Source organism: Amblyomma maculatum, chromosome 6 (genome assembly GCF_055883805.1).
Source record: "Amblyomma maculatum isolate TAMU_Amacu chromosome 6, ASM5588380v1, whole genome shotgun sequence".
NCBI classification, from domain to species: domain Eukaryota; kingdom Metazoa; phylum Arthropoda; class Arachnida; order Ixodida; family Ixodidae; genus Amblyomma; species Amblyomma maculatum.
The window spans coordinates 154821016-154965194 of NC_139349.1; the positions used below are offsets into that span (position 1 = coordinate 154821016).

Consider the following 144179-nt stretch of genomic DNA (forward strand, 5'->3'; position numbering starts at 1 on the left):
AGGCTAGTGTGGCTAGATATTGCTAATTTTCGAAAGTTGCAGAAAAACGCCACTGCTTTCAATCATGTCTGCATCGCGGTATAGTAGCACGCCGCTGCGCTGGGAACATTTTTTTGGGGGGGCGGGGGGGGGGAGGGGGGAGGGGGGAGGGGGGCTCGACGCTTTTCAAGAAGTTTCATCAGTGTTGCTGTTTAGTGCAAGAAACTGGATATAGCGTAACTATACTCATTTACTAAACGAAGAGGCGGCGCTAACAAACCAAGGCTGAAAACGCGTCTCTGTCGCTGAGGTCCTTCGCTCTGTGCGATGTGCACTAGCGGCAGCGACAGGCGTTATCGTCGTCGTCGCGCGATGCATCGCCAGGGATTGTGACCTATTTTTTTCTTTCTGTATCGTTGCTTCAGCTGCAATAGATCAGTTGCAAAACCTACACGTCAGCTTCCCGGTGCGGCAGACATTCCTGCACAATGGTGGCATAGACTTTGGGGTAATAGTTGGGTACAGTGCTAGCACATCGCCTGACGGGAAGGGTAATTCCCGCACCTCTTGCCCATTCGTCACAGCACTGTCACCCCTAGGGTGACAGTGCTCCCCCCTTTATTCCAGTGTTAAGAATGCCTGAAAACCTTTCTCTGACAATGGCCTGTGCGTGGGGAACTGCATCCCAAGCAGCGTGGACTGTGGTAGATGCATGTACTGCACCTAACTATTATCCCTGAATCAGGTTCTGTCGCCACTGTGCATGAATTCCTGCCTCATAGGGAAGCCGACTTGTAGGTTTCGCAACCGGTCTGTTATAGCATGTCCAGCAGGGCGGGAGCCTTCAGTGTGAGCGCTGGGTGGGCTCAGACAATTTCAGTTCCAGGCCGGGTTCGGGTTTGTAGCATGAAGCCCGGGTCGGGCTCAAAATTTATGGCCGTGCCCACCTCTAGTCGCGTCGGTTGTGTAGCACACGTTTGGCGCCCGTGCATGCTTTTAATTTTGTTCTCCGCACCATGACACTTTGCTCCAGCATCAAGACTGCATGAAACATCAGTATGCATTTTCCGGTCGTTATGCTAACTGATCGCCCCACCGCCCTGGCACAGCTATGTTATACCATGTGTAACATAGAGTTGCAATTAGTACTTTTTTTGAGACTGCTTTCAATTGAAATTATAGATTAACTAAACAGAGAAGAGCCGTGGTATGCTTTTATCATGATTTAAAGGCATCGATTTAATGGAGACTTTCTTTCCTTGCATTTAGGGCTCTTTGCTCTATAACGCCCGCAGTCCATCTGCTCCACTTGTATCATCGCACTGCTTTTGCACAAGCAATCATCTGCCATCAAAGGAGTGCTGCGTGAATGTGAGGCAGACATCATCATCATCGTTTTGGTGCTGCATAACCTGTCAACAACTGTGGGAGCCTTGCCATGAAACATGCTGTGTGTAAGGAAGCATTGCCTCGGTAGGTATGACACATTGCCTTTGTTTTGCTTTATATAAAGGCTTTAAAAAAGGCTCTGCTGGCTTTTCGCTATATGATTGCATGCTATATGACTTTTTCTAGCTTTTTAGCTCAAGACTTACTTGTTCAGAAGTCTTGCCCACAGTATGCAGAAAATAATATCCTTCATGTCCCTGGCAGTGCTTTAATAGCTGGTGCTATATTTCGTTGCTTTATTTCAACAGTATGTGACTATTTCAAGTTGAGGCATGATTGAGCGAACCTGTGGTGTAATAGCACAATAACAGACATAGCTTGTTGAACTGACGAAGTAGTTGTCATTTGCGTAACACGGGAGAGCAGGTGCTTTAAGTGATGGAATATTTAGCATACTTGATTATGCTTGCATTACAAGAATTCGCAGGAACCCTGTATTGAGGTTTCAGAGAAGAAAGCCATTAAGTATTGCTCAGGTTCTGCCTGCACTGTATGTATTTGTTCATACAGACATGCAGTTACTGACTGCTTGTACATTTCTGGTTGCCTACACTGGCTTCAGTCATGTAGATGTAATATTACTTTGATCTAAACCAGGCTATTTACTTTGCTCAAAGTGACAATTATCATTAATTCTCTCCCCAAGCCATTGAGATTTGCCATTAGCTCCCAACTCGCTTTATTCGCAGCTGCAATGAATTTATTCTGTAACCCTAGAGCAAGACATTTGCAGAAAGGATATCATCATGCAATACTCGTGCAAGTTTTGTAAATTTTAGAGGACATTCTGTTTGTTTTTGCATATGCTTCTGTGTTCGGAAAACAGAGCAGACTTGCTTACAGTGCAGGAGGGGTGGGCTGCAAGAAAAAAGGAAATTATTAGTGCAGCTGCTCATTCAGGCGTGCATTCCTTGGGCCTTTATTGCTCTTATATATGTGCACCTTAGCCTGCATGCTTGCCAGGGCTTTCCCCATAATGGGTGGGCAGTGATCTTGCCGCCTACCTCTCAGGGGGACTGCCCTTTACCAACTACTTGCCCACAACCAACTCACCTCCTTGTCATACTCAAGGACGATTTTCTGTGTTTGATGTTACCAGTGACGTCACTTAAGATACGCAGTGTGCATCATTGGTCCATTAGTTTCATTTCGGGATGTTGTCACCCCTTATATTCCCTACTCATATTTCTTCTTCTACATCCCCTTGCAACTGCCAAACGAAATAAGACGTATAAAACTGCGAAACTCCCGCAGTCTCTGAATGCTATGTCAACCAAAAAGCTTTTGCATGTCTTAATAAAAGTAGAAATGATCCGCCGATTATTTTTTTGATTGTCATGTCTAGTCAGACGGTTTAGTGAACTGCCACATGACCAAGCAAATTGCAACTGTAAGTGCATTGAGGAGTCATGCGTTAGGGCAAGCATATGGATCTTGTGTTGCTTAGCTGCTTAACTCCAAATATCCTCCTTTGTCAGACAAGATATTTTTTTAGAAAACTGGATGGGGAGCCAGAAGAAAGCAGATTGGATTCTTAGCAGCATTGCTACTTGTTACACGTGCGTTCCACCCTTGTATACATGAACTCGGCAGTATTGGGTCGAGTACATCTGTCGAGTGAAAAATCAGTTGTGGGGTTCTTGTATACACAGTCGGGTCGAGTAAAATAGGCCGCGGAGCGGGTTGCGTTAACTCGCTTGCAGGGGGTAGGTTAATTCGCTTGACCCGCTTATCTAAAGGCATGTAGACGCTGTCCAGTCAGGGAGTCTAGTTATGGGGAACTCTGGGCTATGAAAAAGCCTCTGGAGCGGCGACGAGTGTCACTCGAAATGAATGCTTTTTAGCGCTCATCAACGATAAAAAATAATCGAAGCTCTCGATAGTAAAAGGCAATGGGATCAAATACGAGTAAGAACTTGCACAATAACTTCGAATCTCGATGCAACGCTCTGCTACGATACTTACTCACTAGAAAGCGAGTTCATGTAGACATCAGCCGGGTCGAGAATGATGACCTTGCTTACTCAACGCTGATTCAACTCGGTGCTGTCGAGTCCATGTAAACAGGGCTATTGTACTTGTAATTTTAGGTGAACTCTCATTTCGTGTATTGCACATTAAATTTGAGTGATATTGGTGCTTTCTTGCGTATGTGCTGTTTTGTTCTGCAAACAGTACTATTTCTCCAGACACAATCTTATTTTTAATTTGAGTACAAAATATTGTCCATTTTTGAAAAAAAAAACAATTTGTGAGTCTGTTAAGAAATTTTGGTTTTGAAATATATTCACAAAATAGCAACATTTTATAGATACTGAAATATAAAATGTATGCGAAACAACTTTTCAGCTCAGGATTAAACTGGTTTTTCAAGGAACTTATTGTGATAGGATGAAAGTGAAAAATCACTGTCATGCTAGATGTATCGTTTTTTTATGATCCCATAGTCACATCAAGCATTGTATTTTATGGTGTGCTTAAGCAATGAAAATAATATTTGGCCTCAGATATTCAGGCAGATTACTATTCACTATACCAACAACTACTATGAATTGGTTTTAAGAAATCAGATGCCCGAGCACCACACCTGTTACCTGGACATAAAATCACCCATGTATGCCTAACTGAATATAATCTTGCACGTGGAAGGTTGCCGATGGTATGGCCATATGATTAGCTGTGATGAGGGAAAATGCATACCTGGTAGGCTGCTAGCTGATAAGGAAGTACAATATTATTGTACTTCCTTATCAGCTAGCATGACATTTTCCTGCCTATGCAAAGTAAATTTCTAGTACTTGCTCAATTGCTCATTGCAGGCTGACTGTAATAATTTTAGCTGAACAAGCATGCACTGTATGATTACTAGAACTTCTTGTTGGGCTTGTTCGTGTTTATTTATTATAAACTGAAGGCGCCAAAACAATGCACGCACACAAGAAAAAAACTGGACAGAGTTCCACTCACAACTGATTTATTGTTCAGAACAGAGTACATATATATCTCACTGCAGGCACTTGCCCAAGGAACACATTCAGCTACATCACATTCAGCATCATGTAGTTTAACATAAGCTATGTTCAAGAAATGCTTTCTCAGAGAAAGAGGCTGTGGTATGAGGCATGGGCTTCTTGAACATATCTTATCTTAAACTACATGATGCTGAATGGGTTCTTTGCGCATATGCCGGCAGTGAGATATATATGTACTTTATTCTGCACAATAAATCAGTTGTGAATGGCGCTCTGTCCCGTTCTTTTTTTCTTGTTTTTGTGCATGTTGTTCTGGTATCTTTAATTTATAATGAGCACTGTATGAAAACTATTCCTTGGTACATTACAATTAAGGCAATTGTTTATAGTAGAATGCAGCAAGCAATAAAGCTGTGAAAACTAAAAAGCTGGAACTTGAAATGGTACGGTTATCTTGAGAATATTATATGCGTACACAGCCTTGAGAATATCTGCGATCTACACATCTCCCTCAGTTAGCTGATATAAGATAGCTTGATTGACTCTGTCAGGGCAATTATTTCTTTATTCTGGCCGCAGTAATGTATGCATGCCTGTAACTGGTGTACTGCAGAAAAATATTCTTTAATGTGTTCTTTAATATCATCCAGTCTTGCATGCTTAGTAATCCATATTGTGTATTGCAGGAATGTTTAAGAATTTTTTAAAAATTGAAAGTTCTGGAGCCTGAACCGTCAGATTTTCAGGAACTGTAATTCTATATGAACACTAAGCATCTACCTGAAGTTATCGGTTTGCCGGAAGCAGGTTTTTACTTCCAAATATCTTTCTTTTGTATCTGGAATGGATATTATTTTGCATATAGGTTTATCATCCCTACGTCATAAGATGCTGCATGCCTTTGCAGGCCCAGAAATCTGTCGCAAAGTGCTCTAAAAGAAGAATGTGTGGCAATAGGCCTTCAATATATACAGTAGAACCCCTTTATAGTAAAGCCACTGAGGCCAGCGAAAATATTTACTATATCATGGTCTTTACTGTATCAGTGGTCTGTGATGACATGGTCCTGAAAGTGCTGTCTAGTAGTTAAATAGGCACTTACTGAACACGTCTTGTTGCTTAATGCAAAAAAAACCTAAATAGCTTCCATCTCGCTTTTATCATCTCTTTGTGTAATTTTTTCATTATAAAATTTCTCTACATCTTGTGGAAGTACATTTGAAGCATGAAGACGTGATTACGAATGCAACCAAGTTCGATTTCATGTAAAAACTAAAGCCTTGCATGAACATGGTGTCCCTTTTTGCTCTTTCTGTCTTTTAAAAGGCAATAAGTGATAAATTCTTATGGCACTCAAGTGCTGTAAGACCTTACTCGCTGCACCTCCACTTTCTGCCACCACTGCCTCATGATTTGTACTGCACATTGCAGTGTATGTTGACCCATTTCTTTCCCTTCCCTATTTCTTGCTGCACGTTAACTCCTTTACTTTCTGAATGGAACACGCTGCCTCCTTGCTATGTTTGTAGACAGCTTTACTTTTTTCTTCTTCGCGCTGCGCGCTTTCCCTCTCGGCTCCAAGGCTTCTGTAAAGTAGGCTTCATCTGACTGCTGCTACGGCTAGTAGTAAAGCCACCTAAACGAACACTCGGGGTTATTGTTCTGTTTTCAAATACAAAAAGTCTTGGCTTCGCGACTCTAGGTAGTGCGCGGGTGTCGTCGCCATGGCCAGAAGCACTTTAACCGATTTTTACCAAAAACATCTTTACTATAAAGGGGGAAAATGTACAGTTGCCTATGGAAGATGAACTGGGACTTCAGTTTCACTTTACTTTATCAGAGGTTTTACTATAGCGGGGTTCTGTATTTTGTACTCAATCGTATAGAGCACCCAGACTTCAAATATGTGTTTGGATAAGTGTTGAGAAGGTGAGTTTAGATCTTACTGTGATATATGCTTGTCTTCTGTGCAGATGTCATTTGTAAGACCCACGGACCAATCTCCTCAACAAACTGTTCCTGAATGGTTGTTTCCTGCGGGTTGCCCAGCTTACTACCTGGGCCATGTGCTTCCCCCGCCCCCTCAACCTCATCACTTGATCCATTGACCCTTCACTGCCAACTATCATGCTCAACACAGTCCACTGCCATTTTCCATCCATGGTGGACACTGCCCTGAAATGCACCCATGCTCAGCCTCCTATTCCTGCAACACCTCTCGCACTACAAGGCTATAGTGCATCAACCCTGCTCAACATGTCCAGCCCCTTCCATCATGACCAATGCACACTGCACCCAATCACCTCTACCTGCACTACCTGGTCATGTGCTGCTTAGTGTCCTGTTTCCAATTACACCTACTAGCCTCTCCCATATTAACCCTGTATCCAATGCCTCCTGCACTGCATTTTGGCCCTCTGACGTCCTTGTGGCATTTACATGTATATGAGCTCTCAATAAAATGTTTTCGGAAATTATTTTGCTTGCCTCATTTAATTGCATGGTTTTTATGGCTCCTTAGGGAGATGACATGCAAGGTGGTATTGGGAAATGACTGCATAAGAAAACCACAATTGTCAGAGTGACAGTTAAGCAAATGGCAGCAGTAAGGGCAAGGGTGAAATAACTGCATGGCTAAAAGTGGCTTAACAGTGGCAGGCCAAGTGTGCCGATGAATACTTGTTGCATGCCAATAAATACCAATATATGATACTAGCGGCACGGCCGGTTTATTGCCAATGTCAGATGTGCCAGTGAATACTAGTGGCATGCCAATACGTGACATTAGGGGCACGGCCAGCTGATAGCCTATGTTGGCAGTGCCAAGACAGGTGCAATGTTGGCATATAAGCCGGACCAATATATAAAAATGTAGTAATTTCTCAAAAAGCCAGTGTTACGCCAATGTTGGTACCAATTTTTGTCGACGTTGGGCCGGGATTGGTGCGATGTTGTTGTGCTGCCTGGGTAAGTTCAAACATGCATGAACCAGAGCACAGCTTAATCATGAACCAGCATACACATTTGCAAGACAGGTACCTAAAAATGTCAGGAGGCATATGAATTAAAGAGGCAAGTAGATATAAGGGCCCAAGCAATGGCATCACTCCAGGAGCAAAACGCCCCCCTAAAGCGAGGGCTTCTACCCGCCCTCTGGGGCTACCACGTTATTGCTGGTTGTTCAGGAAAGGTTAACTATTACACAGGGATGCCCAATGAGGGAGCATTTCACTGGTTGGTAGGCCTCTTCAAGAATGTAGCTCAGGGGCTATGGAAAGAACCTATTACCCAGAAGACCATGTGCTGCTTGTAATCATGAGATTGCGTCTAGATTTACACCTCTGCTTCCTCGCAGATTGGTTTGGAATTGGCAAAAATGCTATTTTCAAACTGTTTGAGGTTGGAATAACAGTCTTGGTGACCGAGCCCAGGGGCCTCGTTGTGTGGGCGGACGAAGTCTTTCCACACGTGGAAGCCGACGCTATTTAGCCAACGCACAGCCTTCAGATGTGTCAGAGTAATTATAGATAGCACAAAGATTCGCCTTGAAAAGGCAAGTGCCACAACTGCTCAAAGGGCCACGTGGTCTCCGTACAAAACCTCAAACATTTTGAATTCCTTTTTGGAATCACTCCAAATGGATTGATCTCGTATGTGTCTGATGGCTGGGGTGGGAACATAAGCGATGAAAAGCTCACTCTGGTCCGATTTCACGACAAAGGGGAAGATGTGATTGCAAACCGCGGCTTCAAAGCTGGCCAGGAGCTAGCAGCTCTTGGTGTAGGACTAGTTGTGCCAGCCTATACCAAAGAAAAGCGGCAGCTGTCAGAAAGAGAAGTTAGAAATTCACGCGAGATATCTCGCCGCCGGATAGGAGTCGAACAGGTTATCGGCCGAAGGAAAAGGTTTTGAATCTTAAGAAATGTTGTACCTTATTTATGAAGGACTACCTTGATGACATCATTATGCTCACTGCCGCACTAACAAATATAATTCCAAGCTTCAACTAGCACTAGGTTGTGAATTACTATATGGAAACATTTCTTAGCGCCATGGCCCGGCAACTTTCCAAAAGAACTGCTGCTATTTTTCCTCGCCCATTTCAGCTACTAGAAAAATTCTGTAATTTAAAAATCTGTAAATAAATAAACTAAAAAAATTACAAGTGTGCACATAGTAGAAAGAGTAAAGTGGTTTGAATACACAACAATCTACCTCTGCTGTACATGCTATGATGACCGGTAAGGAAATATATAACAATTTCTTATAAGTGAACCTAAAACAGGACAACGTCAAGCATCAAGATGTACAAAAATTGCCAATCTAAGTTCAGCAATCATACACCTAAGTCATTACAGCAAAGCTGAAATTATAGACAACAGTTTGCATAAGAACACATGCAAAAAAATACTGCACTGTATCAGAAGCTTGCATCACTTTGTTTCAGCATGAAAAACATTGCATTATGTTACACATGCATTACTAAAACTCTGATTTACAAATTATTTTGCAGTGGCAATAGTATTTCATACTGCTTGAAAATGAAAAGCTAAAGGGAAATTTGGGTGTTCATAAATATAAATTATATGTCAAAGTGCAAAAATCAATGGAACATGCTACGGTATTAAACAATTCAAATCCAACAAAAAGCCTGGTAACACAGACTTCACCAATGTTTATTTTGACCCCAAGGGTAAAAAAAGGGTGTGATGGGGGCGGTGTTTTCCAATCCCCTGCTGCGATGGAAGGAGACATTGTTTTGCCAATCCTGCCCGCTCCCCGCTTCCCCCACTGGGCAAAACCCTGCCAACCCCAAGCATGGTTCACATCATGCTACTCCTCGCCTGAGACTACTATAAAATGTATTTCTTCTTGATCTTTCAGTTTCATCAACTATATTACGGCTGTGGCGTTCAGGTCAGGCGAGGCAGAATAAGTGCAATATAGCTGCCTTCATATTGTTTTAATGCGTATATGTCAGCGAATAAAGTGCAGTTTTTTGTGCGTCAACTACCTGAGCCCCTAACCACAAGTAACAGGCACTGTTAAGCTGATGAAAACAGAACAGCAAATAATCAGGTGTGTATGTTCCTTTAACCTCATGAAGCACATGTCTGTTGATAATGTTATCTTCTTAAGCGTCTGCTTGCTTTCTTGTGAACAGCTGTGGAAGTAGCGTGCTCCTGGTAAAGCACTCCAACGCTGGCATGTGTCGATCAAGAAAATACACATATCTTTGGATGCGCACAACAAAAGCCTTTTTAGACCACAGTATGAAACATCGGCGCATGCCATCTCTGCTTGGAATCGATACATGCAATCATGACTTTCTTTAAGCTGCTGGTTTTCATTCAGGTAAAAGCTCTTGCAGTCTTAATTAGGAAGTGAGTCTATGTATTTGTATGGGCATTTTATCTAAAAGGGCTGGCTGCAAGGTACTGGCATTTTTTGTTTGCTATGTACAAGCCAGTGGCAGAGCACTGAGACTCAGAGTGGTGCTGTTGTTCATAAGCTACGTATTACTCACGTGCCTGATCCTCATGATCAGTTTCAAACCTCACAGCAACAAGTTTTCTTCCAAGTGACTATATGCCACGAGCGGCGACATTACCATGCCTCTTGCAAGACGTGCTGCAGAGATAGCACTCTTGCTCTTGACAACTTTGGCGAAGACCGAGTCAGTGATCCGCCCACACCTCTGTTTGTGCCACTGGAGGCAGGCACGCTGAGGCCGTGTTGCAGCATCCCCCTCAGCAATTTGCTCAGGGGTCATGGATGTTCCCACAATATTATTGTTTGCCTCTTCCCTCTCTTGGCTACTTCTACTCTCCCGTGAGCTGTTGCAGAGCTCAAAGAAACTTTGCGGTACGTTTGACATGCTCTGAGGTTGATAGCTTTAGCAGCTTGCTTGCTGCTTCTCAGCATATTTAGAGTATGAAGTAAATATGGAAGCGGGGGGGGGGGGGGGGGCAGCATGTGGCAGAAGAGCTTGCAACGAGTCGAGCACGTCGGGGTACCTGGCCTGGTGGGCTGGCGCTTTATGCCGTATGATGATTTTCTGTGCTTGTGTGTAACAACAAAAAGATCCTAGATGTGGCAGGGCTTCACCTTTAATAGAAAACTAAAAACAAAAAGCCACCACAAACATGGGCTAGTTGCAAAAGGCCCACTTCAAAAGTTGGACCTTTGCAGCTTGTAGTACTGTAAAAAAATAAATTAGAAGCAGTTAAAGATTAATATGAATTTGTCTTCAGCCAAACTATAGCAGAAAGGCATCTTCCGTATACATGCCATTAACTCTCTCCTGCGACAGCTGCAGCCACTTTAACCCGCCAACTTTGCCCATGCTCATTTGTTCTAGAGTTCAGCTAGTTTATCATTCACTGAACCGTTTACACTATCTGGTGGTTAACATAAAACTGATTGACTGCAGGTCGAGTTTTGCATCCAGCGAATGAGGGGCTTTGAGAAGGCAAGCCGTAAGTCATTCTTTACCTTCTTCGTTAACGTCGTTTCATGTTTCCTCAAAAAAGGGTACTCCCCTCAACCTCTGTTGGGCTCATGTATACGCCGATTACCTCAATGGCAAGTAACAATTGTAAGATATGTTGTCAGAGAGGTTAAGCTAAAAATAGGGTAGTGAAGATGAAGTAGTTAGAGGGAATAAAAAAATTGTTACGTACACTTACGTACTGAAAGCTGTGATGTAGTGGGCCGAGTGAGGCCAGAGGAAACGAGCATTTCCACTGTGAAGAGTAATGCAGCCACATGCTTGCATACGTCTCCTAACCTAAAAGATAAATGTTTATTACTGTTAAATATCGGGCATTATAAGAGCGCACATACTTTGAAGCTCGTAGATTACCAATTAAGCTACTGCAGCAACTAAAGTGCCAGAACCTTTAGAAAAAGTTCAGCCTGCGCAGGGATGGTAGAGGGGAATAAATATTTTAACTGTAACAAACTGGTAGCATAGTACGACTTGCAAATGTAAAGGCTAGACTTGCAAAAGTAAAGGCTATATATGCAGGGTCTGAAGGGCTCAGGCGGCATATTGGTTGTGAGGCACGTCGCATAGCCGGGATCCGGAGCACTTTGGCCACCTAAGAGTACTGACACTGCGCGACACACGAGCGCGATTTCAACTTTGGGCTCATCGATAAGTGGCCGCCACTGCAACCACGGCCGCTGTTTTTGTTAAAAAACAGCTTAAATTCGAGGGAGATAAGCTCCCGCTTGATATTGACACACCGACCTATAAAGCCTAAAAACCTCTCTAGAATTGAAAGAAACACTGTTGACTACTTAGCTTCTAGAACTGATTTAGTTACCAAGCCTGCAGACAAAGGTGGCAGCGTAGCTATTCTCCCAGTCGAAACTTACGAAGCTGAGGCCCATAGACAGCTTAACAACTCTTGACTATCCGACAGAACAGTCCAGTGAAGTCATCCTGAATAAAAAAGAGATCTACTCGCCAGGGAACTAATTACCGAGGTTGATTACAAATTTCTTAAGCCATCAAACATACAAGCTGGCAATTTTGCCTACTGCCGATGATTCACAAGGTTTCCACAGAAGCATTGTTTACAACAGACAAACCGGAAGGCTAATTGTTTCTAACAATATTATGCCCCTGAAAACCTGTCAATATTCGTAAATCACCCTCTAGCAGACCTCCCGACCCGGCTTTCTTCATTTGTGTAGAACACACCTCATTTTATCCGAATAATTGAGCTTATTAATAACACTACCAACATTTCAGATGATTGTATACTTATCACACTTGATGTCATGGCACTCTACACTAATATTCCTGTCGATGAAGGTATCGACGCCCTCTCTCAAGTATTAATCAACAACCCCCACTTACATGCCTCTGAAGATTTTCTGTCGCTCCTTAAACTATGTCCTAATTTTAAATTATTTCGAGTTTGATTCATTCTATTATCTTCAAATATTCGGAACCGGGTGTAGGTAAAAATGTCAACGGACGAACCGTCCCTGGAAGATAGGGCACTGGAAAAAACATCCCCGAAATAAAAGGTCCCCGAGAAAACGGCCAGTAGGAAAAAACGTCCCCAAGGCTGAATTTTTGGGCCTTATAGAAAAAATTTTTCCCGAACTAATTTTGCAAAGAAAAAAAAATTGAACATTTTGTTGCATTTTTTTCTTGACTTTAGAATAGATGCAGCAATCGATTATTTAGCATCTGGGTTCTCTGGGCGCCTGACATGCTCACGGCACTGCAGAGTACGTTGTGAAAAGGCACGGCAAAAGACCCTTCCCAAGTAATGTATAGTGATCCCGATCTCCACAGTTTATTAAACATTCATTAATACAAGTCTAATGGGTTGGTTAATATTACCCATTGAAAAAGGGATTACCGACTTGACGCGTGGCATGGATATTATCGGTGGTAGATGATATCTACACTGAATTTAAAATGATTAGATAACAAACTACTTATTTAAAGAATTGTTGATAACATTTTGGTTTTGATAGACCAGGACTGCTTGAACAGGAGACGTATTAGATCTTGAGGGCTTTTCAATAATGTGACAGAAGGTAATGTTTCTCTTTTGAGTTGCGGGAGTAAACTGCTGACCAGTCCCTAAATTTAAAGTTGATCTTCAAGGAGGAACACGTTTGGTGAATATGTTGACCATGGTCCCAAAAAACAGTTTTAAGTTTTACCTAGCCATATTCGAACCGAGTAGAGGGTGGAATTGCGATGATCAGCTTAAGTTCAAGCCTGAAAAATTCGTATCATCACTGCATAGCGGATAGTCTTGACTTGTAGATATGTAGATTAACACTCGCAGGATCTACGAAAGTAGTGATTGCAGTAACTTGCGGAAAGATTGTGCAATCACTACGTGAATAAGGGTCAAATTCAAGATTGCACAATAAAGATAATTACACAACTCAGTAATTCTGCATGCGCATCCAAGAGCTAATAATCAAGATTGTGGCGGTATGGTTTGAAGTGGACGTGATATTTTCTGCGCAGCACAAGTGGATGTCATTGCCGCATGATAAGGAACACTATCCCAGAAATAAAATTGTTTGGAATGTGCGTGTCAAACAATTCGTTGGGGGCACTTAAATCTCTCTTGAGTGCGGTAAAGTGAACGCCTTTCCTGCGACTCTCAGCACTTATTTGCCGCTTTTTCATTGATTTGCTTTCTTACTTGCTCTTTTCATTTTTTTTATTTTTCCGTGTTTTTTGCACAATTTTGACGTCTTTTGCACCGTTTCGACGTCCATGGTTGTTCTCACGTCTGCACACTATATTGACGTCCTCTGATGTTTTGAAGTCTGGTTGACGTTTCTGACTCTAATCAATTAACTATTCCACACCAATGAAACTTCCTACATACATATTTTCAACCTCTACCCCATACAGCCAGCCACTCTTTTACTCATCAATCAATTCTTTCCTCGACAGCGACCGTGCGACATCCTTCGCGGACGGACAAATCATGTCCGCACTCATGAGCCTATAAAGGCTTTCGGCTTGATAGTGTAGAAGCTTTCTCTGCAGTGTAAAAAAATTTGAATTGTTCATACTGCACAGGGTAACAATATTCCGCTTACGGAACACCTTAGGTTCCGCTTCGAATCACTCATCCATACCCATCTGAAGAGCACAGTCAAGGCTGTTGAAAGGAAAACAGGTGGGCAGGCTATTAGTCTAGCACACGCGCATCTTATTTCGCCGTAGATATAAGACACAAAGAGAGTTAATGAAGGCAAATAATATTCAAAAATGAAAAAGAATGCCTTCAGCAGCTATCTTAATTGTGAATATAGATATTGCAGATATAGATATTGCTTTCCTTGAGAACAGGCGGCTGTCATTTGTATTGTTAGGTATCGTTTTCTTATTAGGTTGCTTAAGGTTTTGCGCTTCACCCGCTATCGGTTTTTGAGAATTTCAGCGATTAACTTATGGCTTTTTTTTTTTTTAGTTTACACCTTGAACATGTGGAGCTTTTGCGTCATGTCAAGGTTAGCTATACATTTCTTTTACGCAAACTTGACGCTATTGTATCTGTTCAGAGGTTAGTTGCATGCACGCTTATGGGCCCGCATTGTTGGTATTTCCAAAGCGTCTGACTAATGGTGGGTAACCATGGTTGCTTTACGATTGTAATTAAGGATACATTTAGCTTCCCATAAAATAAAATTATCTTATTTACTCCATCCTGAGCACCCCTTGTTTTTACGATCGCGATTTCCAAAGTGATGAAAGGGAGGGGGGGAGGGGGGGGGGGGGTAAAATGCTTAGACTCGAAAAATGACCCCCTGCCCCTTCCCTTTCTATATATCTCGGCGAAACAAGGGTCGCTTTCGGCCGGCTTTCGGCGTTCTGTGCCGCCAACTGTCATGTAGAGTCGTAATATAGCAACACATGAAGATGGAGAGTTCGACACCACGTACGCCCCGCCACGTCGGGACAGGGTTGGATTAACAGCGACGACGGCACGGTTTAAAAGCGTTAAGGGGGCCCTTTATCCCCCTTTCTCCGCCCCGTCTACTGTGTTCATGTTTGATTGAAACGTAATGCGTTTTAGAATTTCGCACAGAAAACACATGCCATATTTGCTTGACGAATCTGCAGAAAGAATGTGAGCATTTTCTGAGGATCCAGACTGTGCTATTCTAGAAACTGACGGAACACATAACACCCTCCATCAAAAATCAGAACGCGTATTCGTGAAAAATAAACTTCCCGAGCAGTTATTTTCTTGTCTAATTCGATAGCTCAGGACGATTAGCTGAGTGTGAGCGTAGGCGAAGTAGAAATGGCTCTTGTTCGTAAACTGTTCGCAAATTCTTACCGTAAATATGCTAGAAATAATCGTTAATCTTGTAAGTACGTCCAGCAAGTCAAATTGAAGCTCGCCTAAAGCAGTGTTTCTACAGAAACTGCGATATTATGTTCTATATGCTTACTTAAAGTATGCAGCAAATAATGTTTATTACTTCAAACGTTGTCATAGTGCGTCGTTACTGAGCTTGCATAAATTTAAAATATTAAATTAATTAAATAATCAGTAATATATTATACATTTACATTTTATACAGATTGAAGGAGCCCTTTTGCATGTGAGGGCGTTTGGAAAAGATAGGATGGATGCTTATGCTTCGCCTTTAAGTGTATTATGGGGCAGTGTTAATGGCCCGGTCCACCGGCCTCTCTTACGACTTCTTCTTTGCGTACATGCACTTTCCTTTAAACTAGGGTGAACACTTATTCTGGACCATCGCGTCTACATTTAGGTGTCCTGTTTTTGTACAGAAACATTACACTTTATATAAAGAAGAAAATATGAATTTAAAAACGTTACAGAAGTTCAGTATTGAAATAAGGTGTATATTTGTAGAACGAGTCTCCTGTTTTGTTCTACGGAGGATAAGGGTCGGGGTTGCCCTCACATCGGCGGTGACACGAACATGGCCGCAATATCGATATTTATATCAACGTCCAGGATGTCCTGTCTGCAAGTCACCAGATCACGAGGCAGATATTCACCACTTGTTGTGGGTTTGCCCGGCACTGAAGCCGACGAGAATTCGGCACCTGATGGCAGTGGGCCTCTCGCCGAACAACTCACCTTCATACATTGCATGGACTCAAGGGGCTTATCATCGCTCTCTCTCGAACTTTATTTGAACAGCTAACCTTGTTTCTTTCATTTAATACCCCCTTTAATTTTTACATATTCCATTATGCCCTGAGGAAAAAAGCAACTTTATTAAAAAAAAAAAGTCTCCTGTTTTCATGAAGAAAGGTATTACTTTTGTATAGGTGTTTTCAAGTCGTTTGCTGGTATAGCTCGATGAGATCTTCAACGCTGAGCCTCATAAAAATCTCGCGTCTCCGTGCACTCTCAGAAGCGACAAAGTACTGAGGCGGCTGTTACATATGAGCAGTCATATGCCCCCTAACTAGTGCTCTATTACTTATGTCATGGCATTCACTGCTTACCATTAGATTAATAAAACACACAACTGACAGCAGTAATGATACATGCCAGTTACTTTGCCAGCGGGTACGAGTTGACTCCCAACTGAAAGCCAGCTGGAGCCCGTTGATTAAAATTGACCACCAACTAAGACTTGTTGAATTCAAACTGGGACCCGCTGACTTCCAGCTGGTATAGGTATCTGGGACCAGTAGTAACAGCAGAGTATCATCTCGTACTGCCTGAACCAACTGACACCAGTTTGAAACAGCTAAAATGATTTGGATATTTTTTTATCTATATGGATGAGTACAAAGTTTTGTACTTCGACTGGCGAACTATATATGAAACTGGCTTTGGAATTAAGCGTATGATACGATGAACAGCTTTTGAAGTGTTCGATATCGCGATGCATAAGGTATAATTTTAATCATTAGGAATCAGGAAGGTGATTTGACTATTTTTCAGACCAAACCTCGATATTCGCCTTTTTTTTTTCAAGCTCTCGTTGGTCGTGAGAACGGACGGCCGGTTCATTTGAACCCTTAGAACCCTGGATAACCCGGCCTGGCCTCGGGACTCTGCAGCTCCGGCTCGAGGACCGAGTGAACAAGCGTGTATGACTCCAACACTGCGCGCTATTCTCTGAGAAGAAAAAATGGATGCTAAGATTTGCATGAATTTTTTTTTTCAAGAATTTTTTCGCGAAACGGGGCGAGAGGAGTGGACAGGGGGCTTACAACCAGAGGGTGATTAGTTAAGCGAAAATAGGGTATATTGCTGTACAGCGTATTTATTGCACAGAAGGCTTTATTTGTAGCGCCACTGAGACGTTGTAAAAATTACACCGTTAACATCTACATAACGCTCGACGAAAGCAAAAATGAAACATTATTTTATTCTTTCGTTCCTACCTGCTTAGATGCCTACAGGCTACAACAAACCTGTTCCATCTTGGGAGACCCCTAAACCGAGAACTAGAATAAATGTGAATTATTGTCAAAGGAAATGCATACACATTATACTTCAAGCTATTGTTTATTATCGAAGAATACTTCGAATGGACCCCAGCACAGTTCTGAACGATCCCACCTGGTTCACTAAAACGCCGAGTTACTCTTTGCGTGGCAGTGACCTTCAAGGCGAAGTGAGAGCGGAGAGGGGCGAAGCCCTCGCAGCACTTGGAGGGAGAAGGAAGGAGCGGCTTAGCGACGATTATCGCGGTGTGCACCGGGTCACGTGACACTCCGAGCGTGGCGAAGAAAACAAGAATGGCTGCGCGACCCGGCGTGAAGGTTAATAACGGGCCCTGGACGGCACTGTCCGCCGGGAGCGCGGCATTGTGCACGACCGGAAGGGCAGCCACCCCGGCGAGCGGCGACCCCGAAGAGAGAGGGCGGCAAGCAGGGAAGAAGGCGGCGGCCGTCGGCACCGGAGGAGGCCATGCGAGCAGCCAGCGAACAGCAGTCCGGTGAGTGCGTCCCTCTGCCGTCTCTTTGCGACCGCGCGCCATCCTGCTCCTGCAGTTCCATCACAACATCGATTGTACAAGAGAATGGCTAACATCGCTACGGGTCTTTTGGCAGATTATTGCTGTGCAGTGGTGATGATGGTTACCATGGAAACGAGTGGCAGCGCCGTTCACGTGCTCTGCATCACTGAGACGCTGCCGCGCCGTCTGCTGTGCTACCGCGTCCCCGGATGCTTAGTGGTTATTATGACAAATCGTGGTTACTATGACACTCGGCTACTGTGAGCGCAAGGCCGTTACTTCGAATTCTCTCTGCAGCGGCAGCGTTTTAACCGATGTCGAAGGCGCGAACGATCTCGTGTTGTGCTCTCTCGTTCAAACAATCTTAGCTGGTCATAAATATTCAGGACTCTACTACGGCGTCCCCCACTGCTAAGTGCTGCCTTGTAAGACGCATCAAAGATGTACCATGTAGTGATGCGTTATTTATTATGCATCGTTTCTTGGTTGCAATCTCTTGATACTGTACTGCGATAGTTCTAGAATGAACGTGCTCGGTTTTTTTAGGTAACTATGATCACCAAATTTGGGAAACTATCGCAATGACTACCCAGCAGAAAAAAAAAGAAAGTCCCTTCGTTTTTGCAGCGCGGCATACAACAATGCGCCTAATCTTGTTTCGGTGTCAGTTTAAAGGTGTGAGTCCTTTGGCCTACCGTGTGTCATTCGAAAGGGAATCAAGTGCACAACGGTGACTGGTCTCAGTCACCGAAGGAGGGTGGCGGATGTTTAGCACAAATATGGATGCAATGTGCCGAGTGCGCACGTCAGTTATAACTCGGAGACCAGACTAATAAATCTTCATTGCCTTATTGTTGGGCTGAGGTATATAAGCAATTTCGGTGGCGACAAAATGCGAAGAAATACTAGGTACCTTTCGTTCAACGTAGATGGGACAGTTGCAGCACAAATATATTATTTCTAAAGGAATAGATATATTTTAATACGAAAACGGGAATTATTTGCGCAAATAATGCTTCATGATCTGAAGGATATTATGATCCCTGATAGATGCTATGATAGATACGTTTATTGAATGGAAAGACAGAGACGTCAGCCGGAAAGTTCAGCATATGACCTGATACTGTAATGATACAACAAAAATGGGCGTGATCTAATCCGTAATTCACCTGGACTTACGCACTGCAAAGATGTATATGTACGCTGTTGTTTTCATATCACCCATATAGTAGTCGCACGAGGGAGAATGTCACTAAACAAATTTCTCGGCTTTCTCGTAACGCCACTTGTAAGCACGCATTGACAACACCGATGACGGAGAGTGCGCATCTCTACTTGAGTCTTTTTCTGCTCTCGGCACCTCGTCGCAAACATTTTTTTTTGTTTTCAAACTACATTTGCTTACCGCACAGTGCCACGCGTTCCAGATGATGTCGGCAAGGCACATACATTCAGACGAAACGCTAGAGTCAGCCTAATATCCAGAGAGACTCGACTGACCGGCAATGCGGTGCCCAATAGCGAAGAAGGCAAGCGCGGGCCCCGCATGAAATTAATGCTGCTAAGAGGAGCTTCTTTTGGCATACTGCTATCCTTTTGGTGTACGTCAACCCATGTGCACTACATTTTTCAATAGTATGTCACTGTGTTCTTGTTGCGATTGCAGCACTTCACGTCATTGCCTCCCTCTTCCCGCATATTTACCGGCAGCGACGCTCAACCTCGGATGCGTTTGCGACCATTGCCACGCGAGCGGTTTCGAAATGTTCCTCAAAAGCCGACACCAAATCTCCCCCACAATTTCTTCAAATGTCGAGGTAATTATATGGCGCGCTTCTGCACCAATTATGTGTAGCGACCGATTGCTATAGGCTGCCCGCGCATAGCTTTATGCTGCCATCAGGTGACCATTAGGCAGTGCACCCGTAACTAGTGCTGCCACTTTCATTGCCGTCGCGTGAGAATCACGATATAATGGCTCTGCTAAACCCTTCGAAAGCTGCAAAGACTTCAATGAGCGTCTTCTCGGTCATCGCACGAGGGTTTGTTTATTCGTAAGATTAAAATACTCCTCTAGCGGAGTGTTTTTTATATAATTTCTTTCGTTCCTGTGCGTCACTGCGCAGAAATTTCAGGCAGGTTTTTAGCAACGATGGTATTAACAACGCACTAACCGCAAGTTAACGATTACATGTTGAAGTGCACTAAGCTCCTATATTACACGTGCCGCCTGTATCTTCGTTCTCAGCCTGGTACTTGTGGGTATCCGTTTCTGCAGCAGTCGATTGATTATAGTCGTTGCCGACACACCCCTGTGCGTTCAATCTTTTAGTGCGAAATCGCTTATAGGAATGTCAGAGCCGAGCAACGAACTTGCTTATACCTGACTCCTAATTGGCCTACCAAGAGTGGCGTCACTGTCTACGCACCCTGGCCCACGTAATTCAAACACTGCTTTCACATGTTATGATCATTCAAACCGAACTTTCTTATTCTCTTATGCTCACTTGTAGTGCTTTCGCGGTAAAAGAATGGCGGTCGAAGTGCAGTGTATTCGAGCGCAGGAGTCCTTCGTGGTATCAGAATGTCGTAACTATTGTCGTAATCGACCGCGCTGCGGGCGAACTGCACCACACGCGTTCTGTGCCTTATACGAGTTTGCATCTCCATCAACTTCCATCGGTACGCAAAAGCTTTCGGACGTCCTGCCTGATTTAAATGCGTTGTTACCTTGCCATTTATTATGGGGCATTTGGGGGCTGTAGGATGAGGCAGCAGTTGCCGAGTAAGTCTGATTGCTGCAATGTACTTGGCACTTTCTCGTTCACTTTTCTCTTTCCGATATATTCCTTTAAACACGTATCTACAAGCAGCCGGGATAGGGACCCGATGGGCATAGTGGCCACTTAGCGGTGTGGACACAAGCGGACAAAGGGAACTCATAATATAACTATTAAATGCACCCGTGTAATATTAGTTTATGCGACAACAAAAATACGTAGTCATAAGAATAGCGCTTTGAGCTGGTAAAAACGGCAACTTGGAAGCAGGGAGCGACACTGCATCCCTATCTTCCAGGGTGGTAAGCATCCTGTGGTATATATAGCACGGAACCTTTTTAACATTATTCACTGGTTCAGAAAAGTGGCGACGCAGCTCACCGGCTTGGTTAGCCCCAATCAATTTCTACTGGAGGCATTTTCTAGCAATGAGTCTCATACATTTAGAGCAACATAGGTTAGCTGGTTTGAAACTGTTTGTATACCTGTCCAGTGATTCTAGTGAGCACCCATCGTCACGTGATCGGCTGGCGTAGATCAAGACGGGCACTAACGCCATCTGAATCAATAATAAATAGGAAGTCCAGGGTTTGAAAAATTAGATTCCTTAACACACCGTCCGTAGTGCATAAGATATTTAGTAAGCTCATTGCTAATGGGCTTGATAAACCTTGGACTACCAGTCTTAAAGGACCAGGACCAGCCGCGGTGGCGCAGTGGTTACGGTGCTCGACTGCTGTGCCCAAGGATGAGGGATGTAATCCCGGCATCGGCGGCAACTTTTCGGTGGAGGCGAAAAGCTGGGTGCCCATGTGCTGTGCGATGTAAGTGCATGTTAAAGAACCAGGGGCGGTCGAAATATCTTGAGTCCTTCACTATGGCGTCTCTCATAAACTAAGTCACTTTGCGACGTCAAACTCCAAAACCAAACCAAACCAATCAAAGGACCAGGCTGGATTTCGGAAAGACTGTTGAACAACAGACAACCCTATTACCACAATCAGATCTTAGAGATATGCCAAGGAATCACAAGCACCGTTAATAAGTAGAAGCTCAAAAGTTACGCGAGAGCATTTGATCCACTGCCGTGTGGCAGTGGTTGCCTAAAATGGTGTGAAATAAGCATATCGACAAACCGAAAACAGCTGAATTCCACCGCCGATCAAACCGCGGCATCGGTTTCTTTGTGGACGATTCTGGGGCCATATTGAAGCCGTTATAAGTCAAGTTTCAATCGACTAAGATTTATGCCATCCAGTAAGGATTACCTAGCACTTCCTCACGACCTTCTTCGACGTTCGAAGCTCCCATTGGTGGAACGCAGTCGCGTATACTCGTGCACATTTTTTTTCTCGCTCATAAAAGGCATTGAAGTAGTATTTTGAGGTGCAGAGCGCAGATTCAGCGGCGCAAGCCGGAACAGATAACATTAAGCAGAATAAATATATATGGATACAGCCTTTCTCGCACTTCATCCACTACAAAATGACCGCTATTGTTACATAGGTATGCATGTTCTCTATTGGATTGCTACCTCCTCCCCTTCGATGCCAAATAGCGCGTGCGGCCCACACCAGCTTTTCGCTGTTCCGCACCTATCTAGTGAAGTTCCTAGTATATGCCTTCGTTCACGGTGCCATGTCGCTGCATTTTGGAGTACAGCAAACGCGAGAAAGTTGCGAGAAAGTATGCTCGAACAGAGATACATCGCGGAGGAAGGCTTAGCTGCGCAAAACAAACCGGGCTGACTTCGAAGCAGCACAATTCTCGCGGCTTCATGTTGCAGGCGAGCGATCTCCTAATCACTCGTTCATCATTAATCTTGTTTGCCGCACCACACGCAGTGTAGGATAATTTAATTTCCTGCACTGCTTCGTCGCATTTATTTACCATTTTCGCATCCTACCTCTATCTTGCATACAATAAAAGCCCGCGCTTTTTATCGACTCCGTTATGTATTCCATCCCGCTGTCTTTGGTGCGAATTTAAGCTCACTACATCTTTTGCACGTGCCGCGAATTTATCGAGGTAGCTATAGTACTTTGCAGAGAAGGACCTTACATTCTTTACATTCAATCCTTACATTCATTCTTACATTTTTTTTTGCATTCTTGCAGAGCGGCGATCTTAGTTGGGCGGCTTGACGCCCTAACAGCATTTCGGTGGTCGGCGACTGTATCACTGTTCTCGCCGCTGTCGGTCACGTTCATGGAAGGCGTGTGTATTGCCTATACCTATTTAAAAAAATTGGATGTCCTGCATGATAGTTATTAAGATAATTACATTCGCCTGTAGCAAAACACAAAAAATGCAAAATATCGAAAAATGTTGAAATGCAGACCCCGCAGCTGGTGTCGAACTTGGGTCACTCGCACATGTATTCGAGCGCCTTAACCGCCGTGTCACTGCTGGCTGGGCGGATCTTTAAAGGGACGGTTTGCCCCTTGACAGTATGCATATATATAAATGTAAACGGGCATGGGTCTGATACCATGTTGTGCGTGAAATTTTTCAGTAATCTAATACTGAAGTGAAAGCTTCACTGCGGCTTGTAGTTCGAGCCGTCAGGTATCCGCGGTTTTCACCTTGAGGGAGATTCAGAGCTGAAACGTCTGTGTTAAGCCTGGTGGTCGCCATGCTACCTTGGAGCATAGTCACGTAAGCCACCAAGTGGCCAGTGAACACTCTCAAGGTCAAGATCACGTCCCCTTGGGGTTGCCATGTGACCTTGGGGCATAGTCACGAAGGTCACCAAGTGTCTCGTGACCACCGTCAAGGTCTCGTGAGATGCCGTCGGGTATACGCCTTGACATTGCCTTGCTAAGCAACTCGGGGGATGAACTGCAAATAATGATTGATGACTAGACAGGAAAAGTAGAAAGGTAGGCTTGAAAATCAATATGCAGAAGACTAAGGTAATGTTCAACAGTCTCGGGAAGGAACAGCAGTTTGCATTAGGTAGCGAAATACTGGAAGTAGTAAGCGAATATGTCTACTTAGGACAGGTAGTAACCGCAGATCCGGACGACGAAAAGGAAATAACAAGAAGAATACGATTGGGATGGTGCGCATTTGGCAAGCACTCGCAGATTATGACTAGCAGCTTACCGGTATCGCTCAAGAGGAAAGTATACAACAGTTGCATCTTGCCTGTACTCACCTATGGGGCTGAAACGTGGAGGCTAACCAAGAGAGTTCTGCTTAAGTTGAGGACAACCCAGAGGGCTATGGAACGAAAAATGGTAGGGGTAACATTAAAAGATAGAAAGCGTGCAGAGTGGGTCAGAGAAATAACTCAAGTTACCGACATTCTAGTAGAAATTAAGAAGAAGAAATGGACATGGGCAGGACATGTAGTGCGAAGAGAGGATAACCGATGGTCGCTGAGGGTAACAAACTGGATTCCAAGGGAAGGAAAGCGTAGCAGGGGGCGGCAGAAAGTTAGGTGGGCGGATGAGATTAAGAAGTTCGCAGGGGTCAAGTGGATGCAGCTAGCACAGAACCGGGTTAAGTGGAGAAATGTGGGAGAGGCCTTCGCCCTGCTGTGGGTATAATCAAGCTGATGACGATGATGATGATGATACGCGGTTTTCACCTTGAGGGAGATTTAGAGGTCGAACTTTTGTGTAAAGCCTGGTGGTCGCCTTTTATCTGGGGTATAGTCACATAGGTCACCAAGTGGCTTGTGACCCCTGTCAACGTCAAGGTCACGTGACCTGGTGGTCGCCATGCGATTTTGGGGCATATTAACTTAGGCCACCAAGTGGCCCATGATCTTTGTCAAGTTCAAGGTCACGTGAGGGGATGTCAGTGTGACGTGGAAGTAGAGGGCGCTAGAGGGGCATACGTGTATAAATAGGGGTCCCCGGGCTCCTGCTTATAAGCTATACAATACTGCGCGAGATCAAGGACGACGAGCACCCTACCACAGTAGCGCGTCGGAACGCTAAGGCAATTCGGAATGAGGCCCTCAAAAGGCTGCGTGCAGAAGAGACAGCTGAAGAAGGGGCTTTACGTTTGCTGAAATGCACAATGAGTTTAATCCAACTTTGACAATGAGCCTGGCCATGTACAGGTGCGGGCGTAATTAAACGGAGCACGCTTTTCTGTTCAAATAAAATCGCGCCTTCTGCGCTAGAGATAAGAAAACAATATTTGGCCAAGTGAAAGGGCACTGGCGTCTACTACCGCTTCGCATATACCATGACCGCAAGTTTCAATTATGCAACGTGCGAAAACTTTTAGGTGCAAACAGCGTGCTCCGTTTACTTCTTTCAGCACCGGTATGAAGCTTTCGCTTCCCTCCAGGGTTAACCAAAGTCAAGCCACCACCTAATTTTTCAAATACGAAGAGTTCTTGAGCTTATTAAGTAAGTTGTCGCTATTCTCCTTGCAAGGTTCTTGATTCCAGGTTAAATTATCCCTGTGGGACTCTGCCTGACACCGTAATAACGCTGATATTTAAGTGATCGTTTCTGCTTTGTATTCTGTTTACTGAGGTAAAGAATGCTAAACGTGCTAGTTCTGATTTCCGCGAGCAACAGCTAGATGTGCTTCTGAAGCTTGCAAGACATCCTGACATTGCTTTTGGTGCTCTGGAAAGCGCCACAAGATGACGTGGAGCCGGGGTAGAAGAGCATTTCACTGTGGCTATTTAGATCGACGTAGCACTCCTGCAGCTTTCCCAGCAGCTCCGATCTCAGTGTACACCTCTAAGAGTCTCCTTTGACCTTGTAACAGGATACTCTCATAGTAACGTGAAATTTGTGACCCATATAGCTGAGCAACTTTCGTGGACTAATGTGGAACCCACGACTCAGAACTTTTTGTGACCCATAAAGTCATGACCATGATTCGACTTTTGTATGGCTCAACACCAACCATTAGACTCCTATATCATGATTGATCCCGAATCATGATTAAAAACAATGACTAACACGACCATGACAATCACATGACATGCCGTTTTTGCATCCACGGTTTGCGGACACATTTGGTGACAACATAGCCTGGTAAGGTTGTCGCTTTTCAAAAAATAAATATAAACACATCACGCGTGCTGTTCTCAAACGTGGTCTGAGCGAACGAAATCAGCGGCGACCGTGAATCGACGACCCCATCGCAGCGACAGACCGATATGTTGGTGGTAGTTTCCTCGCCGCACGAGCCAGTTCGTGCGTTTGATGAATCAAGTTGTTGCGAACGCGGCAAGCTCCCTACTACCATCGCCAGCATGTTAGTTTACCGCTGCAATTCGGCTGCCGTGTCATGGCAGCCGCTGATTTTGTTTGTGCAAACCGCGACTGAGAGTAGCGTAATTATGGCTCGTGATAGCACTAGTAACGTGTTTCTTTATTATTTCACCGGCTCTCTTTGAATTGGGAGGAAAGATACTCGCGAAGATTTACTCATAGCATATAATGACATGGGGCCCGGGTTTCTAAAAGCAGTCGCATACTTTACAGTTTCATTGTCAAAAGCGAATATTTAGTTTTAGGCTGTTAACATAGCTGCATGTGTACAAAATGAAAAATTGCATTTGCTGTTCACATTGCTTTATATGTTCCTTGTATATTATCAATGCTCATTATAAGTATATATATATATATATATATATATATATATATATATATATATGCGCTTTGTTTTTCCTTCCACTTTGCATTTAATATTCAGCAGCCCTAATATAATCGTAAGACTAATTCCGGTCAATACCAACCACAACAACACATAAAAAATAACCCCAATATTTCCCTTGGACGCCTATACTGTCGGCTCCTTTAAATTATTCATATCAATATATATGAACATAAGCGAGTTGGTGCACGATATAAAAACGACTTCCTTTATGTTGGCCTTCCGGCCGGGGTCTAGCCTCCACTGATGAAGGCCAGATCCTCGCCGTAGTGGTAGAACAAAGTTTATTTTTTTTTTGCCATGTGTTAACTCGGTTACGCTTACGCTTGCTTTACCGGACACACACACACACGCACACACACACACACATACACACACATATATATATATATTGTTACTTAGCTGTATTCGCTGTTCGTGATGAGGATGAAGCAGTGCAACAGACTCGGAGAAGACGATGACGCTGAGTGTTGTGAAATCGGTGCCCTCATCAACGTTAGTTGTGCGGACAGCTTTGGGACTGTAAGTCTTCCACGTAACATCTCTTGGTGGAGGTGCGGGGTACCGATGATGCATATGTCTTGTCTGTCTCCGCCTTTGCTAACATTGCCAAGGAACAGCACTTAGATCCTTCTCTGAATTCCATTATCATCCGTCTTACCTCCGACCGCCCTGACCCATCTCTCGCCTTATTTCTGCTCCACGAGAACACCCTATACCGACGTAATATGCGACCAGATGGCACAGACCTTTTGCTCGTCGTTCCCCAACACCTCCGTTCCACCATCCTTGAACAGCGAATACAGCTAAGTAACAATATATATATATATATATATATATATATATATAACAGCGCTACGACAGACGCGACTGTTCGGTTTCACAGTTTATTATTTTATCGACAGTTTCGCGAAGGGTGTTCCCTTCGTCAGGACAAGTTTACAATAGTGTAAACTGGCCCATCGAAACCCACTAGATTTCTCTCTCCCTCTCTCTTCATATATATATATATATATATATATATATATATATATATATATATATATATATATATATATATATATATATATATGCGTCTGTGTGTGTGTGTGTTTTCTTTATTGCCTAATTTATTATCAGATTTTACACATAAAGACCATTACTCCACACACACACACACAGACACACACAGACACACACACACACACACACACACACACACACACACACACACACACACACACACACACACACACACACACACACACACACACACACACACACACACACACACACACACACACACACACACACACACACACACACACACACACACACACACACACACACACACACACACACACACACACACACACACACACACACACACACACACACAGACTTTACGAGACAAATACACAACATGGGTTAAAACCACGCGATTTGGGCTGCGTGATCCATTACAAATCAGGCATTTGTAGCAACACTTCCGTTCTCGGAACTTCGTCTTGTGTCTTGACTTCAATAACACTGCCGTATTTTCATCGCATCAACATCTGCATGCCTGAAAGCCAGTATGGATCGCCAGATACTGTGCAGGCCCAATAACATGATCATGTCCAGCGGTAGCCCATCATCATCTTCAATTGGTAAAAATCGAATTCCGAATGCATCCACGGGTAGGTCTTTTTTAATTGTTCGTTGTAGAATGTCCCAGAAGAAAAAGGCTTCCCAAAAGTCTAAGAACACGTGTTCGATAGTTTCCGGTTAGCGGCATATGAAACTGATTTCCCCAAGGTACAAAAAAGCCATTCATTTCTAAATAAGTCTTAACTTCTAGTGTATTGCTACGGAGCTTGAAAAAGAAAGTTTTTGGTCCCCCTGGCACAGCCATATTGTTTACTCGTTTAAGGACTGACTTCCATGGACCTGCACAGTACAAGGATCTGTACAATGGGATCGGGAGAAAGACATCGCACATGTCCTTTTCTTTCGCGTCACAGTTGATAAATATTCAAACGAAAAACAGGCTTGCAATACACGACATGACATGTGCACTTCTTTAGGGATTCCGAAAATCCTCCCTTGCATGCTTGCCGAACTTAGAACTCGACGGCTGTCCAGCCTTCCGCTTCCTTGTGCATCTATGTTGAGTAACTGAAACCTGGATGGATGGATAGAATGGATGGAATATAATAGCGTCCCCTTTGAAACAGGGTGGTAGCAGTGGCTATCATGCTCATGTCTCTCTCTATATCTTAATTATGATTTTAGATTTGTTAACTATACCATCATTCTATTTATTGAATTTCTTTCTACATTACTAACATTAAGTCACTTTTGTGTTTTTAAGCCACCAATCTTCCCATCGTTTTTTGCTAGCTTCCACCGCAGGTTCATTCACCCTGCCACTAGTATCTCTAAACCCCAGAGCTTCAGTAAGAGTGACTGCGCCTGCATCGAGTTCCTGGATGGATGGATGGATGGATGGATGGATGGATGGATGGATGGATGGATGGATGGATGGATGGATGGATGGATGGATGGATGGATGGATGGATGGATGGATGGATGGATGGATGGATGGATGGAATATAGGAGCGTCCCTTTTGAAACGGGGTGGTAGCAGTAGCTATCATACTCATTTTTCTCCATATATCTTAATTATTGATTTAGAATGGTTAACTAAACCATCAATCTATTTATTAAATTTTGTTCCTACATTACTAACATTATGTCACTTCTCTGTTTTTAAGCCACCAATCTTCCAGTCGTTTTTTGCTAGTTTCCACCGCCGGTTTATTCACCCGGCCACTGGTATCTCTAAACCCCAGAGCTTCCTGTGAGCGTTCACCAGCGCCACCCTCGTACCTAGCGGCGGATGTGGCACACCCTGTTATACCGCGAGCCTCACGTAGCACGTGATCATTAGGGAGGGCGGCAGCTGTGCAAGAACCCACTTACACAGCCTTTTCGACCTCCAGACTTCCAGAACCGAGACCAACGCAAGCTTTTATGCAGACAAGAGAAAGGGAAATGAGGGGCTCGTTATTATAGAGTTTTTTTTTTTCAAAGGAGCTGACAGTTTACGAGTCGAAGGCAAACGTTGGGGACGTTTTTTTTGGTATTTGACAAGAACTATATATATATATATATATATATATATATATATATATATATATATATATATATATATATATATATATATATATATATATATATATATATATATATCTATATATGAAGGAAAGAAGCCAACAATCGGCGAGGCTTCTTTCCTTCATGTATTATAACGAGCACCCTCATTTCCCCTTGATATATATATATATATATATATATATATATATATATATATATATATATATATATATATATATATATATATATTGTTACGACGCGCGCCGAGGAGCGCTGCGCCAGAAAAAGAAGAGGCGCGGGACGAGCGCGAGGGTTAGGGAACAAAAGAAGAGCGCCGGGGCAAGTGGTGTTTGCCTGGTGTCCTCCGTTCTTCTGTGTCTATCTTTAGGCGGGCACAGCGTCCCACAACATTTTTGGGTGATCATGCCGCTCACCCGCTCCCAAAGTCAAGGACCCGACGTGCCAGACGACAGGACTCTGCCACCAGGCGATGGCGCCGACGACGCAGCGGCAGGCGGAGCTAGACCTAGACGCTCGGAGGGGCTCGGTCCTTCGCAGCAGCTGGATGGCGGTATTGAGCGCCTCCTGGATACATTTACTGAGCGGATGGGCGCATGGGAGGGCCGTCTGACTGCCCAGGCTGTGGAGATGGAAGCTCTCCGGCGCGACTTCCGTCGCCTTGTGCCAGCCGAGCCGAACACAGGTCATGAGTCTTTAGGCGTCACCGCCACCGCTGCCTCCAGCCCTGCCGTCACTGGGCCTGCTGTCGTAGCCGCCAATAACGTGCTCGGCACGGGTACATCATTGGACGTAGTGGAATTACCCACGTCTGACGGCACTATCTCGTGGGATGCTTACGGCATCCAACTGGAAGGTATTGCGACGGCGAGAGGCTGGGACGAGCAAATGAAGGCATGGATGCTCGTCTCCAAACTGAGAGGCCGCGCAACTGAGCTGCTGCAGAACGTGTCGCCCGACCAGCTGGGCTCCTACACCGTCCTGGTGGGCCTCCTGTCCGATAACTACAGTGCTTCAGGTCAACGCCGTGCGCAGTACCACCGTTTGCGAGCCCGCCGTCAAGAGCCCGGGGAGACATACCAGGAACTTGCCGCCGCCATTGAGCGCCTGGTTCTGCAGTTGCTGCCGGGGGCACCTCAGAACCTCGTGACCCTGGTCGGCACCGAGGCGTTTGTCGACGCCATCCGACTCCCTGAGGTGCAGCACTTGGTCCGTTTTGGGCGTCTAGAGTCCGTCCGCGCCGCCATGGCGCTCGCCAGCGAGGCGGAATTGACTTTGTTGACCACAAGGGGGCCCCCAACGTCTGCCGCGCGGACCGTCTCAGTGCAGACTCCTCGATTGGCAGTCCCTACTGTGGCCTCTAACCAACGCGGGCGTGACGACACCCGCACGACCTGCTTGCGCTGCGGCCTGAGGGGGCACTACGCGAGGGATTGTGCTAGCCTTCCGACATGGGAAAACGATTTGGCGCAACTCAGGGGGCACCGTTCCGCCGTCCCCACACTCCTTCTTTTTTGCGCTGTTTTTCTATCATGTCTCCTTCGTTCTCCTTGTCCCCTCTTTCTTCGGCTTCGATAACAACTGAAGCTCCCTACGTACTCGTCGACGTCGCTCTGCTCGACCGGCACGTAGAGGCCTTGGTCGACACCGGAGCGGCTGTCAATGTGCGGGACAAATCATTTATTATTAACGAGCCCAACCGGCTTCTTCCAGCCGCCAAAACCCGGCTCTTAGCTTTTAACGGCGCCCAGGTGGAGCAAGTCTGACGTGTCATCGTCAATCTGACAGCGCTCGGAAAGACCCTCTCCACCGAGTTTGTTGTAGCAGACAGCCCTATTTGGCCGATGGTCCTCGGGTGCGGGTGGTGCCAGCAAGCCGGAGTCGTCCTTAATTTTACCACAACAGAACCACGGGCGAGCCGAACTCTGCGTAGGCCGGGTTGGCTTAGCCGGATTTCCAGTCTCGGTGTCGCCCTGTGGTGTCGGCGACCAAGCGTGCCGCAGAATCTGTGTGTTACCTCGCAACGAAGAGGCTACGTCGAGTCAAGCCGATCGACGTCACTACCGTGACTGTAGCGTCCGCCATGACTCTGCCACCGGGTGCGGCAATGTGAGTGTATGCCAAGCTTGACTGTCCGATCACAGCGGACGTGCTTTTCGAACCCATCCGGTGTTCAGCTCCAGCCCGTGAAATGACCTCCCCTCGAAGCCTTCTGCCTGTGCTCAAAGGAGAGGCCCACGTATTTATGCTTGAATCAGCCGCGCACCTCTCGTGCTGACTCCTGGCACTCAATTGGCGACAGCCTCAATCCTGAACTCCGGATCACCGGTTGCGTCTCTGCAACCTGAAGCACCGCCTCGGCACCCTCCAGCGCCGGCGGTCCTACCATGGGAAACATTTAACTTTGGCCCCACCCTCACCGACGCGCAGCTTGCCTCTCTCAAGGCCTTGCTGCTCAAACATCGCGGTTGTTTTGCTCTAAGCGCCGGTGAACTCGGGTGCACTTCCTGGGCTCAACACCGGATCAACACCGAAAACCGCGGGCCCATTCATCACCAACCTCGCCGTGTAGCGCCAGCCGAACGGAGAGTCATCCAGCAGCACGTATGCGACATGCTTGACCAGGGAATCATTGCCCCGTCTTGTCGCCCTTGGTCCTCCCCTGTAGTCCTTATGCGCAAGAAGGAAGGAACACTCCGCTTCTGCGTTGATTATCGCAAGTTAAATGCAATTACTCACCTCGACGTGTACCCTCTTCCCCGCCTTGACGATGCACTTGATCGCCTGAAGGGGACACTTTATGTTTCCACCCTAGATCTGCTCTCGGGCTACTGGCAGGTGCCTGTTCACCCCGATGATGCGGAAAAGACAGCTTTCGTGACTCCCGACGGCCTTTACCAGTTCAATCGTATGCCCTTCGGTCTCTCGAATGCTCCAGCTACCTTTCAGCGACTCATGGACCGCGTCTTAGGCAATATGAAGTGGACTATGGCGTTGGTCTACCTGGACGACGTAATTGTCTACGCGGCTACGTTTGAAGAACACCAAACGCGACTCAAATTCGTCCTCGAAGCCCTTACCTCTGCGTGGCTTCGCTTAAAACCAAAGAAATGTTTCTTCGGTTTTGCAGAGGTGACGTACTTGGGTCATGTTGTGAGCCGGCATGGCATCCGTCCCGACCCTGAAAAACTAAAAGCGCGTACGGCTTACGAAGCTGCCACCACCGCCAATGAGCTCCAAAGTTTCCTTGGATTTGCTTCGTATTTCCGTCGTTTCATTCCGGACTTTGCCAAGCGAAGCGCTCCGTTGACCGCCCTGCTGAAGAAGAATGCAGCGTGGAGTTGGACGCCGGTTCAACAGCTCGCGTTCCTTGACGTCAAGCACGCCGTCCTCAAGCCTCCCACATTGGCCCACTACGACGAATCGGCCCCCATCGTCCTCCACACGGATGCCAGCCAAGATGGGCTCGGCGCTGTCCTTCTGCAGAAGACGAGTCTGTGACCACAAAGTTCTAGCTTATGCCAGCCGCCAGCTTTCCGACGTAGAGCGCCACCGCCACTCTTCGGAACTCGAGTGCCTCGCTGTTGTCTGGGCCGTCGAGAAGTTCCGTCCCTACCTGTACGGCCGTCATTTTACCATAGTCACGGACAATAGCGCTCTCACTTGGCTGCAGTCTGCCAAACACGTAAATGCCAAGTTTTCACGCTGGTCACTGCAACTTCAAGAGTACAATTTCACCATAGTGCATCGGCGCGGTTCTGCCCATCAAGATGCCGATTTCCTTTCTCGCCACCCTTGTCCCATGACGGCTTTGACGGATTTCAGGACTGCACAAACGCAAGATCCCGACATTGCGGCCATAGTTTAATCCCTTGGCACCGCCGCCGGCGCAGGTCTCCGTAAACTGCGCCGGGTCTATCGAATTAAAGATAATCTCTTGTGTCATGTCAGGCGGCTCCGTGGTCGACCACCCGTGTGGTTTCCAGTGGTGCCAGCAACACTGCGGTCGCAAGTCTTGCGCGGCCTACACGACGCTCCCACAGCTGGTCCCCTTGGTCGCGGCAAGACCTACGCACGAGTGTCGGAGCGCTTTTGGTGGCCTAATATGTCCAGAGACGTCAAGGAACACGTTGCGTCCTGCCAGACGTGCCAATACCGGAAATCGTCCACACGAATAACCAAGCCACCCCCGCAGGCTTTTTCGCCGCCGAGTTCACCTTTCGAACTGGTTGGACTGGACCATTTGGGCCCATTCCCGAAGATGCCCGCCGGAAACAGGTATATTCTGGTTGCGATCGACTTTTCCAAGTGGGTCTAAGCACTGCCCGTTCCAGACACCTCTTCCGCTCATGCCGTTTTGTTTGTGGAACAGCATCTCGTTCTTCGGCATGGTGAGCCCCGACGCCTCATCACGGACCGTGGGAGCTGCTTTATGTCCCATGAATTTGGGCGAGCCCTCCGCTCCTTCGGCATTGCGCATTCCACTACATCCGTCAATCATCCCCAGTGCAATGGCCTCGTGGAGCGTGTTAACCGCACCCTCACGGATATACTCGCCTCTTACGTGACTCCGTCCCACAGAAACTGGGATCGTTTTGCTTCTGCGGCAGCTTTTGCACTCAACACTGCGAGGCAAGAAACAACGCATGTCACGCCGTTCTCAGTCTTCTATGGGAGAACACCCTCCATCTCTCTCGACGCGCAGTTGGGCCTTCCCCATCAGACTGCGTCACCAACTGACTCCGCCCAACGACTTCGTTACGCCCGCCTCGACGCTCAGCGCAACCTTCTCACGGCTAATGCGCGTGTGCAAGTGGCCAATGCAGCAGCACCACCACTTCCCTCCTTCCGGTCCGGTGACTTGGTCCTCGTTCGCCGCACCATCCGCGCGACTGGCCGTGCCACGAAGCTCATGCCCCGATACCGCGGCCCTTACCGTGTCGTTGAACGGCTCGGCCCCGTGACATACCGCCTCGAAGACCTCCCCGAGCATCGACCATGCGGTGTGCACCACATTTTCCCGGAGCATGTGTCAAACATGAAGCGATATGTCAACGGCGCCAGCATTGACTCCGACTTAGATACCGGGTGATCACCACTACTGTCGTCACCTGCTGCCTTATTGCCTTCCCCACGAAATGCCGCCCCATAAGTGGAGCGCCTGCAGCAGTTCACCGACACTGTCTCCCCCCTGTCTCCCCCCCCCCCCCCCCTGTGGAAAGATGTTACGGCGTGCGCCGAGGAGCGCTGCGCCAGAAAAAGAAGAGGCGCGAGACGAGCGCGAGACGAGCTCGCGGCGCCAGCGGGAGGGTTAGAGAACAAAAGAAGAGCGCCGGGGCAAGTGGTGTTTGCCTGGTGTCCTCCGTTCTTCTGTGTCTATCTCTAGGCGGGCACAGCGTTCCACAACAATATATATATAGCGATAAAATGGGTTAACGCACGCTTCAAAACATGACGTGTATAACGTTTAGGCTAGGACCAGCCTTCATCAGAATGGTACAAGATATTCTCAAGCATGTGTATATAAGGGTAGGTAGGAAAGAGTGATCGTTTTAGACGATGAACACAAACAGTGACAGGAGAAAAAAAAGGCGGGAGAAAAGAAAAGAGAAAAAATACAAAAGCCGTCCCACACACTTTAAAATAAATATGCAAAAATACGTGCCCACCTTGCGCGTGAAGAGTCACGAGAACAGTGTACCTTCTCTAGACGTTGTCGAGAACAAGTCACAAGTTTGCACACGCACAATCGCACAATTTCGCCTTCGATGAGGTCTCCGAAACCACACCTGTAGTATTGTCACAGTACCGGGCGGAGTTTGGGTGCGATCGGAATGTGGATGGGCTTCACTAGCCCTGAAACGGAATACGCACGCCCAATAGTATGAAGAATTAGGCGCGGAGTGAGACTGCCTTCTGTTTTGTGAAATATTAGTGCACCCATCTGACGTGCATCGGGTGTGTGGCAGGTGGGAAGGTCCCATCAACGTCACAGTACCGCGTGTGATCAGAGCACGTGGTGTTATAAACTACTGCGTAACATGCTTGCGAAACTGACGCGAAAGATGGAAAAGTCATATCAAAAGCAGAATGAATATTTAAGAGTGCGAACAGAGTTTTATGTGAAGGAAATGAGTCGTATTGCAATCAAAATCGAAGAGAAAGAACTATAAAAATAAAGACAAATAATGTTCTCTATGGCGCACGACAAAATGGAGGCATACTGCTAAATAATGATTCAATATCAGGTTATTGTTTAGGTAAACAGCTATGTTTTCCTGTGTTTTCCTTTAGTCCTTGTCATTACTCTCTCGTTGTTGTCCTCCGTCGCAGCGCTCGTAATTTGCAATCATGTACCAACTAGCTCAACTTTCCGTATTACTCCTTTAGTACAAAACACTGTGGTCCAGAGCAAGCTGTCCTGAAATTTTAGACAAGGTATGATTCTCGCATTTCTTTCGCGTGCAATTGCTCTCTCTCTCTCTCCTATGCAAGAGGAGCCTGCGAAGAGAACCATTAAAATCACCTCATGCCATTAAAAACGATGATTAGGTGTCCTTCAATCTTTTCTCATGTATTGTCGTTGATATGGGAAGTTTTGAACGCTTGCATTGTGATGAATTGCTGAAATCTTAATTGAATGGTGTTATCACGCTTGCAGGTGGTATGCGGCGCGGGCGGTCGAGATGCCACATCACGGCTGCTCTGCTAGCACTGGCTATCTTATCCTTGGAACAGGTACTCCCAGTTGGTTTGTTGGCCCACTAAGGAAAACATGTGTTGAATTTCATGTAAAGGCTGTTTCACCCTTAGGGGCAGTCTGGGTGCACATTGCGCTTTGCTTTCATGGCCGCTTCCACCGAAGGACTGTAAGAATGAATTGTCCCAGGCACATGCGCGGCAAGAGCAGTCGATGGTCCGTGTTGCGCATAACCGTTTTCGGGCCACCCGTGGCAGCGCAGATTACCTCTATGTGTGAAACAGCCTGTACAATTCAAAACAATCGTCTCATCAATGCTTCAAGTTAGTTCTGGAGGGTACGATGAAAAAAGTACTCGTCGATCATTCTATGGGCCTATTTTCTTCGCCTTGCATTCACGTGTTGGCGCGAACGTCTTCATAACTTGAAGCCGTTTCTAGCAGCGGCTCCCTTGAAATGTGAACAACAGAGGGAGCATAGAGCGTTACGTTGTCTGGGAGCAAGGTTAACCTTACCGGCAGCATTATGAATTGCGTATATAAGTTTCACAAGGAAAGAGAATTTGAAACGGGCAGTTTTACTGCTTGCGATACGCACACATGGGGTGTTTTCACATAGTGGTGCACACGAAAGTTGTGCCAAATCTTGAACAGAAAGCAATCGCATATGAGAAAAAGGACATCATGTGCACTTGAGGTATGCGCAGCAAGTCCTGCGGGGATTGGGGAGAGGAGCAAAATTCAGTTGGGGGTTGTCTTCGTTGAAGTGATTGTGTTGCCCTGTTGCCGCAACCCTTGAGTAAGTCGCTGCCAGGGGCGCAGCCAGGGAGATGTTTCGTTGTCAGAACAACACCCTCCCCCCCTTCCCTAAAATTTTCTGAGCGCTAGCGGTCTCCCTTCTTCCCGTCCCCCCTCTTTGCGGTCTTTTTGTTTTTTCTCCCATATCTTTTTTTTTTCTGCCGGTGGTGTATATAACACCCCCGAGGAATACTTCTGGCTACTTCACTGGTCATAACGCCGTCTATCTGGAGTGTCCTCAAGGTGCACGCTGTTCGCGTAGTTTCTCTAGGTATCGATACCATTTTATCTCGCATTCTCGACGTATTAAAACTGAGATCTTCCATTATTAATGGTGGATTTATGGAAAATTTAGCGTTAAATATGATGGTGAACTCCGTCTGATTATTTCTAATCTTTCAATTTTAAGGATGGAACAGGCAGCGACGCCAACTGGTTACCATGCTATTCCTGCTCAGTTATTCTATCCTGGAATTGCAACAGTCTGCCTAGTCGCATGCAGAATTGAAGCCTATCGGGTTGTGCTTTGATCTTGGCCGCGATCAGCTTTCGCTCCCTTGTTCCACGGTGCCAATGTTGTAGAACACAAACAGCTTTTAAGGCAAGAATTGAACAGTAACATCCTCACTTCTCAGCGTACAGGTATACTGAAGGTTTGGTTTTAGCGGGTTTAACGATCCAAAACAAGGGGCGCTCGCGATGCTTAAAACAGCTATAGGGATGTTATGCATTCATGTCGAGGCTTCAACGAGTGTATCAAGCCGCGCGACCAGTGCCGGCCACATGCTCGGGCTTTCTCCTCGGCCGCCGGATTACAATGCAAGGTCCTGTGGACCACCACGTGGATGCAAAAGCTCTAGTAAATGAACTTACGGGCTACATTTGGCCGGAAAAATATTTGTTCTTCACGTGTGATAGCGATCTGGTATATACCATATGCCATAAAAGCTTGCATTACGCACGTTTAGGAGATAGCATGGTAATTTGACGAAATATAGCGATTGTGTCTTTTGAACTTTTGATTTATTTACTAATAAATTGAGAACATTAAACTTTAGTTAACCAAGAGACTGCTGATAACTAACAGAGATGAACTTAATATGATCACAGCCTGGCTAGTTATGCAAGAAAGAAATGGTGGGCGCGACGTTTAGAGACAGGAAGCGTGCCGAGTGGGTCAGAGAACAACTTCGCGTTAATGACATTATAGGCGAAACCAAGGCGAAATAGGCTTCTGCGCGATGTGCAATAGGAAGGTAAATGATAACTGATGATCGCAGCGGGTAAGAACTGGATTCCAAACATTTGTGGGTGGGCCTCAAGCAAACTACTGTATATTGTTCTATAGTGTATATATTTCTTTTTTATCTTTACCTACCCTTTCCTTTCTCCCTATCGCTCACCTCTTTGATTTCCTCTACCCCTTCCTCGCTATCCATTTATTTCCGCCGCCCCAGTTCAGGTGAATCAGATATCAGATAGCAGATACCGGGGCTGGCAAACATATTTTCATTTCTTTTGTATATAAATAAAATAACCACTACCAAGGGATGGCAGGCGTAGCAGAAGGCAGCATACGTATAGGTTTCTGGATGAAGTAAGCAACCTTAAGTCGCATCTAGCAGAGGACAGGTTTTGTCGGAAGGTTGTAGTACAAGTATTGTTCTACAGTTTGCGTAGCCACACTGATGATGGTGGAGCTCGCGTACCAGTTGTAACGCTCCATTTTGAATTACTCTCACCTTCTCTCCTGTTCTTAGGTAAAATGGTCGATGTCCACAGTTTCTAACACATCGCCTAAATATATTATGAGGTCAGAGGACCAAACATTCGTAGCATGTATAAGTATTTGCAACAACCTGCACATTTCGAGGCAGGTTACAATCCGGAAGGAGGGATAGCAGCGTGGAACTTCTGCATACTGGCATATGAGTACCCTGCCAAACCACCTGTTTGCCGCAAGGGTCAAGCCCATGCATACTCTCGGATACCTGGGCTGCCGTGCTGCGAGCACGTTTTCTTCGTATTCTCTGGGTGTCAACGGCAAACAATCACAGCAATAAGATAATTATCTGCTCGAGCAGTTGGGCGTTTTTTAAAAACCACCCAAAAACGTAATACAAGCGCTTGCTGTCTTCACCACTATGCAGCAAATAGAAAACTAGCCCTTCGACTAATTCCTGAAAGTTTTGAGGAGGCAAGAAAGTTGGAACTTTCGAGAACATAACAAAATATTTAGTGGTTGAGGGACCGCCGCCTTAAACTCCTAAGCGAAATTAAAGCTTTCAGAACAGCCGAGATTCTTAAGAAGCGCGTAAAAGAGCTCTAAGAGTCGAAGGTTTCGTGGAAGCGATCCAAAAGCATAAAAGCCGGAACACGTCAAAACCAGCTGCCTCGAGCATTCTACATTTCATCTCACAGCTGAAACAGAAACATGAATGTAGGCGATGTAGAACAAAAAAGAAGTCAAACATTCATTCACCCCGCCCCTGCTCTCATTTTTTTATGCATGCTACATATTCGGGGACTTCTGTTTGATGTCTAGACGAAGCAGCTGCCCTAGTAAGAGAACTTGACTCCTGTAAGGTCATTAGCAGCGGTATGGGCAACAAGAATATTTACTGGCGTCTCAACCAACTTAACGTAAAGAATGATTTGAAACAATTTGATTGAATGCTCACAGCACATCCTTGCAGTCAGCTGGAACCGGCAATTGCGTAAAAATGAAGTTCATATGTGAAATCGGGAAATTACAATCACAGCATGACATGAACGCTACGCACTCACGGTTGAATTTCCCAGCAGGCAGTAGTGAAAAGCCGCTTGCCTCAACTTTCCTCATCTTGACACACACACTCACAGCACTGCCTGCTCTGAGAAACTATGCAAGCCATGCATCGCGTTCATGATTACTACAGCAATTGGGGAACGGGTGGAACTAGCACATTTTCTCAAATATCTCCCCGCACTAATATCAGTGGGAGAATCACTGGCCTAGCTTCTGCTTGGTAGGATTTTGGTAGGCTCTTTCTGACTGCCCCGAGTGGCAGAAAAACAACCTTTCAAATCCGCTCTCACTATTCAGCGTGACAGAAGCAACAACACAAGCATGGTGACGTGCACACAAGAAATCTTCCTCTGGTTATTCTTGGTCGATCAGTGCCGTTCCTCAATGAATGGAGCTTGCCCAATCGACTCTAGTAAACGTTGTCTGATAGCTTTGAAAGCAATCTCTCAAATATGTCAGCGGAGGCATATTCAAAAGAAATGGAGTATATCTGCGACCACCCACAGCGTAACATCCTGCTGCTGAGATTTCTCCACGAGACTACGAGATAATATCGACCCAAACCCTCCACAACCCAGCAGAGACTATCCATCCTCATGTTGCCCCCGCTCCCCCTTTCGACCACAGTAAGGAGTTTCTCACCCGCCTCACTCACTCATCGAGAAGCCTCCCAATAACCACAAAGCAGTGACTTCAGATAACCGGGACATACCGTTTACAAGTTTTGAAGTTTTTAGTATAGTAAGGTGTGTTATGTACACGCACAGCACCAATGTTCCTCTCTTCTGGTAGTGTTTTCTATTTATAGCTTGTTTACGCAAAAACGTTTCGTAGCCAGTACAGAATACGTACCAGGCCCCAACGAAGCCTTTTTTCAATATAGGCCTCAGTTCTTTTACAAGTTCTCAAATTGGCTCCCCTTTGTTTGTAGTTCGTCTTGCAGCGCCTAAGCAAAACAAACAACGCTACTCTTCTGCCCACGTTTGCCGCACCTGTGGGCACTACAGCTTGTATCACAATAAAGCTCCTAAACTATGACTAAATGAAATCCGAACGTCGCTGGACATTCGAGAAAAGTTTTCAGGATGACTTTTACGGCCTCCTCTTTTTAGATGTAACTAGCGAATAGTAGCGATACATGTAGCTAATAGGCAGTGACCAAGTAGACAATGACTAGACTTGAAGAGTCATCACACGTTCTAACAAGTGATCATGATTATGCCTCTTTAAAGTAGTGCGTTTACGAACACGTGAAGAGTTCAGGGCGCAACACCTTCATTTTCCGGAACACCCCTTATACGCGAGCCGTAGGGGCAATCTCAGCATGTCAGAGAAGCACTGAGCAACATAGTGACCCCCTTACGACGCAGCAGTAGTCGAACGCGCTCGTCGCAGCAATCATTATTTGCCCAGAAAGTGTCGCCTACTTGTTAAGTTTGCCAGCCCCAGAATTACTGATAAAGTAATGTACAACTAATTCCAGACAGCATACATGGATTGAGGCTTTTTTTATTACTCAAAATGTGTACTAAGTAATGAATCAAACTCGTACCACAGTGCAGTGCAGACCGATGTGCGCATCACGTGTCCCTCCTCAGTCTTCCGCCTTTCTTAACCCTACGTTAACGACTTCATGAATACAGAATAATTACGGACGTTACAGATCACCCTGTTGTGTTTCCTCTGACACTCACTTATTTGCACATGATTGAGTATTCTCCCCTGAAATAATGTGACACAGACATATCTGCTCTTCAAGCTGACCAGAAACATATATTTTCTCGGTGCCATTCGTGCTAATAGAATGAAATAAATGTAAATTTCTGCATATGCTCACAACTTCTAAGCAGCTGCCTTTTTACTGACGCCATGCTCTCTCCATTGATCTTGTGTCTTGTTGCTTATATCTCGGTACGCATACTTCCAGCAATCGCCTCTCGACTCTGCCCGATTGAACAATTAAATATTAGTAAGAAGCTTAAGCTCCGCCTTAAGAGAAGACGCGAGAGTGCCTATAATACTGCCTTTCTATTCGGCGAGTTTTTTGTATTTAGAGACTGGCACAGAGTTTGACAAAGTGCTAAGCGGCTTGAGCTGGCTTGTTTTTTGACGAATTGAAGGTCAAGTATCTATCTCGCTTCTCAGTGGACACTCACACAATGAAATACTTACAATTGACGGTACATACGGCATCGCTTCCAATCTATATCGCATTCTTATTTGTTTGTGTTTTTTAAAGTCCCAAACCGACTCAGGCTATGCGAGACGCCGTAGTGAAGGGCTCTAGAAATTTCGACCACCTGAGGTTCTTCAACGTGCACTGACATCGCACAGCACATGGGCGCCCTGCTTTTCGTCTGCATCGAAAGCTGCCGTCGTGGCCGGGATTCGATCCTGCATCCTTGAGCAGAGTATAGCTGAGCGCCCTAACCACTGCAGCACTACGACAGGGCTTATTGCAAACTAACCTGCAATCTGGCTAGCAAACAGATGCTAAGTGGGAAGCGAACTGGTATGAAATCACTGTTGACGCTGTCGAAAGAACATCTGCACCGCAGTTATGCTAAAACACGTGCGTATACTTTTTTCGACACGTTTTTCTTAATTGTGAGTTTCGGCGATGGCAACAGAGCCGCTTTTTGGACCGTACGAGCAGTAAACTCTATCGCATAATAATGCTAATAGCATGCTGGGATATCTCAAGCTAACGCCTCATAGAACCCTCGTCACTAAAATTACTTTTGTGTATATCACTAGTACGATCAAACCTTGAATATGATGCCCCGCTTTCGTCCTTGTTTTAGTCTAAGCTTTTGAGCTAACTTCACCTAAATGTCTGAATCCCTTTCAGCAATGTCCTATGTACCTCCTAAAATGGCAGGAAAATAACGGCGCTCTATTTTATTCTTCCTGATTAAACCCGCAACATAAGCATTTCTACAATGAAATAGAGCCAGGCCTGCAGTCCAGCGCATTTCGCAGTAAAACCATTGGACAAGCACATGTGTACAAGATATTGTCACGTGCTGGTGACAAGGCCGAAAGTAGCAACGAAGAGACTGGCATTGTGCTCTTTATTGGGCTCACTTAGGCCCGCCAAAGAACTAAGCAATTCGGCAGCGGTATAGACAGTGAGAGTGCTGGTGGTCGTTGATATACAAATGCCCGCAGCATTCCGCATCACTCAATTTAAAGCCAGCTGACAAACATCTAAACACGCAGAAGATGACTGGAACAACATGAAACAATATGGAAAAAGGCGCGAGTGGCTGGAGTTATTCGGGATACATCACGGTGCGTCTTGCGGGATAAAGAAGGAAGAAAACAAAGAAACTGCACGGGCCTGCTTCTGGCTCCGTTCCTGAGCCACCTCCGCTGCCTCGTGCGGACAGAAGAGAAAATATAAAAGAAAGAAAAAAGAGGAAGAGAGAAACACGCGCGTTGAAGCGGCCGTCATCCGCCACCAAAGCGGTGGCGGGTGCATTGACGGCGTGCAACAGGTACAGTCACCAGTAGCAAGCTTGCCCACCCTCAAACGGCGGGGACCTACCAGTCTCAGCCCCGTAGGGCCAGGAGCAACCACCCTCCCGGGGCCTCCTCTCGGTTACATTGGGCATAAATAAACAAATAGCACGAAATCTTTCTGTGCCGTACACGCAAAGCGATAAGGCCGCAAGCCAGCGGGTATACCACCAGCAGCAATTAAAAGTAACAAGTGTTCGCGGCAATATTACATTATTGTCTCTTCAGTACGAACTGTCTTATAACGCTGTGGACAGGTCCAGATAATTCAGCCGAAGGGTCTCGCACGCCTGCAAACCGATGATTTCTTGCAGACAATTAAGAAACGTTTTGTGAAAGGGCTGCTATTTAGCGCTACCTCTCAGTGTATACATGATTCCATGATGATTCATTATTTCCAGGTACTTGATTTCACTCCCACCGCAGGATCGCAACGTTGCACTGTTGGGCTTCAGCGGTGGCTTTAGATGCTTCTTGTACAGATTAACCAGTGTGAACGTTGAAGTCCATGAACATTCCTCCGACGTTTCGGTCGCAAGGGGGACCAACCAGCCAGACTTCACTTTTACGGTCTAGTCCGGCTGACTGATCACCTTGCTGACGAAGTGTATTTCAAGATCACCTACTATAATTCTCCAACTTGAGTTTTCGTTCCTCAGTATGCGGAAATGGTATTCGTTTCTGCATGCCCGACCTGTCTTTCAGAACATTGGGTATTCTTGTGGGACATGTTGTGGTGCATGGGTCCTTTCCCACTATCGGCATTCGTAACACGCTTTTTGCTCTGTATTCTAATTGTCTCTTTTGGCGCGCGCTGTAAATTATCACTGTTATTTTGTTCTTGCAGCCAAGCTTCCAGTTGCGCTGTTGCTGCTTCAGCTGTCTTGCACAGTTCCTTTGCTTTCGGCAGCGTTAGCTGGTGGTCATCTGGAAGCTTCTCTTGTCCTTGCATTATGCGTGTCAAAAACAATCAGGTCTCTGATCGCTAACTCAGCTAGATCGGCTAAATTTCACGAACATGCCTTTGCCTTCAAATATATATTATGAAATATTTAAAACGAACACCCTTCTCTTGCATTTGCTGCCGAAACAGGGAGTGCTAATGTGCCCTGTCCACTTGTGAAGTAGAGTACCGTAAAGTACCAAGCAAGCGCACACCTAAAATTTGTGGCTAATCACGAAATGAGGGGGGGTGGGCTTGCAAGGTAAGGGACAACTCAGAACGGGCCCACGGGGTGGCCTTTACTTGGTCCGACAACCGGTCATGAAGTTCAAGATGACAGCGATTGGAGCGGGAGCTCGGTACCGCGTAAGCACAGAAAATGCGAGGCCGGAAATTCGAACATTCTATTAGAAGAGATGAAAAATGAGCGATTAAATCGCGGCTACCCTTCGTCGCTGAAAGAATAAAGTTCAAGTTTATGAAGCACGGATAATAATATTACCTACATAATCAGTTCAGTTCAGTCGTTCAGTCGTGTCCGACTCTTCGTGACCCTATGGACGATGTCACGCCACGCTTTCCGGTCTCTCACTATCTTCCTAACATCACATAACGTCATCTGCAGTGCCTCGAGGATGCCATCTAACCATCGCGTTCGCTGCCTACCCCTTCTCCGGCGACTCTCAACCTTTCCCAACATCAAATCTTTCTCCAGCGACTCCTCTCCTACATAATAAATAACTACAAAAGGTGGCCCCATAATTAAAATACTGTATTATGACCTCCTGAACTAACTAGAACAAGTTATGAAAGACAGCAGTGGTAATAGCAATTGTACAAAATAAAAACGTAGTATAGTAGTCATTTAACTTACTAAGGTTACTTCTGTTTAAGGTTACTTCATCTTAGGCAGAAGTAATCTTAGACCGTCAAATGACTCTTCCGAGTCTGAACAAAACATGATGCCGGCGCACTAGTCGGCAAGGGCTCTCGGATACGGATGGTGATCCCGCTTCCTCTAGGCGTTGATAGAGAGCTCCTTCCTCGCAACATGGGAAACAGCCGCTGTCGGACACGGGACGTAATCGCTTGAGAAGAAGGTTACTTTTCATGATCATGTGGATGGAAATCCTTTCGCAGTTCATTTCATATCCCTATTATGCTGTCGCTTTCTTTGAGGACAGAAGGCATTACATGAACGGTGCGAGGGAGATATTAAAGTGGGAATAGAAATAAAAGAAGGAAAAAACATAAGCGAAACGCAGAACGGAAAAGTTCTAAAACTAGAACACAAAGAACTAAAGTAAGTGGTAAAGGTTTCATTCAATAAACCTAGGTCAGGAATGGACATGTGCACATTTTATATCTAATTCTCCATAAGGCTTGCAAACGTCTTCTGTCACACTGAACGTTTTTACAAAGCGGCTAAGAATTGTGTTGATGCACAAATAAAGCTTATTTTGCTTCTGCTCTTTCGCATTGCCCTTCTCATTTTGTAGCGGGTATGCAATCCAGGACATGCCGTATCTTGAACACAGAGCATCTCGTTTGTTAGCGACTCAAGCAGGCGCTGTTTGCAAACATTTTAAGAAAACGTCTCATATTGTAAAGATTCGCTTTTCCGCTTCCTCTCGTTTTGTATGCTCGGTATTGAGGGGAAAGTACAATGAATAATACAGACCGGTCACATTCAAATTTTGTACAAGTAGAGTCGCAGACCGAAGTACATCGACAACACTTTTGAGCTCAAAGCGTAGGGTATAGAGTGTTGAAAGCTTATGACAGTAATATTTCCTTCCGCCCTTGGAGAAACATTAGGCAATAAAGTTTTTATTTCCATTTCCTAAGTCGAGAGCAGGGCTGAAACGAAGACATGTCCATATTTGTTCCGTACGTGACAACAAGCTAATATCCCATCCCTCTAAACTTCAATTTCTTGAACCTTGAACCATCTGTCAGGTGTAGAGGAATGCAGAATAATATTTGCCCTTAATTCTATAGCGTGCTCATTTTGCTACTCGATGCCACATATTATTTATGCATATTTAACGTTGCAGTGTAAGCTTGACTAGAGGCATAATCTCTTAGCCGCCTTTCAACTCTAGGCTCATTTTGCAGTAAGAAATTGAAATGACTAAGCTCACCTGTAAACAACCCATGAAGTGGTCCCAGCTGGACTTCTTTCGAATTGCTGATGTGGCTTGTGCACTGGGAACATGTGCAGCGAATTGAGCTCCCTCTCCCAAGAATGACCATGTAAGTTGATTGCCCACATTCTTTATTGGTGGCCGCCTATTGTTCTCCTGCGCAGGTCAGGTCTCATGACTCAGCCAACGAAGTTCACCCACGTGCAAGGAATCATACACAGAGCGGTAAGCCCTGTTTTTTTTTTTGTAATATCTTAAGGGGGGCCTGTATCGAGATCATGTACCACTCCTCGTGAGATACTCTTAGGCTCCGCGACAAAAGTATTACTTCGTAAAAATAACTGTCAACGTATTCCTGATTTTTATTTTTCCGAATCGGGCATGAAATGTACAGGTAAATCTCTCGCAATCAAACGTTTCCTAGTTCGGCTGATCATTTCTGCGAAAAACACTCGATGGAAAAAAAAAGAAAAAAACATGAAGGCTACGTCGACTCTGATCATCGACGGTCGCCGGCATTTGGGTGTTGGTGTCGGCTGAGTTTGATGATGAAGTCCATTGGATCAGGCATCACATCCTGGATATCAGCAAACCTGTTTTTCGGTCTGTTGTAGAGTCATCAGACATTACGACGTAGCTGTCGCGTTTCTCGTCTTCTAAGCGCAACTTTAACATCTTGTCGTGGACCCTCTCAAATGCGGTGGCCGTTTTGGGGTTTTCTGTCAGTCTTCAGTATATGGAGAGACTGGTCGTCATTAGAGGAACTGTCTGCATACGCCATTGGTCTGCGATTTCAAAGCGTCAGTCTTCAGTCAGGCACCAGGGAGCACTATTCCTTTGTTCAGATCATATAACGCCTTGTTTTGGGGATCGTCTCCAAGTGCTACCCAACCGGAAAAGCTTGATAGTTTTACGTTGCTACAACCAAATTTCTGTGCGGATTTTGAAAGTTAACCTGTAGTGAGAACAAATATTTCTGTAGTAGCATTAAAATTTTGTATTTTCACAACATAAACGTAATGCAGAACTACATACTACGCAAAAGTACCGCAGAAGCAAATACAGAAAAGTACTACAGAACATCGGAAACTTCTGATATCACGACAGAACTACAGCATATTTTATCCTATTTTTGACACGGTTGTGTGTTTTTTTCTCGACTCAGTAGGCTTACCACAGCGGCGCCCGCATCAAAAAATGACACCAAATTTTGAGGCCTCTGACCATTACGCCAAATTTTTGGGTGTCATGGAAGTGGGGCTATTTTGCAGCACAACGGGTTTCCTTTCTTTTCACTTTGAGCAAGCAATCGACGTGGTCTGAACGTTTACTTTCCAGGATATAGTGTAAAGCCTTTCAGATGCAGGGAAAAAAAAACTAATTGACGGTTGTCTGGTATTTTTAAAGAGTCTCCAACAACACGACGAAAGTAGACATGAGGGCTCCTATTATTACTGTACCTTGTTCCCTGGGAGAACATCTTAGTTTAGAATCTTCTTAACCTAGAACCACAACAATCGCGTGCTCAAAGCTACGCCAAAACCTGTGGCAATATTCAAGTCACAATTCTAATTCATTTTTTTCGTCATATTTGTGTTGTAAAATTTAAACATCTGCCCTTTTCTTTCGTATACATGCATGTAAAGAATTCAGGTGTTCAACTGTGCATTACTGTATATATCGATCACTTCTTGTCACTACATCACCTGTCCGTGCCCATTTCTTTTTCTTGATTTCGATTAGACTCTCTAGGCTTCTGTGAAGAAGAAATCGTGTAATTATCGGCTTCAGGTGGTTTCTAATGACGATAACCACACACCACACTATGCCGAAAAAGAGAACGCGTCGATTTCATGAAGGCCGTTTTTCAAGACGAAATCTTGCGTAGAACCCGACTATATTTTTAGGGCGCAGCAGTTTAATTTGCAATGGATACGATATTTTTGGTTTTGATGCATTGCTTGCCTTAAAATGGATGTTTTCATGCGCCTGGCCCTACGGCCCTAAGTAAGGCCTCGAAGTGTTTGTGTATTGAATGAATGGAGAAATTCTTTAAAAAAAATATAGAGGTGTTTATGAGCTACGACACTCCCATATCATTTTGTCGTGTTCATCAAAAATGCATTTCTTGAAGCTGCTTGGGGTGACCTCCGCAGTGCAGGCGCGGAAGCTGTGGCGTCAGTAAACGCTTGGTTGCAAGTACGCAGGAACTCAATCGCGACAGCGAGGAAAGTTTATAGCAATGAAGATGCAGTAATGCGCTGTCAAATGAGGCAGATTTCCTTATTGACAGTAGCGCTCTACCATACAATGTTCTAGCACATAAGTTGTGTCGGCTGCAGACAGCCCACAATTCCACTAGCGGCATCCCATGATATTGGGTCCTCTGGGACCTCTAATAAACAAAGCGCGTCTGCCCCTCGTACTGTCACGATCAATTTTCTGACCAGTCAGCTATGCATTTCCAACGCAGGCCTACTCATCAAAGATTCTCTGGAAGCAAGCCGAGAGATCCTAGTCGAAATGAAGAAGAAAATTAGCTGTGGTTTAGCTTGTGGTTAAACCTGGAGTTACGCAAGAGCTATCTGCATGGCTACGCTTTGTTTCGGCTTGAAAGTAAATACATGGCATTTGCAGTTTGCTCTATGGTTTCGGCTTTATTTATGTCATAAGGGGAATCACTTCACGTATGAGAACCCCTTGCCTCTCGTCGTTGACGATTCTCATTCAGGTGTCGAAGACTTCTATAGTGGTATGACATCATCTCTAGGTCCAACCACCCGGCACACCGCCGTCACTACGTTCGAACGAACCTTCTGCCCTAGCAAATCGCTGTTGTCGTTCTCCTCCTCCAATCACCGAGTTATCTGTCTTCTTCTTCCTCCTCCTCCTTCTCCTCCTCCTCACGGACAGGCACGGAGAGGCGCGGCGAAATGGCGAGACTGTGGCCAATGTAGCTCTCGATACAAAAGAAATGGGCATGGGCAGGGAATATAGTTCGCAGAAATGTTAAGAAATGATCGCTAATGGTAACATTTTGGATTCCAATAGAAGACTAGCGCAACCGGTGGCGGCAGACAGTTAGGTGGCCTGATGAGTTTCAAGAATTTTGTGGGAGGTCAACCGGATGTAGCAACCACTGGACCGTGATTCCGCCTATAGAGAGTATAGTCCGACTGGGTATAATGACAGATACGCAATCTAGTATGATTCAAAGGAAGGAAGCCAGCTGCCCGGTCATTGCATCGCCTGCCCAATTGTTGATTTTACGAGTGTTTCTGAACGAACTGTCGCTGCAGTTGGCGTGGAGGCCGCAGCGTGCACGCGTAACCGGCTGGCGGCCACCCTGCGGCTTCCTCCGGGCTTCAGGGGCCTGGTGTACGCACGGGGCTACCCGCTGCGCTGCCGACAGCTGGGAAACGGCAGGGAGCGGCTCAGGCTCAGTCTGCCCCTGGGCGAGTGCGGCACACGACTCGTCGAGTTGCAGGTATGTGCGCCGCGGCATCGTGTGCCGCGTTCGCTTCCGCACTGTGCAGATGTGTGGCAGGGAGATGACCCTCTCTCAGAGGGCACGGAGAAGCTTACTTCCTAATTTGAAGGGGAACAGTGTTATTTCATATTCTGCTGAAAGGATTACATGCAGTTGCAAGACATAGTACGGGCTTAGACGCAGGACAGCGTTTAACCAAGCTAGTGTTCCTGGCAAACAGTCTATTTCATTTCGCTCAATCCAGTCGCTGCAAGACGTCAGAAGGTCCCCGAAAGCGGGTGAAGCTCGTCCTCGAGCAAGGCAGATGATAGAAGCGCTTCGGGCCTTCCGTATGGGTGGTCATCTTTTACTTCAGGATCAATGATTATGCACTGCCACTTTACAAGTGACGTACCTGACAGCTTTAATAAAAGTCTGGACGAAGAAATGGCGTGAGTGTGCGGAAAAACTTCAGGGTATAATTGTGCTTACATTAGGGCACCGGAAGCCAAATAAGCTGTCTGGAGTATTCGTGACTGGAATGCTTATTTGGTTGTTTATGTTCTTTGCTTCTCGCAGTGCATGTGTGTTTATGGTTTGGGATTTTATATTTCGCTGCTATATACTACAATGGATTTTTGGGTTGTTCAGACCTCTAATAATGCCCGTAAAGGGCTTTTAGGGTATGTGATTAAAAAATTGGAGAATCCACCTGGTGTAGGCGGGCAGCCGACGAGCTCCTTCATGGCGACCCAACGTTTATGGGACTGGAAAACTTTATGAGTTCATAAAAGGAACAGCGGTTTGTAGAAAAACGCGGCGCTACCTGACGCAGAGCGAGAAGACAGGGAAATATCAAGGTGCCTTGTGCTTCTCATTGTTGCGCGGGTCACAAATATCAACACGGAGTCCCAGTTCCATCGCTTGATGCACCCACACCCCCCTGCAAGTTGTTGACAGTACGCTTTGCGCGCTCAACGAAGCTGTCTTTGCGTAGTTACCATGAAACTGGAGCTACCATAGTCGGACTAAAAGAAATAGCATTTCATGTGCGACGCTAGCCTTAAATTGTCGTACATACTGGCTAAAACTTGCGGAACACCGTCACTTAAAAGCTATGACTTCTTTTGTATGAAACGAGGTCTACTGTTTAATCATAGGTTATCAAATAGTCGGCACAGTCGATATTCCTACGGTGTCCGAAACGTCGGAAAGCGGCCAAGCAAAGCAACGATAGTGACTTGAGCGGCTGGATTACGTTTGCGGAAAGGTGGCGCACTTTAGTCTTGAACAATTCTCGCAGCTTACGAACTACTGGTTCGTAGATTTACGCAGATTTTAAGACCTGAAACGCTACGAGTCTCTGCAGCCTTCTTGTAACCAGAAGGTACTCGAAATGTTGAGATGTTACGTGGCTTGCAGCGCAGACGAGTAAAGAGATAAACAGTTGTGAATTCACACTCTGTTTCTCAGGGCTTCTCTACGTTTTCTCATATGTTAGTAGTATTGTCACCCAGTCGAAAAAAACTACAGAAAATTTTCTGATGTTGCGACAGATTTTCTGTGCGGTTTTTGACGGGAAACCTGTTGTGACAACAGAACATTCTGCCGTAACATCAGGAATTTCTGTAGTTACAACAGAAATGTGCTACAGAACTACAGACAACAAAAATATACTACAGAAACACTACAGAACTACAGAAAAGTACTGCAGAACTACAGAAAAGTCTGATGATTACGACAGAACTACAGGATATTTTGTCGTACTTTTGACACAGTTCTGTAGTTTTTTTTCGACTCGGTGCGCTGAAGCCAAGAGTGCCGAGATTCTGGCGCAACGAAAATCCTGAAAGAACCATGAACAAAGAGATAGTTCTTGTCTGTCTTGGACATCGCTCTCCCGTGGGGGCCGCGCCGAGAAAGAGTCGCAATCTGAGGTTGCTGTGTTGCTCTTTCCGGATGACGGGTTAGTGGAAGTGGGTCCGTAATGCGACCCCTCATAAATGGGGACAATGTTTTTCAATTCTGACCCCACCGTGGCGGTGAAGTGGTGAGAGCGCTCGACTTCTTCGTGCAAGGATGCGGGATCGAATACCGTCCGCGGTGGTTGCTTTTCGATGGAGCAGAAAAGCAAGGCGTCCGTGGGCTGTGCGATGTCAATGCTCGATAAAAAAACCCCGGTGGCCGAAATTTCCCGAGATCCTCACTACGGCATCTCTCATAGCCCTAGTCACTTTGGAACATGAAACTCCAGAAACCAAACCAACATTTTCAATTTTATTTCTAAGCGGCATTTCACTGCACAAACAGACACACTGGATTTTATTTATATTTTTAATTCTATTTACAAGACAAACCAGGCAGCCTTTTAACTGAGTCCAACGAACAGGCCTGACCACTAATGTCGCACTCCCGTCTTCCTTTCCTTTCTCTTCCATTATTAGTAAGTTCTGTGATTTTCATTAGTTCTGTCTCATTTTTTCTTTTAAAACAACTTATGGACATAAAACAATGCTTCTCACAAAACATGTTAAAAAAAAACAAAAAAAATCTAGATTTCCTAGTGGTAGCGTGTTAACTCACGAACGAAGGATCCCGGTTTGGATTCTCATTTTAGCGAAATATTTTTATCTTCAGCTAAATTAATTTAGAATCTTGCATGTGAAATAGATGTTTGCGTCTTTGCGACTTTAAAATACCAATTTAAGCATTCAATGGCTATCATTTTGTCACAATAATGCCTGGTCAGGACGAAAACTAGAGATAAAAGATTGCGACATTCCACTCAAAGTTTTATGAAGAAAACATCACAAGATTTTGCTCAGAGTGTCGCAGTGTTTTCTCTCCAGTTTAGGCTACGTTTTAATTAATTTAATGCCTTTGACGTCAGGACCTGTTCACTAAATCTAAACTTTCTTGAGACGCCACAGGCGTGACCTGGTTCTCTGCTAAAGGGGACAATATAAGCTGTCACGTTCAGATAGCGGCGTTCATCACACCGCACATGCCCCGTTGCATTGCGTATAATATCATTCAGGTAGAACATTGGAGGAGCATTACACAAGCTGAACTGCATTACATTGACTTCCGTCAGGTAGTTAAGTATCACTCAACCTGTCTTCTGACGGTCGAAAGGTTCCATTTGGTTTTGCGCGCACTTCGCTGGAGGTAGTAGGCCAAGAAGTAAAACACCAACTGAAGAGAGAAAAAACGCCTTAATAATAATATTAGTAATCATCATCAGTCTGATTACGCCCACTGTAAAGCAAAGGCCGCTAGCTCATATATCCTCCAACTAACCCTCTCCTGTGACCGCTGCTCCCGAAAATCCCGCGAACTTCATAACCTCGCCTGCACAACTAACTTTCTGACTCCCCTGCGACGCTTTCCTCCCCTTGGAATCAAGTCTGTCACCCTTAGAGACCATCAGCTATCCAGGCTTCGTGTTACATGCTCTGTTCAAGCTAATTTCGTGTAGTAGACTTCGAAAAAAGATATCGGTAGCTGGCATTTTTTCCCTGACCCACTTTGTACGCTTCGTGCATCTTATCTAACGTTACACCTATAAATATTTCATTCCATATCTTCCTCCGCTTTCGAAGATTTAAGTTGAACCTTTTCATTAGACACCACATTTTTGCCCTATATAGTGAGGGCCGGACAGGCGCAGATCTTATATACGTTTCTCTTGACGAATACTGGTAAACTGCCGTTCATGATCGTAGGATACTTGCCTAATTCGCTCCATCTGAGTCTTATACTTCCAGTCATTTTCATTTCATGTTCCATGTCTACGGTCACTTCCTGTCTATAATGTACACGCATTGCTTTACCCTTCCAGGGCCTCGTTACGAACTTTCTGTTCCCTTCCGAGGCTGTTCAATATATTTATTTTGGACATTTCAAATTTTGGGATACGCGTTCTGATTTCATTGCCTAGGTATGTCTAGGTGTGCTAGGTTGATTATGTTGTCCGGAAAAACCTGCATGGCTGCTGAGGATTCGACTAACATGAGTTTGTTAGTCGAATCCTCAGCAGCCATGCAGGTATTTCCGGACAACATAATCAACCTTGCACACCTAGACATACCTAAGCAATGAAATCAGAACGCGTATCCTAAAATTTGAAATGTTCAAAATAAATATTTTGAACAGCCTCGGAAGGGAACAGAACTTTCGTAACGAGGCCCTGGAAGGGTAAAGCAATGCGTGTACATTGGACAGGAAGTGACCGTAGACATGGAACATGAAATGAAAATGACTGGAAGTATAAGACTCAGATGGAGAGAATTGGGCAAGGATTCGACTAACACGAGTTTGTTATATTTAGCACATTTTATATCCCCTGTTTGATGGTGCGGACATACTGTCGAGTAACCTATACGAATACTTGTCGGGCTCTTTGATTTACTGAAATCTAAGGTTATCCCGGTTCTATTAGCGGCTAACATAGTAAGTACTTTCATGCTACCGGGTCCTGCTAGCCTGAAAGTTTTGAAGACCTGGACGTCCCCATTCTTATGTATTAAGGTAATAGCATTCTTAGAAGATTCCGATACTGTCAAGGTCACAAGGCATGGTGTTTACAGGATGGCCAGTTTTCCCAGCACAGTCTATCCGCTATCATTCAGGAAATGTGCAGTTACCTGAGCCTCTGCAGCTGTTTTCCTCTTTCTTCATTGTGTAAAATAATGGAGCTGCCGAGATGTACTTCTACATCTAATTTCCCCTGCCTTTGTAAGGCCTTCTTTGCTTCGCATTTTGTTACCAGTGAAATGTGTTATTGGGTTGTGCTACTGCCACTTTAATAACAATTCTGATCACTTCTACTGCAGGATATGTGTATATAGAACCCCTCGGCTATATTAGCTACCTTATCCGCATTGGATACGAAAATAGTGGGTTTTTTTCTTAGCTCATCAATCTCAATTTTTTCACAAGCATATATTGCTCCTTACCACGTTTAGGCTGTCACCGTTCTTAAAAACAGGCTCAATTTTCTATATAGTAGAGATCTTTACATCAAATATTTTTACCCTTTTTGATTAGCTTTGGTAGCTCTTCCAGTTCTATTCGGTTTGCGGGGCTGAAGGCTCTGGTGATATGGTGGCTCTTAATCACATCTCCCGTCTCTTGATGATTTCTGGTATTCTGCCGAATTATCTTACCGTCTGCTTGTACTGCGAACTAAGTAATAAAATCTGACACGATGATTCTTATTTTCTATATTGAACTCACCTTCTTCAGTTAAAAACAAACATCTCTATTGCCGCGAGAACCTGTATTCCTGTCCTTTCTCTGTTACCCTAATTTGTTGATTATCATAGATAATTCTGTTACCTGCTCAAATCTACACTACTTCAAAACTTTGTCATCTTATGACTCCAGGAAATCACTTTTCCGGTGATCTCCAACCCTGCACCATGCCAGGGTTAGTGCGCAATATTTTGACGAGTGGGAAAATGGTGGTTTAACCCTGCTTAAACCTTGTTATAATGAGCCAAAGCATCTGCCGTTGCGATAGTAGTTAAGATGCTTGACTACTGAAGCCGAGTACTCGCTCTGGTGTTTTTGTTTGTTTATTTGTTTACTTAGTGTATTTAGTGTGAATGCACTGCACGCAGACAAGCTAACCCACAAACAGAAGTCCTAGAAGGACTTAGTGAGAGCTTGAAGGTAATTCGCCGCCGACATCCGTAGAACTTGGGAGTTCCGCTGTAAAGTATATTACCCCCCCCCCCCCCCGTCCTCCAACGGCATCTTTATAAAGAACTTAATTGCCACGCCAGGCAGGTATATTTTTAATTAGCATGTGCGTATTAATTATTTGGCTTATTAATTAGCATCAAATATATGTCCCCAATCAGAAGCCTAAAGAAAATATAGAAGATGATAAAGCGTTTGACCAGGGCACAGACAGCAAACAAAACAGAAGCAGCAAGGATATATTCTCGACTAAAAACTGCACTTAACCTAGTGACCAGGTTTTTTTCTGCAAACGTGCACAACGTCGTATTCAGGAGTACGACGCTAAGAATGGACAGTACTTTCTGGAAGGACTTTGTAATCCGCAGCAATAACTCGGCGGAGGAGCCTTAGGGGACAAAACGACACTAGTGTTTTTAGGAACAACCTATTTGACGGATTGGTGTCAACACCCACACTTGGTCACAGTTATTATATTCGACGTGGTAGTATTGCTTGATGTCACGGATTGGTTGCTGACGAGTGCAATGACTGGCAGGGTTCTTCCGCAAACTTCGGTTATTCATTCAGTAGAAGCCTGGCATCAAACTCTGTAGACATTTCTCTTCATTGCACAAGGCGGAAAAGACTGTAGCCGATAATATCCTACCCTGCATATTGTATGGAAACATGACCCATAATCCGTCTTGGTCGGCCGGGAGTACTGCAGCAGTAGAAAAAAAGAAATAGAACCTTACGGGGTTGAATAACTTCCTTGTATTCGCGAAGGAAGTCTATACCGAGGATTAGTTTTTGGGCGCACTCACCCAAAACAATGAAGAACGTTCGAAATGTAGACTCACGGATTCCACGTCGGGCAGTGCATTTCCTATTAGTCACCTGCTGAACGAATCTGTGGACCGTGTCATGGCGTAATCGCTTTTTTTTTTAGTTTGGCGGCCAGCCTCTGACTAATAAATGAGTAATCGGCGCCAGTGTCCACGGCTCAATACACCGCATGACCGCCAACACATACTGGAAAGTCAGCGGAAACAATTGCCGTATAGTTGAAGTACGGCGGGGCGGGGTGGCAGCTGTAGTATTGTAGATGTTAGAGGAAGCTGTAGTACAGGGTTTAGCGATATGTATTCTCTTTCATTATTAGCCTCTCCATTCAGCCATTTCCATGTGCGCTAATCATTCTGGCATTCACTCCATTAGGCGCCTAATTATACGTAAATTATTAAGGTGAAAGCCTTACTTTGCAAACTGGCGTCCGCAGAATGTGTCCGCAGGAACTTCCCATGTGATTCCGCATGGCAATATTGACGAACCTGTTTTTTTTTTTGTGTGTGTGTTTGTACCGTTTATGGTGCTGTCATACCATTTCGCTTCCCATTCTGCGCGTATATCTTCCATCTGGATGCTATTTTACGATAGGGGTTTGAACCGATAAAATATGATATTAAACTATTCTGTTAATTTTATAAGAGTTGTCCGCAAAAATAGAGGATATAACAAGGCGTCTTTACTTCGCTCAGAACGAACTTATATTCATTCTGGCAAAGGCACTTATTCGCACTTTACGCCAGTCTCTAAAATCTAAACCTCCGAACAAAACCACGTCAAACCATGCTAAGCAGTGCTTTCGCACGTCTGAATCGATTTCAGCAGAGCTAAACCCCGGCCAGAGTCCTTCGATACCACTAATGGTCATAAAACTCCCTGTCGAACTTTGGTTCGCGAACAAAAGAAGCCGCGAGGGGCGCCATCGCAATCGGGGGAGCGCGAGCCGACGACCACCCCGGCTGCGTACGGTGGGGTTGCGCCCTAAAGTCTTGTCTTCATGCCAGCACTACAATGTCCGCTTTTTATCACTTTCAGCGAAATCGAAGCCGAAGTCCTGCGTAGGCTGCACACGAGTAATAGCAGTACACTTGGTGCTTATATGAAGAATACGCTGCCGGCAGAACCAGAGCTCGTCTAGCTTCTGTGTTGAGATATGTGATGCTTGTACTGGGGCACTGAAACATTTCCGAAGGGTTATGGTATGCTCATTGACCTATAACGTTCGAGTGACCGCATAGCAGAGCGCGGTAACACAAAAGTCGTGTAAGTAGACAGCACACCACTGGATTCGTACTGCGCTTGGGTTGCTCGCCTGGCTTGCTCGTGGAGTCGCCCGACCGGTCCGCAGGTTCGCCAGTGCCTTACTTCATCCTGAAGCACGCTGATTACTAGTTGTGGGATTTCGCAGGAGGGTTTCATGCATGGTTAATCATCTGATACTGCAGATGCCGAACACGCAAAAATATTGCACTTGTTGCTGCTATGCGCAGCATTCCACTGCTGACCTGAGCAAGCATGCATAGTGCATTCTTTCTCACTCGCAATACTTGCAGCGCAGAGAGCTTTTTCATTTCAACTTTTGAGTTTGGTTCTGTGCATTTTGATGGGAATATTTTTACCATTTCGCCGTCATTGTTCTTAAATTTAAAGTGCTACGACATTGTGCTACTAAATTATGCGACCTGGTTTGAAAAACAGTGTTCTGAATTTTGACATGCTTAGGTACCCATTAAATCTCGGTACCACAATGTTTACCATGACAATGTAAATTATTTTTTCTAACTTAGACACCACTGCCGTACGCGCTGTGCGTGCACACAATAAAAAAGTGAGTATCTCATACAGAATGAACACTATTCACATACATGGGTGACCGCAGTGCCGATGTGAGGAAAACTGCAAATCGTGTCGAAAAGCAACTCTACAGGGCTTACTTATGCCAGCAAATAAACTCACCCTGGTCCTACCCCTCTCGGCGGCACTCAGTTTAAAATTGGCATCATCCAGACAAATTGACAAAACAACTACAACAATCTGGAGCATTGTAGAAGCAGCGAGGCGTACCTTCGATCGATCAAAATAATTCTGGAACCTGATAGCATCTCGCGTCGCAATGTGACTAAGCTGCATACCACTCATTATGACCGTGCACAAACTGTGCAACAGTTCGTGGCAGTATATTGTAAAATTCACAAAAGCAAGTCGCAACATAATCCACCGCAGAAGGATTTTTTGCCTACGTCTGTCGCATTACATCAAACCACTACAATCTATTCCTTAATTAAGAGCTGGTTACTAACTGTCTCCCTACATTAACTTTGTACGCATTGATCATCCACACAAAGTAGTCATTCCTTCATGTCAGACACCACATTGTTTTTACCTATTTTTCCACAGCGTCTTTGGCAGTTGGAACCACCTTCTCAGGGAAGTAGTTGACATTAACGACGTTAATAAAATACTTTTAAGGCTGCCGAATGTAAACTCTGTTTAAATACTTGTCAATTTCACTTATCTAATACCGCTCTGATTTCACTTTTTTCTATTTTGTGCAACAATCGTTTTTTCTGCCGCCTCTTTTTTCTTGTGATCCGTTAAGCAGTTTATTTTCTTACACTGCATCCTGTAATTCCTTCGGGTCATGAGCGTATAAAATATAAGCTTTGGACGTTTATTTTTCTTCCACTGGATGTGCATTTAAGATGCCCAGTCGCTCTTAAGGCCTTGATTCCCAATGAAAAAATGTCAGCGACATTTCAGAAAGAAATAATTAGGCGACAGTTTGGAGATTGCTGAGGACATGGTTTTATCATCGTGAAATACCGCGGGAACCCTTCGAATATTTTCAGAACGGCTACAAGCCTCAGTTTGGGCAGTTTTTTCATACACAACTTTCCGTTTCGTTACGAAGTTGTACCGAACGATGTTCAGAGTGCCGAAATATTTTCATTTCATTTATTTGTCTCTTAAAGGCCCGGACGGATTGCATAGGGGGGGGGGGGGGGTACATATAGGCTTGTGGGTAGTGGCGGAATAGAACGAGGATGCCCAGGTTAGCCCCCGCCCCCCCCCCCCCCCCCAAGAGGAACAAAATAATATATAACCTAAGAACAGAAAGTAAAGAGTAAGCCAAGAGGGGGCGGGGGGGGGGGGGGGGGTGTACATGTTTGGGGGTAGTGGTAGAACAACACGATAATACACAGGTTACAAAAGAAACACAATAATATAGAGCCTAAGAATAAAAGTAAAGAGTGATGCGAAAGCAGGTGTTCAAAAAAATAAAGCAGAAAGCTTCAGCATCACAATAGGGTTTTACGTGACTCGGCTTATGGCAATGCGCAGTGATGAAAAATATGTCGCTGGGGTTACGAAAAGTGATTAGCCACTTTTTCGCGGAATAGATGGCGGTTAGTGCATGTGATTATGTTATCAGGAAGGCCGTTGCAAAGCACTATGGCATCCGGAAAAAAAAAACGAAATGCTCATGGCAGAGCTGCGGGCGATAATGCGTGCGATGGGGTGGCTGTGGTTTATACGAGATGATGTTCGAGAGGGTGGTTTGAGCGAAGAATGTCTTGGCGAATGATAGAAGAGTGGAAAAGGCATATGCGTGAGATTACGCGGCATAATGCGAGTGTTAGCGCAGGCCTAGAGATCGTTTTAGGAAAGTGACTCTAGTATTTTTTCAGTATTGTGATGTGATGAAACGGGCGGCGCGGTTTTGAATGGCTTCGATGTCTGAGGTGATATATGCTTGAGAAGAATGCCAGACAGATGACGCATACTCTAGTTCCGGATGTATGAATATTGTATATGCCAACGTTTTTACTTCGGGTGATGTAGATTTTAGACTGCGTCGAAGGAAACGAAGTGTGCGTGATGCCTATGAACAGATGGATTGAGTGTGTGTTGTTCATGATAGCGATGACGTAATATGCACTCCTAGATATTTGTAACATGACGTTTTAGCAATGGCCATTGATTTTATATTGTAACTGCAGTCAATGACGGTGCGTTTGCGCAAAATTGTTATGGATTGGCATTTACTTAGACTCAAAGGCATGTGCCATTTCTGACACCACGTTGCGATAGATGTTACGTCCTGTGGCAGAGTGGTGTAGTCGTTAGCGCTGAGGATTGGGCTGTAAATAACGCAGTCATCTGCAAATAAACGTAGCGTAAATTTTGCGTTAATTGGCAAGTCATTGGTGTATATGAGGAATAAAAGAGGTGACAAGCCTGCCCCTTGCGGTATGGCAGATGTTACGTTGCTAAGAACTGCGGTGCAGTTATTGATATAGATGAACTGTTTGCGTCCTTTAGGGAAATCTTCTAGCCAGGTCAGGAGATTCTGTGGAATTCGAAGTGATGAAATTTTAAAAGAAGAGGATTATGGGGAACACGATCGAATGCTTTTGCGAAGTCAAGGAGGACGGCGTCAATTTGGGCGAGGCTTTCTAAGTGCTGTAAAATGTTGTGGATGTTGTGGAGCGAGCTGGGTCTCGCATGATAGCTGCTTCCGAAAGCTATGTTGGTTCGGATAGAAAACGTTAATTGATTCTAAGTAGGTAATTAGATTGGAATAGATAATATGCTCAAGTAATTTGGGTGGTATGCTAGTGAGAGAGATTGACAATAGTTAGTAGGGCACGTACGGTCACTTGCCTAAAAAATGTATTTGAGCTTTATCCCAATCATCTCGGACAACTCCGGTGTCTAAGGACTGCGTAAATATTAGTTGCAATATCTGGCTAGAACACAAAATGGTATTTTTAGTAACTTCCAAGTAATTCGATCGCAGCCGGCAGAGGGTGATAGCTCAAATGAAGCAATAATCTTAGATATGTACCTTCAGGGTTAATTTAAATTTTAGACATTTGTGGGGGTGAGACTTCAGAAATGCGTTCATTAGCTGTAACATTAGCAGCAGAGAAATCTGGTGTAAAGTAATTGTTGAGACCAGTTGCGCATTCGTCGCTTTTACTGATTTCGCCATCAGCATCCAGGAGTTGTGTATTGTGAGTTTGTATTTCCTTGACAACATGCACCAAAATGTGTGCTGATTAGATCGAAGGAAGGATAATAAATCTTGGGAATAAAACTTATCCGTGGCGCTTGTAAGTTCTGTATAGCGTACTGTTGGGCACACAGGGGATATTTCGCCCATCCTGAGTGCTTGTTATGCAGTTTTGCTGTTCGATACAGGCGTTTCTTCTCACTGAAGAGAGACTTCAAGCGTTTGTTGAACCATTGATTGTTAGAATCTGATTTTATAAGTATTGTTGAAACATGCTTGCTTTCCAAATCCAGTAAGTTGTTTTTGTACAGATTTCAATTGGAATTCGCTGTGCAGTTTAAATAAAAGCAACAAATTTCTTCAAAACTTTTGCAAGATCATTGTTAAGAGCTTCAAAATCAGCCCTTTTATAGTCTTTTATTAGTTTTCAGGTTGGTGATTTCTTTTTTTTTTAATGTAATTGAGATGCAGATGTGAATAAGCTCAAGCCAGGAAGGATAGTTACAATTTTTACATCATTCGAGTGAGTTGTGGACTTGTTATCATTTGTTGAAGGTTAAAGTCAAGGGTTAGGTCTAAAAAATGTTTCTGATAATTTGCAGATGATGAGCTTTGTATTGAGAGAGACCAGTTAACTTCTGGGTAATTAAAATCACAAAAAATATGTGCTTTAGGATACTCATTCCTTATACTCCTTAGTTCTTGGCGTAAGGAGTCTGAGAACGATTGATGTGTGCCTGGAAGTCTATAGCATACACCAAACACTAGCTTCTCGGAGGCGTTGTGCAGGCATACCCAGATAATTTCCAAATTATTTTCATGATGGATGTGAGAGGAAGTGAAAGTGTTACGAATGGCCAATAGGACTCCGCCAGCATTTCGGTTAGTGCGATCCTTGCCGTAAATGATGAAGGGGGGGGGATCTGAAGGGAGCACTTCGCCGTCTTCTATCTCTTCGTTTAACCATGATTCCGTTAGTATGACTACATCGGCGTCTATGACTTCTATGAAGCTGTGAATATGGTGGCGTTTGACCAGAACACTCCGTATATTCGTGAAGGCGATGCTTATGAGTGATGATGAAGGGCACCTCAGGGCAGAATCGGTTCACGCAATTTAGCAGCATGCCACTTATCTTGCACAGATGCATTCTCGGGCGCAGCATTTATCTTCGGGGCGTGTTTGGATTGTGTGTTGGCTTCTGTTACGGTATCCGAAGCGTGATTGTAAGTGTAGCACTTCTCGCCGACGAGAAGTTTATCAAACAGAAGCTTAAAGCTGCAATTGCGGTGCTTAATGAATTGAATTAATTTGGAGCGAGCGTCGGCGAATTCAAGATCTTCTCTAATTACATAAGGTGTGTTTTTTAATGTACGGCCACATGCAAGTACGTTTTTTTTTTACCTTGAAGTGAGCCATTTTAATTATTATTGGGTGCTTCTTTAAGGTTGAGAATCATCCAATGCGGTGGGCGCGTTCAATCGCGTTGGGTCCTAGAAGCAGATCTATTTTGTCTTTGCATAACGCGATAACTTTTTCCTCTGACTCAGTCCACGTGTTTCTTTGTCGATGTCATCTAAGCTGAAAAAGAGAAGATTGTTTCGGCGCAGTCCGCAACGAAGGCAGAAGACACGCCCGAGTGAATTACCTTAAGCGTGCAGTAGAACGCAGACCGAAAACTGTCTATGTGGATACCGCTCTGTACGAGCATACATCGAACGCAGCAGCAGCCGTGGTGGTGGGCACTTCTTACACAGAAGTATCCAACATGTCCATCCCGCACTGTATACCATCACAGAAGCGGAAGTGGCGGCGATCATGCTGGCCATTACCTACGGAAACGCGACCAATCGAGAGCTCCACGTAATCACTGGCTCATAAGCGGCGTGTCGGCTCCTTCTTGCGGGAAGAATACCTACAAAATTAGCTCGTTTCACAACTAACCCATTGGCAACAAATTCACTGCTCAAACATCAGATCACTTGGGTCCCGGGTCACTCCGGGTTGGAAGGTAATGAGGTCGAGGATAGGCTAGCTCGAGGTCACACAAACCGAGCGGCCACCATTCCCGATCTCACAAATAGCATTCCTGTCCCCGCCGCTTACGGCATGCGACTAAGGTGCCTACGATAACAACGTATGATTTATCCCCCTCCACACAAGGGGCTAAATGCACAGGAAACGAGGGAATGCAGACAGCTCCAAACCAACACTTACCCCAACTTACATCAATACAGCATAATTTTCTCAGAACACTACACAGACACATGCCCTCGGTGCAACGACCAGCCCACCGCCTACCGCGTCACATAGGGGTGCACGGGCCTCAAACCTGCAGACGTAAACGTACACCATACGGAGGCGCAGTGGGAGGCCACCCTGCTATGCTCTGATCTAGCGACCCAGCGTAGGCTAGTAACTCAGGCAAGAGCGGCAGCCCAGGCCACTGGGGTCTTGAAATGAAGACTCCACTCACTGCCCCCCCCCTTCCCCCCCCCCCGCTTCTTTTTCTTGTCTTTTTTTTTCCTCTTTTTCTTTTTGAATTAAAGTTTTTTTTCTCTCTCTCTCTCTTTCTCTCCATGCTGTCAGCTTTCAGTTCAGCTATGTCTTGCCTAATCTGACTGGTTTCTATCTGCTTTGAATACGGGACTGTTTTATCTTCGTGTTATTCGTGCGCTGCTTTTCGGTTTGACAGTGCTGTTAGTTGTGTTTCATGAAAAGTTTGAGTTCTTTTCAGCTGGTCAAATTTGGTACGTAAGGCTGCATGGCTTTCTTCTAAACGTTCAAGGGGCATCTAAAGGCCGGGACCGGAATTGAGCTCGACGTCACCCAAGAGCAGCAGCATAAGTTCAGATAGTAAATTCAGCGCTAGCACGTCAAGAAACACACCAAGCAACCACCGCATTTCAAGTCTCAGAGGCACGATGCCGCAAAAAGACAACGATCGCTACTGCGAGCCTCTTAGGTACGTGTAGGTAGCTAACCTGAAAAACCAATACCAGAGCGAACATCGTGCCGGAGTCGGTGTCGTGCTCCAGTGAGCCGAAGTTGCCTTCCAGGTCAAATACTGCTGCATCAGGCCATGTGATTGGTGACATAGCTGAGGGCGTTTTTTTTTTTTTTTTCTTTTTTTTTTTCAGGCGGAGGTGTTGGTGGAGCGCCAGATTCAGCGGTTTATCACAAATACAGGTGACTGGGGAGTCAAATTAGGGGTCCCCAACTTCTGTTTGGCGGATGGCGCATCTCCACTTCCGTAGCAGTTGGGCACAAAAGAGGAAGCAAGAAAGGGACAACTTTCCGTCGTAGCTCCTGTAGCCGTATCAGCAGCCAATCACACAACCAGCTGACGGTATCGTTCACAGACTGCAATGGCTATGCGGAACCAAGCGCGTTCGCGTACTTAGACATTGCGTCAATTAAACCACCGCGAAACGAAAAAGTCACAACCACACACCGCAATACATCGCTTTTAATAGAATTCGATACATATGTACCAACTCCGCCGCCGGAACCGGAAACAAGACACTCGATTGACGCCTTCGCTGCCGTGCGGCCGCTCCGGGCAGCCTACCAAGCTCTCCCTAGAGTGACGGAGAAGTTTCACAACCATAAAGCGGCATCGAAGCACTCTGCCCTGGCTAATTGTTTTCGATCTGCGATCTATAACAATAACTCCCCCTGCTACTTCTAGTGTATATGCCATAGCAGTGTCCTTAAGGACTGACCATAGTCATTCACTACCTGGTCTCTATTCTGCTCTGCTTATTTTGGAATAGAAGTCGCCCATCAATATAGTGAAGTCGCCCATCAATACCTGGACATCATGACTAGATGTAGGCACGTAGCACTGCTTTCATTTGAATTTTATTGATTACTAAGCTTAATTACAAGACTACCACCCTATTATTAATGAAACAAACGTATCTGTGTTATTAGCTATATGCATGCATACTCACTTGGTGTTCCACATTTTCTTCTCATCTCTGCGCGAAATCATGATGCCCGCAACTGAATAAAGTACATGGCCCATCCGTCCTAACCTCACTGGCCTAAAAATATCCTATTTACTTTAAGACGACGTTTTGCGGGGCAGGTAGTCAGCTACTCGTTTTAAGAATTTAGAGGAGCGTTCACACGTACGTTTATCTAAGTTCTCGTCTTATGCAGAGAGAACACATTCATGCATGAAATGGTATTAGAATAAGAAACACAAAAGAGTTGTTCTGGTTCTTCACAGGGGTGTGGTGGTTTCACTGACACGCAAGCTGATATGATGCTTGCATTCACAGTCTAGCTTCCATAAAAATTCCATCACCAGCAAAGCTTGGATGAGAAGAGTGTTAAGGGCAAGATGTGATATACTTTGGTTAGTAAGCGCCCTCTTTATGTTATTCATCGATACCGTCCTTTTCCTTATTTGGTCATTTTCACAGCGTCCAGTTTGTCCCATATAGAAAACACTGCATGAGAGGGGAATCTCGTGTAACTATATTCTTTCGGCTCATTTCATGACTCTAAGATGCACGTTTAGTCGAAAATACTTTTTAATTAACCGTTGATGTCGAAGTTTATCAAGTCATCATCATCATCATCAGCCTGACTATGCCCACAGCAGGGCGAAGGCCTTTCCCATATTTCTCCAATTAGCCCTGTTCTGTGCTAGCTCCATCCACTTGACCCCTGCGAACCTCATCCGCCCACCTAACTTTCTGCCTCCCCCTGCTACGCTTTACTTCCCTTTATCAAGTTTATCAAGTGCCACAGCCTAATTTTGAAAAATACTGTACACCTGAATTCTAAGTCTGTTTGTAAGTTATTTACAAACATGGCTAGTGTGGCGTGGCAAGAATAATACCCTTAATAAAAACCGTGTTGGAATGAATGGAAAATATTGTTACCTTCTAAAAAGTCTATTATGTGAGATTGCTTGAAATGTTCGATCATCTTGCAAGGACTCTATTAAAATATTGGCGACGACAGTTTAGGAAAATTTTTATCACCCGATTTGTAGAGTTTAACGACCTTTCCAATTTCCGAGTTTTCAGAAAGATGCCAATTTGCAAGTCTTTAGGACGTTTTCCAATGCTAGAGAATAGAAAGCAAAAAAAAAACTGGATTGAAGCTTTCTATACTAGGACGGCAGTTACCTGCCTGTAAGTAAATCATCCGCGTTCAGATGTTCGTTACAATGTCGCACTTGAAGCACATTATCAAAGTAAACCGAACAAGGGATCAATGGGAGCCTGAGTCCGACAGCCAGCTTTTCGAAAAACAGAGTTGGCTTCGTCTGAGCAGCGCGGTCGTCACTGGCGGGGTTAATATACGCTTTTGCTTCCAAATAAGAAAATCAGGACAGAGAAAAGGTGGCGAGTACGGCAAAAAATTAAAGAATATTTCTTTGGACATGACTTTGTCTGAAGTTGGAACCTATGATCCTCTCACATGAAAAGTAAATCGCATGAAAAATATAATCCGAAGCATTATATCTCGCTCTACATCGCACACAATCTCACTAATTGATCATTCTGGGCTTCCATATTTCGACTCAGATGTCTAAAATGTCCTAAATGAAGTATTGCTCTGTATTCACTCATGAACCTCCATATAACCTCCCTGAACTCCCCTGTTTTAACCATCTTCCCATGGAAAGCGTTACCTTTGAGCCAAATGAAATACTAAAGATCATGGAATCATTAGGCATTTCATCATATGTTGATGGTATAAACCTGAAAATAATAAAAAAAGAACAAAAAAAACTAAAGTTATGTGCAGTGCTATATTACCTCTCATTTTCCAGCAGTACCTTCATCCTCGCTATCACGCGATTGGCAGGTCGGGAAAGTTATTCTAGTCTATAAAGGAGGTTACCGATAATCACCATTTAACTACAGAAAAATTTTGTTATTAAAATTTTCGTTATTATTTTTAGTTATTACTGTAAAATTATGTAAAATGTAATATATTTTCATACTGCCAAGTTTCAGTTAATGCATAATATTTCATGCTAACCAACGTGGCTTTCGCACAATTCGTTCCTGTGACACACAACTAGTTTTTTTTTTTCCTTAATGACATGCATGCATGCCTTGATCTAAAAATTCCTATGGATGTCATACTCACTGACTTTGAAATAAGCATTTGATAGAGCCCCTCATGCACGCCTGATTGTTAAAATTCACGCTTAAACATTCATCATTTGCTTGTGGACTGGATCCGCGTGCTTTCTCGAAAGATCGTTATCAATTCGTTCATGCTAATTGTCATTCCTCATCTCTTTCCCCGGTTTTAACTAGCGTCCCTTAAGATAGGGTTCCTTCCTTGCCCGGCCTGGTGCAGCGCAATGTGGGTCATTATTGTTTGCTTTCCGCTACTTGTTTTCTAGCTTGTTTATCCACTCTTCTATTTCTTGTCTATATCAGTGATTTGCCATCTAACATCAGTTCTATCATCCCGCTATTCGCTGATGACTGTGTCATCTATCGTCGAATATCTAATTAGTTCAACGTAACCAAACTCCAAGAGGACCTTTTAAGCATCCAAGAGGGGTTTAACACTTGGCTAATGAAATTAAATTCTAAAATTCTTTTCTTTTTTTCCCCGCCGTCACAACCACCTGGACGCTATTTATGCATTACAAATATCCCCGTTACATCAGTAGACTCCTATAAATATATCGGCATCCACTTGAGTAAAGATTTAACCGGGTCACATCACGTTCACCCCGTCAATAATGCAGCTAATATCATTTTAAGGCACTTACGCCGTAACTTTGCATGAGCACCCCGTTTAATAAAACTGCTTGCTTACTCAACATTTGTAAGGTCGAAATTAGAATTTTCATGCTCTGCGTACGATCTTTTTTTGCTAAACCTATTGAAACACTCGAATCGATCCAGAATCGCGCTGCAAGATGTATTTGTTCCGAATATTCGCACCACACTAGCGACCTAAATCTCAGTTCAATCTCCCTACATTGGCCTGTCGTCGCAAGGTCGCTCGCCTTTATATCACATATTTTATCATACCTTTGATCCTGAAGCGGCTGCTATTACACGCGCTCATCGCATTTCTCGTAATTGTCACCCTAACGCTATCTACCCTGTGGAAGCCCCCACTGAAACATATTATCAGTCCTTTTTTTTTATTAATAAAAAACCCTGAGAAAGAGAGAGAGAGAATAGAATAAAAAGTCAAGGAGGTTAACTGGACGATTGCTATTAGGCTACCCTACACGCGGGGAAGAGAACAAAGGGAGCAAAAAGAGCGAAAAAGCGCCAAGGAAAGACGTCTGTCACATGTCCATATATCTATAGTAAATAGGGGCAGAGAGCATGCACTTAAAGTCTTGAACTCAGCCCCTAGTCCTTTAACACTTAAGGAGCGCCTTTACTGTTTTCCTTTCTGATGAAGGGGTCATATCTTTCAAGGGCCCAGAATCTTAGCTTGTGTAAGAGGGCGAGAGTCCATGCGGCGGAGTGTAGCAGCCAGGAAGGCACGCTCAAGCTCAAATTGAGGGCAGTCACAAAGTATGTGCCCAATCGTTTCAACACACCCGCAATGCTCACACATTAGAGAGTCTGCCAATCCGATGAGATGGAAATAGGCGTTTTTAAAGCCACTCCTAGCCACAGGCAATACAATACTGCAGCATCACAGCGAGCGAGGCCAAATGATATCTGCAGTTGAAGTAAGTGATCAAATTGGTGCGAGCTACATGTCCAGCCGCCAGGTGTAGACCATGATTATCTAGTCACGTTTCGGGCAATCATTTGACGGTGCTTTGCTGCGTCGGCTCTTGTTAATGGTATCTCGACAAAGTTGGTTGTATCGTGAGCCGATCGAGCAGCATCGTCACCTAAGTCGTTGCCTACAATTCCACTATGGCCTGGTATCCACTGGTAGACGATTTCGTGACCCTCTTGTAATGCCTGGTGGTGCAGATGTCTAACCTCCGCTGCAAGTTGCTCATGCTCGCTATGGCTCAAGTCCGGTTGGAGACATTCTAGGGCAGGTTTGGAATCAGAAAACATAGCCCATGTTTTCGGAGTTTGTTCAGATATATACTTTACAGCAGCACGCATTGTGGCCAGTTAGTTGGTAAATGTTTGCTTGTCTCGAATTAAGAAGCCGTCCATCCGAAGTGTCAACCATTATCAACCTTACCAACTAGAAACCGCCATTTAAGGTCATCTCTATTCATGTTAATTGCACATCGTATCCCACTCTTCATGTAATATTCCCGGACTTTTGAGGGATAAATAAATAAATAAATAAATAGCCACATATACTGGCCTATCATGTTATCGCGAAAAAAAATGATGAAAAACAGAAGGAGGTTTAGTGACCTGGTATGAAATACGCGTGTAGTTGATTAGAAGACGGTAGGAACCAGATGGCGAGTCACCCTGTCAGCAATAAAAGTACTTGCCCTAACAAAACGTTATCAGGAAAGATAGAGAGGGCAGCCTGCATAACATTGTTCAACAGCCAAGGAGGAAAGCAGAAAGAAAAAAAGGAAAAAAGATAAAATAAACTAAGAAAAATTGATGGTATGCCACAAATTTAAAGGAGCAAAGTGTGAAAACAGAAGGATTCAAGAAGAAACAAATGTCATTAAAAATCGGAAAAACATGTGGGAGTCAAAGATCATTTCTGGAAATACATATGGAGTAATTTTATATAGATACGAACATTTATTGTCCACAGCAATTCTGATACACGCTGTATTCGATTGTCAACAAGAACGATTATGAGGCAGAAGGAATATATACTTCAAATACCAAATTTCATTTCCAGATGTTTATTCTTACTGGTTGCAATGTTTTAAAATTCTGATTTCGAAATTCCTGCCTGCATTTTAATCAGTTAAATATGTATAGGTATACAAACTGAAAAGGGAATAAATATATTTCTTTTCCTGAAATTTATTGTCATCCTGATTGAAAGGTGGACAAACTATTTTCGCGAGGTTTTTGCCTGACGAGCATCATCATCATCATCCTCAGCCTGACTATACCCACTGCAGGGCGAAGGCCTCTCCCATATTCCTCCAATTAACCCGGTACTGTGGAAGCTGCATCCACTTGACCCTTGCGAACTTCTGCGAACGAGCATGATGACTGTTTAATCTTGCGCTCATCGACTGTCGTTTCTCTCCGATGTATTTTACGTGTCTGGTAGGATCTGGCAGAAGGAGCGCTGTACGAACTACATAACGCTAGAATAGCAATTAAACCCTCATTTTGCATGAAATGCAACATTTTTGCTCGCGATGCCTTTTAACATACTGTCACCTTGTAAAATGTAAATGTTTCCACGTCTTATACTTCTGTTGGGAAGAAGGATGCGCTTTAGCTGGATACTTGATACTTAGTTTTGAATATACTACATTGCCTCTAAGGTTTTTTTTGTTTTGTTATGTTACCATTGTCATCTCAGGGAACATTTTGTTCAAACGGTTATTACATTTTACATTGTATGGCGCTTCTGCAGAATATTGTTTATGGTGCCTAGGGTATTTGGATATTTCGTTATAAAGAAGGTACGCGTTCAGCGTTGCTTTTTGATTTCTTTATGAACACATCGTTTTTTTTTTACTGTAGATGCTTTTCGAGGACAAAATTCAGGTATAGTTAAAGCAATAGTTTCGTTCAATCAGTGCTTTATTTACTACATTTGGCCAAAGTAGTCACTTTCATCACTACATGCTCTTCTGAGCCATGTTTGCCAGTCATACAATTATACTTTCCTTTCCATCTCCTGGATAATGGTTGGTGAAATCAAGGTATTTTAGTGGAACAGTTGGCTTTCTGTACAAATAAATTTTAGGTTTCTTTTTCGCACATGCACCGCTCTGCCTAGAAAATTTTCTTTTATTTGTGAAGGCTGCCAAATCATAACTATTATGATCGGAAGCGAGTGATTTCAGTGTTTCTGATCGATGTTGCCACTTCATCACGATGTCGCCAGTATTACGCACATACATAAGAGGATCATAAGCGACTGAATTTACTAACTTCCATTCCAGGATTGCAGTATACGTCGAAAATGGGGTGCCTATGCATGCTCCGAATATCTCCAGATAGTTGGATGATTTAAACTTTACATTTTTTAATTTGACCTAACTGAACCAGTAATAGCTTCCCTTCAGGTTTAAGAGGGAGGAGGGGGATTTTTTTTATCACTATAGGAAGAGCCTCGATACGTTCATCGCTAGCAATACTTAAGCGCAAAGCTGAATCTTCAAGTGGGAACTGTATCCAGTGTAAAATACTAACCCATAAACGCTGCCGGTCGTTCGAATACCTCGTCGTCTGCTCCACTGCCGCGCTCTTAACTACGTCGTTGTCCTAAGTAAATCACATTCGGCCACGACTGCGGGCCTTAAATGTATCGGGACTATTACATCACTGCCGTCGCAGCTGTCGTACAAAGCGTTCTTTTTTCCGGACTTTCCTCCTGCAGACTCATTCTGATACTAGTATCGATCATATTTGCATATTATCCGGTTCATAGGTGTCAGTGAGTGGTGCGATGCTCTCTGGGCGGGACCCTTTGAGCTTTGGCAGCGCTACGCTCTCCGTCTTCACCTACGGCGTGCAGGATACGCATAAAAAGCGAGACTCTTATAGACGTCTCGTTGCTGGTGCTGTCGCACTCGTAGTTTCCATAGGGGCGTTCCGCTAAGGCCTTGTTGCGAGTCACGTTCTTGAAAGTCTCTCCAGTGCCAGTGTCTTGCTATTGGCTTGCACTCTCCCATATCTTAAATTGCCTTCTTGAGGCCTTCGCTGCGGCTGCGGAAATGAAAGGCGCTGCACTGCAATCCTTTCTGCTGCTGTCACCGCTTCCACTGGAAGTACCCTTCCAGGTACAGCTCCTATTCAAGCGCCGGTAGGCGTCGACTCGCTCCTTTCCGAAGGCGTGGCGACTTGTCTGCGCAGGCTTCACGTCGAGCGCAATTAGACTGGCGGCCCTGCAGTATTTCTCTCCACCCAACTTCAAGCTCAACTTCCTGCTCTTTTCAGATGCGGAAGAATTTTGCTCCGGAGCGATGGACAAAGATGTCCTCAGCCTAGTTAGTTTGGTTGATGAAGCCGTACCTGCCGACCACGTTAAAATGCTTAACCGTTCCAAACACCCGCTCCCGGAAAGCGGAGGCATTCATTGGGAGCTGCACCGCTTCCTTTTTGTATGTTTATGCACAGAGCCTCAGAAGGCTATCTGGACGAAGAGAGCACCCTGCGCCCGCTCTCAGTGCCCTGCAGCACAACGGCCAGATGCACGAAGCCATGGACGGAGTCTATGTACCGGGAGACCGGGATAGACGCATGAATATAATTGTAGATTGTGGCGGTATGGGGATCCGAAATTTTAGTAACGTTGCTACGTTTAACTGTTTGGTGTATATTTATCTCGCCATAGCTTGTCCCTAATACATTAACTCCGTGTTCAGAGAAAATGTTTTCTTTCCCGGCTACAAACTCTTTCAGCGAAATATTGGTGAGTGCCTTATATGTCTTCTCTTCAGTTCCTCGTCCGATTTTCTGCTGAATTCTTCACGTCCTTCAGCACCAACTATCCCGGCAACATCGTCTCATGAACAGGATTGCTTCTAGCTTTTAAACAGCACTTCTGTCCACAGTTAGAGTTGCTTTCTTGAATTGGGCGGTAAGTGCATGTAATGGTTCAGTAGGTGCGCTTGGCTACTAATACGCATTCTGCCACACAATACGCTTTCACACACAATGTTGGCAGCGCATGCAGCACTGCTTTCTTTGTTCCTTTTTTCCGTAGGTATTTTCTCACTGAAATTGTGAAACATCGTTGCTCGAGAAATCTCACGAATGCATATTTCAAAGCAGGCATATACGGTGCCCCAAGGACCTCGCGTCTTGAGTTTATAGACTTTTCGTAGTGACCAAAAAGCAGTTTTTGCTAAATAAATTATTTTATATTACATTTGATGCTAGCATATCGGTCTAGCCTATCTTTCTGCCTCACTTTAGCGCCCAAGTAAGAAATTTCGGGCTTGAACTGCATCATTGTGGGAACTGAAATAGCATGCTTAAAGGAGCAAATCCATAAAGGGTTGAGATTTACTGACAAGGAAATACATAAGACCGACAAAAAAAAATTACAGCTGAAATTAATGAATGCGGCCATAATTAGGCATACAGCCCTCCAATGGAGCCTGAAGCAAGTTGCGTTTGTAAAAGACAATGTGAAAGCAGGCATGAATAAGCAGATAATATTTTTATATTCCGCAAGAGCTGTGTGAAAATACGTTATTTCTCTATACATACGACGAGGCAGTTATAAGATGGAGACGGATAAGATGAAGGCTGGTGTGGGTCCTCCCTCTTCTCGTCCTTTGTCAGCACTGTTGTTTCCATGATACCCAACTAGCTTGTCCAGCAACAAACATTGCTCAAATTTATTCATTACACGCGTTTGTGTTTTTTTTAACGAAAATTTTTGTGTGCTTAAGTTTCGTTGTGCGTCCTATGCCCAGTGCGTATTATATGTGCGTACTTTTTCACTTTGTGCTATATTTCGAGGAGACATTTGCCATGAATGGTGACGGTCGCGACTTGTTCCGCGGTCACGAAGCCGACAGTCGTCTCAGAAACCCCAAGCATTGAAATATAAAGGCTAAAAGCTGGTGATATCCGGGCTCCTTGCCTGCCCACACTGCCAGAAAAATCCATCTCAAAATGCAGTTACCATTTGCAACTATGTTTGGCGTATGCTGCATGTGTGTTTTCTATACTCCATTAAATTTCCCCCGCGCCTAAGCACGCCGCCCGAGCACGACGACCGCTTGACAACGATCAGAGCGCCGATTTGTAGCGGTAAAAGGATGTCTCAGCAGCTCTGCCATCAGAGATCGGCCACGGCCGCTGAATGGAGGCGCACTTGGTGCGGCCCGTCGCGTCGCGCCTCAATGGCTGGGGAAGCGCGTATTGGGAGAAGTTACAGTTTCCGCCGTCATTCCCCGCGGGGGCGCCACCACTCCAGGACAAAGCGCTGCCGGCACGCCGGGCACGGACGAGCAGACGACGCGGAAGGAGCGCGCTGGCTGGGTTGGCGCGTGTTATCGTTTTGACTACTCAGCATTACCGCGTGGTTCTGATAGTTCTGCATGCGTGTCATCGGTGCCTGTGCCAACAGCGTCCTAAGCGTATGCAGCACCATGCCAGGCAATTGCTGTGTGCCACGGTGCACCACAAAAGCAAGAAAAGATCGGTTACCATGAGTTCCCGTGCGATTCACAACGTCGAGCAGCATGGCTGAAAAACATATCTCGGGAGGGCTAGGAGGGAAAAGGAAGCCGGTGGGAGCCGAGTGACAAGTCACTGGTATACTCACTGCTCTTCACAGATGACGATTACAGGAAGAACATAAAACTGAAAATCCTGCTTCCTTCAGCTGTCCCCTCCGTGTTCCCGAACTGCCTACATTACAAGTTAAGTTACTCACGCGGGCTCATGTTGAGCCAAACAACCTTGAAAAAATTAATGTGCGCAGGTCAATAGCTTTATTTTCCCCACTTGTTATAGCTACACTTCATTTCCTCCTGGACAACCCCCCGTGTCATCCTGAAGCATGTGTGTTTCAAGATAGCTGCGCCAGGATCACTTTTATGACGATGATATCAAAATGGTGTGCCTTGCCCAACATCGCATAAGTGAAGCCATGGAGACACCAAGAGGAGCCGCTCTATTTGTCAGATGACGAGCGACTCTCTTGGTTTGAGTTGGACTTTGCCATATCGAAGACATTCAGGTCCAAGGAAGCACGTCGAAGCAAAGGCTAACCACACAAACGTACGAAGTGACAATCATGACAACCAGATCCACAGTGGCGCAAATTAAGGACCTTCTTGATCACATCAAGTATCTTACAACAATGTCTTCTGTGTGTCTTACTAGTGCATTGCATTTACCCGAATCTTATTTTCAGCTCACGCCCTAAAGCAGGCTCTGAAAGCGGGTCTATAGTATCGCTTTTTAGCAGCCTAAGGCAATTCAAAGGCGGGAACGACAAAGTTGACGCAAGGGCTGCAGTTTTCACCTCGGAGAAAATGCTGAAGGTACCACTAGCAAAAAAAAAATATATATCGACTGAGATTATACACATTTTGCCATGCTTTGTGCAGGTTAGCATCTTGCAAGCATCAGTCTGCAAATGCACCTATCAACAATAGGCAGCTATAAAACCTGACATTCGTGATTATGAAAGTACCTTACCAACTGCCATATCACGTCTGCTGCGAGAGAGTTTTCGAGTCAGCTTGGATTCATTCATGTGTGGTGTCAACCAGCAGCTGACATAGATTTAGCACCGATTGCATTCTTGGCTGGTTACCTTGCACGTCCATTTGAAGAGAAAATATACGAATAGTTTTACAGAATCTCATGGAACATTTTTATTTATTCTGTTTTCAGTGCCTATCCGTGTTTTCATTATTTATATATTACCAAAGTTTAAATAACTTCTAGTGCTTACTTTAGAGTGTCAATAATTTTATTTTATTAGTCCCCATCCATTTATTAACTTTGTGCCTTGTGATTCCTGCAAAACCCTGGACTTATCCAAAATTCTTGATGATGTATCTGAAAATCACCATGCACCTTTGTTAGCAAGGTGATGAAGTGCCCGCAGGTCATAAGAAGCAGCAAGCTATGCTACATGTTAGTTTCATCCCTTCTTCCCTCTTTTGTGCAATTTCCGGAGTTGATTTGCGAGAGAGAAGACCGCAGTCACACTTAGGACCTAACCAAACTAATGCGACAACTGCTGACCAACTGGACAGGCAACATCAATTAGACAGTGGAAAAAATCACGCTTGCACATAAACCTTTTTCGAGAAAAGTTCTTCGCTTGTAAAATAAGCTTGCGTGTCTTCTGTGCATCACGCGGCTTCGTAATCACACGAGAAAAAAATTGCCTGAGCCTGCGGGCATGTCGTTGAACTGGCTGTCTTGTGTTGTTTCTTTTGCAACAGTTTGTGTTAGCTAGTATGTTTTGGTGATGGTACCCACTTGAATATTATTTCCAGTGAAAAGGGAGGAACGGGCTGAACAATAATAATGTTGAACGCTACGTCCTGAACTGTAAGTTTCCAGAAAAGTGCACGCTGAATAAATGGCCCCACACCATGTCCCGATTTCAAGATTTCAATATCTAACACGTTATTACAGTGGTTGAAACGCAACTAAATGGGTACGCACTCAGCGAAGCACACGCCTGCCTCGTTCTCGTTGTAAATGGAAGACCACGAATGACTTGGAAAAGCCTATTGATGATGACTTGCCTCTATCACCTTATCAATAGCAAACTTGCACATAGCATCACATAATGTGTGAAACGCCGCTCATAATCCTAAATTGAGCAAGCGCCGACCCCGCAAACGCCGAAACGAAAGCACAGCCACGGCCGCTGCGCGCAGCTCTCCGCCCGGACTCGATGGATGGGTGGAATGGATGGATGGAATATAGGAGCGTCCCCTTTGAAACGGGGTGGTAGCAGTAGCTATCATGCTCATTTTTCTCCCTATATCTTAATTATTGATTTAGAATGGTTAACTAAACCATCATTCTATTTATTAAATTTTTGTTCCTACATTACTAACATTATGTCACTTCTCTGCTTTTAAGCCACCAATCTTCCAGTCGTTTTTTGCTAGTTTTCATCGCCGGTTTATTCACCCGGCCACTGGTATCTCTAAACACCAGAGCTTTAGGAACAGTTACTGCGCCTGCATCAACTTCCGGATGGATACCATTACATTCGAGTATAATGTGGTCAATTGTTTCACTGGAGTTTCCACATACAGCACATGTGTCATCTCCATTGTTAAATTTCTTTTTGTAGCTGCGTGTTCTAAGGCACCCTGATCTAGCTTCGAAAAGTAGGGCACTGCCTCTTGAGTTATCAAAGAAATCTTCCTTCCTGATCTGCATTTTCCACTTACGGTATAATTCCACACTCTGTTTCTTTTCCATCGAATTTATCCAATTTTTACCTTCTGTGTTTTTCACCTGTTGCTTAATGCTCTTTATTTCTCCGTCCTTGTGACTAGCATACTTACTAGTTAGTTTCCTAGTTCTTTTCCTCCATTGTGAGTCCACGCTTTTTAAGTACAGGTATTTAAACACTTTAGCTGCCCATCTGTTACTGTCCAATTTCCTCAGGCGTTCCTCATATAATATTTTACTCTGAGCTTCCCGTACTTCGAAAGATGCCCAGCCCATATCTCCCTGTACCGCCTCATTTGTAGTTTTGCCGTGGGCACCTAGTGCTAATCTTCCAACGGATCTCTGATTTATTTCTAATGTCGACTGTACCTCTGATTTTAGGCACAAAACCGCGTTTCCGAAAGTAAGTCCGGGCACCATAATTCCTTTCCAAATACCCCTCAAAACCTCATACCTATTGTATCCCCACAATGCCTTATGCTTCATTATCCCGGCATTCCTTCGCCCTTTGGCCTTAAGTGATTGCTCATGCTTTCCAATGTATGCCAATCCTTCGTTTACCCATACCCCCAGATATTTATATTCAGCTACTCTAGGTGTTTCATGGCCTTGAATTTTAAGACCCTGATCAGTTGAGCCGTTGAAAATCATCAGACCCGACTTAACTGCGCTGAAACTGAAGCCTAGAGCGTCCCCTTCGTCTCCGCAATACTTAACTAGAGTTTGCAATTCTTCCAGACTCTCAGCTAGCAGCACAATATCGTCTGCATCAATAGCAAACTTGCCTCGTTCCGGAGCGGTGGCGCCGCAGCGGTGGCGATGAGAACTAGGCGCAATACGGCTCTTCTGGGCGACGCGACGGGCCGCACCCAAGTGCGCCTCCATTGAGCGGCCGTGGATCGGCGAACCTTTCGACAGCGCCTCTAAAGATGAAGTGTTTGATCCCGTTGAATGAAAATATACAGGGTTGCTGTTTTCCCATGAAAAAATTATTTGTGGGTCTGAGAGGTGCGTTCATTTTATTACCCTGCCGTTTAAGGAGTCTTCTCACTGGCACAGACCATTTTGCGATGGCCGCGGAAGCAGGTATAACCAAGTCTCAACGCAATAAATGCTAAAATGAGGTGCGTCTTATACAAGAGTGCAGGCCCGCCGTGGTGGTGCTGTGGTTAGAGAGCCCGACTTCTGTACCCAAGGACGCGGGATCGAATCCCGGCTGCAGCGGCTGCTTATCGATGGAGTCGGAAAGCAAGTGAGAGCATGCTATGCATTTGTTTAGACGTTTTTCAGACGCATACACCTTATTTAAAGCATCGCAAGGAGTCGCGGCTATACATTTTCAAATATTTCGCCTCGGTTTGAAATAGCGGTTAAAATGAACTTATGAACCCTTGCAAATTCCCACCTTGACGCGCTTACGGAGCGACAGCAATCTCTCTCTCTCTCTCTCTCTCTCTCTCACACACACACACACACACGTACGCACGCACACAAATGAAAGCTGAGTAAATTAACCTTGTTCATTGTAACGTATACTTTTGTTTAGAAAAATGCGGCTCTGATAATACGCCGATGCCCTTTATGATGGTACTTCGTTGACATCCCGCGGAATTCGCTATACGCCATTAAGATTAGAAGTGCCACTCGCACACAATTTCGACGACCATACATCTAAAAAACGTTCGTCCCTTAATGTTATACTGCATAGATCGCATTACGTTTTCGTGGTGGGCATAGTGAATCCGAAGGGTACGAACAGAAAATTTGGGGTACACTTTAGTTTCGCTTTTAATGATGTGACCTGAACACGGTAACATCTCTCGCTTGCCGGCTCCCCTTGCGAACCCTCTTTCGAATACAGGCACTTTTCAACTCGCTTGATTAGTAAGCTTTAATTTGTGCCTTTATTATCCCACGTGTGCTCGTTAACGTGTAATCGCAAAGTATCTGATTACATAACGGAACATCCTTTACAGGTATAAGCACACCTTTAACCAAGCGACAAGAACCTGCCTACGTGGCCTATGGGAGGCGTGTCCAACTTGGGATACAAAGGTCCTGAAGGGGTGGGTTATGATATCACCCTTCAATCTCAAAGGGGAAGACCGAGTTGGCAGTGCATGTCAACCCAGGCATGTCCTGCGGTCTTCTGACGTCACACAACCTGACGAACGGTCAGGTCACGTGCACGGCCATGTCAACTGCCAACTACCACGCGTCAGAAGGAAGCCCGCGATTTTTCTCCCGCAACGCTGATATCACCAACACCGGCTTTTCTTCATAACGGGACGTTTAACGTTATCGCGTTAATAAATCGGCCATTTTATTTACCGCTTACCCCAGGTGCCGCATTCACTTGTACGGTATGTTGAAAAATTGCAATAACTTTTCCTAGAAAAGCATATGATAACGATCGCTTCAGCAGAAGAGGCACCCTATCTCAGCGACACAGCGTCTGAGTCGGACGCTTGCCGCAGGACGGCGCCCTGGTGTACGAGGCCGAGCTGTACGTGCAGCTGGACCGGCACGTGCAGCAGGCTGGTGACCAGGCGCTGCGAGTGCGGTGCTCACGAGACACCCTGCTCGTGTCGGGCAGCCTGGGCCACGATCAGGAACCACCAGGGCGGAATTCCTCGCAAGGTTCCGCCGCAGCCTCCGTGCTAGAACAGGTGGAGAGCTGGATGGACATTCTCCGCGGAAGCATGCCGCTCGTCGAGCCGGTATCGGGTCACGTGAATGTAGGCGACCCCATGACCATGCTAATCAAGATACGGCACAAGGGTGAGTGGCACGCATGTTCTATTTATAGAGTAACTGGATGTAACTGTTTAACGTTGCGAGCATCTTTTGCCAAGGTGGTGATTTTTGGCGAACATGGTGGACGTGGTTGCTTTAGTCACATAACCACAACTTTGTAAAAAGCTGTGTTCCCGCTCGTAACGCTCGTTAATGATTCATGATCTGGTTTAAAGGAACTGGCACTCTTCTAATTGAACGCCTTAGACTAAACTTTAAACAGAGTGTAGCTAGAAGTGAAGCACTGAAACACGAAAGACAGAATGATGCACCACGCAGCAGAATAGGCGACGACACGCAGGAGAGGCACACAATACACACATGCACATAAACAAGGACAATGCTGCTATGTGTCGTCGCCTATTCTGCTGCGTGGTGCATCATGTCGTCTGACCAACTAGCTCGACGTTCAACGGTAGTAACGAAAGACAGCTAGAAGCACATGTGTTTGTACTGTTTCGCCTGCGCACGTAGCTATAAAAACTGCTTGGCCTGTGCCGTCTCTACGCGAGCACACGACCTCATAACTTATCGACTTCTTTTTTTCGTATATTTGACGTCCTTAAACGATATATATACGGAGCAGATAAAGCATCATCGTACCTGTTTTGTTTTGCTTTCCCTCATGCTGCTGGATATTTGAAGTCTTGTAGAAGACGCTGCAGATGGCCCTTCCATTGATCACTTGAGGAGACATTCTTCCGCATTTGATTGCCTCCTCTTTAAGAACTGTACCTCAATTAAGGTTCTGAAGTTGCTGAGGCGATGGCTGCCAGATATTTTTTCTTTTTTTGCAGAATTGCTCTCTATTTTATTTGCATATTTCAGAAGATTCGCTCTTATATTTCCTTTGTGCTGAATGCATTGTCAATGCAATGTAAAGATTATGAAACAACTTTCTCAGAAGTAAGGCATAAGGATACTGCTTTTTAGCACATTTCCTACAGACGGCTTCTATGACCTGACCCCAGTCGGGTTGAATTTCGCACATATAGTATATTAACTGGAAAGAATGGTCGCTACGCAATTGGGATTTTTTCCACGCTTCCCCGTGACCTCTGTGTTCGGGAGCTCTGAAGAACAATGCCTATTCCGCGGAGGGCCCTAGCCATATTGCACTCATGCACAGAGTACGTCTTTTCCTGTTGCCGCATAATTTGCTTTTCTTCGAGGAGCCAAATGCAAAAATGACTCAAGGGAACTCTGGAGACGGTCCCACATATCGCCATGCTGTCTGATTACTTTCGCCGGTGGCGTGATGTCAAGAAACGGCAGTTTAATTGTCTAGACACTACAGCAAATGCCTGCTGCATGATGGGGAACGGCATGCGTCGTCAGCCAGAATGGACAACGTGGCTCTCAGTGGTCGAAACAAGCTGTCTGGAGAGTATGTGCATTGAAAGCTTCCACCTGCTCAATATTAGGTGCTTAAATAATCAAAACAGGATCATATCAAGGTTGGGGTGCTAGAATATTGACTTAACGAAGGTTGCAAAATTTCAGCGGGTGTGCCGCTGCTCCAAACGCATGTGCGTTCACAGACGTCTCCGTGAAAGAGAAGCTAACAAAGCTCATTATAGCGCAGAATAGTCTATGCCGAAGAGGTAAAAAAAGAGATACGAAACGTTTGCTTTTATAGGTTTTCTGTTCAGCAGACCTGGATTGCATACAGAATAACCACTGCCACTTTATCACGCCAAAATAATTACTCAAATTATTGACACAAAAGAAAAAATGTACAATCAACTATTTCTAATCAAAATATCCAGACATATTTGCAGGAACCGTAGGAAATACAACATAGAACCAATAAGCTGTACATTACTTATAACTAATAAAAACCTGCAAAGATTCTCAGGAAACGATGGCTTAATGCAGCCGTAGACTCATAGCCAACGCTAAACAAGGCAATTAGGAAATAACACAGAACACGCGTATAAAGAACATATGCGGGTAGCATATGTTAAAAAAAGGAAAAATTCAAACTCTGAGCAGTAGTCTACATGAGCAGTCTACATGAGTGCGATTTTTCTCGCTGCTCTTTTGTGTAGGGCATCAATTTGGAACTAACCCTACAAAACTCAATCTTTTTTTTTACATAACCTTCTCATCGTTGTCGTGGTTGCATTTTGGTTCATGGTTCATATACAGCGTACTTTTAGTAAGCGATGCTCAGAGTCGGTTCCTAGCTACTGTACCCGACCTACCCAAGGATTTCAGCTAGCTTTAGTTTACAGTTAAAATTGGAGGTCTTGTTCATTGACAAATGTTGAGCCCGGATTTATATAAAATGTGAAAGTCTGCCGCATAAACAAATATAATGTAAACTTTTCAAGCGAGTGCGCAGTTCTAAGATTATGCTCAATGCAGGAAGTGGTAGTGGGATTTTTTTCAATTGAGCTTACGACCTCTCTAAATAAAACTGCATAACTAATAAATAATTTGCCGAGTGAGATAAGATGATGCTGACCACGGCCTTCCGTGATTTAACTCCTCAAGTCATTTTTATTCGTCTTCGTGTGCACAATAAAAAATAATTGTCCTATGACTGACTTTCCAGTGTGGGAATTTTATTTATTTATTTATTTATTTATTTATTTATTTATTTATTTATTTATTTATTTATTTATTTATTTATTTATTTTATTTTATTTATTTATTTATTTTGTAGGATGGGGTTTATTGATGTACTAGGTCGAGATCTGGAAGCAAGTCAGGAACAGTCCGCGGACAAGCAGGTCCAGCACACACACCGATAGCGATAGCCTACGGAAGCTTTTTTTATCGTCGCACGCACATCTTCATCTTTACAAGGGCCCCGGGGAGAAGAGGAGTCCCTGGCGACTTACGGCCTAGGCAAAATCGCAGGGTAGTAATATTGTTTAAGGCGTTGGACGTGGACAGTTTCGTGGCCTCGTCGATGGAGATCAGGTGAAGGCGTCAGGGGTTCCACAATGTAATTGACAGGAGAGATGCGCTCTATAGGACACAGTATGGGCCGTGGTACCTGGAAATAAATTTTGAAGATAGTCCTGGAGTACCTGATGAAATCCAGAGCCACACAATACTGCCAGAAGAGAATTGCGGTGTCGGCTGATGGTTGTTATGGCGGGATTTCTGGTGGGACTGGGTTTCAGTTGTGAGAGACCGGGAAATTTCGCGGCACTCCTCTGCGTGTTGGGCAGCTTCAGAAGCAACGGTATACTCAGATGCGTCTGGTTGGTACGAAAGAATGGTATCTAGTAGAGCAGAAGGGTGACGGCCGTAAAGAAGATAAAACGGAGTGAAACCGGTAGTTGACCGTGTGGAAGTATTGTATGCGTACGTCACATATGAAAGAAGGTGATCCCAGTCAGAGCGGTCGGAGGAGACGTACTTAGAAAGCATGTCACCGAGGGTACGGTTAAAGCGTTCAGGGAGTCCGTTAGTCTGCGGATGATAGGCGGTAGAGGTTCGGTGAAGTATGTGGCACTTGTTCAGGAGAACTTTAACAACGTCAGATAAAAAGACACATCCCCTGTCACTGAGTAGATCACGTGGTGTGCCGTGGCGAAGGACGAATCGCTGCAAAATGAATGAGGCTATCGTCTGATGCTGTGGAAGATCGAAGGGCAGCTGTTTCAGCGTATCTCGTCAAGTGGTCAACCGCAACGATGGCCCAACGGTTTCCAGCGGCGGTGTACGGGAGCGGGCCGTATAAATCAATACCGACGCGATCAAATGGGCGTGGTGGGCAAGGTAACGGCTGCAGCTCGCCAGCAGAACGATGAGGAGGAGACTTGCGACGTTGACAGGCGAGGAATGAGCGAACATATTTGAGGACGAAGTTGTACATGCCCCTCCAGTAGTATCGTTAGCGTAGCCGATGGTATGTCTTGAATACTCCCACATGGCCGCATTGGGGGTCAGCGTAGAAGCAGTCGCAGACTTGTGAGCACAGGTGGCAGGGAACGACTAGCAACCATTTGCGACCATCAACACTGTAGTTCCGGCGATAAACGTTGTTACGAGTGGCGAAGAGTGATGCTAGTCGGCGAAGTGCACGCGATGGAAAAGCAGCCGTTGGATCGGAGAGGAGATGGATAAGAGAAGCGACCCAGGGGTCTCTCCACTGCTCAGAAGACACGTCCCTATTGTGAAGTGACGGCGAGGCGTCCGAGGTGGAAAGGCTGGCGACGTCAGCTGGTAGGGGGCAGCGAGAAAGGGCATCAGCGTCTTGATACTCGCGGCCAGAGTCCTGTAGACGAAGAACCCACCTTGCTAGACGGCCGGATGGTTCTTTCAAGGATGAAAGCCAGCACAGCGCATGGCAGACCGTCACAACTTCAAAAGGGCGGCCATAGAGGTAAGGACGGAATTGGGTCAGAGCCCAAGCTATCGCCAAACACTCTTTTTCAGTTACCAAGTAATTTGACTCCACCTTCGTGAGCGTTCGGCATGCATAGGGAGACGACGTATTCAGCAAATCCAAATTTTCGCTGAGCGAGTACAGCGCCGAGACCGACACCACTGGCGCCTGTGTGTACTTCAGTTGGGGCCGTCGGGTTGAAATGACGCAGAACGAGCGGTGTTATGAGGATGTGGCGCATGGTATTGAAGGCGCCGTCTTATGACGGTGAGCAGAACGAAAAGTTGGAACTGCCCGACAGAAGCTGTGTCAAATGGGCAGCAATGTAGGCGAAGTTTCGTATGAACCAACGAAAATTAGGAGCACAATCCTGGGAAGCTGCGCAGGTCCTTGATGGATCTCGGCTTGGGAAAGGCAGCGACAGCACGACGTTTGGCCGGATCTGGAGAAATTCCTCCTTTGGAGATAACGTGCCCTAAAATGGTCAGTTGACGGGTGGAAAAACGACACTTCTTTAAATTTAGCTGCAAGCCGGCGTCAGAAAGGCAGATCAAGACGTGCTTCAGGCGGTAGAGATGAGTGTTGAAGCCAGGAGAAAAGACGACAATGTCGTCGAGATAGCAAAGGCAGGTCGTCCATTTCAGTCCACGTAAAATGGTGTCCATCATTCTCTCAAATGTCGCAGGGGCATTGCAAAGGCAGAGAGGCATAAAAGTAAATTCGTACAGACCATCTGGAGTAACAAAAGCTGTTTAAGAACGGTCGGCCACTTCCATCGGAACCTGCCAGTATCCGGAATGTAAGTCTAGGGAGGAAAAGAATTCAGCCCCTTGCAAACAGTCCAGTGCGTCGTCTATGCGCGGAAGAGGATAGACGTCTTTCTTCGTAATCTTATTAAGTCGGCGGTAATCTACACAGAAGCGGATGGAACCATCCTTCTTTTTAACGAGTACAACAGGCGAAACCTAAGGGCTGTTTTAGGGCTGAATGACACCGTTTTGGAGCATCTGGTCCACTTACTCTTCAATAACTTGGCGCTCGGTTTCTAAGACACGGTTGCGGAGACATGGTTTCGGCAATAACGAGAAATATATCCAGCCAGCCCGCAAGTATAACAAACGGACCGGTTATCTATCATGCGCCAGGGATTGCGTGGCCTTGGTGCCGGTCGAATAAACTGCGCAGGTTCTCGAGCAGGACCAGGAGGCGGCTGAACATAGGCAGGTTGTGGCGGAGTATATATAGGTGGTGGTCGGGCAGCAACAGCCGCATGCGTCAACGCGGCTACGACAGGCATGGATTGAGGGACTGGTGGAAGAGATTCAGCTTCCTGCTCTTGAATAATCTGGCGCAGACTGGGAGCTAGGTGTGATGAAGGCTCTTCATGGCAGGACATAAGGGAGACTTCTTCCCGAATGAAGCTCTTGATTTGTGGCAGAAGCGCAGAATGTTCACCTGTATCTGTCAGGCCAGTAAGCGACTCACTGTGCATGGTGTTCGCGCGAGTTATGGCCCTTTGTTTGCGCAGTTCATCAATACTGCGACATATACACACACACACACACACTATATATATATATATATATATATATATATTGTGAGCCTTCTGTGAACCTTCTTTCATTTGTAGATGCCATCATCATTTTCTTTCATTTGTACATACCATCATCATCGTCCCGCGGCGCCGGCTCCGGCGCGTGCCTGGGTTGGTGATCGGATTAAAACGCTAGACAAGACTTCGCTGTCCTTGCCGCCACGACCTCGCCGTCTTGACCTAGCCTTCTTCCACAAGTGGTGGAGGTGAGAATTGATCCCCTTGCTGTTTTGTGCCCTGCCTCTCGCTGGAGCTACGTTCCGGTCGCTGTTTACCGCCTGCCACCATCGTTATGTCTACCGAGAGCATCCACGAATCGGCAGGACCCTCTACCTCGGCTCGGCTTGTGGAAGAAGGCTAGGTCAAGACTGCGAGGTCGTGGCGGCAAGGACAGCGACGCCTTGTCTAGCGTTTTAATCCGATCACCAACCCAGGCACGCGCCGGAGCCGGCGCCGCGGGACGATGATGATGGTATGTACAAATGAAAGAAGATGATGATGGCATGTACAAATGAAAGAAGCCCAAGCAGCACGCCGTCAATGGACCGCCAATGGTCTATTATTGGGATATATTGGTCCCAATATTGGTCAATATTGGCGTTTGATCGGGGCGCACAAAGAGCCAAGATATATGCCAACCAATTTGATAGGCTCTCCTATCAAAACCAGTATTGGCATACTACCTTGTTTACTGGCATTCAACGGCACTCAATGGCCACTCAATATCTTCCACCCAAGCTCACTCACTGGTTGTTATATCACGGCCATCCCGCCAAGCTCACTGGCCATCCAATATCTTGTATCCATGCTTATTCACTGGATATTCACAACTGGCATCCAGCCAGATTTATCGGCTACCCAATATTTCCAATCCAATCTTGCCCAGTGGTTTTGCATTATTGGCATCCAGCCAGAGCAATTGGCAATCCGGCTAGTTGCTTTTTCGTGCTATGACTAATAGGCACCTGCAAAGCCATCCCCTACTTATGCAGTGCAGATATTTTTCATGCAGCTTTTTATTTAAATAAAGCATGCTGAGGATATCTATGCACAGAAAATAATACAGCTGAAAGGTTCACTGCATGGTGATTTATTAGGGGTGCACGTGTTACAGGGCATGGAAACATTTAGGCAAAACTCTTAGACTTCAGTGCTTCTACTGTCTTTGCGTCCCTTGGCAAGGTGTTCTCAGGTCCCAGGTCGGAGGAAGGCGCTGCGTTCATCGCAGCTTCTTTTGTGGTCGGTTTTTGGGGCAGCAGCTCCATGCAGCCTTTAAAGATATGGACTTGAGCAGCGTGCATAATGTATTTCCTTTCGCAGATGGCACCTGGAAATAAAAGCAACATTCATAAATCTCATTAAGACAGAAAACTTTTGGAAAGTGGAAGTGCAGCTAGACCGTGGAGTAAAAATGAAAAATAAAGCACTACGTGTTGGCCCTCAGACAACTTTCTTGTCTGATTTACTCAGGTTGAAATAAGCTGCATGCTCAGTGAGGCCGGCCATATTAACTTGGTTACATTGGTTGCGACATCTGGCAGTGCACGGCTTCCCATGTGGATGTGTTGTTGACGCTGGAAACAAAACAAAATGATATTTGCCGTTATCTATTCGTTAAACGGTAGTCAGTGCTTGCCCCCTTATACTTGTAGTGCCTTTGTGATCGAATACGTGTAGAAGAAAGACGCCGTCATAATTGGAAGCTTCAAATCAATAGCTTTCCTTTGAATAGATTGCCGCAAGAACTAAAAAGAAACTACAAAGGAAAAAAACAGACACAAAAAATGGTAGTCGCACTCCGACCGCGGCTGCTAAATTTAGTGTGGACCGCATCATTACTGCAAACAGAACGTTTTAAAAGTTGTCAAAGCTGCAGCCAAAACAACGTACGACACAGATGCTTTGGGGTTTGTATGATACACTCGAACTGAAAAAATAAAGAAATCCGTAACTTAGCATCACGTTTGTTGTGGGAACAAGTTTGTACGTGTGGTAAAGTATAAGAACTACGGTAGCACCTGTAAATAACCTATTTTAAGCGGCTATTTTATGACACTTCTACTACTCGGAATTAGCGCAAGAGAAAGATCAAACACGTGAATAAGCTACGCGTTGTTTAGACCATTCCAATAGCGCATTCATAACGGCAAATTACAATATTAAATATTCGCTCGCAACTAAAAATAATGTCCCAGAAAGCTAGACTTAACTCTGAGTTTTGAATATAGTTAGTAAAAGAAACTGACCACTTCAGACACACAACACACGCGCGATGAAGTTGTAACCTGAAAATCACACAAAACGCGTCATGTTTTACAGGACCACGTTTTTCTTTTGCAATACAAATTGGCCACCTCTGCGCCGTAAATTTTGTCATTATGACCAGAGTTTATGCATACAAAATAGTGCGCTGAAAATACAGTTCAGAACTGACTGGCGTGGTGCGGTCGAAATAAATGACTTTCCGTTCTCGCAAGCATATCGGTTACTGACAGGATGATCAAGGCTGACAACATACTGCACCAAATAATGCAAAAAAAAAGTATCTTACCATACGGCTAGCGCAGATTTGCAGACCTCAGTTGCAACAACCCAAAATGAATGCTGCCACGCAAAGTACATCCCAGGGATCTGATGCTTTATACACCTGGTAAGAAAAAGTAGCGATCTTACAAGGAGACAAAGCAAGAAATAATCTCAGAGAGCTCAGTTATGAACAAACAATTTAAAATGCTAGTGGTACTCACAAATATCCTCTTTCAGGCATGGCCATTAAAACGAATCGGAACTTTCAGAAGGCTTGGTTTTTCGGTTCTGCTGTCCAAAGCTGCGGGAGCAAGAGCAGCTCGAGCCGGTGGGGATTGTGTGGCCGACCAGACGCCTCTGAATCAGCGGCTTGTGTCGAGTTGTGAGGCACGGTTGGAAGGGGGCAGAAGGATGGTTGTGTTTTCTCTTCCTCTTTTTTTTTTTTTTTTGCTTGAGATCTGTCGAAAGAGTAGGCATAAAGCTCGAAAGGGGGTGAGAGAAATGAAAGAGGTCCCGCAGGACCACGTGAGCCCAGAAGGCGGCCGGCCACGAAAGTTGGCGGGAAGGAAGGGAAGAGTGAGGGGGAGTAGAGTGGGGGGCATTGTGTGCAACGCCTGCCTAGCCGGGAGGAAAGAGAGGGCAGTGAAGGTCGCTGCCCTTCCGCGATGACTGCTTTACGGGGAGAAAAGGCTACAAGACGGGAAGTTGAAAGCGGTTTGGAGAATTGCTTTAGTCAAGGCCCTCGGGCGGAGAGGCGACAAAAGCACGAGAGAATGGAAACCATATGTTCTTTGCGCCAAGCGTGTGAGGAGGAATGCGCAGAGTTTTGCCCTTGGCTTCGCTAAAACAACGAGGAGTGCGTTCGGAGCTCTTTGGTCGCCTCGACTGTTGGCTCGGTAACATTTTCAGTGGAATGATAATTTCGCTATATTTTTTTTGTTAATGCAAAATACTTTTCACCTCATAGTTTCAAATAATAATCACATACGTAAAACAACCTTCAGTTTTCACGGAATCGTCCTCGGTTCGAACAAATAGACATATTTTTTTTTTTTTATTAAAGATGGCACACAGGTCGCTGTTCATGACGGAGTGCTCTTGAAACGTCATCACGCGCAACTGAGCGATGCAACAGCCCGTATACTTGCTGTATTCCTATTAAGGAAAAGAAAAGCGAAAACGACCATAACTACGAGTACTTCAAGGTTAAAAATTCCCATGTTATTCTTTGTATTTTTTTTTTTTTCAAATCAGGTTGACATTTAGAGCAAGAAAAAATCCGCGTAGAACTAAGCGTGGGCATATCAAGAAATACAAAATACTCGACAAGCTAAGATCTGAAGAACTAAATTTGCAGTAAAGAAAAAATAGAAAGAAAGCAAGGGTCAACATTGAAACTATATCTACGAACTTGGGACAAGGTTGTCCTCAGAAAGAAGCGCGGTAGAATCATCTTTCAGCCCGCGGAAGCAGCGCTTGTGAAAGCGGCAGAATATTTCACAAAGGAACCCTAATTCTCAATCATGTGTTAAATTCTTCGAGAGTGGTGCTCTCTAAAAATGCCTCAAAACTGCTAAAGTAACGCACTCGCATTACTTTTAATATATATGAATTGCAATTTGCTGCCTGGTTGACATGATGGGATAGAATTATTTAGTTCTCTGAAGGGAAACGCCTTCGGTGCGGTGATTATATGGTTGGATAATAAGGCAATGAATGTTTGAAGAATAGTTTCTGAACAATGTTTAGGAGAGCGCTGTCAAACGCTGTTGTCAAATGCATCATTATGAGCCATATATTACAGCTTTCGAACAAAAATAACTGCCGTAAAGAACATCGTTATTATGCAATTTCAATTTTGTTACCATATATGATGGCGACACATGTGCGCGCATTCATTACACTGTAGGTAATTGTTTTAAATTTTAATTTTTTTTTCGTTTGCCTTGCCCCATGCAGTGCTGTTGATTTTTTTTATTATCTTTTACATGTACACTACTTTTTGGCAGTGTGCGATTTACGTCGCATTAGAATACGAACCATTCCAGGACAGTTCAGATTTGTTTTCTTGCCAAGTGAATTAGCTAGACATAACGTAGAATATATGTTGCTTGTATTTTTTCTTTGAGCTGAAATATTTTATGCGCTGCTGCACCGATGGCCAAACTCGTTCAGTCTCTGTCTGTTGCTGAAGCCCACAGCAGAGCGCAAAAGAGTGCAGTACAAATTTGTGTTTAGTAGATATTAGAACTCGAAGGCCCTGAAAGCAGCCCAACATATCTGTCTATAAGAACAGCTAGTACTGAGGCGTGGTATAGTCGGTGCCTATGCTGAATGCCGGAAACAGCTAGGGTAATGGCGAATCATGCAGTGCGTGTTTGAGTGGCTAGCGCGATCGATCTCTCCCACCTCTGCTTAGCTTGAACATGTTGGGTTTCTTTCCATCACGTAAAAAAAAAGGCGGAAATAATGATGCTACGCGTGCGTGTTTCCAATCATGGACAAACGTTTACAGGATGTGGATTCACCGTCGATCGTTTCTGCGTTTACAATCAAAACGTGTTTGTTCAAGCGACTCACACGTTCTGTTGCGTTCTTTGCATTTGAGTACCTTGCGTTTCTTGACTGCGCAGGATTTTTTTCGCGGACACGCATCAATTAAATATTTGCTTGTCAGATCAGATGTGTGCTCGAGTGTGCGCGTATGCTTGTACTCGTATGCGTATAAATAGGCCCATGGAACGAAATCCCGTGCGCGAGAGTTGTGCGCGAGATGTGTTCGAAATCTGCGCATGGATATATCTGTGCATCGGATCTGTGCATTGATGTGTCAATCACTTTCAATCATCCTGATTTGACGAGATCAGAAAAACAAATCGTCTCCACCGGGAATCGAATTCCTAGCCTAGTTAACGCTTTAACCAACTGCGCTAAACCCTGGATCGCGAAACTAGCACCATACGTAATTCTCATTGTCTACCGTGAGGATAGCGACGAGAATGACGCTGCAATTAGTGATAATGACAATGATGACAGAATCAATGGTAATGACGCTGCGTTTAGTTGATAGCGATAATAATACGTGATGCACCGTATGCAGCATCATTAATCTCGCCTTCGCAAATTTCTGCAGTGCAGATTCCACGTGCTGCCAGAATTTTTTAAACACTTGGCTAAAGTTTGGAACACTATCTGTGTTAGCTACGTCCAAGCGTGATCGACATCCGGGCCTCTAGTCTGCAGGAATTGTCTCGAAGATATCATATGCAGAATTTTACATAACAATTAATCGTGCCTAAAGTCGTAAATAAAAGAGTTCTCTACCAAAATTGTCAAGTATAATCGCAGGTCATCCACAACAATTAGCGAATCACAAAAATGTATTCAGAAAAATATATTCTACATTTTCCGTGATGGGCACTTCTGTTCATTTTGTCTGGTCAGCTCAGTCAAACAATTTTAGGACAAATCCCAATAAACATTATATATATGGTGGCCCAAATCACGTATGGCATATGAATATCTTGTACAGTTGAACGTAAACTGACGTCCGGGCCAGCGAAAAATTTAGTTGCGACAAAATTAGCCCCAACACACTGTCATATTGAGATGCAAGCGTTAGAAATCTCTATGTCGGTCAGAGCTACTTCTACTGTTTCTTAGCGCCGCCGCAGCCTGAAATGTGCAAAGGTGGCCAGCCATCAAAGCTCGTTAGACAATATCAACCACTAGAAACCATGATATATACAATGTTGGGATGCCATCAAAGCTGATGGGACAATATTGACCAATCTATGTCAAGATATATGCAATGTTGACAAGCCAATCATATTGGCAGAACATTATTGTCCAACCTATGCCATTAGGGTGCAATGCTGGCTAGCCATCAGAGTCCATCGAACAATATTGAACAATATAATGCATATGTATACATTGTTGGCAGGCCGCCATGACAGGCGGGTCACTATTGACCAATATATGCCATGATTTATTTATTGCTGACAAGACAACTATAATGGCCGGACAATATTAACCTATTTATGTCATTATATGTGCAATGCTGGCCAGCCATCAGACCTCATTAGGCAATATTGACGGCTATAATCCAAGATATATACAATGTTAGGATGCCACCAAAGCTGGTGGGGCAATATTGACCAATGTATGCCAAGATATATTCAATGTTGACGAGGCAACCATAATGGCCGGACAATATTAGCCAAGCTATGCCATGATATGTGCAATGCTGGTCAGCCATCAAAGCTCATTAGACAATATCGACCACCAGAAACCAAGATATTACAATGTTAGGAAGCCGCCAAAGTTGGTTGGACAATATTGACCACTGTATGCCTAGATATATTCAATATTGAGAAGCCGTTGTTATTGACCGGACAATATTTACCAGGTTATACCATGGTGTGGAAGATATTGGCAAACAATTGCAGCTGGTTGGCCAATAATGACCAGGCTGCCTCATTGTGTATAGAATAATGGCAAACTGTTCAATATGAATGGGCATTATTGACCGCTCTTAGCCGGTTGAATGCCAATAACGGATATGGGTGAAGTTCACTGGGCCAATAATGATTATGGTATAGCGTGGCTGCACATTATTGGTAGCTCAATGGCACCATTGGGCCACTTGTGGGCCAGTAATCCCCACTCAAACCCCATTATTGGGCCGATGAAATGTGCTGCCTGGGAGGTCCACAGAAGGCTCACAATATATATATATATATATATATATATATATATATATATATATATTGTAGGGGTGTGTTTATTCGGTAAACCCAGATGGAACCAGCCGCTCAGAAGGAACTCGCTGCGGAGCGTCAGGCGTGGCGAATCAGCAAGGCAGCGACCAACTTCTTCGTCCTCGAGTGTGCCAGCACGTGATGCATGGCAGTGGCTATGAAGACGAAGATTACCACACTACATTTTCCGCCCGGGTAGAGAAGGAGCCATCCTGGCGACTTATGGAGCCGAAAGAACAGACGGATCGTAGTAGGGCTTGATTCGGTTCACATGAACTGTTTCGCGACCACGGCGACGCAAGTCCTCAGAGGGCGTAACAGGCTCAACTACGTAGTTGACAGGAGACGTTTATTGAAGGACTCGGTATGGACCGTGATACCGAGCAAGACGCTTCTTTGAAAGGCCGGTGGTTGTGGTAGGAACCCAGAGCCACACCAGGGAGTTGGGTGCATATGAAGGCGCCTCGCCAGTGGCACGATGGTGTTTTTGTTGCCACTGGTTTTCCTCTGTAAGCGAACGAGCAAGCTGACGGCATTCTTCTGCGTACCGGGCGGCGTCCGAGAGTGGCGTCGATTCAGAAACATCAGGGCGGTAGGGAAAAAGCGCGTCAATTGTGCAGGTTGGCTCGCGCTCGTATAGAAGGAAGAAGGGAGAGAATCCAGTGGTTGTCTGTATCGCAGTGTTGTACGCGTAGGTTACGAAGGGAAGAAATTGGTCCCAGTTGGAATGAGCGTCGTAGCGGAGATGGCGAACGGCGACGAAGGGAAGATGATCGACGAGTGGTATATGTTTGATTGTCGCGAGATACAAAGTCGGAACCGGGCGGAGTTCTCGGCGAGCGCTAGTCGGTATCACAAGAGTAGTTCCAAAGGTTAGGGCGAGAAAATGGAAGGCGTTGGCGGCAAAGGCGTGCGACATGACCAGGCAGCCCACAAGAGTAGCAGATTGGCCGGTTGTCCGCGGTACGCCAAGGGTTCGTAGGGCGTAGGCGTACCCTTGGAATAGGGACATTGAATGCAGACCCAGCCAAATGCGAAGAAAGGTTAGAAGGAGCGGCCGGGTAGGAAAGAGGTCCTGATGGCATTAGCGGCCTGGCCGCAACTTGGGCGTACGTTAGTGATGCCGTTACTTGCGCTGGTACGGGGCTGGTCGGCAGCACTGGGCTGGGCGGGAGCACGGAACTGGGCGGAAGGAAGACGGAGCCATGTCAGGAACAAGGCGGCCAGTATCTTGTAACTGAGGGACCAGTGATAGCCGGCGGCCGACCACTTCTCGAACGAAGGCTTTGATTTGGTGAATCAAAGGGCTGTCCTCTGATGGAGTAGAACCGCCCAGAGCTAGTGCAGAGATGGTGTCGTATCTAACACCGGACCGCCGGGTAGAAGCGCGCTTCTTACGAAGTACGTCGTAACTCTGGCAAACTTTGATAACGTCACTGACCGTGGCAGGATTTTTCACCCATAGCATCTGGCACGCGTCGTCAGAGATGCCTTTCATGATATTTTCTGTCTTATCCGCTTCGGACATTAAGGGGTCGACACGCTTGCACAGGTCAACGATGTCTTCTATGTAACTGGTGAATGACTCTTCGGCCTTCTGAGAGCGCTCGCGCAAGCGTTGTTCTGCTCGGAGCTTGCGAACTTCAGGGCTGCCGAACACTGCCGTAACATTCTTCTTAAATGCAGACCAAGATGGCAGGTCTGCCTCATGGTTGCGAAACCAGAGGTTCGCCTCGTCAGTCAGGTAAAAGATTACGTTACCTAATTTGGTACTGTCGTCCCATCGGTTGTAAGTACTGACACGCTCGTACGCCGACAACCAATCGTCGACGTCTTGATCGGCCGTGCCACTGAAGAGGCATGGGTCACGCTGCCGTAGAGCTCCAGCACACAAGACCGTGGTTGGGAGGGGCGGCGATGTTGAGGCAGTATCGTCCGGCATGGTGGAAGCAGATGGCAATGTGCGGCTTCTTAGTTCCAGGGTGGACGGGAACGTACCCAGCAGCACCTACACCAATTGTAGGGGTGTGTTTATTAGGTAAACCCATATGGATCCAGCCGATGAAAAGGAACTCGCTGCCGAGCGTCAGGCGTGGCGAATCAGCAAGGCAGCGACCAACTTCTTCGTCCTCGAGTGTTCCAGCACGCGATGCATGGCAGTGGCTATGAAGGCGAAGATTACCACACTACATTTTATATATATATATATTGCCGTGAAACCTTCAAAACAGTATTTGTTGTTTTTTTTTAGCAGTCGCAGGCATGCAGGCTTATAACTCTCACTCTGGACCGCGTATCAGTTCCGTAATCTTTGTTTGTTAATGTTCGATGTCGCGAGTCACACCTTTATCAGTTTTGTTGTAGCGCAAGATGCACCGAGATCTGTCTCGAAGGTTCCGGCCACTCGGGTGTCTTTCCAAAATGTTCCAGACCGTGCTGGTAGCTGTTTGCGACGTTATCTAATTGTTCTGTGCAGCCTTTAAATTGAGCTTTGACGAGTGTGACGGGCATTCTTTGTTCGACGATCGACGAGCACGTTTGTTTCAATCGCCGCCGCCGAGTTGCTTAGTTCTTTTGCGAGCGCAAGTCAGCCTAAATAAAGAGCCTATTTAGTGCAATCATCGACCCTTCATTTGTGTCGTCGACCTCGTCACCACTACGTGACATCTGGTGGAGGTGCTGCCTTTGATCCTTCAAACGAAGACCCAGGCAGTGTAACTGTCGCCCTGGAAGACCAGCCTACAGGTCACCGAGCCAGCCGCCGACTTCAAGGCCTACAACCCGAACACGGTCTACTGCCTGACCCCATTCGATCTCGGAAGGCATCGACGCTGACAATGGCCCAGCCTACAGCACCAGCTGTTTTCGTCCAACCCCGTGAGCCCCCCCTGCTTCCATGGACGACCGGATGAAGATGCTGGAGACTGGATGTACCTTTTCGACCGTGTGGCAGAATTCAACGGCTGGAACGACGCTGCGAAACTCAGGCAGGTCTACTTTGTTCTTCAAGGACATGCCCGAGTTTGGTTCGAAAATCATGAGGCAGCTATGAAGGATTGGGACATTTTCAAGGAAGCGTTTTTGACTGCCTTTTCAAGCGTCGTCCGAAAGGAAAAAGCCCAGGCCCTCCTTCCGTCAAGACTTCAACTTCCTAACGAGCCTGTCCTGGCGTACGTTGAAGAGATGAAGCGCCTCTTTCGCCGCGCCGACCCTAACATGACTGAAGGTGAGAGAGTCAAATTTTTAATGCCAGGCGTCAAAGAATCGCTTTTTGCAAGTCTTGTCCGAAATCCGCCAAAAACCGTGGCGGAATTTGAAACGGAGGCGTCTATTATCGAGAAGACGTTGGCCACCCGGATGCGCCACTACGAGCGACCATTTCAGCCGGACTGCTCAACCCACTACCCCAACGCATCTGCAAGCGGAGAGAACCTTCGGGACCTCATCCGGGAGATCGTGCGAGAGGAGCTCCGCCGAATGCTACCATCATCGCAACAATCCCAGGTGGCGACGCTCGCGGACGTCGTCCGTGAAGAAGTCCAGCAGGCGCTGGGCGTTCCTCAAGCGACGGCTGCGACTGTTCCAGCGCAAGAGGCAACAGCAATGAACTACGCTGGTGCATTACGTCGCCCTGCGCCCCGACGTGATGGCTTTCCGAGCCCTCGCCGCTCCCGTCCTGTACCTGAAAACCACCCCTTGGCCCCCGCCCGCCAAGCCTACCAACGACCCCCCAAACCCCAGGAAGTGCGACGCCTGGAGGACTGCAAACAACCGGCCATTATGCTTCCACTGCGGTGAGGCCGGCCACATTCTGCGCCACTGCCCGTACCGACGAATCGGTCTCCGCGGATTTGCAGTCGATGCTCCACGACCACGCCCAGGTGAACGACCACGAGAAATTGACAACTATCTGCGTAGCGGTGAGATTGCGCCACCAAGCCGTCTGTTCAGATCTCCATCGCCGTACAGGGCCCGCTTTGCGTCGCCAGGCCGTAACTATGATGAGAGTATGCGCGGAAGGTCCCCAAGCCCGCGCAGGGGAAACTAAAGGCAGCAACCTTTGGAGGTGAGGTTGCTCAACGGCGAAAAGACGAACACCCTCCGCCGCCGACGACGACTAACGACGACGCAGCCATTTCGCCGCCGCTCCACACGACGTCATCGACGACAACACGACTAGAGTGCAAGCAGACACCGCCGCCCAGTGAAGTAACAACGGTATGCCCCGGCCATGACCTGAAGAAACGACGGAGCCGAGATCGGACACTAAAGCCCACGTGCAATGCGAGCACGCGAACAACTGACCTTGAAGTTGATATCGACGGTCGCAGAGTCACTGCCCTAGTAGACACCGGAGCTGACTATTCAGTCATTAGTGGACCGTTAGCCTCTCAGCTCAGAAAAGTTACCATCGCTTGGGATATCCCGCTGATTCGCACCGCAGGTGGCAACCTGATTACTCCATCGGGACGATGCACTGCAAGGATAACCGTAAATGGGCGTACTTACCCCACCAGCTTTGCGGCCTTGCAGCAATGCTCCCGCGACGTGATTTTAGGCATGGACTTCCTAAATGAACATAGGGCTATCATCGACCTGCGATCCAAGCTCATCAAGCTCTCTGCAGACAAAGCCATTCCTGCTACAACGACGTCGATGCAACACATCCCTCTAAACGTCCTCGATGAAGAATTGACCATCTTGCCCCGATCAAGCATCGCAGTCTGCGTAGGTAACGCAAACATCGAAACCGCTGAAGGCATCGTCGAAGGAAATATCCAATTGCTCATAGAACGAGGTGTCGGCATCGCAAGAGGCATCACGAAATTCCGGAGAGGTCAAGCTCAGGTTCTGGTAACAAACTTCATCGAAGAATACCGGCATCTCAACAAGGGCACGACGATCGCTTTTCTCGACGAATTAGCGGACCTCAAAGATGGATTCGCCCTCCACGACCAAACGCTGGAAGACGCACCGGACCTATTCCGTCAGCCCACATTTGACATCACCCCGGCATTGACCCACAACAGGAAAAACCAGATTCGCAGTCTTCTTCGAAACTATAGGGAGTGCTTCTCGTCATCATCGAAGGTACGACAAACACCACTGGCCAAGCAGCGGATTATAACGGACGAACACGACCGACCTCTGCGCCAAAGCCCTTATCGTGTATCGCCGCGAGAACGGCAGGCCATTCGCGATCAAGTTGAGGAAATGCTGCGTGATGACGTAATCCAGCCATCGAACAGCCCCTGGGCGGCACCAGTCGTTTTGGTCAAGAAGAAAGACAGCACACTTCGTTTTTGCGTTGATTACCGCCGCTTGAATAGCATAACGAAGAAGGATGTCTACCCGCTTCCCCGCATCGACGACACTCTCGACCGGCTCTGCAATGCAAGGTACTTCTCATCGACGGACCTGAAGAGCGGATATTGGCAAATTGAGGTCGACGAAAGAGATCGTGAGAAGACCGCATTCATCACACCGGACGGCCTTTATGAGTTCAAGGTGATGCCATTTGGCCTCTGCTCCGCACCAGCCACGTTTCAAAGAGTAATGGACACAGTCCTGGCAGGCTTCAAGTGGCAAATTTGTTTGGTATATTTGGACGACGTTGTTGTCTTCTCGTCAAACTTTGAAGACCACCTAAAACGACTACAGACAGTGCTGGAAGCCATCATGTCATCGGGACTAACGCTAAAAGCAGAGAAGTGTCACTTCGCCTACGAAGTACTCCGGTTCCTAGGTCACATCATTAGCAAGGACGGTATTCGCCCAGACCCGGAGAAAACAGCTGCAATCGCACAATTCCCACCGCCTGCCGGCAAGAAAGCTGTGCGCCGATTCCTTGGGCTGTGCGCTTATTATCGACGATTTGTCAGAAACTTTTCGCGGATCGCCGAACCGTTGACGCAGCTTACAAAGGCTGACGTACCTTTTAAATGGGAAGCGCCGCAAGGAGAAGCCTTCGACGAACTTAAGCGCCGCCTGAAATGCCCTCCTGTACTTGGCCACTTTGATGAAAACGCCGAGACCGAAATTCACACCGACGCGAGCAGTGTGGGCCTAGGAGCCGTTCTCGTCCAGAAGAGTGCCGGACAGGAGAGAGTAATCGCCTACGCTAGCAAGTCCCTCACAAAAGCCGAAGTCAATTACTCGACGACCGAGAAGGAGTGCCTTGCAATCATCTGGGCCACTTCTAAGTTTCGTCCATACCTATACGGCCGACCATTCAAGGTGGTAAGCGACCATCACGCGCTCTGCTGGCTGGCTAATTTGAAATATCCTTCCGGCCGCCTTGCCAGATGGAGCCTACGACTTCAAGAATTTGACATGACTGTAGTCTATAAGTCGGGCCGGAAGCATTCCGACGCAGACTGCTTATTCCGCGCTCCCGTCGATGCTCCCCCGAAGGACGATGACGACGACGCCTTTTTGGGACCGGTAAGCGCCAGCAGTTTCGCAGAACAACAGCGATCAGACCCTGAGCTGAAAGCGCTAGCCGATTACTTGGAAGGTAAGACCGCTTCCCCTCCTGGTGTGTTCAGGCGACATTTATCATCCTTCACATTAAGCAATGGCATCTTCGTGAAGAAGAACTTGGCACCGAACAAGACCGCGCAGCTTCTCGCAGTTCCTAAAACCCTTCGACAAGAAATTCTGCAGGCGTTGCACGATGAGCCCACAGCAGGCCACCTCGGATTTGCGCGCACGTTGCATCGAATCAAGGAGAAGTATTACTGGCCGCGACTGCCTGCCGAAGTTGCCCACTAGGTGAAGACGTGTCGTGAGTGCCAACGACGCAAGACGCCGCCGATCAGACCAGCAGGACTACTAAACCCGATTCCGCCCCCAATCCTGCCCTTTCAACAAATTGGGATGGATCTCCTCGGCCCCTTTCCATCTTCGTCTATGGGTAACAAGTGGATCATCGTGGCCACTGACTACCTTACCCGTTACGCCGAAGCAAGAGCACTACCAAATGGTACCGCGGCAGAAGTCGCCAAATTTTTTGTCGAACAAATTCTCTTGCGACACGGCGCCCCAGAAGTGCTCATCACGGACAGGGGAACGGCGTTTACGGCAGAGTTGACGCAAGCCATCCTGGAATACAGTCACACAAGCCATCGACGAACAACTGCGTACCATCCCCAGACCAATGGCCTTACGGAGCGCCTGAACAAAACTATCGCGGACATGATCGCCATGTACGTCGACGCTGAACACAAAACCTGGGACGCCATCTTGCCGTACGTGATCTTCGCGTATAACACGGCAGTCCAGGAGACGACCAGAGCGACCCCGTTTAAGCTTGTGTACGGCAGGGAGCCCACGACGACGCTCGACGCAATGCTGCCGCACGTAACCAGCGAGGACAACCTTGACGTCGCCGCCTACCTGCAGCTTGCAGAGGTAGCCCGACTACTCGCACGGCTGCGTATTAAAGATCAACAGCGCACCGACAGCCGACGATACAATTTACGACGACGCCACGCAGAGTACAATCCAGGAGACTAAGTGTGGGTTTGGACACGAATTCGCCGTCGCGGATTAAGTGAAACGTTGTTGCGTCGATACTTTGGGCCGTACAAAATCATTCGCCCCGTCGGACCACTGGACTATGAAGTCATTCCCGACGGAACGTCAGCATCACAACGGCGACGCGCACGCCCAGAAATTGTACATGTTGTACGACTGAAGCCATATTACGCGCGTTAAAGAATCTGTGGTGTTTAAACTTTGCAGTGTTTATGTTTAAATTTCTTTGTTTTGGAACATCGAGGCGATGTTTTTTTAAGGGGGGAGTAATGCCGCGAAACCTTCAAAATAGTATTTGTTGTTTTTTTTAACAGCCGCCGGCATACAGGCTTATCACTATGATTCTGGACCGCGTATCAGTTCCGTAATCTTTGTTTGTTAATGTTCGATGTCGCGAGTCACACCTTTATCAGTTTTGTTGTAGCGCAAGATGCACCGAGATCTGTCTCGAAGGTTCCGGCCACTCGGGTGTCTTTCCACAATGTTCCAGACCGTGCTGGTAGCTGTTTGCGACGTTATCTAGATTGTTCTGTGCAGCCTTTAAATTGAGCGTTGACGAGTGTGACGGGCATTCTTTGTTCGACGATCGACGAGCACGTTTGTTTCTATCGCCGCCGCCAAGTTGCTTAGTTCTTTTGCGGGCGCAAGCCAGCCTAAATAAAGAGTTTATTTAGTGCAATCATCGACCCTTCATTTGTGTCGTCGACCTCGTCACCACTACGTGACAATATATATAGTGTGACAACTTCTGCGACGGTGCGGATGTCTCGAGCTGTCATCATCTGAAAGGCGTCATCGATGCCTTGCAGAATGTGCTTGATCTTGTCGGCCTCTCACGTCTGTGCTTTAACGCGCTTGCACAAGTCGACGACGTCCTCGATATAACTTGTAATATTCTCGCCCACCTTCTGAGACCACGCACGCAAGCGCTGTTCTGAGCAGAGTTTCCTCACAGCCGGACGGCCGAAAACTTCAGAGAAGCTGGCTTTGAACACAGACCATGATGGAATGTCCGCTTCATTGTTCCGAATCGATAAATTTGCTACGCCGGTGAGATAGAAAGTCGCGTTGCTGAGCCTAGTTTCCGCGTCCCATTTGTTGTAAGCGCTTATCCGCTCATAGGATTTTAGCCAGTCCTCGACGTCATGGTCGTCATTGCCGCTGAAGATGGCGGGGTCTCGCTGACGGAGGGAACCGGGACAGTTGATGGCCGAGCCAACTTGTACGGCTTGGTGGTTAGCGTCTTCAGGCATCGCAGGAGGTGGTAACGTGCGGCTGCGGAGTTCCAGGGCGAGAAGATAGATCTTAACCCGTACCTTCACCAAATGTAGGATGGGAGTTTATTGAGGTACTAGGCCGAGATCTGGAAGCAAGTCAGAAACAGTCCGCGGACAAGCAGGTCCAACACACACACACACACACACACACACACACACACACACACACACACACACACACACACACACACACACACACACACACACACACACACACGCGCGCGCGCGCACGCACACGCACACGCGCACACACACACACACACACACACACACACACACACACACACACACACACACACACACACACACACACACACCGATAGCGATGTCCCTGGCTCACGGAAGCTTCTTCTTTATCTTCGCACGCACATCTTCATATTTACAATTTATTTATTTAAAATACTCTTAGGACATACTGCATTACAGAGGGGAGTGGTTAAAGTAGTAATACAACAAATAATAATAGCGTCATTTTACAAAATATTGCAGTTTATTAATGTTTGCTAATGCATTCATGAATTAAACGGTTTTAATTTATTAATGCCAGTGATGCGGGAAGGGAATTCGACTCGTCGTATGCACCTGCTAAAAATGAATAAAAGCTGGTTTTCTTTCTGCAGAAAAGCTTAGTGGTTAGAGTGCCCGTCTCGGCTGCGGGAGGGAGTCAGTTCGAAGCACAGCGCGGGACACCCGCCGGTAAAAATGGGTACAAGCGTCCCCCGGCCTTGCGCTCGGCTTCCCTCTGGATGCGCGCTTGTGAGTAGCTCCGTAAACCCCGCTGTGCCCCTGGTGGACCAAACCTAGTTTCGAACAACCTCGCAGCCTGCAAAGGCGGTTCATCTTTGTCTTGGCTCTCTCTTTGAGCCTCGGCTTTTACAGGTAATTCTAAAAAAAAGGGGGCAACATTAAGGGGTTTTTGCCGCGCAAAGAGGACTTACTGTTGTTCAATGGCGGAACGGATCACTTGCCCATCGGCGCCACTATTTGGGACCTATGACCCCTTTCCCAAGCATTTCACCCTGAAAGACAGAGCACCAGGCCGGGCGAAAAGTAGTGCCCATTAAAAACGGGAGGAAACCCGTCGGCACCGGGGATCGATCCTGGTAGCTCCCGAATACAAGGCGGATGCTCCACAACAAGGCCACCGCTGCGGACCTTACTGACGTGTACTGTAACGGTGAAATAATTCTCCGAGGTGAGAGTGATGAAAAATGCTTATGGAAAAGACGAAGAGGAATTTTCTACGACGAGACGTCAGGGGAGCAGACCGAGGCTGTCTTTCATGCTGAATATGTTTGCAGTTCTGATACAATTCGAGAGGATGAATAGCACAGAAATATTTTGAACAATTTCCAGTATAGTGGGTTAAGTTCTACTGATAAGTATCCCATTCTGATGCTGCGTGTTCGAATTTAAGTGGTATGAATGATTTGTAGAATAAAAGTTTTAGAGAAGAAGCCGCTTTGTGAAAGTTAGGACGAATATATCCAAGTGTTTTGCCAGCGTTGTTAACTGCATGTGTGAAATGAGCAGTCTAGGTAAAGTTGTTAGTAATGTGAACACTGAGGTATTTATACGACAGCACACAGTCTGCGATAAGAGAGCAAATTATTATTCACTCTACACACGCGCAGGAATTTGCACTTGTTAGTATTGAGGTCCATTAGCTACAATTTGCACCATGTTGAGATGGAATGAGGTCAGATTGAAGAGTTAGTACGTCCATCACAATTTATTTCTCTAAATAATACGCAGTCATCGGCTAATAGGTGAATATTAGATGAAACATGGGAAGGTAGATCGTTAATGTACATAAGGAAAAGAAGCGGACAAAGTACGGAACCTTGAGAAACAGCGGAGTGAAACGTACTATGACCCGAAGTGCAGTCAGTAATCGAAACGAACTGTCAACGGTTTGTAACGAAAGCTTCAACGCGCTTAGCTCGCTAGGCAAGACTGTTTCCACCAGTGGAATAAAGCAAACAACGCTTTTGCCGAAACCTGCCACGTATTAACCGTCACATTCAGTGATAGCAATAATTTGGCTGGCTAGCTGCCTCATTTGCTGTTTGCAATTGAACCTTAACTCCCGCGAATTGGCGGCAGTTCAAAAACAAATGCTCGTTTTGTGTTCTATTCCCGGTAGAACCATAATCTATTTGGAAGGCATGGTTCTAGTTTGATACTTAACTTACCAAAAGAATTTACTTCCATCTTGAACTGTAACGGTTTCACCAATAACACGTTGCAGACAGGAAGTGTCATTTCCTGAGTTGGAAATATGTAAAGAAGAAATTAAAATCTCTTCCATGAGTAACAAATGCGGTTCTCCAGGAGAAATAGAGAGAAAGTGAGGTTCACAGAGAGCTTCTGATCTTAAAGCACACAAACGTTTGATTACGAACAGCGTTGAAGAATTCGCGTTTTAGGCGTAGCAAAGTCCTGGCATGCATGTAATACAATCACGAAAGTAGCCACACAGTTTAATAGAAAAACTTCATACCTCAATGATAACGTCAAGATTGTTAGCATAATGCGCACTAAAAGCGCAAAATTGAGTGCACTTCTTTGTTTTAGTATCCGCTAGAAGCCCAATGACTCAATTATTTGTCTTCTCTTAGGACTGTGTTAATCTAGTTACTTGGGAATGCCCGCTGTATTTTGGCAATGTCCGAAATGTAGCAGCAACGTGCGATTTTAAAGCGAGATTAGCTATCAGCACTGTCGAGCGTCCCACACGGAAAGGAAAGCTACATGATTTGTCCAATTCCTCTTTACGAAGTTAGGGTATAGCACCGGTGAAGTGTATGGCATGTTCTTTGTAAGGAGGGGAGAACACGCGGATAGCTGTACTTCGCTCATTGGGCGTGACGGCCATGGCGAAGTGCGGGATCCGTCTTCAGGGGAAGATGAAGGATATGGATTTGGATGCAAGTATATGCGGAAAGGTAGGTGTGTGCACATGTGGTAGACTGTGTTTAGGGGGTATGGGAGCCCACAAATTCAATGTCCTTATGTTCTTGGAGGGTGTGGGCAAGACGTGCGATTTCAGAGGCTAGGTGAGCTACAATGAGCGGGGAAGGCATGATGCACAACTAGACGGAGGATGCCTGAAGAGGAGCTGATTTGGGGGTAGGCCAAGTGCTATATTCTGTGCCTTCCGCAGGAGTGGCTCAAAACGAGTGTGGGCAGTGCGGGTGGAATTAAAGCAGGGAAGATGATATAGGATTCTGGACTCCAAAAGTGTGAATACAAGGGGATCAGCTTGTTTTGCTTTTTCCCTTTGAGGACATGGTGCCTTTTTTATCCTGCCTATCACATGAATGAGGTGTCCACACTTAGTGCGTAAAGTGGCGAGGCTATGCGTGCTTTCGCTTCTCGAATGAAGCGTGAGGCATAAAATCTAGTGTTTTATGGCTCATTCTGAGTTCTTGCGTGTTGTATAAGGTGAAGTTTTGTGGAAGGTGAAGATGTTTTAAATGTTTGGGGTGGCGGAAATGGGTGATTGCCTACTTGCTGCGATAGCAAAGCTTACCTCTAATGGAAAGATAACACCTAACGCCAGTTGCCATTTGCAGCAGGGATTCAGCGTCTCATCGGGCCCCTCGTAACCCTGACTGAGATGCCGCCGTGAATAAAAGTCTTGGTCTTACTGATCGACAAAATCTATCTAGTAATGGCGGCAGCTCTTACATCGTTACGTTTAAAACGATAGGAGAGAGGATGGATCTTTGAGCGGCATCCTATGGTCGGACGTAGTAGTGTTTAGTGGGAAGGTTAACTGCCTGAAGCGTGGCTGTGCTATTTAGTACGAAATCATTAGCGTAGTTTTGTTTCGGGAGCGCATCCTGTGGACGATAATTGCGAAGGGATAGGGGAATTGGAGAACCTTTCAACGGCACCGGTAGTGTCTACTAACAGTATCTGTTTCTTGGAAAAGATTCTAGAAAAACTCATGCCTTAGTTCAATTAACGACGCCATCATGGGAAGATACCTTGTCCGAAGCAGTTTATCACTCAATTAATACACAAAGCTTCTTATGGGAAAGTGCACTAGCGAAAGGCGGATTTTCTCCTCTCAGAGAGTGAGAAAGCAATGTTTATTGATGCAGGAAAAAAATCTTAAAACGAATGACGTGGTGTGCGGGCCCCTTAAATCAAAAGCGCAGTTCCTGGTGCGATTTTCCGCGCATGGCGAAGCAGCAAAAGCCGATGGCCTGTCAAGGGGAGAAACTGTTAGTGGTCCCACGGTCTTCAGCTGTTACGGATTATCGGCTGGGAGAAGGTCAGAGATTACCACACCTTGTAGAGTGTTGGTGGGACTCTACAAAAGCTGCACATCGCAATTAAAGGTGTTGGTAAGACGAGGGGCATTTTGGTTTGTAGGAGAAGGAAAGATTACTGTCTGTATATGCCATGGTATAACCTTACCTCTCCTGCGAGTGTGCATTGAAAGAACATGATGCGATCGTCAAGGCGCCTGCGTAAATGCGCTGCGTTTGAGAAGTGGTTATATTAAACCTCCCTGGCAATTCGAGTAGAACGGTTAATTGTCGCGGGAAAGACATGGTTGTGCTCGCAGGCGCGTGCGGGGACGCGCCCATTCTTTGGGATAGACAAGTGTCCTTGCACGCTCAACCAGCGCCGCAGGCACGTGAAACGTTTTCTGTTTTGTATGTAATATTTTATGCATGGTTAAAAAAGTGCTTTACGTAAACAGAACCTCGGTGCCAACATTTCAGTTGGCTCTTTTTCACTACGACGTACAGTCTTGGTCAAAATTCCTAATGCCAAAGGATTTTCGTCTAAGGCGCAAAATGGAGCAGTCACGCCATCATTAAAGGGCATTTCAAAGGCTATGCAATGATTTCTTGCCACAGCGAGAAACTGTGTCGCAGCATTTTGCGGCCCTTCAGTCTTTAACGGCACCCTGACGGCTTCATTTTGCGGCTGAGGCGAAAATAATTTGTCTTCAGAAGTTTTCACCAATGCTGTATATCTTTCGCATTCACACATTTGCTGAACCCAATTAATATGCTAGCTGCTATGTTGTGCTGAAAAACTTCCAGAGCGAGAAACTACTAGTGACTTAATTATGCGGGCCCTCAACTGCAAAGCTTGTTTGAGCAGACTAGGTGACTTTTTAAAACTTTGGTCACATTTAGCTGGGACACCCCGGTGTATGCGACCTGTCCGTCAGTTAAATAGTTGGTAGTGTGTTGACTTTCCATGTGCCCTCGGCGTTGCGGCGCCATTATAAGCAATATGAACCAACTCGACCAGCAGTCGGTTTTTTTTTAGGTTTTCTATGTATGTGTATAGTCCACATGCACTTTGCACTTCAACTTTGCGTTGATGGAAGAAGGCACTCAAGTCGTCGCTGTTTCTTTTTCCTGCTTTTTCACCGGCCATTATTTGGGCGCTTGCATGTTAACCTGCTTTGAAACCTATTAAGTAGCACAGTTTTCAAGGTCCTCATAGGCCACTTGTTTGATGGTGACAAAACCAATTTTGAGACTGGTAGAAAAGCACACTGCCGAGCCTTTTAGCGGGTGGTGGCTAGATTACACGTGCTCAAGCCCAATGTTGATGACGCATTTCCAGCTGGCCTCGACAGCCGAGTCACCGAATGCTTGGCCCACGACGGCTCTCGACAAGTGGAGCAGGAGCTGACCGATAAGCACGGGTGAGTCTTCATCTGAACACATTAAAGTGAGTAAAAGGTTACCCTAGTGAAAAGAAGTAACGCTCTTGTAAAACATCTGGCTAACGTGACTATTTGTGGTACAGAGCGCTGTTCACGACGATTAGAAGGACTGTTTTTTAGCGCAACTAAAGGAGGTTTTCGAGACTGTTAGAAAGGTGAAATCGATGTTAATTCCTACAAAGACAAGAAGAACATAGTGAGAGTAACTAACCGACATGGAGGGAAGGAATCGTTGACATATATACTAAGAGTTAACGGCCGTCAACACCAATTAAAGCATTTGGAGGTCTTGCTTCGTGCTTATAAATGTAAATATTAACGTAATCGTGAAGAGAATTGGTTACCGAGTAGTAGAAAAACAGCTACGTGCCGTACTTGGCATATGAAACCACAACCATTGAATTTCGCGTCCGGTGCTCTTTATTATATTAGACCGATTTTAGTACGGCAATGGCTGCTCGAACTTCTACGTTCCCAGTATTATGTTGCGCATATCTTATACTTAAGAGTGTTAACCATGTGCCACCCACATGCGTAGCGGCGGACAAAGAACATCATCTGTTACCACGAGTGTCGCGTCGAATCTGATATCGAGGAGAAGGTTAAAGCTGCACTAACCTTGTTAGTTTTCAGACAGATTTTAGCTGAAAAAAAGGAAAACTTATCTGCTTTTTTTCCTTAGCGCAGCTGCAGATCTAATTTTAATTCCTCAAAAAACATCGGTTTTTTTTTTTTTTGCTTTTTCCCTGCAAGGTTAGTCTTACAATTCCGAAATTTGTAGGAATTGTTTTCGAGGTTTTTGAATGATGTCATGCTTTTTTTTTGTCACGTAGAAATTTCCGTGCTTATCGGCCGTAAAATGTTCTAGCGCATTATCCTTCAGGTAACAAACATGCTTTTACAGAAATGGCTCTAGTTGAAAACCTGCATCATAAGAGGGGTCATGCCATCTGGTACACCTAACATCAGCCTTTGGACGCAGTTTATTTCCTTACAATCCCCAGCAGTTCCGCCGGGAATTTTCACTGTCCGGTGGCGGAATTTCTGTCGAGGCTAAGGATGTGGTCAATTTCTTTAGGAAAAGATACATTCCAAGGCCCCGCCATCCCTTTTGAAACGCAGCGCCGAGAAAGCACTCGGTACAACAGGGATTTTGTTATTTCTTTCTATTATGACGCATACTGGTACCATGTCGTCATTATAGTGAATGGCTTTGGAGTTCCTTTGGCAACAATCACTGTCAAAATTTTGCACTCTGCGCCCGTGTCCGCGAGGAGATGTCTACACCCGGCCAACATGGCTAGAACTTTGGGAGGAAGCACCTTCTTGCGGATACAAGTGCCAACTTCTCTTGATTTACATGCCACATAGGCAATGCCAGAAATAGGTTTGTAATGGCTTCAGGCAAGAGACGCGAGGAACGCCTACAGAACTATAGAGATATAACTCGCGGGGACATAGCAGGCTTGTTAGCTCATTGCTATTCTAGGCTCTGGTCTGTGCGTCTTTTGTGTTTTGGTATGTGCTTCTTTAGACGCTTAAAACGAAGCTCAGCCATCCAAAAAATAAATCCTACCAAAACATCCTCGCAAGTTGTAGTTTACGGTACCTATGACATTAAGGCTGCCAGATACGACGTCCTCGTTCGAGTCCAAGCTTAGATCACGTTCCACGTGACACTCGTGGCCTCCCGGGATGTTTCGCGTCCTCCGCTATGGACGAGAGTAGCGCTGGTCAACACGCCTGCGGTGTGCTTCCAGCAACATAAATGCTAACAAAAGTAGTAGACTGAGTAGCTGATACCGCAGCTCAGTCGGTGACAGCATCAGGAGCGAAATTCGAAGGCCATGGGCTCGAACTTCAACAGCGGCATGAATTGTTTTTTTAACCTACTTTTTGAGCAACTAGAAGAAATTAGAAGTTAACCACTTATCTCCAACATTATATTCTTATATCACATTGGTGAGCCGCGAGAGAAAGGAAACAACCGGCAACGCTTTCCTTGATGTAATTGGCTGTTGGCTCCCATCGCATGCATCTCATAACGAACGCGTTAATTTTCTGCATTTCATTGCTCATAAGCCTGTCTAGGGCCTCGAAGCTGACAGCTTTGATGTCATAAGTAGCTTAAGAGTGTTATCGCACAGCTCCCTCCATATCCGTCAGAAGCCCTTCCCACGTGACACTCGCGGTAACACATGATGTTCCACACCCGCCGCTATGAACGAAGGTGGTGCTGCTGAACACTCTCAAGCACAAATTACACCATATAGAAGCGCCAACAAAACTAGAAGATAGAACAGCCGCTATCGGGCGTGTTTGGTAAGGGCGCCCGCGGACGCGAATTTTGAAGGTCTTAAGCTTGAATCTCATTGGAGACTTCTGGCTGTACGTTTTTCCACACTTGCGAACCAATGGTCTCCATGATTACATTCTCATGTGAAATTGACCTGGATAAAAGTAACAATTGTCTCATTTTTATGTTATTAGCGCTTGGCTTCGTATGTTACCGCGAGTAATACAATAATGCATGCATTACTTAGTGTCAAAGCATTATACCCAATTGCATTGAAAGCCTTAAACATTTGAGTGGGTTCGTGACAGCATAGTCAAAAAATATTGTCGCATCAAGAAATGGCGTGGACGCGAAGAGCGGCTATGCATTGGCGTCCTTTAACTATGATTTGAAATCTGTGTCTGCTGTGTTCGCATCTATTGTCAAATGAAAGTCGAGTATCGCGGCAGGTGAGCCTCAAACGAGGCGGTACGGCCAATGGTGTCAACCGATTTTCATGGCGCCGCCGATAATTCGAATAAGCCACAACGAATCTTCTTCTGCCGCTACTTTTTATAATGTAATGCTAGTCATGGGAGAACCAGTCGACGACTATTCGTAAGTTCCACGACCTATAGAGGGCGCCACTGGAAATCCAATATGGCTGCCCGAATGGTGGTCCGGCTAGTCAGCGGCAGCGCTATAGTATAGCACCGCTGTGCTGGCAGAGGGCGCATTAAAATTAATGCACGGGTGTGCTATTTTGTCGAGAAAGCTCTCAATCTAGGCTCTGTTGTATTTCCACCATAAAGCATTCTGGTGCATTCATGTGCATTCATGTGTAGTAGAAACCACCCGATGCAGGGGTGGCTGGTCTGGTATGCAAAGCATTCAACTACTGGGGACATCGATGGCAGCTGCGACTCGTACTGAGGTGGCTCTAATCGCGGCAAGAAAGGCGACAGAAATGTGTGTCGATAGCAAGAGACATACCGAGAAATTCTACGGCTGTTATCCTATTCATGGTACTCGTTTTAACAGAAGTACACGCGTTCACGCCATTGTATGTGTACAGGCTACCTCATATTCTGTGGCCTCGCTTTTCCCCCGATTTCGCGTTGCTACCTTGACACGCAAAATGAAAAACACTGGAAAGTGGCATAATGATATGCTACAGGGCTCATTTCAGCCCATATTAATCTCTTTTGGAGCACCATAGATAGGTTATCGATTTTGAATGAAGTAAATTAGGAGCAAGTCTTGAAAAAAGTATTTTTCGGCAGTGATCGCTTGATAATCGGCGTAATTCCGGCTTTAAAGCGAAAATAGTTGCAACTTCCTGGATATACCACAAAGAATACTACTGGCTTCTGATGTTGTCCCACATCGTCGTAAATACAGTATACGTACTGCAAATTTAGTGCACGCGCGGTATTCTGACTGCAAACGTTGCACACAAGGTATTACGCGGGAAACATTCATTTTATTTCTTACAAATACCTTCACGAACTTTGCAGCAGCGGTTGTCGCGATAAAAAATATTGCACTCAATGGTGTCACAGTTTCCGTCAGTCGAGGTGTTTGCTCCATGGTGATGCACTAATAATAGATAATTAGAACCGAAATGCACACCAAAAACTGTCACAGCCTTCGTTCGAAGTATTTTATGTTATCCTTGATAACGCAGGAAATAGCGTGGCAGACAGTGACGATCAAAAGAATACAAAAACAATCAGCTCTATTCATGTTGTTAGATTTTTATTCTTCGTTCATGATGTTAATAACCGACATGCTGACACGAATACTCCTTCTTGAGCTTACGACCAGTAGGAAATGCAAGTTAATGTCGTTTTTGGTCGCACAGTTGAGTGTTGCGCGAACGACAGAAAATTAACTAGGCAACTGAATTTTCGGTTTAACCGATATTCTGTACTTTATACGCATGCATGGACGTTGCAATAACCTGTAGATATGTCGGAAAGCGCACTCGAAACAGAATGGCATGCTAAAAGCAGAACGTGATGCTACAAGCAGCATAGATGCTGGGCGGGAGGCGCCTCTGCAAGCAGAGTTACAATATTCTAGAAGGGCGTCCTCCGCCGCTACCACCCTTCACGCGTTTCCAGAAGCATCTGCGAGGCGGCGACACCGTATGTGGAAATTGCGAATGGTGGAAGCGTCCCCTTCGAGGGCCATATGCCGTTTCGTTCTCGAGTTCTAACCGACTATATATGCAGCTGAGCGGTGCACCATTATTCATTACTATATGTGCCGTTTGTTTTCTGTTATAAAGTGTTTTTTTTTGTCTCCGGTCATTCAACGTGCAAAGACGACCAGCGGCTACCCAAGATGCGAACATGCAGTTTTGTGAACTTGGCGGGCTCCGTATTATTGTAAATTGATATAGAGAAATGAAATGAATCAATCAATGCACAGGTGTATTCCACCGACGACCGGGATGCGGCTTCAAAACCACCTTTACTGCCCTCAAGTTGAGAGCTGCTCGCAATCAGTCTCGAAGAAATGAAATGTCCATCGATATATTTTTTGACTCCAGTTCGCATTTTTGACCACATACACGCAATTATGTGTCCTCTGAATTGATTGCAGTCATTCTACTTAAGTTCTGTCTTTAAGTGTTAATAGCTTCTGTCTGCTCCTCCCCTTGCCTATTATTCTTTGCAAACATTCAATTTTACCCACTTAATCACTTCTTCCTCATTTGTGCCTGTATTATGCCACACATACTAACATCTATATGGTCGTAAGCAACCGCAATATGGCAAAGACCACCTCACAAAGATATAATTCCCTGTTTTACTCAAGCAGAATAAAAAGTGCCCTACCATTATCGTATCTGACTTTCCATCTCATTTCCCCATCTCAAAGTAGAATCACCGATAGGCAGCTTCTGTCATGTCACGTGTCAATCTTGACGTCACACAACCCTTCGGCCAATTAGTGTCAGGCTACAACACCTGCCGCCAGCGACAGCCATGCTCTGGATTTTTCGCTCACAATGGAGCCCACAAAGCCGACTCCAGAATTTTTGCGATACGGGAACTTCAGCTCAGTCGCGTTAATAGGACCAGCTTTACGATTTAGAGCACTATTTTGCTTTCTCTAAATTTCACTAACCACCAACGCAGGTGCTCAGTGGACCCGAGCATAATGCCGGACTTGGAGGAGCAACCCGCCGCAAAGTCTGGCCTTAAGGTGGTGTTCAGCAGCTTCGCAGCTTTCAAGTTTCCGGACAGGGACAGCCTCCACTTGCAGTGCAAGGTCGTCGTCTGCAGCAAAGTCTGTCCTTTCGTGAGTGATGTTCATCTCCTTCTTGTTACCAGGGATGTCACCGGAAATCAGATGCCTTATGTGCCACTTGCTTTGTATGTACACTATCTCTAAGGACGCCCCCGAAAGTCGCCTATCGGTAGTAGTAGTAACCGGAGACGGGCCCCTCGCGCTGCTTCTCGCCTTCACTGGAAGCACAGCTGAGATATGGACGCGTGATTGTCTCCTCATAAATGCCCAATACACATAACGTTGCATCGGAAGCTCCAATTTCCTTTCCTGCGCAGAGTATCATGTCAGCGCGAATCCTAAACGCAGGCTACATTTTCTGCTTTTCAATAAAGATTTCTCTATCTCTCTCGGAAACATGGGCAAGTCGATCATGTTCCATGAAAGTGGCCATGTAGTCGAGAATAAAACTGATATATAAAGCTGATATATGAAAATCTTGGCCTCATAGTCGCCGAGTCTGCTCGGCCGCGGGACTGATTAGTATTGACCCACCCGCTTTTCTGTTCGGAGTGATGATAGGTGATTACCTATGCATTGTTTATCATTTGTTTATCATGCCAACTACTTTAAGCACAAGTTATTTTGTGTATTGCAACGGTTGCGTCACCTTGCGAATTAATGTCTGCGTTGAGGGCTTGTGGAAAGATAATTGATAAAAACAAATTCATCTAAGCACAGAAAACCAGCATTTTGGTATTATTCATGGTTGATAGCTATTTATTGCTGAACTAAAGTCTTTTCTTCCACACGTGCCCTTTATTATACGTTCCCTTTGATAACCATAGGAAAAGATTAGAAAAATATAACAAATATCTTAATACGACTATTGTCACGTCCTGTTTGGCTTGTTACCTGCAGGCAACGTCAGAAGCTAAATGCTGCAGAATGGTTTGCTGTTTATGTAGCTGCAGACAAATTATGAAATAGAACTGCGAAAAGAGCATATTATATACCAATTCTTTAAGTCTGCTTACGGCATTACATTCTAAAGATGCAGTTGCGCCTATAGTTGGAAACACCATTCGCGGCATACAACAATTTAGATTACAAGACCAAACATAATATTTTGCTGGGTAGATGGTAACGAAGGAGCCGACTCATGTGCTGCACAAGCTCTAAACAAGGAAATAAAGAAAATACGCATCCCCTACAAAGATTGGATCAGGTTAGTGCAAAGAAGCTTTAGAGATAAATAGCGGAATAAATGAATAATGAAGAGCAAAATAAGCTACGCGCATAAAACCTATATGTAGGAGTAGGGAAGTCATGTACACAGAAGGAGTGAGGTGATTTTGTGCCGTATTCGAATTCGACATGCACACTTGACGCGCAATGTTTTACTGAGAAAAGAGCAAATATTTCTATGCGAAAAATGTGGAGGTGAGCTCACCGTGAACCACATTTTGATCTCGTGCACATAAGTGTACAACTGGCTCTACAGTTTACCGCCACCACTGCCTCCTGCCGACAGAAAATTGAAATAAAATTCCTGAGGCACTTAAGACCCTTAAGAGCGGTAAGAGAAAGCCTTTGGTAGTGATTACACTGTATTGCATATTTGTCAAAACACCGGCGATCAAACAGTGCAGAACAGCGGCTTATTCCGCGCCAGGTTCGATGTCAGCAGCTCCCCTCGGCGGCGATAGCGCACGCTCGTTGCGACGCTTGTTCTTGAGCTCGGCGGCGATCGTGCCACGCTCCCTCCTGGAGAGTGGGTTGAAGGCCTTGCCGTACTACCCATACATACGTTGCCATGGAGGCAGCAGGAACGCTAGACAATAACTAAGTTATGTTTTTCACGTTCCCGGCATAGCGTAGTTGGTTAACCTACTCGGCTGGTGATCGGGAGTGTAGGAGTTTGATTCCAGGTGGAGTATTACTTTTTCGCTTGAAGCCTAGCAGAACTTCGCCGATATCCCTGGGAATCTTGCTGACAGTTCTCGCCTGCGCGAGGTTTTCACCATGAGCCAAGTAAGACTTTCTCCTTAAAAAAGTTGAGATACAGCAATTTGTCGACGAGGAGGGTCGTCGGCAAGTGGTCTCATTTGATACATTCCTGTCATTTGTCACTTTATTCTTAATAGCCAGTGCTTTCGAAGAGAAATGCACGACCTTTAAGCCGTTCACAGTCTGGCTCTGCACCCTCCACACTTGGTTTTCGCGTTTACTGCTTGCTTTATTAACGCACATACTGGAGCACACGCAGAGGAAGAAACAAAGTTCTCATGCTCAAAGTATTGCTTGAAAGTACCCAGTCGGCACGAACCATCAGCCTAATATTGGTATTGTGTTGGCAATGCACTGGCCTTATGTTGAGCCGGACATTGCCAACAGAGTGGCAATATAAGTACAATGGTTTGTGCTGCCTGGGTAGGGTTTCCTTCCCCTATATTTTTTCTATTTCGTAAAATCATACCGGTTTTCCTTAACGTTGAGGTTGAGCTAAATAATTTACAGCTCAACACTATAGCCAAACGGGCGATTTAGTGAAATATATTGAATAGAAAACGGCGTAACAGACTAACGGCGAAGCAGAGAACACCACGACGACTTATGGAATAGGGATAAATTTTTCTGCACCTAAAAAACTGAAAGTGTTTGTGCTATTTGGAAAGAAAGGCTCAGCACCAAAAAGAACCTCAAATAACATGTGGAGATTGAAAGAGCATTTTTGCGCCATGGTCTCGCCTGGGTCATCCTAAAACTGCCTACCAGTTTTAGACCACGGTCACGCCTGGTTCATCCCACCGCTGCCACCAGTTGTTAGATGTAGCTCGAGACCCCACCGGTAGCATTGGCCTTGCGGCTCGGTGGCTCGGCGAAAGGCATCAGCAGTCCTGGCAAAGGCGAGGCGTCGACTAACAAAAACAGCGTTTAATGCAGCATTATGTAGGAACGGGCGGAGAAGCAGGCCCGGAGGGAAAACTGACAGGCTCACAAAGTAGGTGTCTGGGTGTTCTTTCTGCGTAGTCTCTCCGCAGTCTCTCTCGCAGCGGAAACAGCCGCTGCTTTTGTACGCTCGACAGTTCAGATGCCAAGGGTGAAGAATTCATGTCAGAGCGAGCTCTGCTGACTAAGTCACGGTGGCACAGAGGAACTTCCTCAACCTCCTGTTAATGGGCGAGGGCAACGCTCTCTCCCTCTAGCGCTGGGCTTGACATGTTGGCTTGGCCAGCGTTCGCACACACACCCACGCACACACATGACGACACGTGTAGATTCAACACGTCTGAGCATGCCCGCGGGAGGAAGCATTCGGCGGTCGATTGCACGGCGCTGAAATGGCAGAAATGCTCGCCGCTTTGACTGATGCTCTTGCGTTCGCTGCATTACGCTGCAGCCGCGTCGGCTGTCGCACATGACGGTGGCGCATCGTAACATCATGCAAATAACGTTCATGACAGCGAACCTTGTTTTATTTCCCTGCACTATTCTGATACCGTATGCAAGCACCCGGCCCGCTTAACACGTGAGATATGGAGGCCTACCGCACGAAGAAAAAAACAAGGTTGTGCGTTAGTAAACCATCCATTTTTCTAAATGAAAGCGCGATTGCATGCCTTCATCCTACGCAGCAGCAGGTTTACACATGTTGATAGGGCGGTCACTTATATATTGTGTTCCTTCATTGAATAAACTTTCAGTTATGAGCCGCTCGTCCTGTTGTTCTCTTCTTCGGCGTTTGTCTGTTGCGCTGTTTTCTATTCAGTTTACACCGATGCGTCCGGCAGCAGGGGATTCAAAGGGGAGCAGAGGGAGAGCGTTGATAGTGTACAAACCACTTCAGTTATGCCAGCAATGGTAACCATGCTTTCTTTCCAGGAATCTTGCGGGGAAGGACCACGGCATGTACGCCGACATGTCCGTGGTATGCACAACGACCACGTCGAATCAGGCCACGTCTTGCAGGACCTCCAGGTCTACAATTCCGTACAAGTCAAAGCTTCCACCATAGACATCAACGTACGGGGCCTGCCATTAGTAGGTATGGTGGAATATTGGCGGAATACGCCCTCTTTCATATGTCATCATGGAGCACATCTCCCGCCTTTTTTTTTTTAGTGCCACACAATATGTTCAAGTAACCTTGGATGTTGGAAAGTGGCGAGTGCTGGTCGAGGATTTAGCGTCGAGCTAGATTATGATTAGCTATAACAGTGACTTGCTTATTTCGTGAACAAGGACGTGGCTCACAAAACTTGTCTCGCTAAAATGCACTGCAGCACCCGCACTTTCTTCTATAATCACTCTAGTCTCATCTGATGCCACTGTCTTCACGAGCGCTACTCTGAATCGAAGAGCGTCGATGTTCACGTACCTGCACTAAAACAGGGTACAGTTGCTTCGGCATCGTGGGTGCCAGCACGCTGCTACTTAATACAATGAAGATGGCAAGGACAAGGAAACAGGAACGAATGAAGTCCGAACTTACCGATGTTTAATAGACGTGCACAATTTGATTTTGTATTTATGCTTATCTCCGTTACTTTCGTTATGCCGACTATACCCGAGGAAGCTAGTTGAAAGGTTAAGACTTTCTATTCGGTGTGGCACACAAAAGGAATCAATGATTATCGGACTTATTCGAACGCATTACTGTATTTATCGACCACATGCAGCTAGTGGCTGTTGGCAACGGCAAGGTGAAAATCACAATAGTTCACATCAATACACTCCCTCCCCCCCCCCCCCCCCAAACAAAAATATTGTGCTCGAATGCCTCAATATAAAAACAGAGAAGGATAAACATAAGCGCTAAAAATCTTAAAATCAAGGTTCTTTAGCCCGCATACTAGGACTTAAAGCACACAACATGCATGATTTCAGAGCGGACGCGGCGGCGCTGGGATGCTGCCACGCCATTGGGAAATATTTTTAGTCATGTTTTCCGACGCGGCGAATGACGGCGTATGGGCCGAATTTACGGCGTAGCTGTCTGTCACTCAGTCCGTGGTGGCGAATTGAAGTCCAAATCTGTACTCTGTCTCCGGGCTTGTAGTCCGCATCACGTCGTCGTAAGTTGTAGCTTTGAGCGCCGTTGTGCGTTGTTGCTGCCTAATCTGTGGGAGGGTAGAAATAGGCACATGCGCTGAGGAATCTGCGCAAGGCATGCTTGTCGTTGGTTTGCGAAACTAGGCAGAACACCGTCTTTCTAACGATTCGACCGAGACACAGCTGTTGTTGGAAGCCATAGCGACACCTTTTAGCCTTCAGGGAAATCGGGGAGACTAAGACTTGATTCTATCCAGCAATTACTGCCTTCAGCCTATGCAGGTAGATGACGTTACAGGTGAAAACCCCCTACTCAAGGATGGCGTCCCACATCTTGTGTTTCAGAATCGACATACACTAAAACGTGTTCGCTCTCGCTTTGTTGACACGCTCTGAAAGTCCGATGGTATAGCGATGTATACAACGTTACTAGAACAAAAACGTTAGATGTACATACTGCTGTTCTTCAGTGCCTTGTTTGACTGTAATCTAGGATCGCCTGGTTGCAGGAGCTCGGGTGTAAATGCTGTGCCCGTGTTGATAATAACGGCATATGATTTAAAGGAACGATTTCATTACCTCGTCTACACTCCCAGTTAGCAGGGATTTGCTTAAGCTTAGTGGACAAAATAATCGGTAACTACGATGGTCCGCTTGCTCACCTTTGATGTACTTGAGAAGGATCTCAGGAGATCCACCCGAAATTGTTGAAAGGGCGCGGCCGGAGCCAGTGTGTGGTTCAGTTGACGAAATGATCTGATTTGAAGCATGTTAAGTCACTGACACTCACCGCACGTTTTCAGGGAGTGAGCAATGCCGGCGGGTAAACGTGGCTCATAATACTCTTCTTGGATTTGGCACAATGTGCCTCCAACTCAGAAATGCCCTGCTGTAGGCTTATTGTAGAAATTCTGAAAACGTTTCTTTCCAAGGTTTTCGGCACATAATGTCTGCTCCTTTCAGGGGGCGAGGTTCTGTACGAGGAGATCGGTGAGGTGAAGAACGACTACCGATTCTTGAACGATAGAGATGCTTGGCTAATGGGCCTTGGCAACCAAGTAAACTAGACATTCAAACTTAAGACATCATCATTGCTGTTGTGCAAAACTACTGTAGCTTATTGGTCGCTAGAAGGCGACGCCGAAATAATGAATTCTTGATGACGCAGGCTGCACTGAGCAAAGCGGTCGGAGGCATTTTTCAAACTCGTTAGTCAACAGAGCGCGTGATGATCGCTTGCTGCCTTGAGTCGTCGCGCATTAGGTATGGGCGAAACACGAAACTTCGAAGTGTGCCAAATGAAGCACTCCTTCACGATCGTTGAGTGTCTTCCTTTGGCTTTTTACAGCGTCCTAGTAGCGCAGATTATCACTTCCTCATTACGTCGCTTTTCTGCACAAGACAGCGTCTAGGTACATTCTGCTTATGTCCACACGAATTTGAGTTTTCGCGTATTCTTCAGTGCGCCCGAGGACAGGGGGGGACTGTAAGCAACCCTAAAAGTTTTGAACGCTTCGGCTTGGGGCGTGTCTTGGCCAGAGTTTTGGCGGTGGGTGAGATGTTTTTAACAAACCGCCTGTAATAGGCACATGCTCTGAGGAATCTGCGAAACGCATTTTTGTCGTTTGTTTGCAGAACTAGGCAGAACACCGGTTTTGCTAAAGGTTCGACCAAGACACAGCTATTGTTGGAAGACATAGCGATACCTTTTAGCCTTTGGGGGAATTGGGAAGACTTGTTTCTATCCAGCTAGGACTGCGTTCAGCCTATGCAGGTATATTCAGCAAAAGTCGCAGGGAATACAGCGAATTCGTTTAATTATAGTAAGCAGCTTTCGATTCATTCATTCATGTTTCCGTGAAATGTTTCTTGTCCAGAACAATGACCAAACGTCATGATTAAACAAGGTTGACGACTGGACGAGTTGGTAAGCATTCATTTTAAATCAGCCGAAAAACTCGGCACAGAGAATAGAAGCAAATAAGACGAGGCTGGACTAACAACTAAAGTTTTATTGAAGAAAAGACGACAAACGAAGACGCGCACTGAGATTCACGCGGACAATGCCCAAGTCAGTGAAAGAACAGAAACCATTCGAGGTCATGGTCGTACTACCGAGTTATCTAAAAGAGCGAATTCCTTACTATGAAGGTCAGCCGACAGCGGTGCCTTGTGGTCGATGTTACTGTGATCAGAAAGACAGATGCCTTAATGTGCGCCTGACGGAGCACTCTAAATCTTGAAGAGGAAAGGCGAACTTACTTTAATCTGGCGTTGCACGTGCAACCTCCCGGATGTAAATCGGCGGAGGACCCGTATCTTTGCACGCCTGATTTCAGCGACACTTCTGTAGTTTATGGAAATAAAAAACAAATTTGTCGGCAGACGGTGAGGCATTTCACATTGCTACGGCTAAGGAAACGTGAGTGGCTAAGTCGTTGGTTACCCTTCATAGTAAGGAATTCGCTCTTTTAGATAACTCCATAGTAAGACCATGACTATGAATTGTTTCTGCCATTTCACTGGTTTGGGTATTGTGCGCGCTCATCTGAGTGCAAGTATTCATTGTCTTCTTTTCTTCAATAAAATTTCAACTCAGTCTAGCCTCGTGTTGTTTGCTTCTATTCTGTGTCGTGTCTGTTGGCTGATTTGAAATGAACCCTCATGATCCATATTTCGTAAAGTTCATCCGTCGTCCCAAATTTGGTTTTCGTTCGATGTCTTTCTCGACCTCTATTTACCAGTAACCGCTCTTGAGCTCATTTGATGCGAAGTACTGGCGCTGCAGAGCCGCTCCTGCGTGCCATGGAGCTGTGAGATGGGTCAACATTCCTTCTTTTTGTTAAGTTTTTCACGCGGCAGTAATCCATGCAGAATCGAAATGTGCCATCTTTCTCTCTTGCCAGAACAACGGTGAAGCGCAGTGGCACTTAGATTGCAAGATGACGTTTTCACGAAGCGTTCCTTCTACTTGGTTCCACGTGTTTCTCCCTTTCTATCCACGAAGCAGAATAGGAGCACTGGTTTAGTGTTCTGGTGTTTTCGCCGGTTATAATTCTAAGTTTGACGATTGGCAGTTGTCGAACGTTTGATGGTGACGAAAAGCACTTAGTGCAGTTTCGTAGGAAGCTGCGGATTTTTAAGTTTCTGCACCAAGATGATGCTGATTTAATGTCGAATGTCTGCCCTGCACTTCCATCATGTGTTCTTCGCCGGCGGATTTGAGAGTGCGAATGCATGGCTACTCTCAGAAGTTTCAGAATGCAATCGCTGTGCTTTAGTTAAGGATACTCTTCTCTGAAGTTGATGATGAATGCTTTGACTTGCCCATTCTATATGCGGTCGATATATCTTGAAGTGCCGATTCAATGTTCTAACCTTAGGTGTGTATTTCTCTCAATGATGCCTCCGCTATTTTCAGCACCTCCACTAAACTCAGGTATGGTTATGGTTTATCGTGGTGAGATGGTTTCCTGTTGATCAAGTACACCCAGGCCTACTTATACTGTACGACCCTCTTCAGGGGTAGTGCTTCGTCTGGCGAAAATAGTACGCGCTTTGATAAAATATCCCTTTATGTTTCGTCAGAAAGTATAAGGCCAAGATTATGTCACAGAAGCACTTGTGAAGGGCTACAATGGCGGTGGGGAAGGTATGTACGATTTTTTTATTCGTGCTGCGAATCATCCTTACGGCGCATTGAGGTGATATGCGATGCGAATATAGGCCGGCCGTTTCATCATGTAAGGGAAGGTGGCCTAGGACACCTGTGCTCATTCCGAAACTGACAAATAGAATCCGGAATTCCAAGATGTAGTTAACAGTTGAGTGGTTAGAGAGCGTCGTTAGAGAAACCATGGGTGGCCATCCTTGTATATCGGTGGAGCCGGAGAATGTGGCTGTCATCACCGTAGTTAACGTAGAGTGGACGGGTGCTGAGCGACTTCCAGGCACCGAATTTCCTGGAGCTTCACCATCGTTCGTTGCCTAAAGGGGTGGAGGGGGGGGGGGGGGGGGGTATGAAATTTTGGAACAACTGATTCGCATCTAAGAGGGCCGGAGGTTTCCCGGCGGAGCGCAAGCGGGGTCCTGCAGTGGCGGAAGACACGTGGCTTCGGCTTTTTCAGCTGCAGTCGACAGTGATCAGGAGCCAAGCGCATGCGCACTTCTTCACAGACGATATCCATAAGTGCCACCACCTGGGTCTATTTAGATGACGTAGCAGCTGGTCCAACCTTTCCCGAACGATCTCGAGGATAAGATCCGGCTTGTTATCTCGGCTTGTTGATGTATCGCAGTGGCCTGCGGAGAGCGTTTGAAGTTGTCGGTTGTCCTCTGGGATGCAGGCGCCAAACGTCTTCTCGATGATTACGGCTCCTTGACTCAGTTCTGCTACACTTATGAGCGGCTCGAGTAGAATACCTGCAAAAAATTCCCATTTGAATGTGCTTATTAATAAGGTCACTTTCGTTTCGTCAGTGATATCAGGATCAGCGCAGAGAGGGGGAGAGAGAGGCGCTTCAATTCTTTGACATAAGCGTGGACAGGATCGCCCGGAAGTTGAATCCTGAATTCTAGAAACAACTAAGGTATTCCTTTTCTGACAATGCTCGTGGGGGACTCAGAAGTTTCTTACTCAATGCGACCCAATCATTCAAATTGGTCTCATTATTTTCGTATCATATCCGAAATAAAATCGCGTCAATTTTGCCATGTCATTCCATGTGTTGAATGTTGCCACAGGGTGGAAGAAGTCAATCTACTCTTCCGCATCTTCATAATTCGGCAGTCCAGAAAACAGGGTTTCACGGCTGTCTGCTAGCTGTATACAAAACCTTGAGGCAGTATGTTCGAGTGTCTCCATATTCGGGATCACGTATTGCGCGTTGATGGCATCCAGCACCTCCAACAGATGTCACGGAGTGGTATAGGCAATAACAAACAGCCTGGCGTAGCACTGAAACGCACCCTTTTCCTGCAATGTGGGATTTGCGTTTGCAAAAAACTAAGCAACTCAGCAGCGAGAGCGATTGACCAAAACTTTTTTTGTCAATTATCAAACTACAGAATATCTGCTCTCGGCAGCGCTGAATTTAAAGCCGGCACAAAATATCGAAAAAAAAATCCGAGATTGCATGCAGAGTCAGCACTGGAGAAATTCGAAAGCCTGATCGTTGCTGCTACATACGGTATATCGCGCTCCCCTTGAGCATTTGCTAGCAATGCAGAAGCTCGTGCCGCACAGTGAAAAAGTCCTTTTCTTGACGCGCGTTCCAACCAATTAATAAGGGAGTAATTACTCATTGCATCCGCCCAAGCGCAGCCATACGGCTACAAAGGAAAGCTATACAGCTTTCTCAGAAACTTCGTAATTAAAGAAAAATTCGTTCTGATCCGGGAATCGAACCTGGCACCACCGCCTATCCGGTGCAGTCGCTCTACCGACTGAGCTAACCAGGACGGTCAGCAGATCAGACGGTAGGGCGAGAGCGAACTGATCTATAACTTGAAGTTATATTTAGGGGAAATATATACTCCACCTTGGGGGTTCCCCTAAATATTTGACCAGTTTCAACCAATTATTTGAAATGTACATTTCAACGCTATATGTATAGCGTTATATATTCGCAATGTATTTCGAATAAAATTTGTATTCAGGAATGCGCTCAAAACACATTAGAAATGTATTTGATCTAGTCCTTTGTGAAATTTTCAGGTGAGAAAACCTTCATCAGAACAGTATATTAGGCTTGCTCGTGATTAATTGTAAGTTAACAGCACAAACAATGTAACGGGAACACGAAAGAACGACACAACGAGCTCTTTTCTCCTGAAGTATAGATGTTCTACCTAAATGCCATCAGGTGCGCATTTATTGGAGCCATACACGCCGAATTATATTACTCGATGAAACATAGCTAAATAACACACCCAATACTACGGAATCCTTCCTTTTGATTTCCGCTTGACCATTTGCCGAAGCATCGGCATCGTTCAAATGAGGGAGGAGTTTTAGTAGACTTTCGTAACACTATTCAATCTTCCCAAATCATTCAGGATGTAAGAACCTCACTATGCCTGCGCAATGGCCCTGAAAACTAGTGCTGTCTGCTACATGGCTCTCGGACTGTACACCCATCATTGTGGAATTTCTTTCGTCATGAACTGTGGCTCACAAAACGCAGGATGCTAAGGCACCGATAGCTTTATTTTTTTACTTCTTCCATCACCCAGGAAACTGCTCTTCGCTCTCAGTATCGAATTCATAACCAGCACATTATTACCAAAAATTCCTTCAGCTGACCTCCGATTTCAGCATATACAGCAAAAGATAAGTGCTGGGCACCCTGCTCACATCTCGCCCTTATCACTTATGAGGCATAAAATTCTTCTTGGCCTTAACGACCGTACACTTTTTCGCATCTAGACTTTACTACCATTCGTATATAAATCGCAAAGGAGCAAACTAATTGGACACTTAAAAGAGCTCATTTTCACGGCGTCAAAAATCTGTGTTCGGACTTTTTGGACGGCCCTCATAAATCTTGTCTAAACCGCGCTACGAAGTTAAACTGGCACCTTCACATGAAGCCTTTGTTGTAATTGAAAGGTAAACGAGTCCCAGTGGTATTATACAATCTGAAAAGCCATATCAGTGGTTCAAAATAGGTCCAAAATTTTTTCGCTGCAAAAAAAAAAAGAAAAAGAAACAAGCATCTGTAATAGGTGGAGGATAGTCACTCAACGTTGGAAAGTGTGGTCTGTGCGCAAAGCATTACGCCGCAGATGAAAAAGCTGGAAATAAGTATTTTACGCACATTTTGCAAACACTGCTTCGATCTGATCCTAACAAATTCTAGCGCATGCTTTCCACTAATCTGCTGATGATGTGAAACTCTTGGACACTAATGGTGAAGCCGTTACAACCGAGGAATACGCAACTGCTAATAATTACTACAGCTTTATCTCCTGCTGATATCGCTGCACGTGACAATACTTCCGAAGTATCTAAAGAGAAGTCTATAAATTTGGATTAAAGTGAATGCATATGTATGTTTCTTACATATATCAAACTATTAACAGTATTTTTGACAGATAATACTAAAGGATATAACATTTCTCTCTCCAAGATTCTGTATCTGACCTTCAGACCACCCCTGTAAAACTCTGTACGGCGACGTTCTGTCTGACTATTAGAAAAAGTCTCAAATAACGCCAATGCGTATAATCAACAACCACACGAGCCCACTATCCTTCATTCCTCGCATTAGGATACCATCCAAATTACTTGAGCATATTATTTCCTTCTATTTGGCCAGTCACATGACGCTTCTCTCTATATCTACCCCAATCGTAACGGCTTCTGCAAGCAGTATCATGCGAAACTTAGGCTACTGAATTCAGACGCTATAGTTGGGTGAGCATTTGGATAACCTTACACTGAGGAACGCCATTTTTTTTTTTAGACTTTTCAGAGGAATTCGACGGGCTTTCCTGTAGTCTTCTTTGAAAACTCTCAAGAATAGGCATTCTGCGTGCTTTTTCTCTTGGCAACAACACTTCCGGCCAGGGCGCATGCAAATGTCCTTCTGCTCTTACTACAAATCTCTTTTTGATTACAGATGACTGTACCATAAATCTGCAAGAATAATAAACACTCACAGAACACCAGATAAATGGCGGCTGTGGAATGGCGCGCGTCTCTTTGTGTGTTTTGAGGGTGTCCTTGCGGTTCCTGCGAGTCCTCTGCAATGCTTGAATTTATTCTTTTTATATTTTTTTTCTGCAAGCTTGTACCTGCGCTTCGCTCCTTCATTCGGTCTTTGTTACGTATGCCGGGCAGTATGCCGAACTGTGTAATGAACACTAAGAAATTTCGTTTATTTTATACCTTGTTCAATTTCATTCTATGAGTCTTCCTGGCTTTGTTGATGGTTGTTTGGAGCTGTGAAAATATCTGATTAAATTATTGCGGAAGACTCCATGATCACCGCCACGGACGGCTTTCTCGGCAATATCTATAGTTAAATTCTTTGTGCCTTTTGAGGTTGTAAAGGATTCGTTATTGATGAGAGTAGCTTCTTAGTAAGAAGAAAACGAGTAACATATGGACACTGTTCAATATCAAAGTGCTTAAAATGTTCCTTGATTACACTGTCATAAATATCCGATTTTATGATGTAAACAGTGGTTCCTTTCTTCGCAGCGGACAGTCACCAAGCAGACAGCACTCCACTTGTCTGTCTGAGCTCGTACAAGATGGCGGCGGTGGTGATCCTGTTGTCAGTGGTCCTGTTGGCGTCTGCGGCTACCGGAATATTCATCTGCCTCCGTGCCCGGCGTCGTCACAACAGCTTCATCGGCACCGACTGCTAGATTCAGTACAGCAGCTCGAACTTCGGTCATCTCATAAGTACGTCCCCCTCGTAAACTTGGCGCAGCCATGGTGATTAACCTTGTTAACTCGTGACACTTGGTGCAAATGAACTTGTAACTCATCCGAGTGCTCAGAAGACAAAACAAATGCGTTTGGCAACTCTTGTTAAATGAGATTACTGCAATAAAAATGTGAAATGGGCCGTTCACCTTGGGTTTTCTCAGGGCCATTTTCTTCTGTTTTACGAGACAATGGCGACCTTCTACCTTACTCTATAGGCACATGATCCTCATCAAGGATGTCTTTGGGAAGACAAGCTGTTTGGCATTCGTATGTGCCTTGTATTTAGAGCGGCGTTCATTGCATTTTGATCTTCGGCCTCAGACGCGTTCAGTCTCAGTGTTGGAATTGCTTGTTGCCGCGCTACAGATTGCTGTCGTTACCGAATAGCTGCGTACCTCTCCCTTCTTGATTCGAACTACTCACCCGAAACACACATGCTAGTTCATAAATTTAGAGAATCACGCGAACCGTTTCACTCCTGTTAGCTCACTACAAACTGAATGCAACCGTTCAGATGCAGCTTAAACGCAACTTCACCAGCCAACTGGCTATTACCGCAGGAACTAACCAGTATAATCAAAATTCTCGCACAGCACAGGAAAAGAGAACAGGACATAACATGAACGCTATTGTAGCGCTCATGCTGGTCTAGATTATAGTCTCGTAAAACGATGACCAGCATTATGGTCTTAGGGCAGCTCTTCCTGGGTTTAACGTGAGGAGAATATCTTGCACTGTCTTCTTATAGCCAAGATTTGCAAACGGTGCTTAATATTCCTGTTACCTGCATGGTTACATACAACTCTGTGGTAATATATTTATTCTACATGGCCTCTAGTCGATATTGTCGCCGCCGCTAATATATAGTTTTAAAAAAGTTCTAGCTATGTTTTTATTCCTGTTCTCTCAGCGAGCCAACGGGTTCTCGCTACCTTGATTTCTCGCCTCGGTAAGCCCAAAGTCCGCACACTTGGATAACTTATTTGCCCCTCATTTAGCTGTCAATTTTCTAATAGACGGGGAAGTTGTAAATGTTGCTCCAGTAGACTGTGTTCACATAAAAAAGTGTTCAAAAATTATGTCTCAAGTGTCCGTGTATTATTATGAATGCATTATTATTTTCGGAGCTTCAAACGACAAGGTACGGTAGACACAAAGCTATTCGCGTCGCTTGCCTTTTCATGCATCACAGCTACGAATAACTGAAACGATACACCCAACTTTGGCGTCCACTGCGTTTCGTGTTTACGTGTGCTCTTTCTCGTTCTTTTAGCGGAACAACTATAGATCTCAGGGATATTTTGTCCAGTCCTCGTTTACTGGTTGCAACTGATAGATAATGCAATTCTGTGGCATGTTTTCGTTAACTTACAAACACTTGTGCATACATGTGCAGGTTTCTTCCGAAGGCCAACAAGTGTATGGATTTCACCAGTACCTGCCAGTACCAAGTGAAGGCCCTTCACATGCAGCGGCATCTACAAAACAGCCCGTGTTCACTGCCGCCAAAGTTCACAAGTTCACAAAGTCCACAAGCGCCAACTAAGCATTGCAGAATGCGGCTCGTGCTAGAGCCTGCACTTTGCGGGGAGAGACACCAGTGCGGGGCAAAGGAATGACTTGATCCTCGAGTGCGGCACGCACTGTGTGCATGGAAAGTTGTGCGGTGAATTTTCGCGTATTATGATGTCGTTAATAAGCGGAAAGAATTCAAGAAAGTGACAACACTATCTGGAGATAGCCCCGTACTTTTCTACTCATTCCTCTCTCTCAGCGCTGCGTTAAGTCATCATCATAAGCCTAACTGAGTTCATTGGAGAACTACGCCGTACTCCTCTGACTTCCTTTTCTGGCGCGACCTGCAGCCTCCCCATCAGCTTCGTTCACTCACCTACTTCCCGTTCTTCCTCTTGTGGAATTCACCTCGCTCTCATCATAGACCATCGGATATCCCCCATTCGCATTGCACGTCAAGATCACCCTATAAATATCGCGGTGTGCACGTGTTAAACATGCAACCAAAAAAAGCGTGAAACTATAGCAATTCTACTCATTGCATATAGAAATTTCCTCTTCTAGCGCCGCAGCGGATGAACAAAGCATGTTGTCGTGAGTGAAATGTGTGGTGAGTTTATTTTGTCTTCGATCGGTGGAAAATAAAAATTTCTATGCTTTTGTCTTGACGACGGCGAATGCCAGCAGGTGCTCCTAAGCTGCAGATACACTAACACACACACGCCATTCTTGCCGCTGCCAGCGTCCTCGACAAGCACGTGAGTGGTGTGGCTCTGTACAGCCCTCCCTGCAACTGGTCGGAGAATTTATTGTGCACCTAGTAGAAGCAGGCTGGCCCTATGTCCAGGCCGAACTCCTGGTTCTTGAATCCGATGTCTCTCGGTGCCACGTCCACAATGGGGAGCCGCTGCGGCTTGTCGGACTTGTACTGTAGAAGGCTGTTGCTCCATTGGTCCGAACGGGCCTGCGCGCGACAACAAAGGTTACCAACCAAATACCCCGATTACGTGGCCTTCGTACGCTGAAAGCTATTGAGGCACACCGCCCAACGAATATTGTTAAAATACAACACTGCGAACAACTGCAGACAGCAAAGCACAAAAGTTGTGCTACTAGATATTTTGTGGAGAGCTGCTCCGACATGGTTACTATAGGCACTGAAACAAAAAAGAACGAACAGCAAAAAGGAAATTGTAGAGATGCCCCTGCAAAAAACCAAAAGTACGCGTTTGTTGTATTTCGTCCGATGATTTGAGGAATAACCTAAGGGTTAGTTGATTTGTTACAGAGCAGTAAATTACTGATTAGCATCCGCCAATGCGCAGACATACGGCTACAACGAGAAACTATACAGGTTTCTCAGAAACTTCGTCCATGTGAATAGAGCTATTTTTAACGTGGTACTAGATCGCCGATGCCGTATTTCACACAAAGTAATCAGCTGCATACAGAGATTACAATGTAGTTTGCTAGTAACTGCTCTGCTTTACCTCATGAAAAACAACGCATAGCTACAAATACGGCAATGAAAAACAGCAGAGCAGCCAAGGAAATGGCTAGCAGTTGATAAGGCGGGAAGGAACTAATGAAAAACTCGAAGTGGGAACTATGTTGGTCCAATGTGTAGGGAAATCCGCCAGTTCCTTTGTGATAGAAGAGATATGACTCATTAGTGTCTAGACCTACGCACTCACATAGCGGATAAGTTACATGGCTTTCTCTGAAGCATCAGAATCGAAAAAATACTTCTTGGTTTCTTTGCCTTGTGTTGTTTTCCTTTTTGTTGTCATAGTAAATAATGCTTTTGGTTGCCACTGGTGCTTTTCCAGCTCGTGTGCACGTCCCATGTCGACAACATTATCCCATTGTAGCGCAGTTACACGCGGCGTTCAGCAGACGACGCTCTTAAAGCCATTTACTTTAACGCATCACTGTCCTTAACCCTCTATCTCAAATGCCATGCTCGATTTGCATATTGGAAACATCATCTCGTGAGCTACATACCGACACTGATTGAAGTGGTTGGCGTAAGCAGCCTGGTTTTACTCTGTTAAAGCAGAGGCTTGAGAAATTTGGTATAAAACATAAGCTGGAAAACAACGAACACCGGGCAACAAATAAGCGGTTTGTACCATAGTCTTCTTTGTCTCATGCAATGCGTTTCTTTTTTTTTTTTTTTTGTCCTCCTCTGTCAGTTGTAAAAAACATTCACGAAGATCAATGTGAATAATGAGGAACATGAGTCAGCACACGGATCGCGATTAGGTGTTCATATATGCAGAGAAAAATACGTACTTTGCAGCCGTCGAAGAGGGCTTTGAAAGTAAACGCCGGGTTGGTGTCTCCCTGCTGTTCCGGTGCGCGCAGTTCTAGGTCGTTGTGAGCCATGAGTCGGAGGGCGCGCCGGTGCGACTGCTTTGTGGCGTCCCAGTAGGCGACCGAATTGCGGCAGTGGTAAGTAATGTTCTGGGCGGCCGCAGAGCTCAGCATCTGCAGGAATGTCAGCTGGACGCGGTCGATCTTGTAGCTCAGCTGCGAATGGTAACAGGACATCAGTTTGCCGCCACTTGGCATGGCGCCAAGTCCCTCGTTACGCTTTCAAGAATTTGAGACCTTGAGCGGGTGAGAATTCCGGACGATATAGGCAGCATGGGTTTGCTTATGAGATTTAACGTCTTAAAGCGACTAGAACTGTGGAGGACTCCGCAGTGAAAGGGTCCAAGAAATTTCGACACCCGGGGTTCTCTAACGTGGACTAAAGTCGAACTGCGTTTCGACCGCATCGAAGCGCGGCCACCGCGGCCAGAACGGAACCAGGGTCGCCCAGCTCAGTATTCGAGCGCTCTAACCACTGAGACGCTGCAGCATGGCTTCAACCAGAGCCGAAGGTGTAATTCCACGTGCCGTTTCTTAAATTCACGCATGTATAAAACCTTGATGGGTACTTAGCTCAATCAGAAAAGTGTTCTGCGATAGCTTAACGGGATGGTATACGGTGATGATACAACTGAGAGAGCCCTGCAGCCTTTTCTAGGCGACCACGTCTACTTTCCGCCCTCTGTGGGAATTACTGCCCGTTGTCTTTTGTTCTTTAATAAAATCATTTCCTATTAGAATCTTGTATACAATGTAGATATATAGAAAGGAACTTCATATTTTGCGACTTTGATATGTATGGCGACTCAGAGCGGTTGAATCACATATACGCATTTATGATTGGGTGAAACATGCGGTTTTAATTGAAAGTTTTGGCCACGTCTTGTTCTGTGAACGCCGAGTTTCATCGTTTTTGCTCATGGAAGATTTCAACTGCATGTGTGAGCCGAGTTAGCGTGCTGGGTGGAGTAAAATTAGAAATAAACGTTTATAATTACAATTTTCTACCACGAAACTCGCAGACCTATTATATACTGGGTTAAATGGACCAATATTTCGCTGCCACACACGTATCAGAGGAAAGTAATAAGCTTGCCAATGCAAGATCATTGTTTATACGGTACTTCTTCATCGTCGCATGATATGCAGCATTAAGCCAGCTTCATTTCCTGAGCACTGCATGATTGTTGTAACTATCGGGGATTGCAACACTCCTAAATTTCAATCCAAATGGTCTCTTTGGAAATCAAGTGGCGCGTATAGGCGATGGCGATTTTAAAACTCGTCGGAATACAGCTTTTCAAGTCTTCCTTCTTCAAGACCATGCATTTACACACAGCTTGTGAGAGGTTCAAACAAGAAGTGCAAGGCGCACAGTCATTGAAATCAGTTAAAATATGCTACTTTAAAGGCTATCAAGAAAGGAAGTTACAAAATAGCCTTTCTGTAGCCTTTAATAGTTTGGATAGGAGAATAATCACGTGTATCCGAGTAAATCGGCAAAGGTGAGGCCCTGCGTCAACAGGTGGATGCAGAATGCTACAGGGCTACCCTTCATCGTCCTCGCACAAATAGATCCTTCCAATCCAAATCGTTCCAAGCACATATCAGCCTCTATATCGCAGTTCCACTGCAGTCTTCCACAAAAACTTACATTCCTTGGTATGTACAAGGCTATACGCGTATTATGCTATCAAAAGTTCTCTCTCTCTCTCTATACGAAGACCAACGTATGAAACAATTTATTGACGTTTCGGTTGTGACGAAGGCTGTTCATAAATTGTTTCATACGTTGGTCTTCGTTTTTCATTGTATATATATATATATATATATATATATATATATATATATATATATATATATATATATATATATACAATGAAAAACGAAGACCAACGTATGAAACATTTATATATATATATATATATATATATACATATATAAACGTAAAGAAGATGACACACGGTAGAAAAACAGTAAACTTTAATCCGACGTTTTGTCCGGGGTCCGTCCTTTGTCAAGGAATGTAGGAATGTCATATGTGTTACATTCCTTGACAAAGGCCGGACCCTGGCCGAAACGTCGGATTAAAGTTTACTGTTTTTGTACCGTGTGTCATCTCCTTTACCTTTTATGCCCTACCGGACAAATTCGGGCTTCAACCCCCTCCCTATATATATATATATATATATATATATATATATATATATATATATTACAGTTTTGAATGTCAAAAGTGATTGCATTTTCCGCTCAATCTAATCTGCAATGCAAACTGTCCGAACTGTTTTGCTGCCACCAGTATGGTCTACTTGCGATGTCGCAAACTGATTTTGCACATCGCACACGTGAAAGACAAACACAGGAAGAGAACAATGGATATGGTAAGAGCGCATTTTTTTTTTATGCGGAAAGAGCGCAAACTATCAACTGTTTTATTAATATTGGTAGGTTTTTATATAGGCAGTGTTCACACGTGCCTTAAAATAATAACAAAGCCCTGCACCAACTAGCCCAACAAGAAGTTCTCCTAAACTACCTGGCTTTGGGAAGGACTTTGAATCCGTTCGTCACGGCTTTCTTTTCTCGTTTTAGAACCCATGAGATTTCTTCTGCAGCCCAAAAAATAGTTTGTCTTCACTACATTACCGCTTTATTATAAATGGTTGTCTTTCGTAGCCTAGCTGTGTCAATCTTTCCTTGTCACAAGCATTGTTACCGCTTAATTTTTCACATATGGCCACAGTGTATAAGCGTTCTGCACAATAGTTCCACATTAATCATGAAAGCGCAATGAAAGAGAGGAACCCCAGAGTAAGACAGACACATGAGCGCACCCGATAAACAAGAGAGTAGTTGCATCCCACAATTTTATGCACCGACACTAAATGTTGGGCATTACGCGAACCCTTACCCTTAACGTCATCGCGTCGAAACGACCATTTCTAGTTTGTGCACCGAACCTTAGGCACGCAATAAAAAGCAGTGATATACAGGGGCCAGATAAGCTTTAGAGATTAAAAAATTGCGACGAAGCTGAGTTTCTCGATTACAGTGTGCAAGCCGTATGATAAATAGTAAATTTAAAATTGCGGGGTTTATAATTCTGAAACCACTCACGGTTTACGAGGGATGATGTAGTCGATGGTGACTTCAGCTTCGCATAGACCACATGGCCTCTTCGACGGGCTTTAATATTGCACGGCACACCGACGTTTAAGCCCCCATCACTGTGCGGACTTTAATGACATGAAACTCGCGACGCCGCTGGGCATTAAATGTAAATATACATGAATACTTTCACCGAGGTGCCGATAGCAGGGATTGGTTGGCAACAGCTGCAGTACATGCTACGTCATCTTTCGATGCTTACAAGCAGCACAAATAGGCGAGTGCACAAGTACTCCAGGAGTGAGAACATTGTTTTTGTTGTTCCTTGTGTATTCACGGCATCAAGGCGTTTAAAAGTTAAGCTCCCATGCATTGCTTGCCTGAAGTAATTCAAGCGCACCGAAATTAGTTCGCTAACATATAAAAATGAGAAAATTCACTCAGTGTACATTAAACATTATCCCAATTTGTTCAGCACTATACCTTCAGGAATATATTCCACTTTCCGCTGAAAAATATTTTTGCCTAATGTCCTGTTCTGTGACGTGTACCTGCTGTCAAATTTGAAGGATGCATCTCCAATATCTTTTCAGTCTTTAAAAATCGGTAATTTTTCATCTTAGCAAAATACACTTTCGGTAGCCTGATATTTGTGAGACTGAAACTTTTTTGCACAGGAATATTACGTCGTATTTAGGAGGAAGTATCAGGAAGTATCAGAAAAGTGCCCGTCCTGAAAAAAACCTGACCGAGTCGGTGGCTTGCCGAGAAATTGAGAACTGTTTGCGATACTCGTGGCGTCACGAGAAATTAGCTAAAACACAAGGCAGAGTGCAGGTATCTAGTCGAGAAACGGCCCAAACTTCATTATGACGCTAGTCTGTAGAGTAACATGTCCTTCGAATTATTTAAAGAAAAGAACTGCGTCACTAGCAAAAAAAAAAAAAAAAAAAGAACAGAATCAAGCGATGTTCCTTTTGGCTAAATTATATGCAAAGAGGAGCCCAGGTCATTATGACATGCCCTTAAGACAAATTTTATTTGTCTAAAAATTTTGTTCTTAGACGTTTGAAAAGATTTCCTCAAGGTATTTTCTGTTCACTTCGTCAATCCCCTCAATGTTGACTACACATGTTTCGACACAACCTATGTTTTCAACGGGAATTTTTTTAAGAATAAAGTTTCACTAGACTTCACTTATTAAAATACAGTGAGTGCTTCCTTCTCAACAGCAAGAAGCTGTTTCTGCTAAAGGATTTAGGGCTTGTCTACAAAGGCGCATTCGCGCATTCAAGGAGGTTCATTTGTAAGCCACCTATTGTTTGATTTCCTCAATAACACGATCCACGCTCATGTCACTTCTCATATTCCGCAGTTTGATCATGGCTACGTCATTTTAGTGAAGGTTTACTCTACCCTTATTGATGTAAGCAATCCTGCGAATTTCATTTAGCAAACATTATTAGACAAAAGAAGACTATTGCCGGCCTGTTATCAAATCATTACTTTTTAAGTGTTTATGAATGACAAGTGAATATTTTGGCTGATATTAAACTAGTCATATAGGAGGTGAGAGAATGAATTTTTTTCATCACCTGTTAAGTGAGGCTTTGAAATGGCTTTCAATGGCTGATTGAAGCATTGCCGAAAAGAAAAAAGGAATGACTGCGCAACTTGCAACTCTAAATTTCGTGAGCAGATAATGCTTACATTATGTCAAAGACTTTAAATAGTGCACGCCTCTTCGAGCATACTGCTTTCCCTGTGCCCACACTGTGTTGGCGAACACCCTTTCTTGCTCCGGCCCCTCAGGTACAAGAATGCTTCACCCTGTGAAGCTCTCAAGAAACAACACCTGATATCCGCCTTGCATTTCGCTGAACCATGTCTGCTTGCTGCGTCCCACGTAATGGGCTTTTCTCGGCACCTGTGGATAAAAAAAAAAATACGAGCAGTACTTTAGAGAGCCTGGACAAAACGCTAACTATTTGAGTACCTGACAAAAAGTAAGAAAATAAAATATGAACATTTACTGACGGGGCGCAAAGCAGGCTGTCACCATTGATTTCATCCTATTAGGCAGCAGATATAACGCTGATTCCAGCTTTCAAAGTCACGTCAGCGTCGGCCGATATCATATCTCACCATATTGCCCTGTCGTTATCATTACAACCAATGCAGGATGCCCACGTAGAGCACCTACACCAAAACGGCGTCGGCAGTATACACTGGATTTTGTAACACTATTGCACTGGTAATAGCGGCAGCTTCCATGAGTTCTTTGAATGTTCATTTTGTGGGCGCTCGTCCGACCAGTGTAGTTCTCATGTGCCTTATCAGTAATTACTCTAGTGAGTATTTGTAAGGTGTGTGTATTCAAGATGAAAAGCACTTTGTCACTTTATTTGAGACTCAAAATACGGCCCGTTTTCGAACTATTTTAACCACACGCTACTGTTCTCCGCTATTAGAGATCGTCGTAGGAGATCGTCTTAAGAGCGGCAGAAGCTTTTCTTCGGGGACCGCTGAGGCAAAACCTCCTAGAGCGAGAAAACACTACCGGCCGCATTCGCACCGTACGCCAAAGCAGGTTCCTGCCCTCGCGCGCTATAATAATCTGCAGCACAGTTGACAGTGAAGTAACCATACAATAGTGTCCAGTCTTCAACGGTCGGGTTTCTTTCATTTTCCAGCAGGAAAAAATTATAATGAACACTTAGGGGTATGAAGCGATAGTGTAATGATATACAAAGCCACGCTTTAACCAAGCCGTATGAACGTGTTCGCGTGGCCTAGGGGTAACATGAATGCCAGGCTGATTCTGATATCACCCTCACTTGTGGAAGGAGCGACCCGAGTTGACAGCTCCTGCCAAACGTAATGTCAGGCAACCCTACGTCCAGTTATTACTCGTCCATGTCAGCTGCCAGCTACCGCCTGCTTCACTCACAAAGCCAACGCCGACACCGGTTTTTCGGTGAATGCGACCTTAATGCTATAGAGTTAAAATAATGTAAGTACAATAATATTGTAGCAAGTAGAAAACGACAGTAATAAGAACTCAAAAATGCATGCGCCAGAAAACACTGTGCTACGTCAAGATGGCTGTAGACTACAACTACTTCATCCTCTTCTCCCCCGGCCACTGTGAGGCATGTGGCATTGTCGCTGCCTTCCAATGCATCGGCTCGCATGCATGCAATGCATGCCTGTCAGTGAACGGGGGAGACGAGGACCGAGTGCGATGTGGTGTGCAGCCATTTGGACGGAGCACATCATCTTCTGGCTGGACAGCTTCAGGAGAACAAGGAACGGAGAACAAGGAACGCTTAAATAGAGAGGAGGTGGATAGACTTGAACACCAGGGAGAGAATGACACTTGTGACTATTGTGAAACTAAAAAGGCGAGAAATGCGAGAGGTGAGAATTTCAGCAAACAAAAATCTCTAGCTGCATCAGACCAAAGACGGGGCAAGTGATGCATTAAAGGGCATTAAATGCTGTGCTGCTAGGCAGGTCATCTAGATTCCACTATCAGGTTTTCACGCCTTCTGTTTTCCGCCAACGGAACCGCACAATGATGAAGAACTGATACACGATGAAACGCTACAGCACATCATTTCAGCGTATTTTACTTATCTCAAGGGATGCATGCGCATAGAAGCAAGCAAATTAAAGAAAATTTCACCCGCCTGTTGCCAGTCATTTGATCAATGCTGGATAGTTGCCAGCAATCCATTAGTTAAATGGTAGGCGAAGCTTCACATCATGTCTACAAAAAGACAGAAGTGTATCATCAGTATTCTCGATATCTGAATGTCTTTTGTGAAGGCGATTCGGTATTACTGTCCCGTTCTCAAAATACCCGTATGACAGCGATTGGGAACAAGACCACGTCTTGCTATTTAGTAGCACCTTACCTTTGTCTATCGAACAAACTCATGGGCGACAAAGACTCACCTGGCTGGGCGATGGCATGACACACGATGCTCCGGCGGCCATTCGACACTGCACCTGGACGGCATCCCTCGCGTCACCCTCGTTGGGATCGATCCAGTACAGACCATCCTCGAGTTCCGGGTGCGAGGCAGCGAGATCACGGCAGGTCCGCGCCGGGGCGTCCTTCTGGCCGGTCGGGTGGCGCAATCGGTCATACTCGTCCACCAGTTTCCGGTAGTAATCGAACACGATACGCTGCTTCTCCTCAAGCGGCACGTTGGCGTCGAAGAGCTTTGCCGGCTCATCGCCCGCCAGCGGGTCGGGTCCTTTCACCTGGCCTTGCCTGCACCACGCGAGGAAGTTGCCCTATCGTGATGCAGTTAGCTCACGGAAATGGCTGGCGTCAGCAACAGCTGCAGTCCTTTTTTTACCCAATTGGCACGGAAAGCAGTACTTTCATCCTTTGAAAGCCTGTCGACAGAGGCCGTCACCTTCATTGTTGAGCCAGACGCCGCAAGGCAACACACGCCATAATGGTGGAAGCCACTTACCCCATAATGGCGTGCAGTGCGGCAGCGTCATATCCAAAGGGTTCGCCTGGCCTGCCAGGTGGTCCAGGTGGGCCCGGATTCCCAGGTGTGCCAGGTTTGCCCGATTCTCCCTGTGGTCCCCTGAGTCCCGGTGGACCCATGGGGCCTGGAGGTCCCTGTGAGCCGTCCCGGCCTGCTGGCCCTTTCGGTCCAGGTGAGCCCTAAGTTGAAAATTTTGGACATAAGCAAAGTGCTAATGAAGCCGACCACTTAAGCCACCTAGTGAGCTCCTCTGTGCAAACTGCGAAAAGAAGATTGCACGTGTACGCCATTGCACCAATTATTTTCTTTTCTACAGTACTGCCGGCGCGGACAGACTCAAGAAGATACTTGACAGCCCTATACCCACCCTTCCTCGGACTTGTCAGTGCGAAGAAGCCTGCAGTACTCCTGTGCATGACGTTCACACACACCTTGAAAAATTTATTTACTCACAGGACAGATTTCGAGCAGTTCTGTTTTTGTTTTCCCCTTACATAAGGCAATAAAAAAATATTATTGGCGATCATTCAGACAGACATAGCCAATAAAAAATATATAGCCCACAGAAAACGCACTATATATATTTCGCAATTTTAATATATAACGTGCGTTTTCCGCCGAAAAGCGTGTGGACAGGGTTCCTGTGTTTTAAAGTATAGAATGGACAGCCAAGTTGTCACCAATTCAGTTGAAATGAAAAAAAAAAAAAAAAAATAGTGCGAGGACGGACGAACCACGATGAGAAGGACACATACGAGAGCAGTGTGTGTGCTTGTCTGGGTGTCGTATTGACATGAAGGTATAGCACTCTAGCATCAAAAATTATTTTTGTGCACAAATTTTCTTGCCTTGTAAAGGACCTGGAAAGACGTCAGGCAGAAAACAAACGGGGGGGTCAATTTTTACCATTCATTCGGCCAAATTTCTCTATTGCTTTCCGAAGAAAGCCCCCAGTACGCCACGTAAAAAATGAGTCATTAGTTTCCATTTTATTCGGTCCTGGAGCACTGTTACTGTGTGAGCTTACTTTGCATCCCGAGCTGCGTAGTTGATTAGGTGGCTTCAAAAATCTGTTATTCGAACAGTTCATTTGTTACAGGTTTCAGAATGAGCCCCGCCAAGTATCCTGTTAAACCACGGCTCAGAATTGGCTTTTTTTTTTTTTTTTTTTTTTTTTAGAGATAGACATAGCGACGCAAGTATTTTCGGTTTTCTGGATAAGAATTCGTGCTTTTGTTGGGCGGTAGATTCAAATGCTGAAAGGTGCGTATGTGAGCAACAAAAACAACGACAAATTAAGTAACATCTATAAGACGCGTAGGGCGCCTCTCTGTCGATGTGATGTGTCTCCGTCTGTTCTTGTCCTTCTTGAGAAAATGCATACGTTTGAGGGTATGATGGATTAGAAGTGCAGGTTTTTTGCGGGTGGTAGAAGCTAAGCTGCCTTTTGCCGATGCCGACATAACGTTCTACGCAATGTTTTCACGTCCTTGAAACTTTCAGCCTGACATTCATGTGCGCAGCGGAAACAAACTCTTCCCTTTGCTCTTGAGGGGCATGTCAAGTCTATATATACCCTTATGAGGGCACCCTTCGTGGTGCCGTCCGTCACCTGAAGTATGAAGAAGAAATCCGCTTAACGGCAACATTTTCAGCTTGCAATGTGCGTCACAGTTCCGTCCACAAAGAGGATTTTCAGACATTCTCCTGCGTTGTCGAAAGTTCTACTTCAGAATGATGTCTGGTGAAAAAGTACTAACTGGGAATAGTCTTTTTAATTATTACCTACAATAGCGAAATTCCGAAAGTACAAGATTGTTAGTCAAAGAAAAATTCTAATCCGTTGCCAAAGATTGTTGCTGCTGGATCAGTGGCGCCCTCTTGTGCAGTCAATGTGGCCTGCAATTTTGTTTGTATCGCTTCATTTCAACCAGATGTCGCTACATTGTCAAAAATTTGTCAACATCCTTCGCAGGAGATATTTGTGGGGCTTTAACTGCTTTAACCGTTTTCTTATGGTGCGGGATCTCCGGAAGGCGGTTCACGTCCTTGCCCTGACCTTTGCCAATGCGGTGGTATGTTCTACAGCACCAACCCGCGAATGGCTGGAACGCAGTCAACGCACTGTTGGAAGGCTGGCTTCGGGATGCCATGGGAACGTTGCAAACGAGGCAATTCAAGGCGACCTTGGTTGGTCCAGTTTTGAGGCGCGAGAAGCGCGAAGCAAGGCATCGTATGACGGCAGGCTGGAACTCATGCAACCACACCGATTAGCGCGACAAGTGTTCAATTACGTGCACCGTAATGGGGTCCACACCAGATGGACGAAGCGACTGCAGCAACTACACAGGAAGTACGGCTTTTTTTCTCAGCCCGTACAAGAGGAGACGGAGCGAAAGTGGGCGAGAGCTGTTGCGGCTCAGGCGCGAAAGGTGGAAACTGAGCGCTGGAGGAAGGCCATGAAGGGAAAGTCCACACTTAAGCTCTACAGAGAACACAAACAAGAGGTTTGTGCGGAACCCCTCTATGATAATGATATCTCTAGCAGCCTCCTCTTCGAGGCACGAGCCGGAGCCCTCCGAACTCTGATCTATCGCCAGCGCTACGATGCTGGTGTACGAAGTACGCTGTGCAGAGTACGCGCAGTGAGCTAGGAGACAATCGACCACCTAGTTCTCGACTGTAAGTGCGGGCCTCACACCAGCGCCGACAAAGGGCACTACACTCCCACAGACACTTGGCTTCAGTATACGTGACGCTTCCGATAGTGCAAGACAATTCAAAGAGGTGGCCAAGACCAAGTGCCGCTTGAGAGAGTGGTGGAAGCTAGTGGTACCAAAATAGTAGATGAAAATTTTAACGTGTATCTATGTGCTTGTAAGTGTTAGTGTGCAGTAGGTGGAAGTGAGCCAGGCCAGGATATTGTTATAATGTAATATCCAACCGTTACAAAGGGGTGGATATTACACATCGCTAATCAGGTTTTTGTGCTTGAACGACCTTTTTTTTTTGTATATCCCTCTAGTCAACTGCCACCTATGTTGCTAAGATGATATGAGCTATGGTTATTGTTAATAAACCTGCTTCAAGTCAGTACCAGAAGTGCATCTTGTATTGATTACATCGCTTCATGACAGGTTGATCTAACAAGGACGAAATATGTGTATGTTAACACATGACGTTACTGTCGGTTTTAAGTTCGATCGGGATCTCGATTGCGTTATGGACACATTTCACGGACTTTGGGTTATCGGACACATTCGCCCATTAATCAATACGACGCAGAGCCTTTGTCGCAGCAATGCCGCAGTTTAAATATCTAATTGAAAATCAATTACAAACCTATTGGGAAATACCAGAGTAACGGTCGCTATAACAGGGTGCAGACGCAGAGCAACAGTCTCGTGGAAATTCCGTGCCGAGTTTTCCTTGTTGAAAGTCTTCATGCTGCAACTCCCCTGCATCTACAGCGAAGGCCAACTGTGGGCACTCCACCACAGGCTTTCCCCCTTTTCCGAACAACGTGAGCGGCCTTCAAGCATCCCTGCGACCATGGTTAAAGTGAGCTAGACCACGGTGTAAAAATATCCTTGCTGTTTACACTCAGCCCGAAGCCGCAGTAAATCTTGTTCACCGCTGTTCTTTTGAAAAACGTACGGCAAGATGCCGTCACATATTGTGAGTTTACCAAGTCTCTGAGCGGCAGCGATCGCACTGCAGGTGTTGCGGGATCACTCAATGCTGCTGAGACCCTGTGAAATCTTTTAAGAGCGGCAATGCACATAAGATATAAAACTTCCCTTGATAGCGAGTCGCTTTACGCTACTTCGTGTTCTATTTGCGAGTGCGTGAATGGGCCGAACAGCAGCGAGGACGCGGCCATGTAAGGTTATGGAATTCGTTACCTATATACATAATAATGGCAAGGTATTTTTGTACTCATGCAAATATTGCTAAAATCAGGATTGTATGCCGCCTTCGAAAGATATGCTGCTGACTTTAACCATACGCTCCCGAATTTGGATCAAGAAGGCAAGGTTGAAATATACAAGGTGGACACGTCTTGAAAGAGTGTATTGTGTTTCTGTCTGCAACGCGAACGCCGGCCGCAAAAATGACGGGGGCGGTTAAGCTTCGCCTTATGCGTAGATGCGAGAAGCGGCTTTAACACCGCCTGTTCATCCTGCGATTTTTGTTTCTAATGACAAAACTGTCATTACCCCACTGTCTAACCGCAAAGCATATAATACTTGTAGATTTCGTACTGCTTGCGTGCAATCTGTACTGATTCAGTAAAATACGATAGCGGGTTTTCCTGTGGACCGCCTGCTGGCGCTAACGCGTATGAAGAGAGCTAAAAATAACCGGAAATGTACTTTACTTCCTTATTTATTAGTTCCGCAATAGGTCTTTTGAAATGACATGGTTGTTCATTAGGATGCAGTAATAAGGCGAAGGGTACACTAGGGACAGATGTGCTCGAAAAAAGCAGCGTGGTGCATTGGTTTCGTCCTCGCATCGCAATATCAAGAGCCGCAGGTCAATTCCCGGCACTTTCGGAAGGATTTTTATTTCTTTGCTTCCTTGCACATTTTCGCGTTACAACAACGGGGAGCAATAAAACCGATGTCGGCTTTTCTGCGACACGGGGCCCTATTGTGTTAAACGATATAGTGCTAAAATTTACTTTGTTGCCAAGAATGCATACAAAAGTGGTTCCCTTGTTTATGATTTCTTCGTCCTGCTACCAACCGGACTGCTGGTGCGGTTTTACGAAACACCTGTTTTATGGCTGGAATCCCCGCAGGTATTGAGGATGTTTGACTCATTCAGACAAACCAGGAAAGGACACTAGCTACTCGTCAAATAAAAGACCACCGCGTGCAGCATCATGTTCGCCATTTTACCTGCTTAGGATGTGCTTGCGGCGTGCACGTTTGTTTGCCCTGACGTCAACAGAGCATTTTGGTATCGTAATTAACCCTGCCTGAAAATTTTAAACAGTTTATCAAACTACTATGATAGTAATTAAGACCACAGGTGTTTCATCTGCGCCGTCCATAATCAGATCACTTTTATCGAATCTCGTTGAAGATAGTTCACGCTGGACTGCACCTTCGCCATGTCCACTAAGTCGTCCAACTATACGCTACGTGCCGCCAGGTGCACGATTCATCTGCTCTCTGAACCCTCGAGAGACTGGTATTGGTTATCTAAGAACTGCGAACAGTTCCAAGATTTGGTTTATTACGTCCCCAACACAATAAAAGGCATTCTAGGTGAGCTACGATTTCGATGCCGCTGGTTTTAATTGGCCTCACAGTTTCATACACAAAGTGCTTACCAGGATGCCACCGTAAGTATTTTCGCTGACATAGCATTGCGGACATCGAAATCAGGGAACAGTTTAATTTTGTTTTGCTGCTTAGGGGCGCACCCAGGCAGTGAAACCTGCAAGGCGGATTCACGCACGAAACCACAAAATGCGTTATTCAGTTCGTGGTAGCGGACTGCATCACTTACAATGTTCGGCTTTCGTGTAAAGTTCGTATTTAAAAAGCATATTAGGTGCATGTGCATTCCCACACAATCACCTAACGGCACTCAGGACACAACTTCGTTGTTTGAAGCCACTCACCGGCGACCCAGGAGGCCCTGGATTCCCAATGGGTCCTTTGTTTCCTGGCGGTCCCTGCGAGGATGCAAAATAATTCTTCCATCAGCTTCACGCGAGTACTTACGTGCCGGCTCGAGCCATTCATTGTGGCTTGTTTATGCTTTAGCTATACAATCGTC

The 144179-nt window shown here is 45.4% G+C and overlaps 2 protein-coding genes and 1 long non-coding RNA gene across 3 annotated transcripts in view; 2 read left to right on the plus strand and 1 right to left on the minus strand.

The window, feature by feature from the left end:
• LOC146187108 (uncharacterized) overlaps positions 1 to 7026 on the plus strand; it is a 7919-nt gene extending 893 nt beyond the window's left edge. The window contains exons 2-3 of the long non-coding RNA XR_014707904.1: positions 1249 to 1452; positions 6374 to 7026. This is a non-coding gene — a long non-coding RNA (uncharacterized LOC146187108). The remainder of the gene's footprint in view (positions 1 to 1248; positions 1453 to 6373) is intronic.
• A 10617-nt stretch (positions 7027 to 17643) lies between these two features.
• On the plus strand, positions 17644 to 80990 carry LOC146187109 (uncharacterized). The gene is made up of 5 exons (XM_084608181.1): positions 17644 to 17843; positions 36078 to 36154; positions 49613 to 49800; positions 79791 to 80094; positions 80938 to 80990. Exons 1-5 carry the CDS (start codon positions 17644 to 17646, stop codon positions 80988 to 80990), a joined length of 822 nt encoding a protein of 273 aa, XP_084464307.1.
• Positions 80991 to 129088: 48098 nt separating this feature from the next.
• LOC146187110 (uncharacterized) overlaps positions 129089 to 144179 on the minus strand; it is a 151646-nt gene continuing 136555 nt past the window's right edge. Inside the window, exons 39-44 of the mRNA XM_084608182.1 lie at positions 144022 to 144075; positions 138363 to 138562; positions 137833 to 138154; positions 135728 to 135799; positions 130681 to 130917; positions 129089 to 129349 (exon numbers count right to left, since the gene is read on the minus strand). Of these exons, the coding sequence (XP_084464308.1) occupies positions 129203 to 129349; positions 130681 to 130917; positions 135728 to 135799; positions 137833 to 138154; positions 138363 to 138562; positions 144022 to 144075 (1032 nt within the window). The 3' untranslated portion in view covers positions 129089 to 129202. The remainder of the gene's footprint in view (positions 129350 to 130680; positions 130918 to 135727; positions 135800 to 137832; positions 138155 to 138362; positions 138563 to 144021; positions 144076 to 144179) is intronic.

What these genes read in the sequence shown, in the direction of transcription:
- LOC146187109 (XM_084608181.1), top strand. Translation starts at nt 17,644, where the DNA reads ATGGCTGCGCGACCCGGCGTGAAGGTTAATAACGGGCCCTGGACGGCA. An exon ending in CTATCTTATCCTTGGAACAG is followed by an intron (nt 36,155 to 49,612) that starts GTACTCCCAGTT and finishes CTGTCGCTGCAG; the next exon opens with TTGGCGTGGAGGCCGCAGCG. An exon ending in CACGACTCGTCGAGTTGCAG is followed by an intron (nt 49,801 to 79,790) that starts GTATGTGCGCCG and finishes CGCTTGCCGCAG; the next exon opens with GACGGCGCCCTGGTGTACGA.